Source organism: Lissotriton vulgaris, chromosome 4_1, assembly GCF_964263255.1.
Source record: "Lissotriton vulgaris chromosome 4_1, aLisVul1.2, whole genome shotgun sequence".
NCBI classification, from domain to species: Eukaryota; Metazoa; Chordata; class Amphibia; order Caudata; family Salamandridae; genus Lissotriton; species Lissotriton vulgaris.
In genome coordinates this window covers 977,359,995-977,504,173 of record NC_141691.1, presented here as the reverse complement: position 1 = coordinate 977,504,173, position 144,179 = coordinate 977,359,995, and positions in this window count along the sequence as shown.

The following is a 144,179-nucleotide window of genomic DNA, read 5'->3' as shown; positions in this document are numbered from 1 at the left end:
GCTACACTGTGAAAGTACCTTGTTTTTATGTAACTTTCTAAAAACAGCCTTGAAATTCAGAAAAAGCATGGAAGGTTAATTGTTCAACGAATTATGCCTCCCCCAGTAATATGTTTTTTAGATAAACAGCATATTTATATTCTTTAGAATCTGTATCTTTTCTTGTGACTTCTCGCTCTTGATAAACTGTCTTTTTAACACTGTTTTGAATGTATATGCTTTTTATTGTACTTTTATGACTGTACTGTATACAGTCGAATAAAGGAATTTTGAATTGAAAAATTGACTGGCCATCGATGCCGCTTGGCAACAGGATTGACTGAGCCATATTATCACCCATCTCATTACTGGTACATCTAAAAGGTTCATCAGGCAGTGGACCCTGATGGAAAAACAGAGTATGAAGAGATTAAGAAAGTGGGATTTCAATAACTAGGATTTGATTTGACACTTTCCTGAAGGTATGTAATATCTTATTGAAACCAAATAAGACACCACACCAGCCAAGAGTTGGGCCTACGAACATCAAACCGGGTGCTACGGGTTAGCAGCACCCATAGATTGCAGCTGAAGGAGCAGTGCCTGAGGTCATGCCATGGCCTGCTGGTGCTTGAGCCGCAGGACCGGGAAATGGCACAGGGCTGACCCCGGGCCTAGTGCGTGGAGCCCAAGCTGCAGCCTGTGTGGGTACATGTGATGACTCTCTCCTCTGAGATAGTGGACCTCCTGATGCCATGTACACCTGTGCTCTGCCTGCTGGGGCTCATGGCTCGGACAAAAGCCAATCTATTGGAAGGAAGATTTGTGGATCTGCCGCTAGTATTGTTTAAGATGCGGATGGCTATGGCATGGAAGATTTCAGCACCCCCGGCATTTGCCCTATGGACTAGGGATTTATTGAAATGGGCTAAGGTGGAAGCTGATACGTTGATGTTACTTAGGCCAATGGGTCTAATGTGGGTTGTCTATGTGGAGAAACTGGTGGCTAAGGATGATATCAGACAACCTCGAACTTCAGGACAGGCATTAATTGTCTTGGCTGTACTGCATTCTGCTGTTGCTCAGGGTGTAAAGGATGCTGATACGCTGCCGGCAAAGGGGAGATGAAATTGTACTGCTGTTACATGGGACAAGTCTATTTGTGCTGTCTAGATCCAATGGCCCATTCGGAAGAAACAATCCAGGCATTTAATGCGATTGCAAAAACTGTTGTGGGTTTGCTAACATCCCCGGTAGCTACACCCAGTATGGAATTCCTGAGGTGATTCAACCGTGTTCCTGGGCTCTCAGAGAACTTAAGAGGGCTCTGAAACAGACCCCGCGAGACAGATCTAGAGTGGCGACCAGCTGTAACAATTATAAAGTGGCCGTCAAGTGACGGAAGTGCTTGCTGCAAAAACAGACTTTATACAATTTTGCAGAAGCATGTGAGCAAAAGGACTGTTCTCGACTCTGGAAGTTTATTAACTGCCCATGCTATTCAGAATCGGACAAACCAGGGTTAAGCCACAACATCCCCCCAGATCAATTGAAGTCTCACTTTGAGGCAGTTTATAATCATGGTTATAGTGAATCACCTTCCCAGAACCTAATTTCCCCCCACAGAACTGAACGCATTCTTTTTACCCTTGATGAGGTCAGGTTGGGTATTGAGTGACTGTCACGGAATAAGTCCCCAGGTCCCAATGGGATTCCCCTTGATCTCTATTGTAACAACATAGAGGTATGGGCACCACTTCTTGTTAGGGTCTTAGATGAGGCAGTCACAACAGTAATGCCCATATCATTGGCTACCACCATCATTGTCCTGATTTTTAAGAAAGGAGAGAGAGACAACCCTCAGTGTTATCACCCTATATCTCTCATTGTTGCCACTGTGAAAGTCCTTGACAGGTTCTTATTGAGTAGACTCTCCGCCTGGGCAGACTCCAATTGTGTTATCTCATATGTACAATATGGGTTTTGTGCAGGCAAATCCAAAACAGATCAGTGCCTCAATCTCTATCTTTTAACGGCAAAATATACAATAGCAAAACCTGGAGCTCTGTATGTGGGCTTCATAGATCTCACCTCTTCCTTCGACCGGGTGAACCGTTGCAAACTTTGGACCCCACTTGGAGAACTTGGGGTTGACCCGTCAATAATTAATGTCTTAATGACATTCCATTTTTTTTTTCACAACAAGTTTATTGATAAAGATGAGCATATGAATTAGAGTGGCATCCCACATTCAGGACGATACCACCAGGCATTTCAGTTACAATTACAATATGAATCTGCGCGTTGAAGCAAGGAACCAATGGAATCAAGGATACAAGGAAACAGTAATCCCACCTTCATCTTTTCAATTATCTACCCACCCAACTCCCAGAGCCCTCCCTGGAACCCGCCCTAACCCCATGCATGTGTGTGTGAACCGTGTTGACGGAAGCTCTCGGTGTGTCTAGCACGTGTGTGGGAATGGGTTTCGCCGGATCATACAGGGCTACAGGTCCTCCTCTTGTTCCGCCGGGGGGTCCAGTGTCAAACCTCTGTAGTCTGCCCACCTCTTCCATATTTTAAAATGTTTACGAGGGCATCCTCGCGCCTCAAAGATTGGCCTCTCCAGACCCATACAGAAGTCCATACCAGCCTTCCATGCAGTCAGGGGGGGGGGCTCACATCCTTCCATGCTCGGGCCATGTCTCTTTTGGCTACCACCAGCCCCAGGAGGAGTAGGTGTCGCTTATAGATATTACCACCAACCCCTTCCATGATGTGCAATAGACCCAGGCGGTGAGTACGGGGAAGGGTCCAGCCCAGCACCTCCGACAGACAGCCCCATACACCCCTCCAGAAGCCAACCAGTTTGGAGCACGACCACACTGTGTGGAGCAACGTACCCACCTCTGCCCCACATCGCAGACACTCCGGGGACCCAATCAGGCCCGCCTTCCACAGCCGCTCTCGGGTATAGTAGGCCCTGTGTAGAATCTTGAACTGTATGAGGCGAAACCGTATCGCTATAGCCGCACCCCTCGGGGATTCTAAGGCTTCTCGCCAATCATCCTCATCTAATGGTCCGATATCGGCCTCCCAGTTCGCCTTCAGCGGAAGAAGGTTGGATGAGCAGTGGGTGACCATGGTCTGGTAAATGCGTGATACTTTCTTGTCCCCAAGGTCACCCATGAAGACCTTTGCTTCGATTGGGCTGAATTCAGGGAGTGAGTCCAGGTTGGTTATGCTGGGCGTCAGTGCAGGCCGGAATTGTAAATATCGAAAAAATTGAGATTGGTGCATATCGAAGTCGGTACGAAGGGCCTGAAAGGACTTGAGAGTCGTCCCGGACATCACATGGCCGAGCTGCGAGATGCCTATTGAGTCCCAGCCATCAAATCCTGATAACTTAGAGAGTTCCGGTAGCAAACCGTTGCGCCATAGCGGCGTTTCCGCGGTCAGTCTGCCCCACCAGCCCATGCGACGCAGGGCCTGTCGCCATATTGCAAAGACAAGTTTAGTGACCCTCGGCAGCGGCCGACGTAGTCGGGATGAGTATGTGATGGTGTGGAGCGAGTTATCGCCCATCAACGCACGTTCTAGGGCATAGGCTGGATCCCCACCGTCACCATACCACCATTCATTTAGAACAAGGAGATGAGCGGCTTGGTAGTATGACTGTATATCCGAGGTGGCTAAGCCCCCACAGTATGTGGACAAAAAACAAGTGTGCAGCGCTACCCTGGCAGCACCTCCAGCCCAAAGGAAGCGACCCAGCACTGAGTTAACCTGCCGAAACCATTGGGGTGGGATAGGATACAGATGGTTCTGTAGTTGGTAGAGTAGGCGCGGTAGTGCAACCATCTTAAAAATAGCAGACCGGCCAAAGATTGATAGGGGCATTCGAGACCAAGTTTTGACATCTGTCTGGACCCGCTCCCAGACGGGCAGTAGATTACGTTCCCAGGCAGTATCCGCCGAGTTTGAGAGAAACACCCCGAGGTATTTCAGACCAGCTGTGGCCACTTGCAATTCCGAGGCCCAGGGATCCATCACCGTGACCCCCGGTAGCACCCATAGTGTGGACTTACGTTAATTCAGATATAAACCCGACACCTCCCCAAACAGTTGCATGACCTCCAGGACACGTGGGCCGGAGCGCTGCAAATCGGTAAGGAAGAAGAGGACATCATCCGCGTATAGCGCAATTTTATCTGACAGGGTGGCATTCCACTCGAAGCCCCGTATCAGCGCATCACTGCGGACTCTGGCAGCCAGGGGTTCCATGGCTAAGGCAAAAAGATAGGGGGAAAGAGGGCATCCCTGCCTAGTCCCCCGGCCAATGCGGAATGTCTCCGACACCGCCCCAGCGACTCGCACCGAGGCCGTGATGTCCGTATAGAGTAGTTTGATATAGGACCGGAAGATTGGGCCTAGGTTGAGCCACGACAGTAGTGTAAATATGTACGACCAGCTGACCGAGTCGAAGGCCTTGTTGATATCGGCCAATAATAACGCCGCCTGGTCCCCCAAGGCTCCAACAGCGTCTATCGCCGCCTGTGCCCGACGGATATTATGTCGCGTCGCCCTGTGGGGCATGAAGCCTGCCTGATCCGAGTGGACCAGGTCTGTGATATACGGAGCCAGACGGTTTGCTAGGGCCTTGGCCAATATTTTGGCCTCGATATTGATGAGGGAGATGGGTCTATACGAGTCATGGCTACCTGGGGGTCTACCAGGCTTCTGAAATACCACTATTTCAGCATGGCGCCAGTCGGGGGGCAATGCGCCCCGTGTTCGCGCCACCTCAAGAACTCGGCGATAGTGTGGCCCCAGCTGTACGTGAAATTTTTTTAAAAATTCACACGGGTAGCCATTAGGGCCAGGAGCCTTACCAGCATTGAGTTGCCCCAGAGCGTCTCCCAGCTCTTCCGCTGTGAGGGGTGCGTCTAAGGCCTTCTTGGTCTCATCTGACACTTGTATGGGCGGCAGTTCCGCGAAAAACCGGGCTAGGTCGCCCTCAGGCAATTGGTCACATGAGGCGTATTGGGCTTCGAAGTACGTGGCGAAGCTCGCAGCCAACTCGTCAGGGTCAGTCAGGACCTCCCCATTATTGTCTGTGAGTCCCGGCAACATGAGGGGTTGAAAGTTGTGTTGGCATAATCTATGGAGCATTGAGCACGACTTGTCCCCCCATTGATACACCCTACTCCTTGTGGCCAGCCACGCCTGTTTGGCTTCATCCATCAATAGGGACGCGTACGATTGCTGTGCCTGTAGAAGCAGCCTCAATCCGATCTCATCGCCACCCTTGCGGTGCTCCTGTTCTAGGGTCACCACTCGCTCAGCCGCTACCGCAGTCTGTTCCCGGCGCCGCCTACGGGCCTCCGAGCACCATGCTATATCCACCCCCCGTATGGTAGGTTTCATAGCCTCCCACACCACTTCTACGTCAGCCCCCTCTATCAAGTTCTCCCGCCAGTAGTGATCTATGGTTTCTCGCAAATGTTTAGTATAGGCTGGCTGTAGTAGATGCCACGAGGACATCCTCCACCTGAACGGCTGCCGTTTTCGCAGGAGGTCCACGTTAACTGAGACGGGGGAGTGGTCGGATAGGCCTCTCGGCAAGATGTCTGCGCTCTTCACCCTACTCAGGCATTCACGAGGTAGAAACACATAATCTAAGCGCGAGAATGACCCATGTACCGCCGAGACATAGGTATACTCACGGGTCGCAGGGTGCATATGTCGCCAAGCATCCACCCAACCCAGCCCCTCACTCATTGCATGCAGTCTGGTGGGTGGAAAGGAAAGGGGAGGGGTTTCGGTCATCTCCTGACGCCTCCGGCGATCCACACACACATCCATTACGTCATTCCAATCTCCCCCAATTACTGCCATCGACCCGGATATGCCTTCCCACACAGAAAACAGTCTCTCAGCCAGGGCCCACTGCAGGGGGGGGGGGCGTACACACTCCCAAACACCACCGGTTCCGTGCCCACCATGCCTTTAACAAACAGGTAGCGACCCTGGGGATCCACCCATTGCTTCTCATGGACGTATGCTATCCTGCGGTGTATCAATATGGCCACTCCCCTGGATCCCCTGGAAAACCCCGCATGGAAAACCTGCTGATAACCAAACCTCTGCAGGCCCAGCGCCTTTGTGCCCATCATGTGAGTTTCTTGAAGCAATAACACATCTGCCGCTTCCTTTTTCCCCCATCGTAACACTGCCCCACGTTTGATTTTGTCTAGTAACCCCCTGACATTCCACGTAATCACCCGCATAGAGTCTTTGGGAAGTCGATGAGTCGATTCAGCCATAGTCCATTGGAGTCCACCATACGAGCCCCCCATTCCAGCGCCACCCACCGCCCGTCACACGAATCATCATTACGACACACACATGCCTTGTACTATCTACCCCAGAGAACACCACCAACCCCCCAACCCCACAATCCCCAACATTTCCCAACCCCAACTCAGCTGCCACAACCCTGACCGCCCATCCCCTGCCTCCCCCCACCCTATACCTCAATGAACTATGAAGTACCTGTCGCGGTGTGGGTAGTCCCGAGACCAAAACAGAGGGCTCGGGCCCACCCACACCAATGGATCCCAACATCCCAAAGAGGAACAGTGAACTCACCCTCCCTCCCTCAGTGTCCCTCTCACGAACGGGAGAGTGGCAGCCACCATTATGTAGACCCCGAACCCCACCCCACAACCCCATCCACGCTCAGTAGACATTAGCAGTATTGTCACAAGGCCGCGATACAGCCGGTGATACAGTGGGTCTCAGGCGACCAGGTGCACCCATCCAGGATTCGCAGCAGTAATAGCAGAAGAGGGAGCCGAGGCCCCGGAAACTTCAGTGATCTGTGCCAGATTGTTCGGAGTCCTCGGTTCTACCAGTGCCTTGTGTGCCATCGGCCGAGGCTGCGCGCTTGCGTGATTTGGAGCGGTTGTTTCGTCCGTGCCTAGACGTCCGGTCTCGTTGCGGCCGAGGCGAGCCCTCAGGGGAGCCCGGATTGAGCCCTGGTTGAGGATTCGGTCTGACCTGCACCGTTTCGTCTGTCCATCTGAAAAGGTCCTCCGGTGTATCAAAGAACAGTGTCCGTGATTGGAAGATTACTCTCAGGCGCGCCGGGTACAGCAGGGAATATTGTAGCTTAAGGCCCCTCAACTTTGCCTTGGCTGCCATGAAAGAGTGGCGCTGCTGCTGGACGAGTTTGGTGTAGTCAGGGAAGACCAAGACCTAGCTTCCCTCAGTATGGCGTCCCTGTCGTGGTAGTTCAACAGCCGTGCGATTACCGCCCTAGGTCGCTCGCCCTCAGGAGGTTTCTGCGTCAGGGCGCGGTGTGCTCTTTCAATAACGAAGCAGGCAGACAGCGTCCCAGGGGGCATCCATGATTCTAGCCACTGTGTAAGGAATTGTTCCATGCTACCCTTCCCACAGCGCTCCGGAAATCCAAGGAAGCGGAGGTTGTTGCGGCGCGCCCGCCCCTCTGCATCCTCCACACGGAGCGCCGTAACCAGCTGCGCAGTTTCCATCGCCGCCATCCTCTTTTTAAGGTTGCTCACGTCGTCCTCCACCACTGACACCCTGGATTCTGCTTCCGTGATCCACGCCACGGCGTTCCTCAGGTCCTGGCGCAGTAGGGTCACATCTGCGCCAACAGCCCCTATCTTGGCATCCAGCATGTCCCTTGACTGGGTTATGGCCGCCATAAGGGCCGCATTGTCCGGCCCCCCTCCAGGCGGGCCACCCCCTGATGGCCCAGGGCCCCCACTAGGCCCGGTGAATTTGTCTATTGTCACTTGCTTAGTGGAGCTGCTACCCCCCCTGGTCATGATTGCAGAGTCGTTAGGGCCACTTGATAGTCGCCGGCCTCTGGGAGGGGGGGGGAGTCTCAGACAAGGCACTGCGGAATGGCTCAGTGTTGAGTATAGCGCCGGGTGGACCTCAGCCACTGCCCCCAAATAAGCTGCCCCCCCCAGCCGCCGATGGCCAGGGCCCACAGTGACCCGTATCACTCCTCCAGACAGTGCGTGGGTCCCCTGCGTCGCGCGCCACCGCGCCGATGTCCCCTCTGGTCTGTGGGCCGGGGGGGGGTGGGGAGGGGGGGCCCCACTACTCACTGTTGCCGCCAGCCGGCTGAATATTCGCCTCAGCACATCCAGCGCCGATCAGGATCTCCAGGGCGTCGGACACCGGGCCGCGAAAATCGAGGTCCCGGCTGCACCCGGGCCACCAGGCCGCCTCTGCCGCTCCGGTCCGCCCGCCGCGTCCACACTTCTTGCAGGCCTAGCCAGGCCCCAGGAGGATAGTTGCCAGCAGTCGTCCAATGTCCACAGTGTCCTCCCCGGGCACAGCGTCTCTCAACAGCCCTCACAGCACGATGTAAAGGGGGGGGGGGCCACACTCACAGGTAGATGGGTCCCACTGCGGGCACTCCCGTCTCGGCTCGGGCACGGGCCGCCCCCGTCCGGTCCACTGCGGTCCGCTAGAGTGGAGGATGCAGCGCCCGCCGGCAGCAGAGCGCCGCCGCCAGCCACAGTGGAGGGTGCTGCGCCTGTCAGCGGTGGAGGGCGCCGCGCCCCCGGAAGGTGGAGGGTGCCGCAGACAGTGGCAGCAGAGGGTCCGAAAACCAGCGTGGATGACCTTGGGCGGGGGCCGCCAAACTCGAGGCCCCGTCTCCGGCAAGGCCAGGTAGGCCGCAGCTCCTCCGAGGCCCCCCACCGGCCCGGGCCCCCACCGCTGGCAAGGTGAGGATAGGTAGGGCACTTCGCAACGGACCGCTGACAGCAGGCAGCCCCGGAACTCGGCCAAGGAGCGGCAGCGCCGGCTCCGGGTCAAGTCCTCCGGGTCGGGCACGCCAAAACTGAGGCCCCGGCTTGTCCGGTGGGCACTAGGCCGCCCGCTGCACTCACTCGCCTCACAGCCGCAGATGGTCTCGGCGCGTTGTCTCTGGCACCGGACGGTTCCCAGCGTCGTCCGCCACGATCACCCTGGACGTGGTACACTCTTCGGGTTCAGGGGCCAGGATAATTCAAGGATAATCGTCGGGCCGGCGGGAGCTCTTAGGAAGCCATGTCCGCCATGATCGCCCGCTAAGCCACGCCCCAATGACATTCCATTTTAACACCACAGTTGTGGTCAGATACACCCGAGGAGGGAGCATTACTGTTCCTTTTAAATCTTCAAGTGAAGTTCGACAAGGATGCATATTGGCCCCATTTATGATTTACGCTATATATTAATGGTCTTGACTCATTCTTGACAGCCCTACAGGCCGATTATCCCAGGAAAGGCACCAGACAGGTTTCTGTATTGCTGTACCCGGATACTGCTAGCATGGACGCCAAGGGGTTTGCAGGCCTTATTGGACGGGTTAGCATCCTTTATGACGGAGATGGATTTATCTTCAAACCTAACTAAATCATATGTTATGGAAATTGGCAAGGATGCCAGCAGACATATCACATATAAAGTAGGTATACATAGTATAGCAAAGGTTCCGGCCTTTTCTTACCTGGGAATTTTATTTGATGATAAGATTAATTTTAAAGAGCTACAGGAGGGGAAACTGTTAGAAATAAACAGATATACGGGTGCTATCACAAATTATGCTCATAGGCTGGGGACATGGTCACCGGGAATAATTTTAATGCTATACAATTTTCACTGTAGCTCTAAGACCCTTTATGGAAGTGAGGTATGGGGGTACATGGCGACGAACAATTTACAAGTTGCAGAAAATAAAGACTTTTGGCGTATTTTGAAGGCCCACCAGGGTCCCCCATCGTACTCGATACATAAAGAATTAGGGGCCAAGTATATCACGGATTTGGTGGCCATTAAACCGCTGTTATGTTTGGTGAAGATATGGTCAAATGAGGAGGCAGGTTTTAATGTACTAATAATTCAGGATTGCCTCTCACTTGACCATGCGTTAAAAATACCATGGTTAAAATACATCAAGGATACCCCCACTGCCTTGGGCAGAGCAGGCATGATCTCTAATTATGAGAACATGAAGCCACAGGATAAGAATAATATTAAGGAGTGTTTTTTAAATATGTGGTAGCCTACCGAGAATACAAAGAGCTTAAAAAAACCATGGTCAGAGCACACACCTTAGTATTGTCTGTATGGGCATGGAGCCTTATTTATCGATTTTAACAAGCGCACATGATAGATTTTTAATCACTCGTTTTAGGCTGAATCAGCTTCATCACTTACTGGCTTTCCAACCAGCGTTTGTCCAACACTTAGAAGACAGGGGTCCACGTGGCTGAAACAATGGGTCTCCACAGGATACTCTACATTTTGTCTTTATTTGTAAATATTTTGTGTATCCCAAACAATTGTTTTTTAAAAGGCTTTTAAAAGAAGTGAGATTTAGGCATGCCTGTGCAGCTTTACTGTATCTACAACTATTTCCTAATGCCTACACACTCTTTTGTGTAATTAGCTTTTTAAGATCAGCATTCAGGTCAAGAAACACCAGAGGTGATTGAAGCAGCAACATTGTGTGTGGCCACGCTGTCAGAAATGTAATGAATTATTGACGATTTCTATAGACTCTCTTATGGTCTTAACTTTTGTATGTATGTGTTGACCTAGCCTGTTTAATATCCACTGAACATGATGTATTTTAAGGACTATTGAATGCGTCTGAGTATCCTATAATGGGCAGTAAATATGGTTGACTCAATGATAATTTGGACATTTTGTGATTTAGCACACCTGTTTGCTTTGTAGTCACTGAATGAGCTTGATGCTGTTTTTAAATTGTTCTTTTTTATGGCTGCTTTTAACTGCCAAATAAAGATTATTATTATTATTTGTACTACAATTCTATGGCAGGACCGGAGGCGAGGATTATGCTTTTTCTTTCTTTACTTTATTTAACAGCAGCCATTTTGAAGTCATTAACAACAACAACTATTCCCATGATACATCGTGAATATGACATAAACAATAGAGTCCACGTCTAGAGCACCTCCTGTTCCCTGCTCCAATCACGGCTCCCGAAGTGCTAATAGTCCTTCCTCAGTGCCCAGCCACCCTCTTTCTTTGCTGCTGCAGCCAAAGATAATGAAAACAGTGGTCCCTGACCAGAACCTTCAGGAATAATTTCTAACTATACGTTGTATATATCGTTACAACTAGGTTAGCCAATAACCATGAATAAGCGAATAACTTTTCATGCATAATCACCTTATTTATGCATCCATATGAATTCAATGTACCACACAACAAACAGCCAAAATGGTTAGGTGTACTTAATACAGATTATTTATTTCGAGAACAAATCAGCATTATTTGTAACCATCAACACAGGCTGCACGCGAAAGAAGCAGGAGAAGGATAGGGTAGTGAAGGATTTGGGTAGTGAGGGGGTGAGTCACAAGGTAAAGATATATGTATATGATTGGTCATTCACAGATGCTTGTAATAAAAACCAGTACATTCAAGCCTGTCCAACAATGATTTACATCTGTTGCGGAGTACTATGACGAGAGAACTTACCTGGATGACCAGGATGGACAGTGGGAGGAAGATCCTCTTTCAGCATTGCAGTGGGACGAAGATTTCTACGATTCTGTAGATTCATCCATTCACAAGGCGGTGGAGCAGGCCATGGCTCCGTTGGAAGATCGTCTTTCAAGCAAAATAGAACTGGCCTGCGACAGGTTAGTCAGAGCAGCCCAATCAATGTAGATTCTCTACATACCGGCGCTTCTGCCACTGATCCTCAGCCGCCTCCGGCTAAGCGGGCCAAGGACACAGGGCTGGATACGGACGCCTTTGCCCGCCTCAAATGGGCTTTTTTTAGCCAGAAAAGCCCTCTACCGCGGCTTCTACTCCTAACAACTCTGCCAATGGGGCCGATGACCTGGGCTGGTCCTTCACGCTCCTGCATGCCTTCCCAACCAGTGCCTGCCACTTCTGATCAAGGCGCGGACAAGCAGAATCTTTGCGCCGATTTGCTGAACCCAGATGACATTTTGCATCCAAGGTCTTCTGATTGGGCGCCTGTGACAAGGTCGCCCAGTTTGTCGCCAGCCTCATCCTACGGCCGCTAGAGGCGTCGGTGCGTAATTGTCTTCAGGCGGAGTGTCCACGCCCTTCTTTGGAGGGGAAGGTGGCGGCAACTCCCGAAATTGATCCCCGCATGGCGACGTTTTTACAGAAATTCATGAAGGACCCCAAAAAGGGCATCAATAGGTCTTGGCAGGCTTGTCAAGACAAGCTCTTAGATATTCTGGGACCCATCACAAAAATTCTCGATATGGCTAAGGAGGCCAAGTCGTTGGGTCCCTTGATCTCTTCAGAACATCTCTTCTCCTGGGTCCAGCGCGTAGTAGTATTTTTTGGAAATGCTAATTGCGCCCTATTGACGGAGCGACGAAGTTCCCTATTGATAAAAGTGGACCGCAAGCTAGGTGATTTGGCTGATTCAGAGGTGGGAGCCGTCGCTCAGGGAGGCCTCTTTGGTGAGCCCTTTATGAAGGAGGTAGGGCGCTTCGTGAATACGTTCACATCTTTGGACAGGGCGCAGACTTCTATCCGTATGGTCTTTCGCCCACGGGTTTTCAGAGGGGTCAGTCGAGGCAGGGGCCGCTCGTCTGGCTGCCCTAACCAGCAGAGAGGAGGCTCCAACCAGGCGTCTTATTAGGACCAGGCCAGATTTGGAAACTTCTACCCTATGAGGGGACGACGAGGGAAGAACCGTGGTGGCAGAGGCGGCGGCATCTCCAGTTCTTCCAGTGAGTGTTCTCCTTTCTTCCCAACCAAAAGTGGGGGGCTGGCTGGTGCATTTTTTTCAGGCTTGGACGTCAGTGACGGGCGACTCATGGGTTCTCCAGACTGTCCGAGGCTTTCATATAGAGTTCCGCGGAGAACCGTATCAGCCGACTCCGCCGCGTCCTCTGGAATTCTCGGCGGCGGACGACGCATTTGTCGACCAGGAGGTCCAGTCTCTTTTGCGTAATTCAACGAGTGGCTGGTTTACAGACACTTCAAGATGGAGGGAATCCATCTTCTTCACGATCCTCTCAGACCAAACGACTGGATGGCACGGCTAGACCTAAAGGACGCGTATTTGTCCATACCAATTTTTCCTCCGCATCAGATGTTCCTGCAGTTCCTTTGGCGGGCCAGGTGTAAGAGTTCACCACCCTCCCTTTCGGTCTATCCTCCGCTCCTTGGTGTTTCACCAAGGTTTTGCGTCTGGTAATCGAGCGTCTGCATGCATCCTGGATGCGGCTCATACTGTTTTTAGATGACATTTTACTTAAGTCACAATGTCTCGCGACTCTGTCTTGTCAGCTCCAGACAGCGGTCAATTTACTGCAGGGCCTGGGCTAGGTAATCAACGAGTCAAAGTCCATGCTTGTTCCGTCCCAGCAGGTGATCTTCCTGGGATTTTCCATTGATTCGGTCACGGCTACTCTCAGCCTTCCAGCCTGGAAAATGACAAAAATCCGTCACGAGCTGAGGAGGGCCCTTGCCCAACACAATCTTTCTCTCAGGCAGATAGCCCTCATTGTAGGTCTTCTGTCAGCGTCAATCCAGGCCCTTTTCCCCGGACCTCTCCATTACAGGGCCTTGCAGTGCCTCAAAGCACGACACCTTCGCAAAGGCCTATCTTATTCCTAGAAGGTATTCCTCGATGCGGAGGCCAAGGAGGAGATCCAATGGTGGCTTTCCAACATGGAGGTCTGGAATGGACGTGCGATTTTCAGTTCAGCGCCAGATATCGTTATCGAGTCTGACGCCAGCGGATCAGGCTGGGGCACGCGATGTGGTGAGTTCATAACTGGCGATGTGTGGTCCCCTATGGAGCAGCAGTTGCACATGAACTGTTTGGAACTATTGGTGGGGTTGTTTGCGATCCAATGCTGGACAAAAGACTCGGTCCGTTCTTGTGTTCTGCTCAGGATGGACAACATCTCGGCTGTCCGGTATATCAATCATCTGGGGGGCACGCGCTCGAAGGCTCTCTCGAACATGGCGGTGAACTTTTGGAGGTATTGTCTGGACCATCAGGTTTCGGTGACAGCGGAGTACCTTCCTGGTCGGGACTACCAGATAGCAGATTTTCACTCTGGACATCTCCACAACGGGAGTCTTTGGAAATTGCATCCGGGGGTTTTTGCATACCTTCAATCCCTTTGGGGTCCATTTACAGTGGACCTCTTTGCCTTTTGCCTGGATCATAAGCTGCCCAGGTTCTTCAGTTGGAGACTGGACCCTCTGGCATCACAAACAGATGCGTTTGTGCAGGATTGGCAGACCGAACAGGGCTATGCCTTTCCCCCATTTGCCATGCTCACGAGAGTCTCGGCCCAGGTTCGACCCCAGAAGGCAGACGTGGTTCTTGTCTATCCGATTTGGAGGTCTCAAGTTTGATTTCCGGTTCTTCTGGAACTTTCTTCGGATTTTCTAATCCCACTCCCCCTCTTTCCGTCGCTTCTGCCCGATCCAGCCGGGGATCCTCATCCATTGATAGAGCTGGGGTGTCTCACCCTCATGGCATGGAGTATACAGGGGACGCTGGGCGGTCCCTGGCCTTTCGGGAGCAGCTGAGAGATTCATGCCCAAAGCTTGGGCCGACGGCACGGTCAAACGCTATCGCTCCACCTGGAGGAGTTGGTATCGTTGGTGCTACGGGGTCTCAATCCCATGGCAATAGATATAACCTCAGTTCTGAATTTTTTGGCCTCTCTGGCGGAGGAAGGCTTGGCTTATAGAACTATCAACACTTTCCGTTCTGCCATTTCTGTGGCTCACACCGTCATTAACGGGTTACCGGTAGGTGAACACCCCTTGGTTTGCCATCTTCTTCGAGGCATTCGCCTTTCGCTGCCTCCTGAGCCCCGGTACTCTCAACTTTGGGATCTTAACCGGGTTTTAAACTTGTTCCTGTCATGGCAACCAAATCGGTTCCTCTCTAGAAAGGAGCTGTCGGGGAAATTGGCAATGCTTCTCTGCCTTATTTTGTGCAGAAGGGTTTCGGATGTCAGGACCCTGAATGTTACCAACTGAATTGTTTCCCCCCACGGGAATTACTTTTACGATCTGCAGGCGAACAAAGTGCGGATCACGCTCTATTTCTTATACGGCATTTCCAGTTTCTCTGAAACTGTGTGTGGTGGCTGGCCGGCCTCAAGGCATATGAGGAGATGTCGGAGGAGTTTCGTCCTTCAGGGGAAAGACAATTACTCATTGCGCTTAGGAAACCTCATAAGGCGGTTTCTTCCCCCACCATTGACTGCTGGGTGAGGTGGGTCATGCAGGAAGCTGGCATTGATTTTTGGGTCTTTGATGCTCATTCCACCAGAGGAGCAATGGCCTCTAAGGCTTTACCTTGGGAGCTCCTCTGGAAGACATCCTGAATGCAGCGGATTGGTCTTCAGATTCCACCTTTAGCGGTTCTATTTTAAACCGATTATTGATATGGCTCATTTGGTGGTGAGCAAGCTTTAAATGAGCATAATCCTCACCTCTGGTCCTGCCATAGAATGAAAAGTTCCTACCTAGCGTAATGGACAGTTTCAATTCTATTAAGGACTCGGAAGCGAGGATTATCCTACCCAGGGTACAAAGCCTCTTTGTTCTTGCCCTCCTGTGTATAGGAGTAAGTAAAAGATTTAATGCTTTATGATAGCCTACTGTTATGGGATCCTGTTGTTTTGTTGCCTGGCCAGCTCAACTGCTTTATGATATCCAACTATTATGTGATCCTTTGATCTGTTTTGCCTTGCAGGCTAAGCCTTAGCCATGATTGCCGCTTATGTTCTGTTTTGCGTTTCAGGAGAATCGGCAAAACAAGACTCGTGAAACCTCTGGGCTGGCTGACCTACAGCAACGAAACAGGAAGGCTAGGCACTGAGGAACGACTATCAGCACCTCAGTGAGCCGTCATTGGAGCAGGGAACAGGAGGCGCTCTAGACGTGGACTCTATTGTTTTTGTCATATTCCTGATGTATCATTGGAATAGTTGTTGTTGTTACTGACTTCAAAATGGCTGCTGTTAAATAAAGTAACAAAAGAAAAAGCATAATCCTCGCCTCCGAGTCCTTAATAGAATTGAAACTTTCAGTTACGCTAGCTAGGACATTTTTCATTCTGCATGATTGCACTGTTGTGCTACTGTTTAAAATGCAATTAAAAAATATTTAGGTAAAAAGCAGAAAGATAGCAGCAGAGAATACCAGTTTGGAGATTCAGGATAAAACTTATCAGAGTGATACACTGAAGCTCTTTGTCAGGCTGTGCAGAAATTGGTTTGGCAGCACCCAAATGCCACCCAGGCAAACATGGTGGATTTAGCTTCAGCCTACAATTGGGTGTATGTGGCCAAATCTGCTGGGATTCCATCTACTCCAGGAGCTGTACTGTCAACAACCATCGGAATAGGTGGAGAAAAAGCCATCAAGGAGGGCTGAGGCAAAGGTAGGCAATAACATTGCAGCAGAAGGTATGTTGGGAAGAAGAGTGAAAGCTCATAGGTTCTAAGTATTTTTACTATGCATATTGTGGTTATCTGACTACTATTTTTTAATAGAACTTTTATTTCATTTTCAGTATACTCAAGGAAACGATACACACAGTGCTTGCTTGGAGAATAGATTGCAACTTATGCAAAGTTTGTTCTATCCACTCTGACGTCCTGGGCAGGCTTGCTGACAGTATACGCCAATTTGGCATTTGTAAATGTAACTGCCCCATATTATTTTTCACCAAGGCCCATTTCTCCCCTCTATTGTGTCCAGATCTTCTGGTACCTCTTTAGTTAGTCTATTACTTTGAAAACAGATTCCTCTGCCAATTCACAACATTTCATTCCCTTCTACCATTATCTTAGTGTGGAAGGAAGGTAGGGGATGGGGGGTTCAAGGCTCCTCTACTTCCACCCTATGTCCTGCTTAGCTATCAAGAGTCCAATCACTATTAGGGTATGAGAGCCAACCCTGCTCCCTCAATCATACATCCAGCCCAGCAATGCCACTTTTGGCTCTGGGGGCACAACATAGCCCACCTCTCTCTCCAGAGCTTGAAGTATCTGGCTCCAGTATTGAGTGATCACTGGACAACTCCAAGTGTAGGAATGTACCTTGTGAGATGTCACAACAAAAAAAGTTGGAGGACAGAGCTCTGCCGTTTGTTTAACATTTTTTGATATTGCTCTTTGCCCACATATCAACCAGCTCTGGGATGTTAATAGGATCCCAAGAACCAAACCCTTGCCATTTTTGTCACATGACTAAACAGCACTTCATGCCACATAGGAGTGTCCATCAATTTCCCGTGCCATTTAATGTCTCCAAGCCATAATATATGGGCTTTTGCGACTAGTGGCTCAAGAAGATCCTATTTGAGCCACACCGCTGTGTCATCTCTATCACAGAAGAGCCACTCATTCAGTGGAATTAAGTGGGATGCACAATCATTCCTTCAGATGGTGGATATCCCTAAATCACCACCAAACAGGGCCTGTGTCCACTTGGAAAATTAAATCCTTGGAATATCTCCTGCACACAATAAAAGCACTGAGCAGGGACTGTGTGGATTGAAAGAATTGCAAAGAGAGAGCATTTAAGTAATTCTGAAACCTATACAAGATATGTGGAAATGCAATAATTTTAAAATGTGCACCCCTCCCACATTATGGTAATTGATGAAGTGGCACACCCTTCCATCTCCTGGTTGGTTTTCTTAAGTATCGGGCAATATTCTGGTCGTAGCATTGTTTAGTATCTCTCGAGACCATCAGTCCTAATTATTTGAAGCGGTTGTAAGCTGTCCCTATTCAGGGGGTTTTCACATCCTCTGGAACTTTACCTGTTAACAACATGTATGTGGACTTTCTTCAATTCACTTTGAGGCCACAGGGCTCACTGTAGAGCTGTTACATGGGGAATATTCTGGGGAGAGGGCAGTTTGGTTGTTGTATGAACAACAACAGTTCATCGGCATAGAGTGAGACACTGTCTTCTTGTCCAATTCTCCACTGAAAGACATTTGGCTGGGTGTCTCTCCTAAACCACTGTGTCAAGGGCTCTGTTACAATTCCGAACAAGAGTGGCTATAATGAGCGACTGCACTCACCTGCAGAGGGATGTCTGGAGTGTCCACGGGACACCCCTTCCACCCTCCAGAGGGATTCCTTCAGGAGATGCACTGACAGTGCACCACTTTTTTGTGAATGTGGCTTTATAGGACCTGTTTGCATCTGTGCCCCCATCTAAAATACGGTGTAGACGCAGAGGCAAAGAGATTTCTTCATTTGCATGGGCCATGCCCATGGCACCTCACATGGGCCATCCCCATCAGTATTACAGAAGGGGCAGCAGAAGCATCTGAAACCCCTTCCGTAATACCATTGTGCCCAGTGGCGCACAAGGCGGGCACACAACCATATTCTCCCCTGGGGCATAATGTATAATGCAGCCCCTGGTGTCTTTGATGTCCTGTAGCATAGTGTCAGTGAAGAAGGTTAGCTTTTCTTCAGGCACTTTTAAAATGGCTACTGCACCCACTTGACAGTATTTAGTGTATCTCAATTATGCCATAGGGTAGTTGGTAGGCCTCTTCTTTTTTATATCACTACGCTCCCTGTCAAGCCTGCTGTCATTAGTCCCTAAGGGTTTCTCATTTGACTGCTAATTGTACCAACAGAAGAAAGTCGAACCCTTGGTGATTGGGATTAGCTATTGTGAACTAGAATGCAGGTGTTATACATATGTTTGCAATGTAAGCATTTATTGAGTCCCAAGAAGGGGGCTAGTTAACAATGGATGTCTCCAGACTGTCATTATTCATATGTACTGTTGGGCAGGAGGGATGAGAACGTTAACATCACTTGTGTACATGGGGATGTAATAAGTTATCTTCCTTACGCTACACTCTGCAAGTTAAGGACATACATTTAAGATGATTCTCAACTGTTTCAGCAAGTGGTGTTAGGAACTTATGCAAAGTTTATTCTATCCACTCTGACTTCCTGGGCAGGCTTGCTGACAGTTTACGCCAATTTGGCATTTGTAAATGTAACTGCCCCATATTATTTTTCACCAAGGCCCATTTCCCCCCTCTATTGTGTCCAGATCTTCTGGTACTTCTTTAGTTAGTCTATTACTTTGAAAACAGATTCCTCTGCCAATTCACAACATTTCATTCCCTTCTACCATTATCTTAGTGTGGAAGGAGGGTATGGGTAGAAATTCAGCATTTCTCCTAATACAAAAAAAATGTAGTTGACTTAAAAAGACCTAATTATCAGCAGAGCTCATGGGAAAGAAATGCCCTAAAGAGAAGAGGAGCAAAACTAAACACTCAACTAACAAAGAGGGATAAAAAAAGATAATGGTCGCTACTGGAATATCCACCGATTAGTGGTTAGATGAGAAAACCATCTTCTAGGAGGTCCCCAAGAAAATTATTCTATATGAAACAACACATTATTAGGAGCTATAAAAGTAAACATCAACTTCAAACATCCCAGTGTCTTCACTGCCATAAAGAAAGAGGGCTAATGTATCATCTAGTTCCACAAACATGGCAGAAAACATCTGTTAGTACCATAATAATTTGTCAGCTGTACTACAGCAATTCTATTGCCATGTAATTGGATGCCACCACATCCTGAAGAAAGATTTTTTTTGCCAGGTATATATCCAGAAGCTGCCTGATACAATGCACTATATGCCAACTAAGTAAATTAAAAAGCCAAAAGGCAGCCTTACATCCGCTACGCATTCTGAAAACACCATTCCAACAAAAAGGGATGTATATTATTGGTCCCTGGGAGCTTTTCAGAAGGAATTTAAGTACATGTGTTTTGTGGAATACACTGCATGACACCTGGAGGTGTTTCCCACCATAAAGGTTTCAGCAGCACACAAGGCTGATATGCCTTTGCCATTTTCCTCCTATCAATAACTACTAAAATAAAATATGATTGATCAGGATCAGATCCCAATTGCTACTCAAAATGTGTTAAATGCTTCAAATAAAGTAATTCAACAGTTGTGTATCATTCCAAGACCAAGGGATTGGTAGAACAAACCGTTCAACACGTGCACAGTAACCTGTTCAAAAGGAAGAGATTGGATATAGTACTTCCGGTAATCCTTTTCACACTTCGTAATACACCACAATCCTTGAAATATGCTAGTCAATTTGAGGTTGTGCTTAACCAACAACCCCATAAACTCATGGACATAGCACTCAATGAATGGAAAGGGAAAGAGGAAAGTTGCAGCTGATAATTTAGGAAAAGCACAAGAAAGACAAGAACACTAATACAACTAAGGAACATCTCTCTGTACCATTCAACCTGAGTATAAAGTACTAGTTCTACTTCCAATTTCAGACAGTAAACTCCTGGCCCAATTACATGGTCTCCACTAAGTTGCTGGCATTATGGGGAATGCTTGTGCGTTTGTTGAAGTTATGGGGACCAGTGCAGAACTATATAGTGGCCATTTTGTTTCCACCTTGCTCTGCCAATCATGACAAGTTCCTATTCAAGCCCAGGGTCATGGTAAACACTCATAGAGATCTCCACAGGAACGCAGGAAGAAAAGAAGATCAAATATGGATTTTGAAAACTATGAAACTCATTTATGGGGCCCTACCAGCACTATTGCTCCACTGGAACGCCACTTTTTGATGTTCTGCTGGCCCAATGTACCACTGGCATATTTATAAGGCCACGTAAAGCCACATTACGTGACTTTCATAGCCTTATAAAGATGTGCCCCTTTCACGCAGAAAGGGGTGTTCCATGGGTGTTGCTGGGGATGTTCCCAGCAACATCCATGGCATTTGAACACTGCCCCAGATTTCGTAAGTCTGAGGCAGCACCAAAACGTACGCCTCCCGAGGGGAGGCATAAGGGAGGCACAACAAGGAGAAATATCCTCAATTCTCCTCGTTTTGTCCTCTTTCTATTTGTGCTGCATTCTGCATCACACGTAGAAATAGGAAAAAGCCTCTTGTGATTGTTTTTTTGCTGAAAGGTTTCCCTTCCTACACAAAAATAATCATCCCCGCAAAGCAGGCCCCCTTGCACCAGGATGCAAAGGTGCTTGAGTTTGTGCATGGCAGCGCATTGTGTGCTGGCACAGGGGAAAAGGACAGGAATGCGCTGTCCTATGGCAAAACACCCATAAATGAGGCCCTATATATGTTAAATAACATATGTAATAATGACATATTTAACTCTAGCCCTAAGCACTAAGTGCTGTATATGAACAACTTGAAAATGCACATTGTTGTCATCCCCTTATGTTGAAAATTTTGGTGGACATACGGTGGTGACACAATCCATAGTTATAAACCCTTCAAGACTGAAAATATTTAGAGAATGTTTGTTCTGTTGATTGAAAAAAATTATTGGTGACAAATAAGCAGTCCTACAAGTTTATTATGTTTGTAAAGTGGGTTGGCAACGATGTCATTATTGTCGTCTTCTTTGGTCTGTTACTATGATGTCAAGCTGTATGTACATTTATTTTAAATGTCAATGAAAAGAATTTAAAAAATAAACGTCAGTAAGGGGTCTATTAGGATGGTGGTCGGATGACCCCCGCCGGCGGCCATCCGCCCGCGATCGCAACCCAGAAAACTACTCGTCTCATTAGCATGGCGGTGACGACTGCGGTGGTGACATTTTCCGCCCGCCACTTTCCCGGCAGTAGCAATCCGCACGCTTGCCTGGCAGGAGTAGCTGGACTGCTAAAATGGGGCAGGTGCAGGTCCAGGCTCTGCTGGCATGATTATGATGCCGGCGGTAGCCAGCCTATCCGCGGCGGTGGAACCGCCATGGAAAGGAATGTGGAGAATGTCTCCGGCCTGCCATTGCAAGCCCCCAATTTGTTTGGGGGGGTTTTGGGTGAACTGGGGGGGTACCATGTCCCTGTACCAGGTAGAAGGCACTGTGCACTGCTTGGGACACAGTGCAGGGACATGCAGGACATGCGTTTTTGGACATCGCTGCGGTGCTGCTGGCAGCAGCTACCGCCGCAATGTTGAATGCCGCGATCCGACAGCAGTGGTCAAATTTCGACTGTGGAGCATACTAATTGGACCAGCGGTTATGCCGCAGTCCTAGCGGAGTGATATTCCGACCGCCATCCTAATAGACCCCTAAGTTCTTTCCATACTACCAAGGTGTACTTCCTCAATCAAATATTGAATTGATAATTAAGATTCAACCTCATGTAACTGCTATAGAAAGGTCCTAGACTAGAAAACACGCATTTGGCCAAAAAAACTAACGTGCTTCACCTACATTTTTTAGCGCCAACCCGAACTGTATGGACCTCTTCATTCATGTTAGTCTGTCCCAAAGTCAGAGAGAACTTTTCACTTTTGCATAGACTTACCTTACAGAAATACGATCTCAACACTTGATGCATACCCCATGCAACCCCTGACTAGTTCATAGTCAAATTGGGGGAAGTATTATATATCAGCACCTTACACTTGACCAAGGAATATTTGTATGTCCCGCTCCAAAATCTGTGATAAAGACAGTACTAACTTCTTGGTTCTCGGGCAATGGTTGCAATGCATGGTTTTAGTGTTTGGGGCTCCCGCTACCAAACTCCAAAGGGAATATTACTGTGTGACTTGAAATCTTCACTTATGTCTGAATGAAATAATTAAAACATGTTCCGTGTGCCGTGTCAGTAAGCTAGGTTTCGAAAACACCATTGCTGGGAGACGCGGGATTCACGGCCGGGCGGAACAGAAGGTCCAGGGACATTCGGACTTTTTGTGGTGAAACCACGGAGAACTGTCTATATTACGGCGACTAGTACACGGAAAATTGGCCAGCATAACAGCATTAATCATTTAAACAAAAGGATTGTTCCTGTTCCGCCTAGCTTACTGACACGGCGCACGGAACATGTTTTAATTATTTCATACAGACATAAGTGAAGATTTCAAGTCACACAATACATAAAGATACCCTTACCGGGTTGGAATTATCACCGGTCCAGTGGAAATACAACGCACACCGTTAATAGAAGAGAGCCCTGAAGAGTCAGAGCGACCTTCACTCTGACGAAACACGTGTCGGCTGGCGCGGTGTAGCTCAAGCAATAAAGAAAAAATTGTTCAATCAAGAAGAAGTGGACAATAATTAATATGGACGTATTGACCGGACTAACAACTACATTACCTAGTGTTTAATTTGAAATTGTGTGTGCATAGGAAATTGTTTTCATGTCACTGATTTGCAGCAGTATTCCTTAGGGGAGATTTACTCAGATTTTATGCTGGTTTTGTGTCACAGAAGTGATGTGAATCATCGCAAAATCTTTTTTTCACGATTTACTTTTCAGTGATAAACATTTTTAGTGCTGGAAATAATGGGAAAGTAATGCAAAGCAGCGCATAGCGCTGCTATACATTACTTAGCGCCAAGGGGCGTACCATGGGTGGAGCATGGACGTTTTCATGCATCCACCCCAGGTTTCTCACGCTAAACCAAATTTACTAAACAAAGTAAACAGGGTTGATCATGAAAACTGCACCCTTACAAAGTTGGCGCAAGGAAGGAGAAAGGCTTTCATTTCTCTTTCTTTTTCAGACTTTGCATGTGTGCTGCGCTATACAGCACACATACCAAGTGGGAAAAGGCTTCAAGTTAGTCTATGTATAGTTTTTCGTACTGGAAGGGGTTCCTTACACTACAAAACCTATGCTAGACTCACAGAGACACCTTTGCACCATTGCGCAAAGGTGCCTCTGTGGCGCATGGCAGCTGATTTCAGCACCGGCTCAAGGAAGGGGGGAGGAGAGTACTTTATTTTAGTAAATTGGCTTACTTTTGTGACACAAAAACTGCCTAAAACCTCAGTAAATCTCCCTCGAAGTGTATCAGCCACAAGACCAAGATGAAATGTTACTGACTGTCAGACATAGGAGCAGAGGTCCCCTTTGTGTTACCAGTGCAAGCTACTCCCCCATCAGGAACACTATGGAGAAAATCTAGAGGCAATATATTTGGAGCATAAATGCAGGCAATATTTTTCCAATATTAATGTTTATAATTTTCTTTCTCCTCTTGATTGAGGCAAAAGAAAAATTATTTTTTATAAATATATATAACTGAAGCTTAGTAGATCTGAGATGTTCTCTCAAGTTAGTATCCTTTTTCCCACGATTTCTCTCGATACTCAGTACAGTAATATCTGCCAAATACTTTAGTCCTTAACAAAGTTACGTTTTTTTATTCAAGAACACTAAATTGACACAATGCCTGTGTCTAAATCCTCTTGATATTTTTCATATAAAATATACACAATTTATGTAAAATGTTGTTCTTCGTTCCAATTTTCACAATTACCTCTCCCCAATATTGTATCAACTCATGTACCCATCTCATTCATACTGAAAACTCCCCATTCTGGTTCAAAATTTCAATTTTCTTTGGGGGGGAAACATCTTTTTATTACAGTTTTTCGAAAATTCAAAGGGGATGGGGGAGGGAAAGGGAGGACAAATTGCGCACAGCACAATATTCACAGAACTATCATGGGCTTCAATATAGAGCACACTTTAGATTTCAACTAAGAAGATAAAGTATAATGTCTGTGCAGCCAACAATGTGATTGCCCCAAGTGACAAAACAGTATTTATTTATTTATAAAGTTTTATATAGTGCGAACTTGACCCAAGAGGGTATCAAAGCGCTTTACATTTAGGATTGTTGCGTTACAAGTGACATCAGATACAAGAGCATAGTAAGGTACAGTACACATAAATAATGTTTCAATAATTCATAGGAGGGAGGGGAGGAAGGAGTAATAGCGAGTAGACGTAGAGGAACAATGCCCAATGTCCAGCTGGGTAGGTGACGGTCAAGGGGGAAACCAGGGCCAATCTCCTCATTAGCTGTCAAGCAGCTCCACCGGTCATTAGCCATGTTGCTCAGGTCTCAGCGTTCAGGAAAAAACAGTTTTTAGTTTATTTGATTTGCGAAGGTTATATAGCGCTATCTAGACCCGGAGGTATCAGAGCGCAGAACCAGGGGAACGTTGCATTAGAAGGTACATGAAAAGGATTATAAAGTGCTGGCTAGACCCGTAGGTATCAGAGCGCTATAACAGAGGAACATTGCATTACAAATTACATCCGTTACAATAGCGTAGTGAGGTATAGTAAACAAACAACGAGGTTGAGAGAATTTATAGGAAAGGAGGGGAGGAACGAGCCATAGCAGGGAGACGAGGAAGAACTGTGTCCAATGTCCGGAGAGACAGATGGAGAGGGAAAGGGGAGAGGTGGAGTGAGAAGGGAGAGGACGAGGGGGAAGACGTAAAAGAGATAAAGGGAAAGTCAGCCCAAAGACCGAGTGGGTTGGAGATGGCCAGGGAGATAATCCAAAGCCAGTCTCCTCTATAGCTCTCTAGGAAGCTCTAACGGGCATCGGTCCGAAAGCTGGAAAGAAAGGCGACGAGGAGACTCATAGACTGAGATCTGCAGTGCAAAATGGATCTGTATATCAAGTTAAGGGAACAGGGGTATAACTGGGAGAGGAAGAGGCAGTGAGCATGAGAGGGCAGCCTTTCAATATATCCGTGGTCTTGTGAGGATGGAGAACGCTGGATAGAAGGGTGTCTTAAAACGGAATATTGCAGCAATGCACAGACTGGGTATGATCTGGGCACAGAGGGGTGTAAGAGAAAGGTGGAGAGATACAACAGTGGAACAAGATAGGCCTGGAAGACTGGGCGAGAACATATGCAGTGTGATTGCAGTTGTAACATACCATTCACTGAAAGCTTCATAGTGGTAGATGATCGCTATGCGCCTTCCGTTGGAGGTCATTTAATAAGGTAGCCCAATGCCGAGAAATGGTAACTTTCTGAAGACCTGGAGCTTCTTCGCAACAAAGCGCCTCCTCTTCGGCTGCACCCCACTTGCGGAGGGCACCCTACCAGGCCTCTACAGGTGGTAGGCTTGTGTAGTGGCAGTGCATTGTGATAGTGCATTTTGCAAGGAAGAGGGCCAATGCTGTGAACCGGGTGCACACTTTGTCATTTCTTGTGCCTGAAGATGCCAAGGGCACATGCCTCCCAGGTTTGGAGGTCCACAAGCTCTGTGACCTCTTGTAGCGTTGTGTGTACTGAGTGCTAAAATCTCTGTAATGCAGTGCATGACTGTCAATGTGAAAGTGGTGAGGCACACTATTATTATTTAAAAATCCATAAACCTCATGTGATATTAATCAGTTTCGGTGCAAATGGGGTGACGCCCTCTGACTTTAAGGTGTATGTGAAAAATTACTAAAGAAATGCTAGATGACTCTCACCTAGCTTCCCCTGGTTGCACTCTGAGAGGGTTGCAGGACCCTTTTCAAGAAAAGTATATCAGTGCTTTCAATAAATCGGTTTGTTTCTTTTTGATTTCATTGAATTTATTGACTTCTTGTTAAATCACAATGTTAATTGTCACATGTGCATTTAAACGTTTCACTTCAAAAACAAATTCTCTTTTTTTGCGGTGAATTAAGACATTGCCATGTTACTATTCCCAATGCATTTTCGGGATTAACCCTTCATCAGGGGAGTCATTACTCTGATAAAAACGGAAAGTTTGATGTCAGATGCTGGACACCTCCAGATTTGTATCTACATAAAGATATCCTGTTGGTAATGAGAAAAAAAGCAGTGATTACCACCAACAATGTATATACCAGTGCGCATCGGAGATATCAAGATTATGATTATATGGTAAGAAGTGGGCAAAAGTTGTGCTAATCGGTTGTTAGAGTGAACAAACTAAGAAGTGCGGGAGAAGTTCGGGAAGCCTACATCGAAACTGTGAGTGACCTGTATATGAAGATTCCCGTGTTTAAAGTTTCCAAGAGAATACCATAAGTAACCAAACCTGTGGACAAGACGTAAAAAGCGGGTGCGACTTGCGAGTGAGAATAGTGAGTACTAAAGCGTTACCCAAATGTGCTTGATGAACATACCTAGTCAATGTCTTTCAGTGGATTCAATACAATAAGCCACCAGTTCTACAAACAAATTTCGGCACACTCATTTAAATACTGATATCGTGGTGTCTACATTCTGAAACAGCAAAAGATGAAAGTATTACTCAGTATACATGCTCAAAATGACAAAATGACGTATCGTCATAGGCGACAATCACCTTGGCTTACCTTGCCGGTGTTTAAGGAGTTCAATCCAGTCAAGTGTTAGTTAGAATTGTGCCACAGTGTAACTTCCGCGATCGTAAAACGCGGGCTTATGAGTTGTCGTTATAGACATTAAAAAAGGACTGTAACGTGGGATCAAGATTATGCAGTGGAAAAAGTAACGCCATGTTGAAATGTGTAAAAAGCGGGTGTATACGTGAAATGTTACCTTTGTAGAAAGTTTCAGTAACTTGCTTGGGTTTAGATAGAAGTTCCTTTAAATTTTTCGTACTTTGATAAGCGAATAGTGGATTGGTGTTGAAGATTCCATTGAAGTCAGGTTCATTCATTACCATTGGCTAATATTTCAACATTATTCGCTTTATTTGCTGGCTTCTTGATGAGAATTAAGGTACGAAGACTGGTCTTTCGCTGTTGTCTGCTTTTTTAGAAGCCATTAATAATGTGTTTCTGTCTGTAAGATCAACTCTGTTTATGGCGCTTTCCAGTACATCCGTTAGGTATTTCCTTTCCTTGTATCGGCTTAATAATCTATTTTTGGTAACTACATACTGGTCACTATTGTATGTGATCCTTTTAGCTCTCAAGAACTGCAAGTAAGGCAAATGTTTTTTTAAAGATCTTTGATGACAACTGTAGTAACGAAGAGTGTTATTCCTGTTGGTGCTTTTTACATAAATGTCTGGGACCATTTTATTCCCCTGTTTGATAACCAGTACATCCAGAAATGGTAATTGATGTTAATCAATTGCGTTGGTGAACTTAATACAGTCCTTGATGCTGTTGATATGCTCAAAGAATTGCAACAAATCATCTTTTCCATATTTAAAAAATATCATCTATGTACCTCCAGTATGCTAACATATTGTCACTCCATTCGTTTTTTGATAAGATGTGATCAATTTCGAAGCGGTGCATGTAGAGGTTTGCATAATAAGGTGCTGCCCAATTGCCCATGGAAGTTCTGGAGAGTTGTTGATAATATTCATCATCTAATCGAAAGTAACTGTGAAACAGTGTGAATTGCAAAAGTTCTAACAAAAATACCTTAAGATCTTTGTCAATAAGATGATTCAATAGAAACGATTCAACTGCTTCAATACCTTGTTGGTAAGGAGTAGATGTGTACAAGGAACAGACGTTGATAGTACATAATGTGATTGGTGTGTCGTCATCAAACTGTATATTGTTAGTTTTGTTCAAAAAGTCTGTGATGTCGCCTAAATAGGTTGACATGTTCTGAATTAGTGGTTGTAAGTGACGATCAAGGTACTTTCCTGTGGGTTCATGGATGGTGTTCTTTGTGGAAACGATCGGTCAAAACGGTGGCATGTGCATGTTTTTATCTACTTTTGGTAGCATGAATATGGTGGGGCTTCGAGGATGGTCAATCAGTAAATACTCTTTGTCATTTTCAGTGATGACTCCCGATTCCCATGTTTTACAGACGATTGAATGTAAGATCTTTTGGAATTCTTCTGTGGGATTGTTTGGTAAATTCAAATAGGTTGAAACTTCATGGATATGTTCATTTGCATTTAGTTGGTAAAAGGACGTGTCGCGGATCACCAAGGCACCACCCTTGTCAGCTTTGCAGCAAATGATGTTGAGATTGTTGGCATTGCTGTCAATGGCTTGTTTTTCTTTGGTAGTCCAATTAGAGATTTTGTGGTTTGGCTTTTTGTGTATGTCTCTGACTTCTTTGAGTATTACTGTTTCATAAGAGTCATGGATCTTATGACTCAAGGGTGCCATGAAGGTGCTTTTCTTTTTAAGACCCTTGGTAGTGTCTTGGCTAGCAGGTGTTACAGAGGTAACCACATTCTTGAAAAAGTGTTTCATGCGCAAATTCCTCTTGAATTTGTATACTGCAATATCCAATTCGAGTGTATTGGAATGATGAGTGGGTACAAATGATGTGCCTTTTTGCAATGTGTTGATCTAAAAGTTAGTTAATGTGGTGTTCAAGATATTAATAATCAAAGTTGACTCCGGGTCGACTTGGCTATTGGAAGATCTTTGTTTTTTGTTCCCTTTTCCCCTCCGGGTTCGACGTTCATGCTTTGGCCTTTCTCTAATAAATGAGCCCCAGTAGAGGTGCTGGTTGACGGAATGGTGTCATTGTCCTGTACGGAGGTGTCCTTGCTGGTGCGATCCTTGTTAGATCCTGATTTATTGGTTGAATCATTGGATGTTGAACTTTCCCCATCGGTGGATCTCTTGAAAAATGGGCGCTGTTGTCTCCGCAGGGCATAGATGTCTGCCCAACTATTAACTTTGCCAAGTTTGTAGTCGATTGAATCTCTCTTGTATTTTCTTATCTTTCTTTCATTGATTTCTTTGGCATAACTGTCCAAATGTTTGTTGATGTCACCCAAGACAGTATCAAGTTCATCAGAGGAGAGTTTAGTATTTAAATCTCTTTTGATTTGGTTAATTTCCTTTTCTAAATCTTCAATAACTTTTGCCAATTCATCAACCATCAATAAAATTAGATTGAGTGAACATTTATTGAGAATGGCGTGCAACAGTTCAGTGAATTTCAGATTGTTCTTACATAATGTGGACTTCAAGGAAATTCGTAGGCCCCTCGGAATCCTTTGTGCTCTATGATATCTGATGAGGGTGCCTGCGTGTAACTGTTGGTTTATTTCCCTTTTAGTGATGTACAATAGTGGCTTGATCATACTTTGTGTAGATGCTGGGCTGAAAGTGGAGGAATCCGCTTCTGGAATGAAAGAATACATACAACTTCAGATGAAAAGCCAAATGTTTCAGCACGGTTGTCCGTGATATTTGTGATTTCGTCATGCAACATCTTTGTAGCTCAGGTGCTCCCGCCTTAGGTGTCAGAAATTGAATAATGTCAATGTGAAAGTGGTGAGGCACACTATTATTATTTAAAAATCCATAAACTTCATGTGATAATAATGCGTTTAGGTGCAAATGGGAAGATGCCAGCTGACTTTAAGGCGTATGTGAAAAATTACTAAAGAAATGCTAGATGACTCTCACCTCGCCTCCCCTGGTTGCACTCTGAGAGGGTTGCAGGACCCTTTTCAAGAAAAGTATATTAGTGCTTTCAATAAATCGGTTTGTTTCTTTTTGATTTAGTTGAATTTATTGTCTTCTTGTTAAATCACAATGTTAATTGCCACATGTGCATTTAAACGTTGTACTTAAAAAAAAAATCTCTTTTTTTTGCGGTGAATTAAGCATTGCCATGTTACTATTCCCAATGCATTTCAGGTTCACCCTTCATCAGGGGAGCCATTACTCTGAAAAAAAAGAAAGTTTGATGTCAGAAGCTGAACACCTCCAGTTTCATATCTACATAAAGTTATTCTGTTGGTAATGAGAAAAAAAGCTGTGATTACCACCACTAATGTATATACCAGTGCGCGTCGGAGATATCAAGATTATCATTATATGGTAAGAAGTGGGCAAAATATGTGCTAATCGGTTGTGAGAGTGAACAAACTACGAAGTGCGGGAGAAGTTCGGGAAGCCTACATCGAAAGTGTGAGTGACCTGTATATGAAGATTCCTGTGTTTAAAGTTTTCAAGAGAGTACCATAAGTAACCAAACCTGTAAACAGGATGTACAACTCGGGTGCACAGCGACGTGCGGGTGAAAATAATGAGTACTAAAGCATTACCCAAATGTGCTCGATGAACATACCTAGTCAATGTATTTCAGTAGATCCAGTTCAATAAGCCACCAGTGCTTACAACAAATTTCGGCACTGTCAGTTAAATACGGATATCGCAGTGTCTACATTCTGAAATGGTAAAAGATGAAAGTATTACTCCGTATACATGCTCAAAGCGCTAAAATGACGAATCGTCATAGGCGACAATCACCTTGGCTTACCTTGCCGGTGTTTAAGGAGTTCATTCCAGTCAAGTGTTAGTTAGAATCGTGCCGCAGTGTAACTTCCGCAATTGTAAATTGCGGGCTTATGAGTTGTCGTTCTAGACATTAAAAAAGGACTGTAACGTGGGATCAAGATTATGCAGCGGAAAAAGTGACGCCATGTTGAAATGGGTAAAAAGCGGGTGTGTACGTGACCAACGACTGGCAAGGACCATGCAGGTGAAAAAGTGAACAGAAATCATAGAATAATAAAAGAGTGAAACAGAAATTTGAGATTTAAAAGTATGCACAAAAACTAGCTGCAGAATAAACAACAGTGGTTAAAATTATCCATCAAATTATTAAAAATCCTATGTGTAAATGAAGGATTGAAAAATACATCAAAAAGCAAATAATCCAAATTCAAGCAATGAAGAAGATATGGTTACTGTATAAACGTACTGGCTACAAAAACAACTATATTCCAATCTGCCATTAAGACCATTCGGTTGACATGAGTTACATTTTTTGATCCAAATCCGTTCTCGCCGCAACAAGCGTTTCATGTTGTCAACTCCTTCTAATGTAGGTACTAGTTCCAATACCAGGAACCTCAATTGACTATTGTTATGTTTATGCATGGTGAAATGTACAGCCACAAGAGACTTTTCTGAGTGGGCTCTGATTACTTTTGTGTACATTCAAATGCACTTTTATTTTCCTTTCAGTTTTTCCGACATATGTCAGGTCACGTGGTGCATGCCCACAGGATATATTTGAGATGTGGGATGGGGCAGGTTAGACAGGTAATTGTGCATCTGGATAATATCAGTTCAGACTGCAGGTGTGGGATACGCCATTTTCAGAACGTTAAACTGGGAATTCTTGAAATGTGAGTTTAGTGAAACCTGCAATAATGCTTGTTCCCATTTCTTGTCGTGTATGGCCCACCCGAATACTCCACACACCTGATTCTTAGCTCAGTAAGTGGAACACCTAAGAGGGTGCGAATGAAGTTGTACAACTAAGTGGTGAGATGTCAGAATAATCTGCAGGACCGAATGGGAGGGGGTTCTGGATCCAAAGGGCCCCATAAGGCACAGCAAGTGCTAAGTAGTTGCCTGTATGTCAGGAACTGACCAATGGGGAGATTATATTTGGTGACAAGCTGGTCATAGGTGAGGAACTGACCATCAGAGTCAAGGCTGCCGGTTATGAATATGGAGTTGGATGTCCAGGATGCCATTTCCATGGTGGAATAAAAGTCCAGAAAGCGGGGAAGGCCTACCAATGGAAATTTGGTCGCATAGGCCGATTTGTCACTGGAGAGGCGATATATTCTCTGCATGCAGGTGCCTGACACTGTGAATTGAAGGGACCACAGAGAGAGGGGCACCACCCTGTGAGGAGAAGGTTATGCATGGTTGTGGTAGGAAGGTCTCCTCGGGGGAGTTGCAGGTTTCTCCCATGTAGCATCCAGCCATCCAGTAAGAAAGCCACTGTAACTGCGCTACCTCAAAAGTATGCTTTGTAAGATGGAGCACCTAGTCTGCCCTGGTCCACTGGGAGCTGTATATCCTAAGGGCTATGAGATGATGGTTTGAGGCCAGTATGAGTGTAGATAAGAGGGAGTCAAGATCCAAAAAGAAAGAACGCGGGGGAACCACAGTGATGTTAGTGAAGTAAGAGAGCAATCTGGGCAACAGAATAATCTTGGTTAATGCTATCTTGCCTATTGGAGCAAGTGGGAGAGATTGCCAAAATATAATTTGCGAACGGATAGCCAAGAGGGCCCTATGTAGGTTCCCTTTGTATAGGTCTGCCGGTGAATAGTATAGCCAAATCCCCAATTAGCGAATTGCCTCCGAGCACCAGGCAGGATGCATCCACCAAGAAAGATGGTCTGTATAAGTCAGTTTGGGCCAAGAGGGTAAATAGCAGAATTGGACCAATTCAGTTGAACAAAGTAACATGATATGGGGTGAGGTCCATCTCCACAGCCCAGAGGTAAAGAAGCAGATCATTCATATACATGGAGACAACATGCATGCGGTCTTCCAGTGGGAGACCTCACATCTGTCCCTCCCCTTTGAGTCGTATAACAAATGGCTCCATCGCTAAGGTAAATAGTAAGGGAGAAACTGGGCTGCCCTCTCGAGTGCCACGATTTATTGGAAAGGAGTCTGAGGCAAGGGGGCCTGGTTGCACTCAGGACAGTGGATTCTGATTGAGCAACCAGGTGTAAGCAAGCAGGCATCTCCCTACGCCCATACGTTTGAGCAACAAAAAAAAAGATAGTCCCATGAAAGCATATAGAACGCCTTTTCCAAATCCAATGTAAGACACACGGCTCTGGGAGAAGACGCTCTGCCTGGTCCTAACAATGGAAAAGGCAATATATATTTTGCGAGGTACTGATCCCAGGGACAAATACATTTTGACCTATGTATACAAGGGGTAAGACAACCTGTGAATATCTAGTAGCATAAATTGTCCCAAATATTTTATAATCAGCGCCGGCGATGGGTGGCGAAGGGCCAATAAGATTCCAACCCTATGGGGTCTCTGTCAGCGGGCTTTGGTACTGAAACCAACAGAGACTCTCATACGAAGCGGGCTAATTCACTGCATTCAAGTGTGGCTTCATGCATTGCTGCTAGACGGGGTGTCAATGCTGGGCAAAATTAAGTGTAATATTCTAAGGGGAGACCATCGAGGCTCGGAACCATATTATGGGCTAAATCTTTGATGGCCTGAGTAACTTTCTTGCATTGTGATCAGAGTATCTAGGGTCACTTTTGCAATGGGGAGTATAATTGGGAGGGGGGTGCCTGCCAGGAAATCCTGTGAGGCAACCTGATTGACATTAGGTGAGGGTTGATAAAGCGCAGAGTAGTAAGAATGGAATTCCTGTAGAATCTCACTTTGGGTATGTACAAGAACTCCTGAGCGTGACAAATCTCTGTGATGGGAGTAGTGGCCATTTCCTGCTGGACCAGAAAAGCAGGCATGCGTGTTGCCTTGTCTCCCTTCTTATGAATATTGGATGCATGGTCCTCAAAATGGAGGCTCGGTAGGCACAAGAGGAGGGCTGTTTAGTCAGTTTTCACTGCTAAATAGGTAAGATCAACGGTAGCACCCTATCAGCTCTGCTCCCTAAATCGGCAAAGTGGGTTTCAGCAACATTTATCCCCCTTCCAGTGGGTGACGCACATCAACAATTTCTTGCATACAGGTGCCCCTGATGACAACTTTAAATGCATCCCACTCTATGGAACTAGCGGAGGCAGTGTTGCAGTAGTTCTCAGTGAAATAGTTGCTAATCTGAGTCTCCTGCGAAGCATGAAAGACAGGGTCTGCTAGGGTATCGCGGGGCAGGTGCCACAATGGTATTAGTACTCCCCGGGACCCTTTCACTGAATGCCCCGCATGCCTCTGATGTCCCTCTCCCCCTTTTTAGGCACTCTCTTGTGATCGGCAAGGAGCCTTCCAGTGTTCGGCAGCCACTGCACCTATACCCACGGACGCCATCCTTAACCCTGGCGCCATAATTTACCCTGCTCTGTTCATCCGTTATTATTGGATACAGCTGTCAGCCATATCCGATCTAAATAGGTAAGCTCCCGCCCTTCTGTACACTACGTTCCCATTCCTCACCGCATTCGCGGCACTAACCTCCAGCCTTTAACCCTCCAGCTCCATTCACTTCCTTACATCTTGATGCTGCCCAGCCCGTGTTTGCCATTCAGGTGAGACCCTGTAATTTTCATGCTCATTTTTTAAGAATGCTCCAGTCCACCACCGCGGCCCACGACCCAGATGCGGTTGTTATCTCGCATACGGTTTTCCTCACCTCGCTCACAAAACAGTCTAGATCCTCGCGGTTCTTTTAATTCAAGAACCCTTTGCGTGGTCAGGTAATTGGTACTTTTAGACACCCACTCATTATCTCATGTCTTGAAATGGGTTTTCAACCGCACCACCATCGTAATAGGAGGCCCATACATACATAGGTCACCTGCAGCAAATCATTATTTTTTACTGTTCATGTCTCACTCTGCCTCCCTCTGTTCTATCAAGCATACTTCAGGCGTAATATGCGTCCATATACTCTCAGGCTTGTCATCACTCAAGCCCGTTTTCTCACATACTCACTGTGAATAGATTAAAGTTTCCATCGCCCTTTGTAATTTTAACCTTCACAGTGTGGTTAAACGGCTGGTGGTCACGTGTCAATTCTCTCTCGCTCCTTAACAATTGTAATGCTTTGTTTCCTGCCTCCCTCCCCTTTTCATTTATCTTTACAGGCAGCATAATTTCATGCTTGCTCAATACTCTTGTCCTGATGATAATCTATGTATCTAGTTATAGATCGAAACTTCGTTGACTCTATAACCAGCATGCATGTTAAACTCACTTGTTAAAGCTAGCGCATTACTGTTTATTTCTAAAAAAGCTTGCCCCCACTATTTGCATAGGCAAAAAGCTTTTCTTTTGTTTTGCCTGAAAAATGTTTGTTTATTCTTTGATTGTCTTTATGTTTTGTTCTTGAAGGATACAGGACTGTGTCCCACTCAATTACGTTCTGATTTATCGCAAACGATCACTTTTTAATTTATTAAATTCAAATGTCCAGCTGGACATCTTAAACTTAATACAGTACTAATTCTGGTCTATATTGATTGTTTTTTTATTTAAAATTGTTTGAAGGACCATTTGTTTTTCATAACTAGCTGACACCCAGGGTCCTTCCTACCCTGCGGGTTGCCTTGTTTATAATAAACACAATGGTATTAGTGGGCATGAGAGTGACCAATGCAGGTCTAGAATATGGGCATCATAATCTGAAATTAAGCGGTCTAAATAGTAATATTGTTGCACCAATGCAATGATAGAACTTGAGCTCAAACGGCCAAGCAGACATAGACATTATGTGGAATGTAGTGGTACGAGTAAAGTCTAGTGTGTTGGTGAAGCTTTCTCCATGCATCTGCTAAAGATCAGTGTTGGACCAAATCGTTGAGTTTAGTGGCATGCATGACAGGGGGAGAGCAAGGTAATGGAGGATGGGATCTGTCCAAGATGGTATCGAGAACACAATCGTAGTCCACGCTAAGGATCCAAGGAGCATGCGTCACAGGGGCCAGTTTTGCATATAGTGATTCCCAAAATATTCCATGCTCTACATTGGGGGCATAAATGCTGCCAATAAGTATAGGGCGATCATCTAGCCAGCCTCCAAGCAGGACATAACGGCCATCCTTGTCAACTATAACTCCAAGATCTTTGAAAGTGACCCCGGGTCTGACCCATATTAGTGAACCCTGCGCGTAAGCAGAGCAAGCAGTAGCATGGACAATGCCTTGCCCATGCTTGCGCAACCGGCTAAGTTCCTCTGCTGTAAAGTAATGATTTGAAGGATTATTATGCACTGTTATTTATTCTGTTGCGCTTATATTTAGTTTTCTGATTAGGGACATAAATTCTATCAGCACTGATATCAGAATGTGTGCGCTTCAATTTTCTTTGGGATTTTATCATGGTATTCTTTCTCCCAATTGATTAAGCTGTTCATAAGTGTTTTTGGCATACTGTGCTTCATGTTTTTTAACTTTGTCTTTTGTGCTGAATATTGTTATGTTCAGAATACACATTTACAATTGTTTATGTAATGCACGTGGCTTATGTTTTTTATATGTTTTCAACAGCCCTGAAAAAGTCCCAATGTTTAATGGATGAAACGTGTTGGCTATGTCCATGTCAATGATGCACTGTTCAAGAAAGAAAGAAAGAATTCATATTTTAGCATACTTGTCTGTGGTACCTTGACTAACTAATGGTACCTCCTGTGTGTTTCTGAACATCAAGTGGTTGGATGATACAACATTATTCAGTTGATTGGACCCTAGACATCAATTCAATTTATTCAATCTTTTGGCTTTTTGATGATCAAAACAACAATTTTAATTTTGCCTCAAGGATTTAGATATTTTATTAATTGTTCTGATATCCATTTAAGGCAATTTAAAAATGTGTATTCTAGACTACCATTCACAGAGTGCCTCTCCCTTGGTTTGTTCTATTTTGACGTTTTAGGGTGTTTGTGGGACGGTTAGCCCTGGGAGTAAACCACCTGTCCTATGGGAATGACACAGTGTGAGGTGAATTATATCGTTATGTAGCTGTCATTGTGAACGATTCATTTTTCCCTACTCTTCTTGCTCTCCATCATTTTAACCTTGCAAAACGTCTCTTATCTTTTTTAACACCCCTTTGCTTTGTTGTCACTTTTTCCCGTTCCCCTGTTTCCAGGTCTGGATCAAGTTATGGGAGGCGCAAAGAGAAATTACCAGCATCCAATTATTTTTATCTCGATAATCCCCTTCTGCACTTTTTATTTTTGTCTTTGCAGTGTCTAATATTTTACGAAATGCACATATTTATTGTCTGTTGTTTCGTCTGCTGGTACAGAGGTTGATAGTGGTACATGGGGTTTCTATCTTGGCCCGATTCAGAAGCATTTTGCTGTGACTTATGCTGGTAGTACTACTGGCGTACAACTGAAATAAAACCATCATTTTCAATGCAATAGGTCTCGCATTCGGAAAGTTTGAGCTATTGGTATTGTAAATAACACATTTTTTATTTATGTTTTGTTTTTGAAAAAAGCGAAATTAATAGCTTTGTCGTTTACAATGCCAATAGTTATAACTTTCGCAAATGTGACACCTATAGCATTTTTTTAAAACATTTTTATTTGTAAATTTGTTATTGAAATTGAAAAATGAACATTGGACATTTTCAGGGTTACATTGCACTTAGTAATCATACATAAATAATGTAAAGACATGAGGTGGATACATTACATGCTTGTAAATAGAAACAGGTGTCAAAATTGGGATGTCCCAGCAACAAAGCCCCCCAACCCTGGACACTCCCGTCTCCCCTCCCTTAACCATCCGAATCGTTATCACTGTCTAACTATGGGGGTTCGCAGATGTCCCCTCTGTATTCATTCCAGGCTCCCCAAAGTGCCCCCCACTTTCGCTGACATTTCCTATTCAGATATACTGTCCTTTCGGCAACCATTGCTGAGTCTAAACCTATAGCATTTTTAATGCAATATGTGTTGTATATACGTGACTTACATGTGTTGATATTACAAGTAACAATGGCTTTTAATTTTTTCAATAATTAATGCTTAAATAAAAGTTATTGTAATTTATAATGCCAATAGTTTAAAGTTTTGTAAATAACTTTTGTGAAGATTATGTTCAGTGTATTTTATTGTGACGAAAATCCAAGAACAGAAGTGAAATATTAACATCTTTTTGTTACACTTGTAATAAAGCTTGAAACATTGAGAGAACACATTTGAACCAGGTGTTGTTGAATTGTTGCACAGATTGATGCTGTGGTAGCGCTGATCGATGTTGTGATGGCGAACGAGTGATGCTGTGGCGTTCAGTGATGCTGTGGTAGCACATAGTGATGTTGTGGTGCCCCTGAGTGATGCTGTGGTGGTGCGGAGTGATGCTGTATGCTATGCTATGTTTTCTTTTGCTATCCTATGTTTTGTTTTGTTATACTATGCTATGTTTTGCTATCCTATGCTTTGATTTGTTATGCTATGCTGTGTTTTATTATGCTATGCTATGTTTTGTTATGCTATTTTTTGCTATGCTATGCTATGCTTTGTTATACTATGCTATGTTTTGTTATGCTATGTTTTGTTGTGTTTTATTATGCTGTGCTTTGTTTTGCTATGCTATGTTTTGTTATACTATGCTATGTTTTGTTGTGTTTGGTATGCTGTGCTATTTTTTGTTGTGTTTTGCTATGCTATGCTTTGTTATGCTATGTTTTGTTACGCTATGCTATGTTTTGTTGTGTTTTATTATGCTATGCTTTGTTTTTCTATGCTATGTTTTGTTATGCTATGTTTTGTTATGCTATGCTATGCTTTGTTATGCTATGTTTTGTTATGCTATGCTAAGCTTTGTTTTGTTATGCTATGCTATGTTGCGTTTTGTTATGCTATGCTATGTTTTGTTATGCTATGCTATGTTTTGCTATGCTTTGCAATGCTATGTTTTGTTATGTGTGCTATGTTTTGTTGTGTTTTGTTATGCTATGCTATGTTGCGTTTTGTTATGCTATGCTATGTTTTGTTATGCTATGCTATGTTTTGCTATGCTTTGCAATGCTATGTTTTGTTATGTGTGCTATGTTTTGTTGTGTTTTATTATGCTATGGTATGTTTTGTTGTGTTTTGCTATGTTTTGTTATGCTATGTTTTGTTATGCTGTGCTTTGTTTATATTATGCTCGGCTATGTTTTGTTATGTTATGCTATGTTTTGTTGTGTTTTGTTATGCTATGCTATGTTTTGTTATACTATGCTATGTTTTGTTTTGCTATGCTTTGTTATGTTATGCTATGCTTTGTTTGTTATGCTATGTTTTGGTATGCTATGCCATGTTTTGTTATGCTATGTTTTGTTGTGTTTTAATATGTATGTGAGGGTGTGTGGGTGAGGGGGTGTGAGGGTGAGGGGGTGTGATGGTGAGGGGGTGTGAGGCTGAGGGGGAGTGAGGGTGAGGGGGTGTGAGGGTGAGGGTGTGTGAGGGTGTGTGAGGGTGAGGGGATGTGTGAGGGTGAGGGGTGCGAGGGTGTGGGGGTGTGAGGGTGAGGGGGTGTGAGTGTGAGGGGGTGGGGTGGGTGAGAGGGTGAGTGAGGGGGTGTGTAAGGTTGAGGGTGTGTGAGGGTGAGGGGGTGTGAGGGTTAGGGTGTGAGGGAGGGTGAGGGGATGTGAGGGTGAGGGGATGTGAGGGTGAGGGGATGTGAGCGTGAGGGATGTGAGGGTGAGGGGATGTGAGGGTGCCAGGAGGAGCAGCTGACGAATGGTAAGCAAAGAATGAAGAACGACGTGGGAGTAAATAAAGGTAAGTAATGTGCGGGCTCTAAGCTCCCATTTTAGGATAATTGTTTTCGCTGACAGCGCATGCTCTCTTTAGGTGAAACCTAAAAAAGGGTGAGACAGCACTGTAGAAGGCTTAAGAGGATAAAGAGAAGGAAAGACAACAGAGGAGGTGCAGACCACAACAGAGGAAAGAGAGCAGGGAAAGACAATATAAAGGAGAGAGAAACAGGAAAACAACAGGGAGGGAGTAAAATCACCTCGATGAACAGAGAGCTGGGAGAGAACAGATCCGTAGTGGAGAGAAGGGAATACAGAGTGGAGCACACCGGAAATAGGGGGAGGAGAGGCAAGGTGGGCAGTAGAGAGAAGAAAGACTGCAGAGAAGGAATGGAGCTCTACTAGGACCCAGAGCTAGGAGAGGGCAGCCCTGTAGGAGACAGAAGGGATGGACGGAGAAGAAGGGAGAGACATACCTGTAGAAGACAAGGGGGAGGAGACAGCAGGGAAGAACTGAGGGATCGCAGAGGAGAAAAAAATCAGAGAGAGATAACATTACGAGGAGAGAAAACGGAGTGAACAGGTGGGGCGCCACAAAAGACAGAGGACAGGGACAGACAAAACAGCTGGAAATAGAATGAAAGACAGCAGCCAAGCAGTGGAGTAACAGATGAGGGAAAGCAAGGAGGGGCTACTTGGGTAGTCAATGCAAGGAACGACCGCAAAGAAGGACTGCGGCATGAGAGCACCGAGGAAATAAACCGAGAGGAACTGCAAGATTAAGTAAGAAAGGAGAGTCGAAGAGCAGAAAAGTGGGATGAGAAAGACGAAAATACTCAAAGAACTGAGAGCTGGGAGAGAACAGATCCGTAGGAAAGAGAAGGGAAGACAGAGTGGAGCACACCAGAAAGAGGGGGAGTTGAGGCAAGGTGGGCGGTAGAGAGAAGAAAGACTGCAGAGAAGGAATGGAGCTCAGCTAAGGACCCAGAGCTGGGAGAGGGCAGCCCTGTAGGAGCCAGAAGGGGTGGACGGAGAAGAAGGGAGAGACATACCTGTAGAAGACAAGGGGGAGGAGACAGCAGGGAAGAACTGAGGGATCGCAGAGGAGAAAAAAATCAGAGAGAGGTAACATTACGAGGCGAGAGACAACGGAGTGAACAGGTGGGGCGCCACAAAAGACAGAGGACAGGGACAGACAAAACAGCTGGAAATAGAATGAAATACAGCAGACAAGCAGTGGAGTAAAAGATGAGGGAAAGCAAGTAGAGGCTACGTGGGTAGTCAATGGAAGGAACGACCGCAAAGAAGGACTACGGCATGAGAGCGCAGAGGATATAAACCGAGAGGAACTGCAAGATTAAGTGAGAAAGGAGAGTCGAAGAGCAGAAAAGTGGGATGAGGAAGACGAAAATAAATGAATAAGGAGGAAAGAATGAGCCTAGAAGCAAGGAGAAGAAAGGAGTGAGTGACGGACTGAAAATAAAAGTGCAAGGGAGAGAATGGAGAAGTTAGAGAAAGTAGGCAGAGGACGTATGGAAAAGAGAGAGGGGTGATTGAGCGGGAGGTGAGAGAGGTAACAGGAGCAAACATTGTGTAGGAGCAGAAATACTGGCAGCACTGCACAAATCAACTTCACATACAAGTGTGTCACAAAATTACATACATTTGTATAATATAACAACATAACATAAACAGCACAGCATGGAATGTTAGGAGGAAAGGTGGGGAAAGGAAGCAAGAGAAAGCGGGGAAAGTGAAGACAGAGTAGGAAGAACTTAGAAGGGATTGGGGAGAAATAGGAAACAAGTAAATAAAGGCTCACGAGAGCGAGGCCAATAAGTTCGGGAGCGCATTCCTTTAATGTCCGATGGGGGGGGGGGGCGGGGGATCGGCTTCCTTTGAAGACTGATGCCGAGGCACAGACAAATGGTGGTGTGCGAGCAGCTTCCTTTCTAGTCTGATGGGGGGGCGGGGAAGCAAATGGCGAGCGCGCGCCTGGCGCACATGCACTGGCCATAATCCGCATTCCAAAGCCCTCTGGCAGGCTTTCCTGGAGCCCCTACATAATTCTCACCAGAGCAATGCGCAAGCGCATTGGCTCAGCGAGACCTAAAAATAAAAATAAGGACCAAGAGAGTAAGTCGCACATACTGACGGCAACATTTTTGTGAATCAGGGCTCTTGACATTCATTTTCATTGGTCAACTTGATCTTTTGTCAAATTATAGATTTCAAGTTTATTGTGTGACTATAAAAAAATCTGTCAAAGTGAAATAGATCCATGAATGAAACTTTTCAGTCTATCACTATGATCTCAGTCACTGTCTACCCAGCCAGCATGCCATGCACTGATCTGCTTTACTTCCTACAATCGAGAATGTGTTGCTAAAGGAACAACATATAGTCTGTCCAGAATTACCCATGCCCTCCTCCCCTTTTGTTATGTCCAGTACGTGACACTAGTATTGATGTGCCACAACAAAGCGTTCGGCGGTTATAGTTTCCTGCTCTGAAAAGACAAATGAAGGTTAAAAAACCCGATTTAAATCTATGTGAATTACCTGAAATAAAGCATGAACTTCAAAAATAAAATGTTATTTTCGTCCGCAAGAACGCAAATAATTGGTTAATTCCTTTAGAAATAATTGTTCCTCTAACTTCCCAAAACAGAGAGTTATTTGCTCTTCCTTCATAACCTTACCTGGAGCTCAGTAATTACCAAACCTATCACAAAATGTTACCAATATCTTTGTCTCGGCCCCTTCTTGGTGGCGTTTTTAGTGTTTATTTAATAAAAGTATTGGCAATGCCCAAAGTTGGTTCAAACAAAAGCAGTCCCCTGACCTCTGTGATGGGCAGTTCGGGCACTTGGTCTGGCTCACCTCTCAGCTTCATGACTCCATTGCAAAGTGCTCAATTGCTTCTGTTTTAGTTTGAGGCATTAATTGAATATATAATTATTTCTAAAACTGCATTGTTTTCCCTCTGATTACTTACTCACATCCCCATTGATGTTTCTATTGATTTTGAACCCACTTAGTTTATTTTGGAACGCCAATGACGCGCGCGTAATTGTTATTTGATTAGCAATTCCAAAGTGTAATCACCATTTCAGTAAAGAATTATTTTCTAATTCCCAGATTACATCTTGCTCTTAGAAACAAGTTCCTCCAGATCTCATCTGCAAGTGGCTTGTAATAAGCTTGCTGAGTGAGGAAATCATTGCTTTAGCTTGGGATCAGAGGTGAATAGCTGGGTTGCTGGAGGGCTGCAAACCAGTTACATTTTACAATGTCCAAAAGGGCAAAGGCTTGGGAATTGTATTTAAACATTCCCGAATGTACATCGGGGGTACTGATTTTCTTGTTTTTGATTCTAAATACATGACGTATGCGGTATTTCCATGCTTACTTCAACATTATTTACATCAAGTAGCTAAATCCAGATACACATAGTAATTTGAGTCCGTGACTATGATTATAGGTAAAATGACATTCAGAAAGAAAAACATGACCACTTATTTTCTGCTAATACATGATGGTGTAGCCAGCAAATAGCATATGTATATGACTTAGTTGCAACTATATCTCAAATTAATTCTTCATCAACTGTTATTAAGTGTAACTTCTTTGCACAGAATTCCGAGTGCTTCATGTTCAAGTCCAGCCTTTGGATCACAAAAAAATCGGGAACTGTAAAAATCACAATGGACTGAAAAAAATTATCTTGAAATATTTTGCTGGTGATGTAGTTGAACAACAAAGAATTGTGCTTTGAACGATAACCAGTTTCCCCTCTATTTGTCCTTTCTTAGTGACGACAAGAAGCAGTAACCATGCAAAGGAGATACAACAAGGTGGCTAGGAAAGAAGATGAGGGAAAAGGCGAATGTGTGTCTGTCTGTCTGTCTGTGTGGACGGATTGAAGACTAAGAAGTTAGCAGCGGTGAAAAGGAGAGGAAGGCATGGGAACTGTGGGAGAACAGGAGCTGGGTAAATCCAGGGTGTTAACAGTTCACAGTTACTTGGAGCCCTCGGCAAGAATCATATGGTCTCAAGAGAAGCTAAAGTGGCCAAAGGAAAACATAGTACAAGTAGAAAAGGGAACTATGGAAGCTTTCAATGGACAGTTACAGGGAGGCGGTGTCGTTTTACGAAAATTAAGGACTGGAAAGGGTTTACGAAAAAAAGGGGCAAACTAAATAAAAAGAAAACGACACAATGACCAGCGAATGATTCTTTCTCTAGTGAAATTATCTGACTGATAAAACGACACCCAATATCTTACCATGAAACCACCTTTAGGAAAATAGAGGACGTGCAAATGGGATGGCCCTTTAACCTGGACCTTTTCTTCTTTTCCAGAGTTCTTATCTATTAAATTGTAAAGAAAAAAATGTGTTATGAGCACGTGGATGTCTTTTGAGCTTGCTCTTTTCACACTGTGTAAAAAGTGGGTACGATCTATGAAAATGTATTTTTTCTTATGTTTGTTAACAATAAAGCTGGATCCAAGGAATGCTTTCAAATTATAAGAATTAGATCTAGATGCTGCGTTTTGATGTATTTACCTTTAATCAACTACTTGTAATGTTATTTAAGGAAAGAGCAGAATTATAACAATGCACCATTCTCTGTCCATAAAATCACAAATCACGAAGTAACTAAATTGGAAAGCGACAAGCTTTGCGAACTTCCTGTGAAAGCCCTAAAACAATTTTCTTCACCTTGGTTCACGTCTGCACAGTTAACTGATAATGTGTCCTTTTGTACAAACATTATTTTAATTGTAAGAAAATTGTTATCTAGAACGCCACTTATTTTATCACTAAATTTGAATGTTTTCTGCCATCTAGCTGGCGCTGTATCTCTCTGTGTAGCTTTCAAACAAGTTGTCAACCTAGCTTTGACAAGTTAATGTAGCTTTGACTATAGTCAACGCTGCAAATATAGAGACTCTCTATTGTAATTGTAATTGTATTTATATAGCACTTACTACCCCAGATGAGGAGCTGAAGTGCATTTCGGTGAGTAGCACACTACTCCGAAACCCAAGGGATTAGTGCTGGATTAGTATACAGAAATATAAATTGTTAATTTGAGCGGTGGACATGTGAGTCTGTTAGTTTGAATAGTATAAAAAGAGATAGAGGAGGGAAGAGTGTAGAGAGTGTTATTTGAGAGATCATATTAGTTAGAAGAGGTTTGGGATGAGTCATAATATTAATGTTCTGACCACATTACCTTCACATATTGTCTTTCAGGGATCACAGTTGATTCCTTGTATTAAATTTCCTGTCTTGTTGGCTTCTATGTGTGTTGCAAGTATAAATTATAGCTAGATACAACTATTCCTCTGTTTAAAAGTGTTTAGTGTTTTTCAGACCGGTATGATTTATGCAGAAAACATAACCTCTGTCAGAAGATACTCCAAAAGGTTATGATCAGCTAGAAGTGCGTGTTCCATTGCTAACTGTAGGGGCTTAGTTTGCACACAGCATTAACTCACTTTGAATGTATGTACAGAATGATCAGATACTGTCATGCTTTCTGCTGTTGGTTTGGAATTGGGTGCCCACATCCTGGATGTGCAAATAGGCCTGTTAAAGAATATTGCCCGTGAAGGGTTGAATAAAAGACTTATCTGGATATTTTTTACACCAAACATCTATTAATTAGTAGGTATGTTTTAGTCTCAGGACTGCACATATAGCCTTATTCATTTGTCCCTGATGTTTATTGTTGGTAGTATCCAGCAGAGCATCTGGAATTCAATTAAAACCCCCTCAAAGGACTAAAGGTACTTCCCACTTTGCCAATTTGTGTGCAAATTGATAACAAATGTTGGGATCCTCAATATTCAGGCCATAAATGAAAGAAACAGTTAGTGTGAGCGATGGCCCACCTGTCACATAAGTTCATTAAAGGTTGTACACACCATATCTTTCAACAGTCCACAATCATTACAACTCTTTGTCTAGAGGTTGCCTGAGTGTTTAAATATATTTGTTAGTGCTTAATCGATTGCATATCGTACTCAGTGCTTAAAGTGAATGTGTGTCTCCTGTAAAGAGGGAAATATCGGGAGCATTACTTAATTTGGTTCTTAGTTAAATACTTCTTTGTCAGGCCTACATCCTGTCTACCTTCAGGAACAAAATCTTACTGGCCACATCAAGTACATTACCCTACGACAGTCAATTGAGCTTAGTCATAAATGAGAATTGTGTAGCTGTAAAGAGCTCTATTGTCTGTCAATTTCATCAGCATAATAATTGAATCTGTCCTTAAACCTGGAATCCTTTTTCCCCCATTTATCCTGCAGCACCTCCCTTTACAAAGTGTCCCATCTCAAAGCCTCCAGATTGTGAGGAAGACCCACATCTTGGACTGTCACAATTCGAATTGCTCAGTAGTCTATTGTCCACCCTAACCTTTTAGGGTCAACCAGCACATACTATGAATGGGGGCCAGATGCATCAACAATCCATTTTGCAAATTCCTAATTGCGAATTATTACGGTTCACAATTAGAAAATCCCAAAATGGAATGCATGAAAGTGTGTTTCACACTTCCTGCAATTCCTAGGGGATCGCAAATGACCTACCTAATGAATATTAATAAAGTAGGTCACAATTTGCGACCCCTAGGAATCGCAAAAATCATGGGGATGGTGGCCTGCTGGGGTCAGCAGACCACCATGTCCGTGATTGCTTTTAAATAAAGCAATCTTTTTTTGTAAAAGCATCCCGTTTTCCTTAAAGGAAAACGGGAAGCTTTACAAAAGAGAAAATGAAGACTTTTCCTTTCATTTTCGAAGAGCAGGCAGTGGTGCTCTTAGAAAATGCATTTACAGACCTTCACAAAGGGGAAGGGGTCCCTTGGGGACCCCTTCTCATTTGCGAATTGGTTACCAAATACTTGAAGTAGGTGGTAAAATGCAGATGTTTTGCGACCGCATTTCGGTCGCAAAACATTCATGCACACCGATGCGATTTGGAATTAGGAAGGGACGCCCTAAACACGCCCCTTCCTAGTAGCGAATCTCAAACCCATTTTGCGATTCGATAACAGGTTACCGAATTGGCCGTTTGAGAAGGCAAAAAATGCTTGATGCATCTGGCCCTAAGTTACTTTCTAATACCAGCTTCAGTTGTATCCAGAACTGTATATACATATTTGCATCCAATCGATCATCATCAATTTAGTATTCTACAATAATTGTGCATTAATGGTGAATGCTAATACCATTTCTAATAATTTTGAACCACTAAGTCAGCGGTCATTCCTGATTTATGTCTGAACATAGTTTTGCATTTGTGTTGTGCCTGATATGCTTCTTCTGGAAAGAATATTGTCCTTGTTTGGTAGAGGCTGCGCCTCTACCAGTCATGCTTGCAAAACAAGAAAGTTTTCTGCAAAATACGGTAATTGCTATATGTAAAATGTGACAGTATTAGAGTTTGATTGGAAAGACTTTGAGCATGAAAGAGATTTGGAACAAATCCTAATTTGAGCAGTGTGAGATGTCTAAAAATAATTTATGAAAGTACTCAACATTTGAGATAGCAGATAAATACATGTATCTCCCATCAGATCTGTTCTGATTGCACCAATTTGAATCATTAATTGTGTTTTGGTATCTACCTATATGACAATTATCCACTACTTCTATCTAGCCCTGAAGAAGTGGTTCATCACTGCAAAACACTGCAAAGCACATGTTGGAATGGTGGGCTGTTGGTCCTGATGGTGATTTTAAATATACAGGAACTAATGGTTAAATACATAATTGAACATCATTGAGAGTTTTCAAAATTGAGGAAATTGATGACATGGAAGGCTTATATATAGAGCATATTTTCCATTAGGAAATATAGCTTTTATTTGTGTTTTGTGCAGTAAATGTTGGAGATATTGAATAATAAAAATATTTATATAATATTTTTTCTTGGTTTTATATTGAGTTCATTTTATGTATGGCTCCAAATGATGTTGTATTAAATATACTTTAATGTGTGAGTTAGTAAGGTTACTGACTTAGTGGGTGGTATCCAGTGCAAAACCACTCTCATCCTTGTAACCCGAATCTTGACAATATATACCAGATAATGTCTTAAACTGAATGTACTGATATTGTCATTATGTGCACAAGCTCCTTCGCCTTCCCACTCTGCCCTGATGCCACTCCAGCTGGGCTGTGGATGGGTGAGGCTTTACCGTATAAACAATATCCATCTCACTGATCCATGTATTTTATCTCCAATGCTGCCTTTCTAAATTACTGCCTGCCGGTAAGATAGCCGTAAAATGCATTTCTGCTGGTGGTTAAAATTATGGAGCTCTAACCATCATATACAAGTGGGTAGAAAAGACATTCATTGGAACCACTTAGTTCCAGCAGTGGGCTCCATAGCAGCTACCATCTTCCTGTTGCAATAAAATGTCATGCATACACAATGCTGAGGGACAACCAACACAGATTATAATGTATTCTAGGGGGCCGATTACGATGTCGGTCGAAAAGCATTATAACTGAATCGGTCTCGGAATGGTTTCTGACTGAATCGGATTTGGGGAGTACGACCGACCGATTACGATGCTTCTGAATACTGTTCAGTCGTCTCCCATTGACTTCAAGGGAAGCCTGTGTTCCGACCGAATACACAGGCTCCAATTGAAAATAGGACTGGGTGGGAAAAATCGTGCACCCTGTGGCGGCACCCTATGCTACTGCCAATCTGTGCATGGTGAAAAGAGGGGTTCCATGGGTACCCCACAGGCCCCATTCGGAAGGCTCTGGGTGAAGGGAGGCCTGCTATGGGCCCCCAAAGTCAGATTCCAATAGCCGGTCAGTGTCGGAAAACCGATTCGGAAAGGCTCTCCGAATCTGACATCATAATCTGCCATAAATGAGGTATGTAGACCCGTACGAGTCAGCTCCAAATGATTTGGTTACTCTGAAAGCCATTCAAAACTGAGTCGGAACAGAGTTGGTAAGTCCGAACGCTTTCCGACTATCGTAATCGGTCGGTCGGAAAGCTTTCCGAATCGGTCAGAAAGATGGGTTCCGAATCGGAGTTGGCTGACCTGAATGCCATTCGAAGCCTTTCCTACTGACATCGCAATCCGCCCCTAGGTCTTTAAGGAGTTTTATATTGATCTTTATGCCAGCTGAAGTTTCTCCACCCATCAGCAAAATACAAACTTAAGTAGTAAATATTAAAATTCCAATGTCAAGTGAAGAATTAGTAGCTTGTCTGGAAATAAATATAAGTTTACAGGGAATTTTATAATCCATCAGGTTTCTTTCTGAAGGAAAGGCATCAATGCAAGATTGAGTCCCGTAAGATTTATGTAGGAAAGTGACCCAACAGACTGGGCCAACGTTATTGACTATCATTATGGAACTTTGCAGTAGTGGTCAATTCCCAGCTTTATGGGACAAAGGAATAATTATCGTCTTTCTTAAACAAGGGAAATACCCTTTCAGTTCTACATCATATTGACCAATCTCATTTTTGAATATTAATGCTGAGGTTTCTACAAACGTTCTGGTGAAACAGTTGACCGCACATATACCCTTTTTTGCATAGTGAATGGCAACTTGCTTAGTGCGGGAGAGGGAAAACATATTGCCTACAAATTTAGTAAGCCAAAGAACTTTATTTCGGTAAACATACCATAAAAAGGCCATACACAGAATACACACATCAGAATAACAATTAAAACTAATTACACTACATTTAGATATGTTCAAAATCTCATATAAACAGTTCCTACAAAAGATAAAAACATTAGTTAAAACACAAGAATGTCAATATATAAAATTTTTATAAAAGGAATGTGGCACCCCCTCAAGGTAACCCTTAAAGCGAAGTCTGAGCTTCCAGCTTTAATGTTGCACATCTCATATACCACATAGACTGAAGACATCTAACTGTGGCAAACACTATCAGGGGGTGTATCATATTTAAGGATCCTAAAGACCTCCCTGTAGTCCCTAAAACCCCTAGCCCTACATAGCTGCAAAATCCATTTCTCCCTTGCCCTGGCGTAGGAGGGGCAGAAGAGCAGAACATGAAGATCTGTCTCTCTACAGTTCGAACACCCCGGGCATGTGCTCACAGTTGGGAGGGCATTCCGCCATTTATGTGTTACTGCCCTCAGTGTCAATGAGCCGTGTCTGAACTGGATAAACAGTTTCTTGGCCAGGGGGGGGGCTGGATGTCATCCAGGAAGACTTGAAAAAGAGTATGGGCTTTAATATTCAAAAAAGTGTCAGTCAACTTGCCCATGAAAAAATTGCTTGTTGTAGACTCCATTCGGTGACTCCTTAACCCCTTCCATGCTCATGATGGAACGGTTCCGTCATGAGCGTCGGTTGAGCTGTGCTCATGACGGAACCGTTCCGTCATGAGCCGATAGGCTCATTAGAACCTTCAGCACAGCGCGAAAATTCACGCCGCGCTGAAGGGGTTAAAGCCACATTCAGCAATTTCTTGGAGAGCAATGGACCGGTGTTTTGGGGAAACAACCACAGATCTCCTCTACCTAGGGCGTGGCAGAGGTGCTTAATATAGTTCAGCCAAGGTATTTTCCCCGAGGTCCCCCTCTGCAAAATGTCACTCAAATCCTCCCTACAGCTCGAAAGCTCAGGAGTCGCCCAAAGCCATCTCCAGGACAGGAGAGGGCAATTTGCTACGATCTCCTGAATAGGTACTAGGCCCAGATCCAACCTCAGCGGGATCAGAGGAGAGCTCATAGGCAAACGGAGCAGGCGCCTAATAAAGCTGTTTTCCGTGAGCGTCAGGGGGGCAGCGCTAGTGTGGCCGCATAGCTCTACGCCATAGAGCGCGTCCCCTCTTGCCTGAGCCTTATAGATCTCGAGGGGCGGGCTGAGCAGTTTCAATGAGGTGTCATTAAATACCTTTAAAATACCACCCGATGATTGGGCCAGCTTTAGGTTGGCCCAAGCCTTGTGTGTCCCCCAATCCATCTTATCATTAAGTGTGACTCCCAAATACTCGAAGGTAGACACTCGATCCAACACTGTTCCATTCATATGTGGGCGCAGACAGTTAGCCAATTTATTATTATAGACCATGAACTTTGTTTTGGAGATATTAATCTCCAAGTTTCTCAGTCGGCAGAAAGAGCAAAATGCCTCTAGTGTGCACTGTATACCCCCTGACGATTTTGACACCAGGAGAGTATCATCAGCGAACATTAGGGTAGGTATCTTTCGCCCTGCTAGATTTTGCCCCTGAAGATGGTCTATTAACCCGTTAAGGAAAAGGGAGAAGAGGGTAGGAGCCAAGACACACCCCTGCCTTACTCCCCTTTCTACCGGGTAGGGGGCAGACAACTCCCCTCTCCTCCCATACCTCACCCTTGCGTATGTGCCCTGATGCAGACATTTGAGTAGGTGGCACAGATAGGGTGGAGAGCCCATCTCCAGCAATAGTGCCCAAAGCTTATCCCTGTGTACCAGGTCAAATGCGGACCTAAGGTCCACAAAGATCAAGAAAAAATTACCCGCCCCATAGTGACCGTCTTCCAGTAGACCAACTGTAATCTAAACAGTTGGTCTATGGTGGAAAACTTCGCACGAAAGCCCGCCTGAAGGGAGGTTAGGATGTGTTGTTCATCCATCCAACTCTGCAACCTTGATAACAAAAGGCGGGCAAACATTTTCTGTAGGACGCCGATCAAACTTATGGGGCGGTAGTTAGCCGGGTCGAGGGGGGATGCTTTCTTGTGGATGGGGATTATTTTGGCTCCCAACCAGGTGCTGGGGATCTCCAGGCCCTGAAGAATGGCGTTAAAATAGACACAGATATAAGGAGCCCAAACCTTTTGTGCACTACGGTAAAGGTCACCAGGGATCCTGTCAAGGCCCGGGGCTTTCCCTAACTTCAAGCTTCCGAGGGCCACCTGCACTTCATGGATAGAGCAAGGTGGACAGACTGGGACCGAAGCCTCCAGGTGAGGCGGTTCTGGGAGGCAAGTTTGGGTTACGGCCTCTCCAAGGTGTTCACTATGGCCAAGTGAATAAAGGGGCTTGAAGTGATCTAGCCAGAATCTTTACTGAGGTTAGGGATAATGGCAGACTTTCCCTCGGCCGACCCAACTCGCACAAGGTTCCAGAATAACCTGAAATCTCGGGCTCCCAGTGCCGCCCTGATGCTGACCCACCTTGCGACTTCCCACTCAGACCTAGCCTCATTGATCAGGCATTTGTACGTTTCCCTCGCCTTTCTAATACTTGGGATTGTGCCCGATTTTACCTCCCTGATCAGGCACCTCTACGCGTGTCTACATGTTTTGTTAAACCAGTGATCTCGCTTTTTTATCCTGCAACACTTGGGATCACTAGAATAAAAATAGCTGGCCAAGGAGCCAAAAAACTTGTTATGAATGTGCTGCAGCCCCTGGGAGTAAGGATGGGGAAGATCACTAGTGGTACCCAAGAGGCTGGAAACCTTTATAAGGGAGCTTGCAACGAGTTGGTAAAGTTCTGTAAGTCTATCGGGCGCCAACGCAATCCTCTCCCATCTAACACGTCTCCCTCCCGCTACTAAAACTAAATTAGGATCAATGGTATTCTCCTCTTGCCCAAGTTCAGTGTGACATCCCAGGGGGCTAATAATTCTAATGACAGTAAATTGTGATCACTGTCAACCCTTGGAATCACAGAAAAAGCTCTAAGGCAGGCCCAAAACTCTACATTCACCAATATATAATCTATTGTTGTGCTTCCCCTAATCTATTAAAAGTGCTAGTGCCTGGAACATCTGGGGCCAGTCTGCCATTGCAAGCCCTTAGTGAGTAAGCTCTTATTGATCGCAAGGGCCAATGGTAGTAGGCGCTTTTCCGGGTACATGGTGCAGTCCGGAAACAACCAACTTTCATCCTCATCCGAGGATATAGAAGGGATCCCCGAAAGTGGTTCAAAATGACAATTGAGGTCTGCGCTAATAATTTTGTGAGCCGACGGGGGAAGAGATTGAAAAAGAACGTCCAGTGCATCCAGAGTTGATAGGCCCAGCTGGAGCGGATGGGGGCGCAGGTAAATATTAAACACTGCTATCGATGTGCCACTTGTAAAATTCAGTAGCACACAAAGGATGTCCGGGCAGTGAGAATCTATGACCTTTACTGAGCATCCCAAATGCACCGCAACCCAAGTACACAGCCCCTCCGATGGTCTGCCCCTCAAACCCTGGACTGCCGGAACATGAAAGGATGCATAACCTTCCCTAGCTGGAGGGGTCAACAACCAGGTCTCTTGAAAGAGACATAAATCATAGGAGTCCATCAGCTCTCCCCACTCCGGGTTTGACAGCTTCGTTCCCAACCCTGATACATTCCAGGACCCAATAAGAGGTAAGTGAGATGGAGCAAGGGCCGGAAAGTCTGCCAAAGATTGGGGCTCGAAAAGGCAAGAAGAATCTGAATGTAGGCGGCTACCTACTTCCTCTACAGAACTGGCTAATCCACGATTAGGGGAAGATGGAGGTGTAATTATATTTGCCCCGTACAGACTAGCTGTCTGGCCAGGACAACCCTCCACTCTGCTATAGTTCCCGAAACCCTTACCTGCCAATTCAATCGAAACAGTACCTGCTGGACACAAAGTTGGTGATGGTCAATCTATGTAGCTTAATGCAGAAAATCTGTTACCCACTGGGACGTTAAATTCAAAATCACGACCTGCAGCAAAGGAGTAAAAAAGTTCAGGCCCCCCTGTAACAGAAGGTTGTGAATAAAAATACCCCAAATGGACAGTGTTAATGGTATCCACGTGAGAGAACCCTCCATTACGTTGTACATGTACCACAACCCTTGGATCCCGAAAGTTTACAATCACACAGTCACCACTAATGTCCTTGGGTCTCGTCCCCAGCCAGCTAACTCTGCGTGCAAACAAGATGTTTCCCCCTGCCTAACACCCATTAGGGGTCTGTGCCTACTTAACCAGAAAATAACTTTATTCTTCAGTTCTGGAAAAGATTCCCCTAGTTCACTGGAAAGGGGTGGAAAACCTGTGAGCACCACCACATATGGCGAAACTTCCGGAGGAAGCTGGGGTTGGGGAGGAGGTTTAGAAGAACCCAGCACGTTATTATTCCTAGACGGGCACCGTGAGGACCCGGCTATCAATGTGTGCCGTGGCAATTCCCGGGGTTTAGATCCAGGAACAGCTGGAGATTTGCTAGGGCAACTAGTGGGGCCTGGGACATTTGTGGCTAGTGTAGGAATCAGCGTATTAGGTGGGATCGGAGCAAGAGTAGAGGAATTAGGGCAAAGACTATCACCTGTAGGTTGGCCCTTCGCTGCTACCTGAATAGGTCCTAAAGCACCTGCCGAGATAGTGTCCCCCAGTATAATGTCTGCCTGTACTTTCCCGGGGCCTTTACTATTTATCAATGAGACTAGTCTATCAATCTTAGAAGATAGAGATTTAAAATGAGTATTGATAACCAGTTCCATATGCGCCTGGAGGTCGGAGAGAAGGTGAGTAGCCCAGAGAGGGGGACCAAGATTAGAAACACGGGGGCCTGGATCACAATCACCACGAACAGGAATAGATGCTGGTGTCTAAGTTGTTTTACCAGTCTTTTTAGGCTTCTTAGATCTGGGACGGTGTATATACTCCTTAGGAGATACCAGGGAAGGGGAAGGTAGAGGTTGATCAGTCTCCGTTACAAAGTTCAAATCAGACTCAATCTGGGCACAAGGTAAGTCTGTAAATGAGGGCATGAGTGAAGACATAAAATCAGCAGGGAAAGCTGTGGCTACAGAACAATCCTCCAAGAGAGTAGAGGAGGGCATAGCAGGAGTGATTGAAAGGTGCCTTTCAGTATTTTCTATTGCATTAGCCACCACCCCTATAGCATTTTATCAATAGCAGTAAGGCTAGGAAGGGGTTGGGTTGATGCCGCTAATTGCCGAGTCATAGGGCGCGGAACAGTCGTCTTGTCAACTTTACCCATGCTAATACTAAATACCACTTACAACCAAATGGGGAGTAAAATAAAACACTTAAAATACACAATTAAACAAAATGCAAGAACAATACGAAGTTATGACAAGGTGGCCCAAGGAAAAATAACTAGTAAAAGAGCAGGTTTTAAAATCACTTTGACTGCGTAATATAGAATATCATTAAAACAATATGATACCGCGCTGAAGTTCGCCCAGCAGTTAGATAGTCTTTTTGAGGGAGAACTTAGGGGGATGGCCCAGCCCGGCCCCCTTCGGCCCCGGACAGCCACAGACGGTCCCACCCTTGTCCCGGGCTTCTCCCGGCGCGTCCCACGCGCGTTCCCGCGACATGGGAAATGGGTGCCATTTAAAGCGCCTCCAGGCGCGGGAGTTGCCGTGGGTGGCTTCAGCCGCTGGGGATCCTGGGAGTAGTAGTCCTCCTCACTGCGGCCGCGTAGGTGATGAGCGCGGCGGCAGGAGGACTGCAGGGCAACAAAGAACCAGTTGGAGAAGAAGCCACAGGTAAATTTACAGCCCCCAACAAAGTTCAGCGCCACACGCTCCACCGGAAATGGGTGCGATTTAAAGTGCCTCTGGGCGCGGGAGTTGCCCTGGGCAGCTTCAGCCGCTGGGGATCCTGGGAGTAGTAGTCCTCCTCACTGCCACTGCGTAGGTGATGAGAGCGGCGGCAGGAGGACTGCAGGGCAACAAAGAAGACCAGCGTTGGAAAAGGAGCCACAGGTAAATTTCCAGCCCCCAACAAAGTTCGGCGCCACCAGGTCCACCGGGAATGGGCGCGATTTAAAGTGCCTCCGGGCACGGGAGTTGCCGTGGGCGGCTTCAGCCGCTGGGGATCCTGGGAGTAGTAGTCCTCCTCACTGCGGCCGCGTAGGTGATAAGCGCGGCGGCAGGAGGAGTGCAGGGCAACAAAGAAGACCAGCGTTGGAGAAGGAGCCACAGGTAAATTTACAGCCCCCAACAAAGTTCAGCGCCACCCGCTCCACCGGAAATGGACGCATTTAAAGCGCTGGAGCTGCCGTGGGCGGCTTCAGCCGCTGGGGATCCTGGGAGTAGTAGTCCTCCTCACTGCGGCCTCGTAGGTGATGAGCGCGGCAGCAGGAGGACTGCAGGGCAACAAAGAAGACCAGCGTTGGAGAAGGGGCCACAGGTAAATTTTCAGCCCCCAACAAAGTTCAGCGCCAAATTTAGCCATGTTCCTTCGAGATTGAGCAGAAACAAACCAACAATGTCTGGCCATACTATTATTAGATATTGAAAACCCTTTTGATCAGCTTTTACACTTCTTCTTACACAATGGCACTTTCTTATGTGGGGCTCAGTGAAAGGGATATTGGTTGGATTCAAGCCCTTTTAGGACAACCACTTACTATGATAAATAGTTTCTAGCGCCGGGACGCCTCATTGCTGGGGCAGCTGTTGCGCTCTACCAAAACTATAGAATAGAATAGAAATGCCAGTGGCTTAAAATGAATGGGATACTTGTCATGATTACATGCCTTATCTATGGAGCCATTTCTCCAACAGCTACTCTGGTTGGCATTGTGTGCATTCTGTGGCTTGAACTTGTGTCATGGGAGCTTTCACACTAATGATAAATGGTGCGTGGAATTGGGTATTTTGGTTTTTGCTAGAGCGCAAGATATATTTAATGTTTGAGTTGGTTGAATGTTTTTTTTCCTCCACCACCCAATACATCTTGTGTATTTATCTCATGGATACAGGTTCTTATTCATCCGTGCTTTCTCCCTTTGTCATAGAGCTGCTACATTTTTCTTTCTTCTCATTTCTCCCCTTTTCTCTCTCTCTATTTTGCTCTGGATCAGGGTCTGATGATGAAAAACTAGACCTGATCCCCAAAAGCTTTATTGTTTCAGCACACAAAGGTGTAGGGCAAGCACTGTTGGGGCAGGAGCACTGGATTTATGTGATTCTGTGGCTGTGGTATTTTCTGCATAGTTATGGATTTACTGTACCTATCACGTTATGTACTGTCTGCTGCATAATTTATAGATTTCAACAAAATGGTGTTATTTTAAGTCCAAACAGATCATAGGTTACTTAGAAAAGCGTGGTGCAACACAGTGGAAAACAGTTTGCAAAAGTTAACTAATTACCTCTTAGTTGCTGATTGCTATATTCAGATATTAAACTCATACTAAGGAGGTGAAACTTATGTGCAGACACAATTATATGGGTTAAAGTATCCCCTGCCGTACATTTTAAGAATATTGCAAGTCACAGTGGAGTTAGTTCCATAACAATATAGAGGAAAAAGGCTCAAAGCCGAAATACTTTATAGGGATATAGAATTCTGAAGTGACTTGCAATATCCTTATCATGTACAGCACGGTGCACTTTCTTCCTAATAACACATGAACACATCACCACCCTATTACAAACCACTTAAATACTTGGTGCATAGTTCTTTTATATGTTTGCAAACATGAAGAATAAAAATAGAAGGTCTAAAACAAAGGTGCAGTAACTCACAATGTGTAGTCACATGCAAAAAGATTCTAACTTTTCGGTAGTTACCTAAAAAGAAATATGTTGCCATAAATATCTCCTTTCTGCTTATCACTGTACAGCTAGGAAAACAGTGCAAAAGAAAGAGAAGCTAAGTTTCCTTTTCCTTCTTGGAACAGCCACTTTAATTATGCTCTGTGATATGCCCTGCCTTTCGCCTCAGCTGCTCCTTCAGGAGGAAGGCAATGTGATATCAGAACTCAGCTGTAATAAGTTATTACAGTTGAGGTGCTGCGTTATTTCTTTGCAAACGCCGTCTAAGTGCATCACAAGTCGCTGAGGCACCAAAACAGATGCTCCGTCGATTTCTCAGCTGTGTGGCAGGTGATGCGTCGATTTCTTCAGCTGCACAGCAGGACCTGCGTCAGAGTTGGAGCGGGTGCCACAGATGTCGAGACACGGTGCTCAGGACTCGGGCTGTGGTGATCTTTCAGGCACATGCTAGGCGCTGCACCAATTCTTTAGCTGCACCGCATCGATGTGTTGGTTTTTCAGCCACATCGTGGTGCTGCATTAGGAAAAACAGGTGCTGTTGGGGGGTGCTCGGATTTTCTTTTCTTCTTTGTAGCAAAGCCACCTCCAAGGGCCCAGAACTAGAATTGGCACCCCTTGGCAGGTCAGAACTCCCAAGAGCGGGGTTCAGGGCAAGTCTTTGATGGCACTGAGACTTCTTACCGGGAGGTAAGCACTCACAGACCCCTGAAGAATATTGGCAAGCAGGATGTAAAAGCAAAGTCCAGTCCTTTCACTGTCCAAGACAGAAGCAGCAAGCAGCATGCCAGCTCAACAGAGCAACAAGCAGAGTGCCACTTTCCCTTCTCTGGCTTCTCCAGCTCTTCTTCTTGGCTGAATCTCCTCTTGGTTCAGAAGTGTTCTGAGGTCATGGTGTCACAGCTCCAGTACTCAAGTTTCTGCCTTTGAAGTAGTCAAACTTAAAAGGAAAGTCTTTGTAATGCACAAGACCCTGCCTTTTCCTGACTTGGCTCCAGACACACTACGGCGGTGGAGACAGCTTTGGGTGAGGACGGGAACGACTGGTACCAGGCTAAAACATTTTCTCTAGTCCTGAAGAAGACCTGTTGTTATGTTAGCATGAACACACTTGATGGATAGGGTCGAAACGTCGACAATACAAAATAGTTGTTCTGTAACATTACCTCACATACTGATCAACCAGGAATGATGAAATATGTTTGCAAAATTTTTCGATAGTAAACAGACTCCTGATTATGTTTTTACTCTGTTTCTTTGTATGTTGTCAAGAGTCTTGTACTATGTTATGTGTTAAGACTCAATTTTATGTACAGCACTAATATATGTTATCCATGTTTATGAACAATCCTGTGTTTTCTTCTTTTTTCTGTTACTGGATATTTGTGTCATTCTAAGATATTTGAAGAATTAATATATCTTAATAAGTATGTAAACCTAAGTGTGTCATTATCAATTTCATTTTTGTATGTCTAAATAAAAATGTTATTCCATGCATTGGTATTTTCTATGCTTCCAGGAAACAATTGATATAAGACAATAAATATTACATTCCCTACAGAACCAATTGTTCATATATACCACTTTCTAAAAGTGTCATTGTCAAATATGCAATTTAAAAACCAACTTCACTAAAAGAAGTATTTTTAAATTGGGAGTTCAGGGACCACAAACTCCAAATCTCCATCTCTTCACAATTGGAAGTTACACTTGTAAGCGGTTACAAGGCTGCTCCAATGATAACCTATGGGAGAGATAGACCTTGCAAAAGTGAAAAATGAAATTTGCAGTATTTCACTATCAGGACTCCAATGATAACCTATGGGAGAGATTGACCTTGCAGTAGTGAAAAAACGAAATTGACAGTATTTCATTATCAGGACATGTAAAACACGCCATTACATTTCCTAACTTGTACATACACTGCACCCTGTCCATGAGGCTATCTTGGGCCTACCTTAAGGGTGCCTTACATGTAGAAAAAGGGAAGGTTTAGGCCTGGCAAGTGGGTGCCCTTGCCAGGTCTACATAGCAATTTACTGCCCACACAGACACTCAGTGCCAGGTCTGAGACATGGTTGCTGGGCTACTCATGTGGATGGCACAACCATTGCTGCAGGCCCATTAGAAGCATTTGAATTACAGGCATTGGGCACACACAGTGCACTTTAATAGGTTCTTACCAGTAAACTAAATATAGAAATCATGGATGACTAATCGTAATCAAAATTTACACAGGGAGCACTTGCACTTTAGCACTGATCAGCAGTGGTAAAGTGCCTAGAGTTCTAAAACCAGCTAAGCAAAATGCGCACACAGTCAAAAAACAGAAGGTCAGAGGCAAAAAAGGCAGGGGAAAAACACGCCAAAGATGCCAGGTCTAACACAGCCGAGCCAGGAAGACCAAGGAACTGAGCAGCATTCCCTCGCCCTCCCTCCGGAGCGCCAGTAAGTATGTGAGCTACAGAAGGAGGGAGGGGGAAGGCTCGGTGTGTCCTGCAGCACTAACTCTGCCTTTTGCTTTCCTCTGCCCACTCCATATATTTTGGAGAGACAGGAGAAAGAGGCTGATATAAGAACATTGAAATGTTAAGAGCAGCGCACCTATACCAGTTTATATAAGCCACTGCTGCTCTGTTGTCTTAAATGAATCGCTCAACATTCCAATGCTATTTAAAATGTCAAAGTAGCAACATGATACTTTGAGACAAAGTGCTGCATCATGCTGCATCATTTTCTATTTCTTGCTTTATCATTAAGTGTTAGAAATAGGGTTGTTGGTTGCAGGAGGGGGTTATCCCTGTTCAACTAACAGTCACAGTCCCTGGTAGGGTAAACTTCAAACGTTACTAAACCTGTGCTTAACCCTCAGTAGCTTTGCACAAAAAGCAGCCAGACTTAACTTAGAGGCAGTGTTATATTTATGAAGCACACAAACAGTATTAAAGTGAAAACACAAAGCAAGAAAAATCCCATACCAATTTAGAAAAATAGAGTAAAATGTAATAAATTATGTAACATAGAAAATGCACAAACCTAAACAGTAGAACCGGAGTTATAATTTGAAAATCTTTTTACAAGAAACTAGCACAAAAAAGATCAATGCGCCAACTATGGACATCCACTCGTGAGAGTCTGGGTCAAAGTCGAAAAATATGTTAGACTGCAATGGAGCGCAGGTTGGATACAAAAAGTGGAAGGTACCTGGTTGGCACTTACCTTCATACTTTGAAAAAATTCTGGTGTAAAAGATTTGAGAGGATAAAGTTCAGGAAGGAAAGGCTGCTGGTGGTGTCCGAGGAGGGAGCGTCGCCATCAGCGACCCTCTGAAAGATGTTGCGGAGAAGATTCTACATTCACACTAATTCACTTTTTTGGTAGTCAAAAATCTCCAGCCGGACAAGGCAGGAGACCAACAATTCTAGGTAGTTGACTGCTAAACAGGATTTGCTGCTGTGGAGAAGAACGCAGCGGGAGCTGCTATGAAGTCAGGCTGATTGCGCTGCACCTTGAGTGGGTAAACTAGCAGGATGGTCCACGTCTTCTTTCATATCTCTGAGCAGTTTTTAGCCAAATGTTTTCTGAATTCCAAATTTTGGATTTTGGCTATCTGGGCACCTATAGCTCCCCAACAAAAGGTCCATGATTAGAGGGGTACCACTTAGGGGGTTAGAACTGTCTCAAGTATGGGTTGAAGACAGTGGGAACCTTTTTATGTCCCTATGGCTCTGAACAGGAGGTCAGCAAACTAGCCCTTGGAGTCACCCTGATAGTCCTGAGTTCACGAGCAGAAACAGGGCGCAAGCAGCAGGCAGCAAAGCAGTCCTTCCAGGTGCTGCAAAGCAGTCTTGTGGAGTGCCGAGCAGGCCAAAGCAGCAGGAAGTCCCCTTAGAGTCCTTCAACAGGTTCCGAAAGTGAACTGAATAGTGGGTCTGAGGGCCCTATTTTTATAACTGGTGCCTTCTTTGGAGCAGGAGAAATTTCTAGAGGTTTCTCTTTGAAGTGCTTGGAATTTCTCAACTCCCCTGCTGTAGCTCCAAACTGGGAGTAGGAACAATGCAGTGGTGACAAGTCCTTTGTGTGAAGGCAGAGCACAGCCTGATCAGTTGCAAGTGGGGCTGTATCTAGCTCTGCCCTCCATCCAGCAAGCAGATGGCCAATGTCTGGGAGAAATTCACAAAGTCGAACTCCCAGCTACACCCAGTCATGTGATGCAGGGACTGCTGCACAACAAATAGCTAAGTGGAGGAAAATGCCAACTTCAAAAGGTGTCCCTTCCTGCACAAAAAAAATCCTGCCAGCCATGCAGGCACCTTTAAACCATGTTTGAATAAACACTGGCAGCTATGTGCCCTAATGCTGCACCACCTAGATTACTCACTAAAGTTTAAACAAACATTGCCCACCTTGCATGATCAGATACGAGTTGGCCACATATTAGACACAAGACGAGAGGCAACAGAAACAAGGTATGCATGTCCTTGCTTGTGTCTTTCTTTTTAATCAAGTTCATCTTTAGCAAAAACTACACATGCAGCCAAAGCATTTCGCCCAACCAGTGGCTTCCTCAGGGCAGAAATGTCAAAGGCAGTATTATTGGCGGATCTGAAAAAACGGGCGCCACAATAGAAGAAAAAAATCATCCAGAATGTACTTCTTATACAATTCAAAATATATGCTATAGGTAGGCAGTAGTGGGTTTCCGAGTTTGTAGGGACAGCTGTCCATAAATGCACCGTTTGGCAAGGCTGTTCGGCATACAGTGTTCAAACAGTATTACGGTTGGTCATGCCTATCCAAGGCATATTTGATACATGTCTTACGAGTTTTATGACGGAACCCTTTTGGCTCCTAACGGGCTCTGTAGATGTGTGACGTAGGAGTCAAAGCAGAACGCAATGAAAGCTTGTTTTAGAAAATTGGGCTTGCAGTCACATGCAGCAGAATAAAGACATGTAATATTAAGCTCTCAGAGCGGTGTACTCATTGATGGGTATCCAGACTTGGAGAGGAGACAATAGTGATATACATACTTCAGTTCATATTTTTGCAATACATTTTCTTCACTTTCTATCTATAGCCTTTTCTTTCAACTAGGACTACTGTGAGTGGACACACATTTCTTAACATAATAGTGTTTTGTGAAGTAATGATAGATCAGGGAAAGTTAAAACTATATCTTTGATTAACATGTGCAACGATATTCCTGCTGTTAATTAGTATTTTGAAAAAAGCAAATCAGTGCCCTTCAGTCCTCAGTCACTATGGTTATATATCTTCCTCGTATTTTATCTGCAATAGAACCAAAATGAAAACTGCTCCGCCATTTTGTTAAAGTAAAGTTATATGTACCCTTATAAGTCATAAAATGAATAGATCAAACAATACTGCTCAGTTCTTTTGATACCAAAACTATAATGATTTTACTGGCTAGAACATGTCTTAAATGTGTTTTAATGCAAAAATAGCAAGAAGTACAGCAAATAATAAAAAGACAATTGTCAGTCCAACTGACCACAGCTCTTGCTAGAAAAGGAGGTCAGTTGGAGACTAATGCTAAAATATATTGGGCCTCATTTATGAGGCCGTGTGTCACTTTTACACCGCTGGTGAGTCACTTTTTGTGACGCACCAGTGGCGTAAAAAATGCACCTTGTTGCGCCATATTTACAAAGTGACGCATCTAGGTAGATGCGTCACTTTGTAAACCCCTGCGCCACATTATACCTGCGCCAGGTATAATGTATGCAAGGGGGGCGTATTGACGCAAGGAAGGGTCGTAGAAGTGAAGCAGTGAAATCTATGAGATTTGACTGCGTCACTTTTAGGACGCCGTTGCGTCAAAATCTTGCGCCTGCTTCACAGCAGGCGTAAGACTGACGCAAGCCCTTTCACATGGGGCTTGCCCCATGTGAAAGGACGAATTGCTGGAGTTGTGTCACTTTTGTGACACACTCCAGCAATGCGTCACTTTTGCGCTTACAGATACGTCAGAAATACTGACGTATCTGTGACATGATGCGTCACACATTAAATATAAAGAACGGTGATGGATTAAACCCAGATCTTTTGACTGGGTGGGAGTGTTTGATTGATTCAGATGCTCCGTCCATCACCACCCCCTTTTGTACCACATACATTAAATATGGCGCATCAGGAATGTCGCAAGGAGTGTGCACTGAGAGGTGACGCATCGCTGCTTTCACGCAGCGATGCTTCATTTTTCATAAATGAGGCCCATTAGATTAAGGACGTTTATATATGTGTTCTCTCAATGCAAGTCTATGGAACCTAATAACATGACAGAAACTTGGTACTTTCAGCAAAAACATATCTAATGAGCAGGAGGCAGGATGTTCTCCTGGAGGAAGCTCACGACTTCCTTGGGGGGGAAGATATCATACAAGAATACAGTACTGAGTTCATTACTATCCAAAAGTCCTGCATCTAGTTCCCAACACTGAAAATGAAGTTATGCGTTGCAAAAATGTGAAAATGTACTAATCTGAATAAAATGCTTCTGGGCCTACTTGAGCTTTGAAACTTAACAACTGTAATTGAGGCTAAAGGACTCTTCAGATAAATTAGAAACAACGTCTATATTTGATTATAAAATATTTTGGTACATGCAGTAAAGTACAGATATATATGCCAAAAAAACAATAACGATGAAGTACATAAGTATATATATGATTATATTATCACAATGTGGTTGTATTTTCTGGTGTTAGGCTAGGCAGGCTGCCTTTGTGCCATGTTTTCCTGCAGACGAGCATTTCACTGCCTCCAGTGCATTGCGTAAATAAGGTGCCAAAAGCAGCTGGAAAAATGGCCGTTGGCAGGGTGGTGGGAGGCAGGATTGGAGGCATAGGGGGCACCCCTCATAAATAAATATAACATGAGGCAGTCACCACAGGGCAAACATCCGCCACTAGAGTGCGTTGGTGTTTGCCCTGCAGTGAAATACCCACAAATTGTTATGATTGGTGACAGCCTTTATGACTGCATTGTGCACTACACTAGCAGCTAGATTCATCATTGTCCCATTTTGCAAGTCCTTAATAGCGATTATTAAGGAATCGCTATTAAGGACTTGCAAAACGGGATTCATGTAGGAATCGCTAAATATATTGCGATTCCTACACATTCTTTATTTGCGATTAGCAAATTGCTAATCGCAAATAAGGAATAACTCCCCATTCATTCCTATGGGCTAAAGGCCCATAGGAATGAATGGGAAGTTATTCCTTATTTGCGATTAGCAATTTGCTAATCGCAAATAAGGATGCGATTTCAAGGGTGCCAGGGGTGTCCAAAGGACACCCTGTAGCACCCCTGAAATGAAAAAGTAGACTGATGTTGCGCACACACATGTCCAAAGGACATGTGTGTGTGTAACATACAACTAAGAAAAATGCACAAAAGTGCATTTTTCTCAGTTTTCGCTATTTACCACGAAGTCAGGCTTCGCGGTAAATAGCGGCCAAAAATAGCGATTTCGCAATTTTTAAATGCTTCTTGAATTGCATTTAAGGAATCTCTAATTGAGATTCCATAAATGCAATTATTCGCAAATATGCGATTTCTAAAAATGCGATTTTTGCATTTGGGATGATGAATCCCAAATGCAAAAATAGCGCTCGCAAAGGGCCAGATTCTCAGAATCTGGCCCTTTGCGAGCCGTTTTCGGCTTGATGAATCTGGTTGATAATCATCACCAGACCAAAGTCAAGTTCTGATTGAACACGTGCATGTCTAGCCATGAATGGCCCAAGTCATAGGATGGGATTGGATACATGCACCCTACACGCCTGAAAGGTCAGTGTCCTGTGGGATAAGTGCACTACAACAGGCATGGGCCAGATTGCTCAAAGGCTATTAAGAGATGGCCCTCAAGACATATATTGAAGCTTTTCGAAAAATTCATGCATGATGTTTTGTAAATGAAAATGTGAGACATATATAGAGTTGAATGTTATAGGTAAGGAACTATCAGAATTTAGAGCAGCTGGTTTCTTCCCAAATTTGGCTAAATAAATTGCGATTCCTACACATTCTTTATTTGCGATTAGCAAATTGCTAATCGCAAATAAGGAATAACTCCCCATTCATTCCTATGGGCTAAAGGCCCATAGGAATGAATGGGAAGTTATTCCTTATTTGCGATTAGCAATTTGCTAATCGCAAATAAGGATGCGATTTCAAGGGTGCCAGGGGTGTCCAAAAGACACCCTGTAACACCCCTGAAATGAAAAAGTAGACTGATGTTGCTCACACACATGTCCAAAGGACATGTGTGTGTGTAACATACAACTAAGAAAAATGCACAAAAGTGCATTTTTCTCAGTTTGGTTACTGACCCTGTTATGTGTGGATTATCCTTCCATGCCTCCCTGTAAAAAAGATTTTAAGCTGATACAGTGTGCATCTTATGATGGGCCTCCAACCAACCCAGGAGGCTCTACAGGTCTTATACACGACGTCCAATACAATCAAAGCCATTACATTGCTGTATAAAGTGCTTCTTTGACAAGCCAAGGAGAACTTGTGAGCCCTCTGAGGCAGGTAGGCGGGTGATATGAAGCTTCTGGCTTCGGACAGGGATTGGATCACTATATTGGAACGCATATCCCTACACGTCAAGGAGTGCTAGGTTCAAGCTCATCCGATACTACTTCTTACACAGAGTGTACCTTACAACTAAACAAATAAATCTGATGTTCCCAGGAACGCATGCAGAGTGCCCGATATGTAAAGTAGTAGATGCAGATTTCTATCACATTGTTTCGGAGTGCCCTACCCTCTTCCAGCACTGGGAAATGATCATTAGATACATTGCGATGGCAATGGGCCATCACATCCTTAAAACACCGGCCTATTGTTTGCTTAGCTTTTTACCTAAGCATAAAGCGAAAGCGATAACATCTAAATTTAGTGACCTGGCTTTAATACTTGCTCCTCGCCTAGTTGCTATCACCTGGCAAGATCTCCGAGATCTGACCCTTCATAAGGGAGCACTGAGGATTTGAAGTGGGTGAACTGTAAGGAGTCACCTCTCTGGAGGGAGGCTTTGCACAACCCGAGAACCTTAGAACAAGTACAGTCATGGAGCTCAATATTTAATGACTTCCCCATACTTGGCTCCCTGGCCAGGATTGTCTCCCCTCTGAGGGAGTGAAGGGGATAGCAAAGAAGAAATGGGATCCCTTCTGGATGGAAATAAATCTCTGCTCCGCCCATTCAGGGACGATTCCCTGATCCCCTCTCCATGGGCTGCATTTGTTACACAAGCAGAGTCCCCACAGATGCCATTTCCCTGACCAGGAATTTATTCCACACAGTAAATAAAAGTAGCATCCATGTGTTGTTTGACACTCACTTCTTTATTCAAAGGTGAAAGATTCAATTTTCAGAAAGTAGGGTGTGCCATTTGATGTAGAAATTAAGGACAGCCAACATGTGTTTTTCCCCTGAGGCTGAAATTGCTCGGGTTTTCTCAAGGCTCGGAGAAAAAGCAAATCCATTCACATCTTCATTAAAAACCAGTTTTAATTCTGTGTATATCTCACTCCATGGGTTGAATGCCTCAAGTGATTTTGTGGCGATGTGTTAAGGCGCTTATATATGGTCCTACTTTGGGCGATAAGGACCTGCAGGAGCTGCCCTCAGCACTGGAGCTCAGGTACTGAGGCAGACTAGAGCATGTCTTGGAATCCACCCATGAAGGAAGCGTTGGCGCTCCCCCTGTCGCCTGCTCGCCACATGCCCTCTTTAGGGGTGGCAGCGGAAGTGCTTCTGCTTCTGCTACCAGGGAAGAGGTGTGGCGCCGCGGCTAGGGCGACTGACTCCGGAATCTGGGGATCACGGTTCGATCCCCGGGGCCGGCGGCAGGTTAGCCTAGCACCATGTGACTCTGGGCAATAGCTTGCTTAATCTTCCCGACGGCCCCCAGCGCCTAGAGACCCTTACGGGTGATTGTGCGCTTTACAAATATGGAATATTTATTATTACCACCCCCAACCTGTCCTCCGGCATGATCATGCCATCAGCAAACGCATGGCATGCCGGAGTCATCATAAACATTTAGGGATGCGCTGGAAGCCATTTGCTTCCAGAGCACCCAGCGAGAGGACTACCTTTCGCCACATGTTTTGGCCGCTTCTGCCCCCTCTGGGTTCATAGTAGCTGTTGTTTTAGGCTGATAGGCCCCCCTGGGGGAGGGGCAGGGGGAGTGGAAACACACTAGATACTGTAAATTTACTTTTATGCACTAAGTGAGGTAGTAGTGGACCCAAATGGGCAAATTACTGCGTCTCACAAAATTATTTTTATGATTCGCTTAGTTCGTGAGAAACATTCCCAATTGAATTGTAAAAATAGAGGTGCTATCGCAGTCCTAACACCCTACTAGCAAAGGTGAATATTTTCCATTAGATGCCTAATGTCACATCAATACGCAAAATAGAACTGCATTCAGCACCCTCATAGACTGTTAATCCAACCAGAAAGAGTTTATAGATATCCATCAGCATGAACACAATCTTCTATGATCCTTGTAAAAGAACATGCACACAAATTTCCTCAGTGAACAAAAAGTAACACAAAATCCAATTGTTGCTCCAAGCTTTTCACTGTTGGTTTATTCCGTATTCTGTATAATGACACTTCCAGCACAGATCAGCCAACACGTGTTTCGTCTTAAGATACTTTTTCAAGGCAGTTCTGTATCTGATCCTAATGGTCTTGTTTGTCACAGAAAATGCCACAAATGTCAATGTATAGCAGCTGCAACACAATATGCTATTCCAACTTATTTGATATCAAAAGTCAATAGCGAGTATCAGTTATACGTCCAACTTAAAGTCATATCCAGTATCCTTGGCTAATTTGTTAATTTCAAGTTTCAAATGTAAAAGTGAACTCCTCAAATCCTAAATGCACTGCTACAACCAGTCATCATTTCACTGACTTAATAGAGAAATATCAAAGGAGTCCCTGGTAAGCTCCTTTCCCAGTGCAGTTGAAAACGCATACCGAAGTGTAAGTCCCTGCCGGCACAGTGACAATTTACTTATATGACTATGTTTATGGGAAACGGCCTTTTTGGCAAGGGTTGCTACCTTCAAAGTGAGATTTGTCATAATTTCTAAACTTGTTTTGTCAATTCAAACCCCCCTCCCCCTCACCCTCTGTCCAGGGGCAGATCGCCTTTTTCTAGGCCAATCTGACTCGTGGTGAAATCCCACTAGACAACAGGTATTTACTTTTATGAATATGTTTATGGGAAGCGACCCCTTTTGCAAAGATTGTTCACCTTAAAGCGAACATTTTCTTTTTTTTAGCTCGTTTTGACCATTTCCTCATCCCCTGGGGAATAGGATCATCTGTTTTTTTAGGCCTATCTGCCCAACCCGCACAAGTAAGGTACTATTTTTATTATGAGACATGTTTGTTGCTCAATTCAGAATGTGGTTGTTTTGGTCTCAGAAATGTGAAGAAAATGTCTGTTTTTAGCGAATGTTTGAGGTTTGCAAGGGTTTCTAGGTAAGAAAACCTAGTGTGATTCACACAAGACACATCACCCTGGAGTCTCCTAGTGCCTAGTTTACAAAAATATCTCGGGCTGGTAGATTTCCCCTGGAGAAAATGTAGATCATGTCAATGAAAGTTAGAAAAGACAAATAGTACTGCATAACCATTTTTAACTCAAGTACCTACACATACTGGTTGGTGAGTGAAAAGTTAAAAATGAAAATGTTATTAACAAAAGATTTCACAAAAATGAAAACATAGAAATCACTTTTAATAAGGGAATTGAAGGTTCAGAATACTGAACCAAAGACTCACAGCTCGTGAGCTGTAAAGCTATGACAAAGCACCAAACGCTTTACAGGCCATTCACACACCTTTCTTGCATCACACATAAAAAACCATTCACACTACCAGCCATGGGCCCAACACATTACAACACTCACAATAACAAACAGCGCCATTCAAGGGTCCATCACTTGTCATACACACAGAGGACTGAAACACCAATCACACCACCTGGTGGTTGGAGGAGTGTGTGGACTGGCATTTGGCTGGCTGTGTATGCGGACTGGCATTTTTCTGGCAGTGTTTGTGTAGTGACCAGCAGCAAGTCACTACACACAGACACACACTGCCTGCCAGCCATCATGACACACACCGTCATTCAAACATCATTTCACATACATCACTAGCCAAACACCACTTCACACACACCGCCAGCCAAACATCAGTTCAAACACACCACTAGCCAGACCCCAGTCCACACACACCACCAGCCAGATGCAAGTCCACACACACTGCCTGCCAGGCGCTAGTCCACACACACCACCAGCTAGCCGCCAGTCCACAGACACTGCCATCCAGACTCCAGTCCACACACCACCACCCATTTGCTACTCAGACATTGCCATGACGTTTCACAATATTTTAATTTATAATGCTCTCACAATGAACAGATTACACACACAAAGCCCAGACGGGGAAAAAATTAAACATAAAACTAAAAACAGTGCATTCTTTTCAAACAGAAAAAAACAACCTATTGTTATAATATGAAATACCAACTATGACGGCATACCCAACAAGTGTAACTAAACGCATCAAACCACTGCCATCCAGGTGTCTGGCAGTACAGACCATAGTAAGTTCCCTTCTACTCTCATCATTACTCCCAATACTTGAGTTATGCATGGTACAATTTAAAACATGTGGGCACATATAGGCCAGGATTATATGGACACTTTCGCAGTACATACGACTCTCCTTTCGTACTCCTTTTTGGACAGACTCTACATCTCTGACAAGGAAAGACTTTTTGGGTGTTGGAGAAATGTACACAGGAAAGTGGTGTGTTTTCAATCTAGCCACATCCTCAACCACTCTCATTCTAGGTACAATTGCTTGCTCTACTGCAATAAGGTTGCCTATTACAGAGTGCTGAAACAGTACAAAACACATCTTGGATTCTGGAGAACGATCTTTGAAAACAACTTAAGCATTGAAGGACGCTAAATAAAATAGATGAACAGCCAACTTCTTGTACCAAATATAGGACTTTTGAGCAGGTGTCCATCAAGTGGTCACTTCCGCTCCTGAAACTATTTTGTCCTGATGATGACCCTTAAAGAAATTTTGTGTTGAAACGCCGTTGACGCATTGTACATGGCATAAATCAGAGACCACATTATTTGTCTATTGTGTATTGTGTATATTGTGATTTGTTTATTATTCTCTGCCACTGTTTTTTGGATTTTATATGTTTTTGTCTTTTGAATGTAGTAATTGTGAGTGTAATTGTTTTGAGTGCCCTTGTTTTCATTTGACTATATTAAATATTTTTGTGCACTAATTTATGGAATTTTTTTGTGACATTATGACACTCATAGGCTTTTTCTCTGAATTTTCCCCTTTCACTTTTTGTGTGGGTTTGTTTCCCCTTTTTGATTATATTGCTCAAGAACCATTGTTTGGATTATATCAAGAAATTGATAGGCAAATGTTCTCTGTATTACCTCTACACCCCGCAGAACCAATAAAGGCAGGCAAAACAGGCTGCACCATGTTAGGGGCAGCCCAGCGTTCAGCACTGCCAATGGGAAGTCTTCCAGCCCTTAGTTCAACCCTCCTTCCTTCTACGCTACATGCACATCAATATTCTCCTCTAAATGAGGTAATTCATCAATGCTAGTAGTGGATTAATCAGCAGAGGATTCCTCTCAGATTGAAAATTCTCTGCCAGAGTCTTTCACCTGGTCTTCTGCCTCAGATGCAGAGTCAGTCTCAGAGCTATATTAGGAGGCAGATTCAAAAGCAAACCAAAAACCTGCTGGGTGGTCAACCTGCGAGCAGCCATAGTGCTTACTGATAAACAGTTACAAAGAAACAGGCAACTATAAACAAGACTGTGTCAAAATAAAATGTAACAAACTGTGGCTGTATCAAACAGTAAATACCACTATGAAATATAACTATATGGAAAGAACCTATAATTGCTAACCACGCCATGAACCTTCTACTACAAAAAGATACTTAAATACCTCTAAGTTGCCACAGACAGGTAGAATAAGGATCAACTGCACCCACACTGGCCAGACACAGCAAGCACCGAAGAAATCCTACTAGAAAGGATAAACAAAACAAATACACACAAGACAATACATTATAGATCTTACACAAATGGAAAATTGAATTTCAAAGATACACAAAATATACTAAACTTTTTACAACAGTAACATAAATAATCAAATAAAGCAGTGGTACACATTTGAAGTAAACATTACAACAAAAGTTGTTTCCTTGCCAAACACATGCAACTCTAGAAATTGCAGAATCATCAATGCCAAAACTGCAAGCAAACAAAACTAAAATAACTTGATGCCACAAAATCACATTATAATGAATAAAACACAATAAAGTCTGCTCTGAGGAGTCAGATCTTAATCAAAATAGGCTGATCTACACAGAAGGGAGCACAAAGTGGAGACAAATAATTGGCACCCTAGAATGGAACCTAGGCTAACCCTAGGGTAGCTTCTGCAAACATAACTTATTCCCTGGAGTTTGGTGCGTTTCCACCCCTACAGGGCAGATCAACCTAAAGAACAGCCTATCTGCCCGGGAGGCAAAAAAAAAAGTCCAAATCGAGGGGAGTGGCCCCTGCCAAAAGGGTACCCCTTATAAACAATATTACTTTCAAAAGCCCCGCTATCTGGTTGGTTTCCACCCACATGGGAGTAAAATAGGCCTGAAAAACAGCCAATTCGCCCCCCAGAGGAGGCAGAAATGGCAAAAACAAAAGAAAATGACCCCTGTGAAGGGAGTAAGCCTTGCCAGAGGGATTCGCTCTACACAAACATGTTTATAAAGTAAAATCCCTGGTGTGTAGTGGGTTATCATCCCACTGAATGTAGTAAAATCAACAAATGGGGTAGCTTCAGTTTTTGGGCCCGAGCTGGGTGGCCACCCAGAGAAACCTACCAAACCCAGACATTTTCAAAAACTAGACACAGAGGGGAGTCTACGGTGCTGTCAATTGCATGGATCACACAAATTGTTTTTACTCACAACGCCCTGCAAACTTCAAAGTTTGCCTAAAATGGCAAAAGTTACTTGCATTTCTGTAGCAAAAACTTCCAGAATCAGCAGTAATCCCAAAAATTCCTATCACCCAGTGTTTCCTCACTTGTCCTAAAATGCAGCCCAACTTGTGTGGCTGGGCCTAGTGTCCATGACCGGAGCGGATCAAATCAGGTTCAATTGGAGTCCTCGCAAGGGTACTCTAATTTTCCCTGGTTTGATCCATGTCAGTCACGAGCACTAGATCTACTCACACAAGTGGGATACCATTTTGATCAGGTGACTTAGGGGAATGATGGGTGGTAGGAAATTTGTGGCTCCCCATAGATTCCAAAAGTGTCTCTCACAGGAATTTGAGGAAAATGTGTGTTTTTAGTCGTAGTTTGAGGTTTGCAAAGGTTTCTGGGTAACATATCCTGGTGAAGGTCATGCAAGTCACACCACCTTGGATTCCCCATGTGTCTACTTTTCAAAAATGTAGGTTTGCTAGGTTTCTCTAGGTGCCAGCCGGGCAGGAGCCCGAAATCCACAGCTAGTCACATTGCAAATCAGGGTCAGTTTTCACTGAGAAAATGTGATGTTCCTATGCTGCACTGTGGGTCCTATCTTGAAACGGGCAGTTGGCCTACTCACACAAGTGAGGTACCATTTTTATCAGAAGACTTGGGGGAATGCTGAGTGGTGAGAAATATAAGGCTCACTACAGATTCCAGAAGTTTCCCTAACAGAAATGTGAGGAAAATGTGTGTTTTCAGTCAAAGTTTGAGGTTTACAAAGGCTTCTGGGTAAGAAAACCTGGTGAAAGCTATGCAAGTCACCCCACCCTAGATGCCCCCATGTGTCTAGGTTTCAAAAATATGCAGGTTTGGGAGGTTTCCCTAGTTGGGGGCTGAGCTTGGGACCAAAAGCAACAGGTACTCACAATGCAAAAAAGTGGAAAAATGTGTTGAGTCCATGTTGCGTTTTGGCCCTTTCCTGTCACGGGCAGTAGGTCTACCCACACAAGTGAGGTCCCTTTTTTATTGGAAGCTTGGGTGAATGCTAGCTGGTAGGAAATGTGTTGCTCCCCACAAATTCTATAATTTTCCATCACAGAAATATGAGGAAAACATGCTATTTTGTTACAATTTGAGGTTTTAAAGGGCATCTGGGTAAGAAAATCTAGAGAGAGCTAAGCAAATCACCCTATCCTCGGTTTAAACAGGTGTGTAGTTTACAAAAAGGTGCTGGTTTGTAGGTTTCTCTAGGTGCCATCTGAGCTAGGGCCCAAAATCCACAGCTACCAACATGGCAAATAAAGGGTCAGTTTTCAGTAGAAAAAAAATGTGATGTGCCATTTTGTGTTGTGACCCCTTTCCTGTCGCTGGAACTAGGCTTACTCCTCAAGTGACCTATCATTTTTATAGGGAGACAAGTTGAAATACAGAATAGTATAACATTTGTTATTACCAATTGTATTTCTCGGCATTTGTGCCTTCCAAATGTAAGCCAGTGTGTAAGAAAGAAGACATTTTGAAAAATGCCTTCTGAATCACATGCTAGTATGGGTACCCACAGATTCAGGATTGTAGAAATAACCACTGCTCCTACACTCTGTATCTAGTGCTGATTTCAGAAATACATAGGTTTTCTTGAAACCCGTTGTTTACTCTTTATAATTTACCATATAAATGCCTCTATACACAGTACATAATGAAAAAATATTGTAAGATGCAGCTCAGTTGTTGGCTCTGAGTACCTTGGGTTCCAAGAAAACCTACAAACCCTATATATCTGCACAACCAGAAGGGCCTAGCTGACGTAATGGTATAGCTTGTACATCTGCCATTGTAGTAAGAAGTTACAAATGAAATCATTGTCACAAATGGCATTTTGTCTTACTCATTTTCCATATGTTTTTAATCCAACAGTTAGTTTCTTTGGGAAAACCTTGAGGGATCTACACAAATGACTCCTTTCTGAATTCAGAATGTTGTCTACTTTTCAGACATCTATAGCTTTTCGGGATCACCGGTGCATTTCATAGCGGCTTCCACTACAAACTTGTAGTAGGTTGACAGCACAAAAATTAGGCAAAAACGGACTACCTCTTTGACAAAATGCCAAAACTGTGGTAAGGAATGGGATTTTTGATTCACTTCTGCATGCTCCTGATAGCAGCGAAGATTATTATTTTGGTGCAGCAAAAATGTTGTTGATGCCATTTCTGAGAAAGAAAGTCAGACTCTTTTTTACGGAGCACTTTTTTCCTATTTTCCCTTCAACCCCAAAATGTAGCTATGTTTTAGCTATTTCAAACCCTGTGAACCTTCGGAATCTCCAGGATGCTGGGGAAAAAACAAATGCAAAAACAACAGTTGATGGACAGAATGCAGAATAATGTCATATAGTCACCCCAGTACAGAGATCTGGGCCTAAATACATCGTTTTTTTGCTCACCATGCCATTCCAGTTTGAACCCAGCCATATGCAAATCAGTCTTGACCCTGTGCCCCATGGGAACAGTCCAGCCAGAACTGCCAAGCTAGGTCCTCCCTGGACTGGAAGTAAGCATCCTAGGACCAGAGCAGGGTCAAGACTGATGTACATATGGCTGGGTCCGAACTGGAATGGCATGGTGAGCAAATAAACAATGGATTTAGGCCCAGCTCTCTGTACTGGGGTGAATGTATGACATTGTTCTGAATTCTGTCCATCAATAGTTCTTTTTGGGGAAAAAACAAGGCATATTCGGCATGGAAATCTTATGTGGAAATAAATTTATAGAGGGTTAAGCGCAAAGTACCCCAGATAACCAAAAAAAGGGCTTAGCATTCTAGAGGGAAAAAGCTTAGCAGCCAAGGAGTTGAGGCTGTTATTGTTTGATACTCCTTTAGCATCCTAATTATGACATACATTAACTGCCTATGGTTAAAATGTGCGGCGCTTGAAGGTCTGCCCATGATCAGCATTGGAGAAGCTGATATATTTTGAAATAACAATGTACAATCATGTGTTTTCATTAATATGAAGCACTTAGTTTCCAGGTCACATGCTTTGTACCATAAATGTCGACTCTCGTCTCTTTCATGTGTGGGTGTAAAAGCCTTAAGTTTTGCAAGTATTTAAAAAAAATATGTCTTTTTTAGTAGTATCTCTGTATCTCTAAAATACACAGGAGGACAAACATTGTTACTGTGCAAAAGCATGAAGAAGAGTTTTCCTATGGAACCCTCTAGTTGTTGCATCCTGTATTCCCTCCAGAAGCCATGGAGCAAGGACCACAACCGTTCCAATTTTCACAGAACTAGGGCTAAATAACCCACTTAGAAATATTCAACTACTTACTAGGGAGACTCTAGCTGGGACATATTTGAACAAGGTCTGCACTAAGAGGTCAACCATTCAGAAGTAATCAATGTGAAATATCCAGGAACCAGTTAAGTGTAGCTTGCATAAAAGTCTAGAAGGTGAAGTCAGTTGATGGTCGATAAACACCAAAATTGAATCACAAATTAAGGACCACAATAAGATATTCCTACAATCTCTAAGGTGCTAGAGAGGCATGATTAAATAACATGGGAGAGCATGATCACATGTGGGGGAGTGCCTGAGACATGCATGGCTAAACTAGTTCTGTGCTGGCAGCTCTTCCTTCAGAATGTATTGAGGTGTAACGCCTATGGTGGGGTTTGAGTATCCTAGTTGGACTTTTAAACCTTATGATATCATATTAGCACAATGACGTGCCCGGAGCACTACTCAGGTAACCAATACTAGCTCATTGATTCCGCCTGCTCTCTAAGTGGCAACAGAGCTCTGCTCCCCTACGAGGAAATATGTGAATCAAGAGACCTTATAAAAGTAACAAACATTCTGTGGACGCCTGCCATTGGTCATATTGGATTGAGACTGTCCACACTGTACCAAAACAGTGTGATTGAAACTCCCAAAAATGTCAGGGTTTGTTTCATGTGCCTTCTGACAATGCAGAAATTAGGTACAGCACAGACTCCCATTAGGGGTGCACTGGTAAGTTGTTGCGACTCTACTCCACAAATGGAATCTTCGGGCAGGTTTTAGAGTCGTCTCACACTGGCACTGTCACGATAGGATTGGATCTCCACCAAGTTGCGATAGATGGGTTGTGTCTCAACCTGTCACCAAACTAAAACTATGGTGGTGGGTTAGACTCCTCCTGAATAAAGTTGCAAGGCAGTGGAAATGATCCAAAATCAGTGGGCACTGTGGCAAGAGCTTGCCAGCAAGGTGTGTTGTCAGTTGGCAGGGACTGGGTCAGGTGGGCAAGTTTTAGATAGCAATATGCTTGGCCACCTTTCACTTTTTCACTGACATTGGTTGATTCATAATGGGTCCTATCACCACTTTTCTGACACAGGCCAAAGAGTCAGTTTGGTCAGTAGTGCCAGCCATGTAAGTTGTAAAAGTGACCTACACACTCACAGGCAGAGCAACTGAACAACTGCTTACCCGCTCACCCTCACTCTTTCCACCTACCTGTCTTTTTTCTATGGATATCTATATTATAATCTCTTGTTAACTCCCTTTAGTCTTCTATATCTTTTTTCTGCTTCTACTACCCCACTTTCTGCAGATGCAGCCATGGTTCTGTGCAGTGGAAGATCATTTGCATGTCTTTTCTACTTCATCAAATGCACACTTCAATAGAATCCCTACAAGGTGCCTCGATGGTTTCTTTGTCTTCAGAACAGCCAATTCCCATCGCCATCTGCACTCCTGCCACCATTTGCAGAGCGGCCTGGTCTCTAATGGCACCCATGAGGGTTGGGTGAAGCAAGCATCCTAGGAGGCCTGTTAATTTTAGAGGACAAGCAGCTCTGTGTATTAATGCCCCTGTGGCTGTCCTACCCTTCGGCAACGGATAACTAAAATGTATCCCATAGCTTATCTGAAGCGGCGCGCATAAGTATGACATCAGTAGCCTTTTTGTAGCACCGGGAGCTACATAATAATGCAGGCTTCCTCTAAGCTCCCTAATGGGCCCTGGGAGCCCATATTAACACCCAGACCCACAACCAAATGTTCAGAAAATGGGACAAACAAATTTGTTGTAGGGCTGCCGGCAAGAGATGAGGCGGAATAAGCTGTCAGGGTCGGCTTTAGCTGCCCTTTCTGCTTACATTCCGACTGCAGAACAATGCACGAGTGTCAGGCACCATCGTCTGGTCCTGACCAAGTGTCACTTTGATCCATGAGCCACAGAAAGCCTTGGCTGCGCCTCGCGACTCCCAAAGCAATGCGCGTGCGAACATCTGTGAATGTGCAATGAGGGTATTTTTGTAGCTCACGCGCTTCGGTGCTGAGTGGAAGAGCAAATCATTAAAACGCAATAATAGACTTCCTGGTTGAAATGAATTCCAATGAAAAAGAGATGACTTTCGTTTACCTATTGTATTAAAGGAGTATTTTTTTCTTCATTAAAACCATGGATGGTTGTCCTTTGAGCTGCTGTGAACTTGTGTTGCAATAAATATCTCTTAATATGTTTACCCAAAAAGTATATTTAACCACGTAGATTTGGTTATATACAAACGTTTATATTTGTGTGTTTTTTTAGTCATACATACATAAGACCTCACTCGGGTATCTATCTATCTATCTATCTATCTATCTATCTATCTATCTATCTATCTATCTATCTATCTATCTATCTATCTATCTATCTATCTATCTATCTATCTATCTATCTATCTATCTATCTATCTATCTATCTATCTATCTATCTATCTATCTATCTATCTATCTATCTATCTATCCCCTCTCTCGCTGTGTAGCGAGGCTAAGTGACATCTAAGTGTTGAAGAGGTCTGGCAACATGACAAGTCACTTGCTCCATGGTTGACTAGTCAAACATTTTACCAGAACCTCAAACTGCATTATAGGTCAATGGCTGACAGTTAACCAATGCGTGTGCTTTTAGACCACTCGAGTTACTTTGTTTTGTCACGTTTCTCTGTGGTTTAAAACGCGTTTATTTATCAGTGTGGCAACTTTCCTGTAAAAATACGGCCCAGAATCCCTGGGTGTGAGATGATGCTCGGTCTGTACAACAAGGTTTAAGCCACCGTCAAACAATAAATACTACACAGACAGACGGAGACACAGACAGACATGCTTCTAATGTGTATGCATAAAGAGAGAAGGGAGGGAGAGGTACTAGGAGGTGATTTTTTTTTCTTCCACGGCGTCATTTTCAGTTTGCAAAATCATTACACCAGCCCGGCTAAAAGGAAAATAATTCTGAACGCCATTGGCCACCGTATATCTCCGTCTTCTCCTCTTAATCAGAGCCTTGCTCAAAGGATATATCACTTGATTTAGCGTGTCTTAATTTGACGTAGGCGCTAATGCAGGATTTCCCCTCACTCAATTAATCTGCCAAAGAACCCCCACCACCGTCGAAACTGTTAACTCCAAATCAAGCATTAAAGCGCGTGGTTGGCGTCATACTTACGAACCTAACATTCTCTATCCCTCTTTTTGTCTTTTTTTTATTTTTAACAAGGACATCATTTCAAATGAATGTGAGAAGGCCCTGCAGTTGTGTCTTTCCCTCCTTTTTGTTGTTTTTGCGCGCAGGTGAAATAATGAAAGCGATACCACTGAGGGCTCTCTGCCAGCCTGCCTCTGGGAGCGCGCTTAAGTGGCCTTAAGTAAGATAATAAGCAAGGAGTGTGAAAAGAGACGACTTTGTCTTTTCACATTAGCAGCAGCCCTGTTCAAGTGGCAGTATCTATGAAAACGCTGCTCAGCCTTTAATGAGACTACAGTGTGTTAGTGTACCGGTCTAATTAATCCCATATTTTCACACAGCATAATTACTGAGCCGGGGCTGAGTTATTTGGCTACCGGGGGTGGCGCGTTCGCCGGAGCCCTGTCCTCTCTCGCAGCTCTCTCGCAATTTATTATGCCACATATACAGCCGGGCGCCATCGAAACCCACCCCGGCAGAGGACGATCTGTCATCTCAACATTATCAGTAAAATACGCCACCTTCCATACTGGGCTACCAGGGCTGTAGCAAATTGCTGTTTGTATGGGGGATGATAAAAGAAATTCAACCTTATGTTCAGATGTTTAACTGTCTGCAGGAGGCGTCGCACAAATGCAGCGTCTGCGTCCAGCATCCGCATTGCTAAATTTGGGCCTAGTTTTCCGCCTCTCTCTTTCTCCGGCTCCCTCTACTTCCGGTAAAAACAAAAACGCGCCTGGGCTGGAATGGAAATATTTTCACATTATTTAAGAATCAAAGACCAGGCCTGCTAGGTCACCTTTACAGTAAAGAAAAAATCCGAGGTGGAGCTGGGCTGCCCACCCCGTTCCCCCCCTTTGTGTTATTCAGCTGAACATATTTTGTACAGGTTATTATTCATCGCCTGATATACGATTATCCATTTTATACCAGTAGATACCTCCCACTGCCCATGTGAGCTCGGGGAGATATGTGACCTGGACATTATCTGGGCTAGACATTTTCGCGACGAATTTTCCAATGAAATTCAATGACTGACACTCTTGTCACTAAACAGAACTGCTAAAGAGTGGTTTGAAGTCTTCCAAAGTAAACATTAACATTAATGTGCGAGACACATACATTGGCTTAAAAGGCCTATTTCATACGTTACCCAAGGATGTTTTCCATTATTATTTCCCAGGGAATCTGGTGGAAGGGGGGTGTATTAAAGCAAAACATATGCCTAAGAGCCCGAAAAAAAAGTTTTTAAATGTTTTTTTTAAATCCTTTCATTTATATATCTATGCTGTCAGCTCAATAAACGACATGAACGCACTCAGCTCTTGGCCTCAAAACCTCGAAAATATAATGTGTTCAAGGAGCAATAAAGGGCATTTCAGTATACCTATTATGATGTAACGATGCAGTATTGGACTTGGCAGTCTCAAGCACGGCCATATGTGCAAATAAAAATCCGAACAGAGTGGCTGCCCCAAAAAATGAGAAATGCGGCAAACGCAGTCTGTTATCAGTCACCTCGGCGTGCAGCTGAAGTGAAAAGAGGTGACGTTCACCCAGAGACACAAGGTTAAATGTTAACAAACTTCAGCCTGTCAAACTTCACAGGGCCGGCTGAGCCGGCAAGGTGCGCGTGTCAGCCCGTCTCCCCTTTCTTGTCTTTAAAGCTCTGAGCTGTTAAAGCGGACAGGAAGGACGAGAGAGCGAGTGAGAGGAGCATGATGGGAAGGGAAGGGAAAGGAAAGGATGCATGTCGTCAGACAGTGGGCCTTGTGTCTGAAGGGAGTGGTTCACGCCGAGGTTCGTCCATGTTTAATGAGGCTTTAATTGCGCTGTCTTTTCCTCCTTATTACGTGGATCGGATTCAGAGGCCCAAATCACCGGAGTGTGCTCATTAAACTGGTCTGCTGCTCTTTACGAAAGGAAAAATTGCATGAAGACCACCACACGCAACTGCTAACAGACTGTCCGCGAAACTCAAGGAGCGGTCCGAAGTATCTGTAGACTGAATAGATTTCTACAGCAGCGGTGTGCATACGAGGTCCAGGAAGGGCAAAACAATGTCATAGTGTCAGGGTGTGGACATTCATTTAGATACAATGAATCTAAGTGGAGCTTCTTTACAGAACCAGGGTTTATTGTGAAAATCGGGAGTGACTTGACCCACTGTGCCCCTTCTGAGCATGTGGGCTTTGTATTGTTACTGAAGTCACAATCAACTTTTGAATGAACCCCATAGGTCACCCCGACCCGCATCAAGGTTTAATAACCATGTTTTAGGAACTGGAAGCAAGTTTATAATCTGGAATATTCATTTGCAAAAGGACTGCATGCTGAATTTAAGTAGGTACAACGGATTTATTCCAAATATGACTTTTTGATATTGATATTTGAGCATGTTACATCATACATGCAGGAGTCATGTAGTAAGCAACAAATGCTCTTTTTTTTTAAACAAAACAAAAAAACAATTCCCAAAGCCAGCTCCACCCCCTGCCTGGTTGCCATTAAGGTGGCTAGCACTCCTGGTTCCTCCTGTTTTGTTTCCTGTACTGCGACAAAGACGAGGGAGGTCCCTTCTGGGCTCGGCCATTTTGTGGCTTAGCAACCCTCCTTTGAGGGGCTTGGGAATGTTCTAGCTTCCGTGGACGGAGCAGTATACCTGAGCGGAGGTTGGTTGGGTTCTCTGCTCAGAAGTGGCCCCAAGAGGTTCCCCTTCTGTGCTGAACTTTGGAAATGTGTAAAATCAGAAGAAGTGGAAAAGTTGTCATGAGACAGGGGTGGGGGGGGGTTTTGGGGGGGCATCACCAAAATTGTTTTGAGACCTAACAGTGTTGTACTGCCTAAGGCACGTCTCCTGGGGAGACAGCCTTTACAATGAGGTTTTTACCTTGTTGTACCTTTACCATGCATGTTTTTAGAATGCATATACTTTTACAACGTATGCCTTTACCATGCATTTAAGGTTAGTTCAGGGGCGTGGGCGGTCTCCCACCACAAATACATTGTTTAGATATATAAATATATATAAAAAACAATGCGTATTAAAGACATATATGGTAAAGGCATATTGGATCTAAAAAAATGGAGGGTAAAAATGCGTGGTAAAGGCATGCAGTGCATGTCCATGCGTTGTTCCGTCATACAACCATCTCCAGTTGGCGTTAGGATGTGCCAGAACAAGTCAAAGTAATCACTCTTTATGGGAAAAATTCCAATTTATTGCTTCCTTAAATTGTGTTATGATGCTTGACTCTTTTAAGGATTTCGAGTCATGCACAGCAGAGATAGATCATAGATCCCCGAAACAAAAAGAAACATTTAACAGCCAACATGTGTTTCACCTCCTCACATTGGCCTTCTGGCCTGGGGCTTCCTCGGGGCATAGTATGGGCTGTTATCATGATAATAGGTATTAAAAAAGAATCCTTTCTCTAAAGTTGTGTGTATATGATTTCTTTGGAAAAGAATGTCTGTCTGCTAGCGTGTAGTCTGGATCAGTCGACATGGGCCAGTTGGCGCACTTAGCCACTGATCGTTACATCATTGGTTCTGTTCCTCCACCAGGAGAGATTGTCTCTTGAATCTGAGACCATATGAGGTACACATGTGAGGAAAAAAAGTTTAAAATACCTCTTACATTTAAAACTGACATATTTTATTAAGAAGATCAAAGGGAGTGGTATAATTAAAAAATGTGAGATGTGAAACGAAAGGTATTAGGTGTCTCTCTTATCTATCTCTGGAAGAACCAGGTCAACATGTTTCAGCCAACTTTGCGCCCTATGGGTCAATGGCTTTCGTCAGGACCGAAATATTGTTTTGTAGGATCCCTTTAAGAAGTCAAATTCAATCAAATGGGACACTTTCCTCCCAACTTTTAATTTTTTTTCTTCTTTTTTGTTCATATGGAACTCTTTGTCCAGACCTTAGTTTCTGTTTTAGAAGGTCTTCATAGGTTTGGGCAGAGGTGCAGTATTATTATTCCTTTAGTGAGGAGAAGCATTAGCCCTTCAGTGTGCACTCCACAAAACATCCACTCCGGCCTTCACCTTCTTCTTTAAGAACTGGACAAAGAGTCCCATATGACCAAGATGTGAGAGACACCTAATACCTCTCTTGTCACATCTCACATTTTTTAATCATACCAATATCTTTGATCGTCTTAATAAAGGATCCTTGGTATTCTTTGGAAGAAATCCTATTTGATGGCTACAATTGATTTGACATCCCGCAACACATCAATTAGACATAAAGATGGAATACGAGCAGTGAAAAATTTTGTGCGTGAAAAATCAGTCAGTTTTCTGGAACACTCTAATATGCTCATGCATATGCAGAATTTCTGCCTTATTTACAATGTTTTTACATTCAATGGTGAGTACTTTTTACAAAAATATGGTACGGCAATGGGGACATCATTTGCCCCAACGTATGCTAATCACCTCATGGGGTATTGGGAATCAGAATTTGTTTGGGCAGAGGAAAGTCATGAGTGTGTCCATCTGTAACACAACTGTTGCTTATGTAAAGTGCTCTGATTCCTAAGGGTTTAGTTCGCGCTATATAAACACCAAAAAAAAGTGAGAGATTGGCAAATGTCAGACTATGGACCATGTTTATCAATTACATCTTTTTAATCTGGGAAGGGGATAGGAGGAGCCTGGAAGATTTAATTTTATCTCTAAACAAGAATGATCCCCACTTAACATTTACCCACAACATAGGTTCCACATACATGTCATTTATGTAAAAGACATGTGCACCTGTACCAAAATACACAGAAAGGTGGCTTCATGTAACAGTGTTCTTCAGAGAAACATTTGACATTTGAAAAACCTCAGTTGGAGTATTCCCTTTGGGGAAATGTTAAGAGCTAGAAGAAACTGCTCTGAAACATATGACTTTGAGCTAGTGGCGCGGAGCAAGATGGCGCCCATCTAGTGGACGCTAGCGGAGCTAGAGGGCAGCGGTCTGGTTCGTAATGTGCCTGGGGTTAGAGCTGCATCGCTTTTCTCCCCCGCTCTGAATCACGCTCCTCACTGTGCTCGGCTTTCCATGCTGTACTCACCCCCCCCGCCTTAGATGCAGGTCGGCGGCAGGCATTCTTTCTATCCCGGAGCATCTCTCATTCGGCACTGTGTCTCACTTTGCCTGCGGCGTCTGCTGCTTCAGCTCACCAGCGCCCCACGATGGCTCCAAAGGTTGCGGTGAATGTTCCATCGAAGGCAGCTTCAGCGGCTGCTGCGAAAAGAGCGTGGAGCGAGGCAATCCCAAACCCCAACGAGAATGCTATGACAGGCACCGACAATTCCCTGGGACAATTCCCCAAGCAACGCCTGACAGAATCTAGGAGAGGGAAGGGCGGTGTAACTGCAGGCAACGCCAGGCTGAAACCAGCAGGTCCCTCGGTGGTGGAGCTGCTTCATCGGACAAAGGAGGCATCGACCACAGTGAGTACTGCCCCCGGGAATCAATTGGAGGGCAATCCTGGTGAAGAGGGGCATTGGGGCAGCAATGGGGGACCGGACTGAAGTCGGACGAAGCCCTGAACCAATGCAGCACTCTGACACTGTAACCCAGGATAGAGCTGTATGTCCTGGCATCTCCCTGAATTTTGGAAAAAAGAGGGCTCACCAGCAGGAGATATTGCAGGGTCAATCTATGGAAACCAAACAGCTATCCACAGATACTGTGCCCCCAAATTTAAATGGCGACTCTCTGATGAGAAAAGGAGAGCCAGTCATTAGTATTGCATCAAAGGACCTAGTCACGCCCCCTACAATTCAGCAAGTGTCTGGCAGTCAAATGGGGGATGAAGGTGAAACTATGGTGGTGAAGGACGGTGGGGAAGAGGAGAAAGAACAAAGTGACTGTTTCTTCTCGATGACAGATGCAGCAGAGTGGTCAGAGGACGCATTAAGTACATCTCAGGTTGACAGTAGCTTGGAATCTGATCTGGATCTGGAAGAGAGCGAGGAGGATCTACTTTCAACAGAAAAAAAAAGGTCCAGGTGGCTTAGGCAAGGGGAAGAAGCAGAGAAAAGATCTCTCTTGGGATTACTCAGCAAACACCCCACTGTCAGGAAACACCAACAAACCCTCTGCGGCCACAAAACCTGAAGGACCCTCCACATTGGAGACAATTCATCAGGCCATATTGGCCCACAGAGAGGAGGCACGCCAAGACAGCAGGAAAACCCAGACAGGGATGCGTAAAATGCAAGGGGTAGTCCGTAAACTATCCAAAGCATTCTCCAATATGGGGGAAAGAGTAACACTGCTAGAGGATAGGGTAATGGGCGCTGAGAGTGAAACTGCAAGGGCAGTTACAATGGTGGACTTCTGCCACATCACGGTAGAGAGACGTTGGAGACTCAGACAGATGCTGAAGCCGTTTCAGGATAAAAAAATCCAGGCATTTCTGATTAACCCCGCGCAACTTAAAATCATCAATCAGGGGGTTACCCGCTACTTCTCCTCTGAGATTAAGGCTAAGGAGTATCTGGATTCTCTGGACTCCCTGGGCTAAAGGTGTTGTGGGGCACTCTTTCTTTGTTTAAAATCATTGATCTAAGCCAAAGGTTGAAGTTGGAAGTTTTGACAAAGTGGGGGGTGGGGATTGGAGCTGGGTTTTGTTTGTCCTTTTATTGGAAGAGTCTCACACCGGGCACAACGGTGAGAATTTGGCGGGTGTTTTCTTTCATTAGGACCTGCTGCCTTCCAGGATCGCTTGCATCACATGCACAGACCCTGGTCTGAGCGCTCCCAGGGAGGGGCAGGCAGCTTTCAGAGGGGTGGGGGAGGGGGGTCCCAGGGTAGGGGGTGGTAGGGTGCAGGTTTTGGGCACTTTTTGGAGGGGAGGGCTTGGGGGGCAGAAAAGAGAAAATTATTGGAATCATGCGTACTGCAGTTATAATTCTATGGTTTGAAGGGTCAGCCTTTAGATAAAAGGTATCATGAGGAAGCTTAGGATCTGAACGCGGAAAATCGGTGGGATGAACGATGGGTTAAAAAGACAGAAATTGGGGCACTTTGTAGCTCTGAACAGCCTAGATGCCATTTGTATCCAGGAAACACATCTGCCATAGTCCAAGAAAAATTTGCTAAATCTTAAAGGTTTTGAGTAAGCATGGGCGGAAAATCCGTTCCGCTCGCGGATTTTGCGGATTTTCGGTAAATTCGCAATCCGCGAACGCTCGCGAATTTACCGAAAATCCGCAAATTCGCACGCAGCGGATTTTTTTTTCTTGGTGATACAATTTTGAGGCGCGCGGCGTTCACTTACCGTCATTCAGCGTTTGCCGAGTTGTTTTTCTCGATATTTTGCGAGTGCTGCGCCATTTTGGATCTTGTTGCGGGATGCCGCGGGAGTTTGGGGAGCGCGATTATGTCACCGAGGCTTGCCACCTTGCACAGCGAGAGTTTGTCAACGCGAGTACGCCGTGATCACGTATCGGGGAGTTCGCAATTGCGAACACGTAGATGCGGCGGGCAGCAACAATCTCGCACTCGCGAAAATACAAAATTTGCAATTCTGCACAAGAAACCCACCAGCAAGCAGCATAAACCTTCTGGAAATGATGATTTTTATCAGAATAACTTCCCAGGTTGACATTTGCCTGCACTTTTTTTTGCAAGGAGTCCATTTTGGGGGGGGGGGGGAAGGAAGTGCCCCACAGTCTCCAACTTCCTGTTCCTGTCCAGCAGGCTCCTCCCAGTGCTTTCTTCATGTGCTGGTCACTTTCATTCGGATTCTTCACCTGGAAGGATTACTTTTTGTGGATGCTGCTGGATATTTGGATTTGAGGCCTTTTTGACTTTCTTTGGATCACTTTTGGATTAGAAATTTCACAAGTAAGTTTGTTTGGGGCATTACAGTTGCTGCAACTACAATTTTGGAATTTTCGATTTTTGGGCTGTTTTGGGGCCTTTTGCCCAGGGGTACTCAGTGGTGGTTGGACTGAGTCTTTCTGTGGGGTGTCTTGAATTTAAACATCATGGAGGGCCTGGATGGCTTGGGATTGTGCTGATTTTTCTGTGATTTTCGTTTTTTTGGGCTTTTGTTGTGGCCTTTTCAAAAGGGGTAGTGAGTGGTGCATGAGCCTAGTCTTTCAATACCCCTGGACAGATCATTTCATGCTTGAGTTTTTCATGCCAATAAATGGTCCTCGACCCATTCCACATGTCCATATTCCTTCTAAACGAAGGCAGTGGCATAAAATCACTAACTCTATCTTTGAACAAAAATATCTCTCCCCCCCTGTTGTATGTACAGACGACATAAATAGCGCTCTTTCTAAGTGGGATTTAGCAATTAGTGATGTAGTACAACAAATTGCCCCGATAAAGACTTTTAAAACGAGTCTTACTAAGAAACATGAAGTCTGGTATTCGGAGAATTTGCGCAGCCTTAAACGAATGGCTAGGAAGTCCGAGAAGACATGGAGAAAATCTCACTTGGAAGGAGATAAAACTAACTATAAGAGGGCTCTCTATACATATCACAAAGCCATACGTTCTACTCGCAAGAATCATATCACCGCTCAGTTAGAGGCAGCTGGTAATGATTCTAAGACCTTGTACCAGATTGTCAATACTTTTCTGAAGCCCACAGCTTGCGAAAGTGCTGATATGGCTTCACAACATCTTTGTGACAGTATATCGACCTTCTTTACTGATAAAATTGATGCCATCTATAAGAAAATAGAGACATCTAACATTGATAAAAGCAGTCAAGAGAACTCTGCTTTGATGCAGATGGCATCCACTAAAGCTACAAACTCTCATTCCTTTAATGAGTTTCCGGAAATATCACTGAGTGAGGTCCAAAGATTACTCACGGATATTAAAAGTGGAAGTCCCGCAGACTTGCTACCTGCCAGACTTATGGGTCCACTAGGGAGCACTCTGGGCCCTGACGTTCAGAGGCTAGTGAACCTCTCTCTTACATCTGGAATAGTTCCTCAATGCTGGAAAAAAGCTCTTGTTAGACCTATCAGGAAGAATGCAACACTTCCCTGGACCAATTTGTCTAATCTCAGACCTATTTCCCTGTTACCATTCTTAGGGAAACTCATTGAAAAGCATTCCAATAAACATCTATCCACCTATCTGGAACAATCTGGCAGCCTTGATCCATCACAGTCAGGCTTCAGGCCAAAATACAGTACTGAAACGGCCTTGCTGTCGATAACAGACGATCTTCGGCTGTACCAGGACAAAGGTTACTCCGTGGTCCTGGTGCTGCTAGATTTATCGGCAGCGTTCGATATTATTTCTCATAACATCCTTATCGAACGCCTGTCTGGGAGTGGAATCGGTGGTACAGCACTGGAATGGATCAAAAGCTTTCTCTCCAACCGCACCCAATCTGTCACCATGGGTGACTTTAGGTCGGAGGAGGTTAACATCACCAAGGGGGTCCCGCAGGGCTCATGCCTAAGCCCGACCTTATTTAACACCTATGTGGCCCCCCTGGCAGATGTAACCAGAGCTTTTGGATTCCACCCAGTGTCATACGCTGATGACACGCAGCTGCTCTTCCCTTTTAAACATCTTACACCGGAGATAATACAATCTTTCTCCGATGGGATGAAGGCAGTTGCAAGGTGGATGTCCTCCAATTTCCTCCAATGCAACGTTGGAAAAACGGAGGTGATGCTTTTCGGGGAAGCAAAGGTCCAATGGTCTCCTGACTGGTGGCCTCTCGATCTGGGCCCAGTTCCTGAGCCCAAAACAGTAATCAAGAATCTAGGAGTCAGATTGGAACCGGAATTGACCATGAAACATCATGTCACCACTACTGTAGGAACATGTTTCCACGTAATAGGTCTCCTCCGGAGGATTTTTCCTTTCCTCCCTGACTCCTATAGGAAAACCTTAGTTCAGGCTCTTGTTATCAGCCGTCTTGATTACTGTAATGGACTCCTGACAGGAGCTAATGAAGAGGTTCTGGACCGCCTACAGGTGGTACAAAATACAGCAGCAAGGTTGGTGCTTAATGCACCTCCTATGTCCCCCTCTAAACCACTACTGCACAAACTACACTGGTTGCCTATACGGCAACGAGTAAAGTTTAAGGCTTGCTGTATTATCCATAAAGGCCTTAATGAACTGGGACCAGAGTATCTGGCCACTAAATTTGTTCCATATGCTCCCACCCGTATCCTCAGGTCTAGTGATCAGCTGCTGTTAAACATCCCTAAAATAATTAAAGCTAGGTTAGGAGGCAGAGCTCTGTCTGTGGTAGGTCCTAGGCTCTGGAACTCTCTCCCGCTCCTCTTGAAGCAATGTAGGAATCATCTTAAGTTCAGAAAATGTTTGAAAACCTTTCTGTTCAGCTCATTCTAATATCCATCCTGTTGGATTTTAATAGTCCCCTGCTACAATTTCTATTTCCTGTGGCCTATTTCATGTTTTATATCAGGTGTCACCAGCGCGGAGATACTCCTTCGGGAGTTTATTCATAGCGCTTTATAAACTTGTAAATAAATAAATAAAATTTCTGTGGGGTGTCTTGAATTTAAACATCATGGAGGGCATGGATGGCATGGGATTGTGCTGATTTTTCTGTATTTTTCGATTTTTTGGGGTGTTCATGGGGACAGGCCATGTGGGTGGGGGACATTTTGAGTGCTGCTACAGGCAGGCCCTGGCCATGTGCTGGGAGGCAGGGGGCCATTTTGAATGCAGGCAGTGTTCTTAGGTCTGCAACCATTTTGCCTAGCTTTCAACCTTTATGCCCAGGGGTAGTGAGTGATGCATGGGCCTAGTCTTTCTGTGGGGTGTCTTGAATTTAAACATCATGGAGGGCCTGGATAGCTTGGGATTGTGCTGGTTTTTCTGTGATTTTCGTTTTTTTGGGCTGTTGTTGTGGCCTTCTCACCAGGGGTAGTGAGTGGTGCATGAGCCTAGTCTTTCTGTGGGGTGTCTTGAATTTAAACATCATGGAGGGCATGGATGGCATGGGATTGTGCTGATTTTTCTGTGTTTTTTGATTTTTTGGGGTGTTCATGGGGACAGGCCATGTGGGTGGGGGCCATTTTGAGTGCTGCTACAGGCAGTCCCTGGCCATGTGCTGGGATGCAGGGGGCCATTTTGAATGCAGGCAGTGTTCTTAGGTCTGCAACCATTTTACCTAGCTTTCAACCTTTATGGGGCCATTTTGAATGCAGGCAGTGTTCTTAGGTCTACAACCATTTTGCCTACCTTTCAACCTTTATGCCCAGGGGTAGTGAGTGATGCATGGGCCTAGTCTTTCTGTGGGGTGTCTTGAATTTAAACATCATGGAGGGCCTGGATGGCTTGAGATTGTGCTGATTGTTCTGTGATTTTCGTTTTTTTGGGCTGTTGTTGTGGCCTTTTCACCAGGGGTAGTGAGTGGTGCATGAGCCTAGTCTTTCTGTGGGGTGTCTTGAATTTAAACATCATGAAGGGCATGGATGGCATGGGATTGTGCTGATTTTTCTGTGTTTTTTGATTTTTTGGGGGTGTTCATGGGGACAGGCCATGTGGGTGGGGGCCATTTTGAGTGCTGCTACAGGCAGGCCCTGGCCATGTGCTGGGAGGCAAGGGGCCATTTTGAATGTAGGCAGTGTTCTTAGGTCTGCAACCATTTTGCCTAGCTTTCAACCTTTATGCCCAGGGGTAGTGAGTGATGCATGGGCCTAGTCTTTCTGTGGGGTGTCTTGAATTTAAACATCATGGAGGGCCTGGATGGCTTGGGATTGTGCTGATTTTTCTGTGATTTTCGTTTTTTTGGGCTGTTGTTGTGGCCTTTTCACCAGGGGTAGTGAGTGGTGCATGAGCCTAGTCTTTCTGTTGCGTGTTTAGAATTTAAACATCATGGAGGGCATGGATGGCATGGGATTGTGCTGATTTTTCTGTGTTTTTCGATTTTTTTGGGGTGTTCATGGGGACAGGCCATGTGGGTGGGGGCCATTTTGAGTGCTGCTACAGGCAGGCCCTGGCCATGTGCTGGGAGGCAGGGGACCATTTTGAATGCAGGCAGTGTTCTTAGGTCTACAACCATTTTGCCTAGATTTCAACCTTTATGCCCAGGGGTAGTGAGTGATGCATGGGCCTACTCTTTCTGTGGGGTGTCTTGAATTTAAACATCATGGAGGGCCTGGATGGCTTGGGATTGTGCTGATTTTTCTGTGATTTTCGTTTTTTTGGGCTGTTGTTGTGGCCTTTTCACGAGGGGTAGTGAGTGGTGCATGAGCCTAGTCTTTCTGTGGGGTGTCTTGAATTTAAACATCATGGAGGGCATGGATGGCATGGGATTTGCAGATTTTTCTGTGTTTTTCGATTTTTTGGGGTGTTCATGGGGACAGGCCATGTGGGTGGGGGCCATTTTGAGTGCTGCTACAAGCAGGCCCTGGCCGTGTGCTGGGAGGCAAGGGGCCATTTTGAATGCAGGCAGTGTTCTTAGGTCTGCAACCATTTTGCCTAGCTTTCAACCTTTATGCCCAGGGGTAGTGAGTGATGCATGGGCCTAGTCTTTCTGTGGGGTGTCTTGAATTTAAACATCATGGAGGGCCTGGATGGCTTGGGATTGTGCTGATTTTTCTGTGATTTTCGTTTTTTTGGGCTGTTGTTGTGGCCTTTTCACGAGGGGTAGTGAGTGGTGCATGAGCCTAGTCTTTCTGTGGGGTGTCTTGAATTTAAACATCATGGAGGGCCTGGATAGCTTGGGATTGTGCTGATTTTTCTGTGATTTTCATTTTTTTGGGGTGTATAACTGAACTGATGTTCCTCTGTCTTCCATTGCTTTTAGGTGCACAAGACTCAAGAGAACCACCAGTGCCAGGAAGAAGTCCTGCAGCGGTGTGTGTGTGCAGCATAACGTCACGCGACGTCACGTCTGGCCACAGACAACTCTGCAACTCGTGCAACTGCGGCCTGTTGTTCTGACCTGCTCTGAAGAAGATGGCCCCAAAAAAAGTTCCCCGTAGCTCCTCTAGCAAGAAAGTTGCCAGTAAGGAGCAGAAGAAGCAAGTTACCAAGGAGACTGGTGTGCCGCTCGCCACATTTTTTGGGAGTAAAAAAAAAAGTACGCCTGCAGCAGCAGCGGGATCTGCTGGGGACCAAGCTGGGAGCAACACCCCCGTTCCATTGGGCTCAGTGCCACCACCACCACCACGCCAACTTAAGTCCAAGCCCTTGAGTGCTGCAGAGGCAGCCAGTGTACTTGTTCAATCACCATCGACCAGTGATGTTGGCTCATCGCAAGAAAGTAGCAGCAATGTCCCTCAATCAACACAGGTTGTTGTAACTCATCTGACGAGTGTTGAGCAACCACAGCCGCAACAACAACCACATGTGCAAGTACAAGCCCAAGTACAAGTGGAAGGAGAGGCAGCGCAAGGAGATGCGCAAGCAGAGGTGCATGGAGGGTCACAGGTGCCCACAATAGTTGTTCCTCCCGAAGTAGGGGCACATCAGGAAATCGACAATCAAGGCGAGGTATCATTTGAGGAAGCCACTCCTCCTGATGATCATTCATTGTCTTCCACACCCCTAGCAAGGAAGAGATCAAGGGTGGTGTCTACATCTTCTTCAAGCACACCTCCTTCTGATGATACGGATCACAATTGGGAACCAGCACCACTGCCGTCTGAGAGTGAGGCACACCATGATCTGACAAAGGTACTTAAGCGTAAAAGGAAGCTCGTCCAAAGTCTCGTAGTTATGGAGTGTGATGAGGCTCAACAAGAAGTGGCGGATACTGCTGCTGATGAAGGCTCTCACGACGATGACCCAGTCATCATAAAGGTCACTGCAGCCCCAGCGGGCATGCAGCAAACAGACATTTTGACCCTAGCCCGAGAAGCTGCTGAGCGTGATGATGATGTCGACGAGGAGGCAATGGAAACACAACAATCATTGGAGTTAACTAGTACACCAACACGTACTGCTTCCATATTTCTTCCTCGCCAGAAGGGACCTCCATCCACCTCGACCTCAATTAGTGGTGGTGAAAGTGCACAACGTACTAAAGTTCGGCAATCCACATCCTCCACTTCATCTGGCATTAGCAGCATGACCACCACCACCAGTATCGCCGCCTCCTCCGGCCCCCACAGACAATTCAAGTCCCTAGCTTGGGACTTCTTTAGTGTTTGCCCAAAAAGGGAAAACTTCGCCATTTGTAGCATTTGTAAGCTTGCAGTTAGTCGTGGTAAGTTTGGTACCAACTATGGTAGCCGAGGCCAGAGAGGTCATTTTAAGAGACAGCACGCTGTCCAATGGTTTGCGCACCTAAAGGCGATCAAGGAAGCCCGAATTGCATGTCAAGAAAACGTTGATGTTTCTTCTGATGATGACGAGGAGGAAGAAGACGTGTCAAACACTTCACTTACACCCAGTACCCCTGTCAGCAGCACACCCCATGTGAGCCACACTAAGAGTGTGGGAGAGAGTGAGACACCAATGCGAAAAAGTTCATCAGCGAGCGTAACTGGGTCAAAGAAATCATCATCATCATCAAGTAAATGCTTGGTCCAGGGCAAGATTAGAAACATGCTTTTTTCAGACGCGCCATATGAACGCAACCACCCACTGACGCGTCTGTATAACACTAAGCTGGCTAAAATGCTAGCTCTGGACCTTCTCCCTTTTTCTTTTGTAGAAGGGGTTGGTTTTCTAGAATTAGTGGCAGCGCTTTGCCCTAAATGGAAGGTTCCTAGCCGGTTCTATTTTGCCAGAGTTGCGGTTCCAGCACTACATGAAGATGTGCTGGAGGTGATTGGGGCAGCTTTGTAGAAGAGTGCTGTTCACACTATACATCTGACAACAGACATGTGGACCAGTGGCGCAGGCGCTGATTACATGTGCATCACTGCACACTGGGTCTCTTTTTCAGGGGTTAAAGCAAAGCTAAACGCAGGTGTTGACCCGGACCAAGTTTTTAAAGCTGCTCGGAAACATGCAACACTAGCCATGTTTGGCTTGGAGAAACGTCACACAGCAGAAAACATTTTGAATGAGTTTAACACAAAGGTCTTTCACTGGCTGTCCCCCAAAAAACGCCAGATTGGTTATGTTTCCACGGATAATGGCGCCAATGTAGTTAAGGCCATGGAGCTGGGTGACTATTTCAGAGTGCCGTGTTTGGCGCACTGTATAAACCTGGTTGTTAAAAAATTCTTGAGTGATGAAGACAGTCCAGCGTGCGAGATAGTGGCCATCTGCCGAAGAATGTGCAACCATTTCAGCCATTCTTTTAAGGCCCGGAAGCATCTGAGGACCCTACTACATGAACGTCGAATGCCAGTGAAAGGACTCATCCAGAAGGTGGCAACACGTTGGAACTCAACCTTCTACATGCTTGAGCGTCTGTATGAGCAGACTCGATCACTATTTCTTAACAGTGGGTACAGCTCAGAAGGACCTGAGGCTAGATGCGGCGCAATGGAACCTAGTTAAAAGCCTGACAGACATGCTTCGTCCTTTTGAGGTCTTCACGCGTGCAGTCAGCAAGGAGGACTGTAATTTGGGAAAAGCTATCCCATTGTTGCGCATCCTGGAGCACCAACTGAATACGGTGTCTTCTATGTTTCAAAAAGATGAAAAAAACCAAGACCCTTTTGTTTTGGCGGAGAAATTATTAGAGCACCTACTTGGTGATGAACGTCTTAAAATGATCCACTCAGAACAGCATTACATTTGTGCTACTATTCTGGATCCACGCTACAAAAAGGCGCTGGCAAGCCAAGCATTCTTTCCTTTTGGTGATCAAGATGTTACAAAGTACAAACGTTGGCTAGCCTTGTCATCCAAGAGGTTTGAAAGAGAACGGCAGAAAATTGAAGGAAAAGGCAGTACATCAGCATCAGCAGGCCATCCCAAGTCAAAAGAATCCACTTCTGCACCTGTGGCTGTGGCACAAGTGACCTCTCAGCCGTTAAAGACACCGGCAACCGGATCATCTGCACCAGACACAACAGTAACATTGGATGCAAAAGAGGATTGGCTAACTGTGCTTGGGTTTGGTTCTCAAAAGGTCACAGCAAAAAGTAAGCCTAGTGGAGGAACCTTGGAGGACCTTGAGTCGATGGTGCAGGACTATCTGAATGACTCAACAGAGGTCTATGTTAATGCTGACCCATTGGCGTATTGGCATGGGAAAAAAGAATTGTGGGCACAGCTCTCCAACCTGGCTATAAACTACTTGTCTTGCCCACTCGCAAGCGTGTCTTCTGAACGTGTTTTCAGTGCTGCTGGTGGCATTGTAACTTCCAAACGGAGCCGCCGCTCGCCCAAAAATGTGGAGAGGTTAACAATGATCAAGATGAATCAGCACCTCATACCACCAGATTACAAAGTACGAGAAAGCACGCCGGATGAAGACGAGGTAGACAGCAACGTAGATGAGGGAATTTCTTCTCTGTTAGGTGACACTGACCTCACCCTGCCTGAATTTGCAGAGTATGATGACAAAGCCTTATTCTTATTCACTGACACCGAGCCCTGAAAATGAGACAATGAATCAATAACTTTCTTTTTCGTCCTTATTCACTTTTATTCCTGTGTGTCTGTCTTTCTTTGTTGTGCACAGATAATATAATTCAAACTTTAATCACCTAATCACAAAAACAAGCCCATCAGCAGAACTGTCTTCACTTGTTTGCTTATTGATTTGAAGGTGCCGCAGTCTGCATTCCTCGGGTTCAAAAGTTCACAAGAACATGCTCCTCTATCCTCCTCCTCCAGACTCCTATTTCCCTCAAAGCAGAGCGCTGGATTACGCCCAATGAAGAAAGACTCTGCACTTGTGGGGGTGTTCTACTTCTTTGTGGGTGAGTTGATGGCTCTGGGGCCATTGCTAGGAAGCTCTGATACCGGATAAAAGTGGTTTGGACCAAATCGGAGGCGAAATTTTTTTTGCGTTTTTGCTGACTTGCTTGCCTTTCAGGTGCTGTTTGGGGGGGGTTCCGGGTGTTTGTGGGTGAGTTTTGGGGCCTGGGAGCACTGCTGGGACAGTCTAATTTTGATTGCATTTGCTTTTCAGGAAATCCGTGGTGGAAAACGGGAGTTATGACCTAGCTGCACAGCGTGTTTGGACCGAAGGCCAATAAATATTGTAAGTATGAGATTTTCCTTTTTGGCTGTTTGGGGGTGTTGTGCTTTTTTGCGGGTGGGTTGGCGGGTCTTTGGGCATTGCTGGGAAGGTCTAATACCGGATAGAAGTGGTTCGGACAAAATCCATGCAGAATTTTTTTTGCTATTTCTGACATTTTGCTCAATGTAGCGTTTTTGGGGGCCTGTTTGGGGGGCTTCCTGGTGTTTGTGGGTGGATTTCGGGGTCTGGGAGCACTGCTGGCTATGGATACTTTAGTTTGCAAGAGGTTTGAAGCAAATCCATGGTGGCAGAGGGGAGTTAGGGCCTAGATACAGAGCGCTCGCGGAGTGATTTTGGAAATTGGCAAGAAAATGACTAAGTCCCCATTTTTGTACTTTTGCTTTTTGGCTGTTTGGGGGTCTTCTACTAGTTTTCTCCTGGGTTGACGGCTCTGGGGCCATTGCTGGGAAGCTCTAATACCGGATAAAAGTGGTTTGGACCAAATCGGAGGCGGAATTTTTTTTGTGTTTTTGCTGACTTGCTTGCCTTTGAGGTGCTCTTTGGGGGGGTTCCGGGTGTTTGTGGGTGAGTTTTGGGGTCTGGGAGCACTGCTGGGACAGTCTAATATTGGTTGCATTTGCTTTTCAGGAAATCCGTGGTGGAAAACGGGAGTTATGACCTAGCTGCACAGCGCGTTTGGACCGAAGGCCGATAAATATTGTAAGTATGAGATTTTCCTTTTTGGCTGTTTGGGGGTGTTGTGCTTTTTGGCGGGTGGGTTAGCGGGTCTTGGGGCATTCCTGGGAAGGTCTAATACCGGATAGAAGTGGTTGGGACAAAATACATGCAGAATTTTGTTTACTATTTCTGACATTTTGCTCAATGTAGCGTTTTCGGGGGCCTGTTTGGGGGGCTTCCTGGTGTTTGTGGGTGGGTTTCGGGGTCTGGGAGCACTGCTGGCTATGGATACTTTAGTTTGCAAGAGGTTTGAAGCAAATCCATGGTGGCAGAGGGGAGTTAGGGCCTAGCTGCAGAGCGCACGCGGAGTGATTTTGGAAATTGGCAAGAAAATGACTAAGTCCCCATTCTTGTACTTTTGCTTTTTGGCTGTTTGGGGGTCTTCTACTAGTTTTCTCCTGGGTTGACGGCTCTGGGGCCATTGCTGGGAAGCTCTAATACCGGATAAAAGTGGTTTGGACCTAATCGGAGGCGTAATTTTTTTGTGTTTTTGCTGACTTGCTTGCCTTTGAGGTGCTCTTTGGGGGGGTTCCGGGTGTTTGTGGGTGAGTTTTTGGGTCTGGGAGCACTGCTGGGACAGTCTAATCTTGATTGCATTTGCTTTTCAGGAAATCGTGGTGGAAAACGGGAGTTATGACCTAGCTGCACAGCGCGTTTGGACCGAAGGCCGAGAAATATTGTAAGTATGAGATTTTCCTTTTTGGCTGTTTGGGGGTGTTGTGCTTTTTGGCGGGTGGGTTGGCTGGTCTTGGGGCATTCCTGGGAAGGTCTAATACCGGATAGAAGTGGTTGGGACAAAATCCATAAGGAAAAGCCTTTTGGCACTTTTTGTAACTTAGGGTTCGTTAGGGTTAGCCCTAGCAGCAGGATTGCATGTGTTTCGGGGTGTTCTAGATTTTTGCAACTGAGCTCTGGGGTCTTAGAGCACTTGTGAGAATGTGTAATTTTGGTTGCAAGTCATTTGAAGAAAATCCATGGTGGGAAAGGGGGGATTTGGCATAGTTAAAGAAAGCCTTCGCCACTATTCTTAACTTAGGGCTCGTTAGGGTTAGCAGTATTTCTATTGCATGTGTTTGGGTGGGGGGGTTTTCGAGTCTTGGAGCGATGTGGATACTTTTGCTTGCTTGCAAGTGGTTTGAATACAATCCACGGTGGGTAAGGGGGTATTTGGGCCTACTTTTACTTTCAAAGTGCGTTTTGTCACCAGTTTTCTGCTAGGCCTCGTTTTTTGAGATCTGATTGGGGGTCTTCTACATTTTTGCGACTGGCTTTAGTAAGGGTCTGGGTCTGAGCACTGCTGGGAAGGTCTAATTTTGTTCTAAAACACAGTTTACAGACAGTACACCTAGCTTGAGGGGAAAGATCTGCTAAATTAATTTGCCCATACTTATTTATCCTTCAAAAGGTGACTCAGACAGAGTACGCACTTTCAAAAATATTGTACTGTCTATTAGGAAAATCAAAGTGTGACTTTTTGCACTACACAGCGTACATACCGTATATTTATTTATCAATGGTGTTGTAATATATCACTTCCTGCTTTTCGTTCAATAATTACAGGCCGGGTTTCAGTCTGTACAATGGGGAAAAAAGGATGGAGTCAGGCTTCACATTAGCGAGCCGCAATTCAGCATCCGCCAGGCAGGCAGTGTACAGGTTGTCTTCTGGTCACCAACATTGATGGACGAAGCGTCAGCTGGAATGGAGGAGTGCCGCTAATAAGAGGAATTGTTTGCTGCATGCAACTTACTTACCAAATTCAACAGGACAACTACAACAACATACAGATACAGTATCCATTGTTTTCTTCTATGAATGTGACTGCATTTCTTGGATCTCTCTCTGCTTCTAAATTGATCCCTACAGCCATTCTATAGGTTTTACTTCATCAATTTTTAAACCTAATTTAATGTAAGAAGTGTTTCTCTGAGTGCAGAGATAGGCAAGTGAAAGCGCTGCAGCCCTGTACTGTCGCATTCTAGTACTACTTACTTTTCAGTAACATTGCATGCAGTAGTGCATGCACTTCCTTTATGTCACTTAAAAGATTTATGGTTAGCTTTGTACCCAAAGATTTCTTTATCTTCAATTATTGTTTGTCCATGCTGTGCTTTTCTTTTCTTCTCTCAACAAAACCTACCCAAAAAGAAACCCCCATTCCCATCCATTTTCCAAACCCTAACCCTCTTCCCCCGGGCTGTGTGGTTTTGCTTGATATGTGACTAAATGACATCAATAATTCCACACACTTGCTGGGGAGGATAAGGTCATAGCAACAGGCTGGTGAAGGAATCCGAGGATATATTCTAGATTTACTCAGCTTCAGTACTATTTCTTGTAGTAGTAGCCAATGTCAAAGAAATCCAACACAAGTACAAGTTATACTTTCAATAGTTTACCATTTGTTAGGCTACATTGTGGCACTGTTCTAGTGTACTGTCACCTGCTATATTCTCTATCGTACCGTTGTAATGCTACAGTAAGGACAAACCGGTTTCATTTTCTTTTTTTCCATAGGCATGCAACTGCCACTGTGTCATACCACTAGTACCACCGCAATGAGGAGGAAATTTCATCCGCCCTGGATGGCCAACCTTAATCGCCATTTCCCGTGGAGCCAGCCCCGGGCCTAGCCCTACTTTCAAACACAAATTACAGGTAAGATAAGCGTTTGGTTGAAGGTAGTATAATGGAGTATTAGGAGAGACGAGGGATTGACGGTAGTACTACTAAAGTCCTAGGACTATTCAGGAAAACAAACTTACTGTTAAACCCCCACCCACCAGACTCAAAAGCAGTAAAAAACAGGTATAGTCAGATAGTTTCAAAAAGTATATTTTTGTAGTCCTAACAAAATAATCTCCCGCAAAACCCTCCCTAACCCCAACGATTGTCCTTCAATCCCAAAAACAACCCAACTCCCAATTCCCACCCCCCAAAAGTCTCTAAAAAAGGGGCAAGGGACACTACGGCAGGGTGCTGTTGACTTTAGCGGCCAGGGCATCATGCTCCTTGCGGAGGGTGGCATGGTCGAAGCGGAGGCCCTCCACCAAGTTCTTATAGGTTAGGACCTCCTGCTCCAGGTAGGACACTCTGAGGCATAAGCGGCGCTGGCGTGCCTTGCAAATCCTGTGGGGGGCAGCTGCTGTCTTTGCTGCTCGGCGGTGGCGGTTGGCTTTGGTAGCCCGGCTCCGTACCGCTGGAGCACTGCGCTGGCTGGCAGCCCGTGGGGGCATGGAGGAGGATGTAGCTGTCCCAGGGGATGTTGTTGTTGTACCGGTAGACTGCGTCTCCTCCTCCTCCAGGGCCACCAGCCGCCGATATTCAGCGACAGTGGCATCCAGCCTCCGTTGCCGGGCCATTCGAGCCAGCTCCCTCCTCCTTGATGGTCTGTTGGATTTGGAAGGAGCAACTATATGAAGAAAGAAAGACATAGTCTGTAACCAATGCTCCTTAAGATTAACACAAAATGATTGAGCAGAAAGTTGTGTCACAGTACAAGTAGCAAATTGAAAGAACAGTACATAACTATTGAGGACAGTATCTATGTAACCTCCGACTTCTTCATCCTTGCTCTAACATTAGTGGGAGTTTAAGGAACAAATTCTACGAGCACTATGGACTTCCATTACAGTCGACTATGACAGTACACCAGTCTTATTCTTCTTCTTCTCTCTTGTTTAGGAAAATTGGTACGTTATCTTATGCAAGCAGGCATAATGCCAGCGCAGTGAACTTGCACCCGAGAAAAACAGACGCACACCATGATGAGTGAGACAGACTTGCGTTACTGTACCGGTCCAGTACATGCAGGTGGTGAAGCTCTTACTTTTCTATTACGGGTGGCACTGAGAATACTCTGTTAAAAGGGCTACTGCTTAATTAATTTAGCTTTCACCCTACAGTGCAAATGAGTACTAGAAAAGGAAAATAAAGTAGCTAAATAATCTGATTATCTATCACTTCACATGGGATGTATTTGATGACATATGGGATGACTTTAGGTGCTTTGCTTATTATTGAGTGAACAGTGATACACCCACACATGAATGACGTACTACTACTAAACTAAAGTTATTAGGAGAGGTAGGGAGTGTCCACCGTAATAACCGGATATATGCTGTGCTTGCAGTTGCAATACAAACTACTGCTACTATTCATGGTAGTATTTGGACACAATTACAACTTCTTTTCCTTGCCTTTCCTACACTGGAACGGACATGTGGGGGCGGTGTTACATGCTCTTCAAAGTAACACTTAGTTCATCCAGTGACCGTCTACTCTCTCTAGATACACATATGCTATCTAAGAGTCAGATAGTACCATGATCCAGGCATCCATCCATTCAAAGTATATGCACACATACAGTTTCTGTTTCACCCACCCAGGCTGTTCTCCTTCCACCCATCCTTGCTTCATCAATCACCCAGCCATGCACCATACCATATTCTTTCCTTCCCAGCCACCTCGGGGACCAAGCAAACACATATCATTCTTCTTTGCCAGTCATCATTACATTTCTCGTCCTTCCACACTTACTTACACCCTTCTTTCGCTTTTCGTTCATCCCATCCATCAAGTTCATCTCAGATCTGATTGGGATTCTTCTCGCCCAAAACTTCACAGCTAAGTCGAAGTACATTTAGAGGAGGCTACTACCTGGTTGATTTATAATACACCCGTGCAGAAAGCACACTCTGCAGTCTTCAATCTCAATAAGTAAGGAATTTATAGCTTACCTCTGCCCGCCACCACCGTGTTATTCCTCACAGGCATGTCCTTGTCCGGCACTTGCACCGCCTCCTCCCCAGAGTTGTTCCCCTCGGCCAATACCAGCACCTCCGCGCTGGCCCTGCCTCCAGATGTTCCACCTACAAAGTACATTTAAGAATGTTAGAATACACCACTCACTACTATATAATATTTGGTCTAGGAGGAAGAAAGAAATGTGAAAAAAACAGAATACAATGTAATAATTTGTGACTGTCTACTCTAAAGTAAAAATGTCCCTTTTTCCAGGGAAGGCTGTTGTCTTGCTGCACTTTTTGGCACAACTGATGAATGCTTGCTTTTTATTTTTAACACGCACCACTTTTTCTCCTAACAGACAGAAGCTTGACTTCTAAGAACACGAGCAGGATCAAGTTCAAACCAGGTGAGAGCTCGGCTCGACCACAAGAAATGTGTCCAATTAATCGTCAGCACTAAGCACTTTTCCAATTTCAGTTAAACGTTTACTTTTATGACAAACTTGATTTTAATAAATGTGTTTATTTTAATAAAGCTTTTAAACTTAAATAGACTCTGTGGTTTTTGGTCCTCCAGACTAGAGTGGATGAGCTAAAGGTTTTGGAATTTTTGCAAGCATGAGTCCGTGCCTCTGACATCATTGGGGATCAATCATCGGTGACTTTGGGAGCTAAATGACTCTGCCACACTATCTAGTCAGTAAGGAGATTGGGGGTTCAACTACAAAGTCTGTTATCACTGAGGTATGTGGAAAGTCTAACAGCACCTATTATAATTGATAAGCTAAGCAATGCATTATTTAGTGTCCATAGTTATGTTTGTGCAGATTTGTCCCTGCAACAGTAGTAGAATGGATTGTCCTACTATCCAAACCAAAAGTAAAGTAGTATCTTATTCTTTCTTGGTGGTCATTCACCTTTTTATTGTTGGCAATTGTCAAAGCATAAACATTTAGAAGACTTGAAAAGACATTATGGACTGCACTCAGTGCATAGAGCTATTGCTGACTAGAATGGGAGTCCAATGGAATTGCCAAATGTGCAATCTTAGTTAGCTACACAGACAGACTAATAAGAATAATCTAGTAATACCACAGGGAGTCATAGTCGAGGCAGGATAAGAATTTAGATCCAGTCTACAAGAAGATCAAAGACGATTTAGAAAAAATCGAATGAGGAACGCTAGGAAAAAATATGCACTCTATATTAAAATTAAAACTTACTGTGGCCACCAAAGGAGCCCTCGCCTGCCCGATCCAGGCCTGCATCCTGAACAGCACCCTCCTCCTCCTCCTGTGTCCTCTTGCCCCTGGGGGGAGCTGATGTACAACATGAAAGAAAGAAAGACCAGAAAACATGGATGATATTTGTCAACCAAATCAAACATTTCAAAAGAACAATAACAAAATATTTTGGTGAAATAGCAAATAGACAACTATTCCACGGGCTATATTGACCGATCTCATGTGTTCTACTACGTTATTAGTATTGCTTGATTTGCGGACCGTCAAATTGGAAACTTCTTATGTAACTCACTAAACAAAGTACTAAAAAGGTTTGCCTAGGATTGGCAGGCAGCAGTCCGCAGCACGCGAAGTGACAGACAAAGTCCATCGTGATTGCAGATCAGCGACAACACTAAAGTTTCCTACTACATTAACCAGTCATTAAAATACTCAAACTATCAATCCACCACCACTATTTCTTCTTATCGCCATGTGTACAAAGGAAGGACTGGACTTGAGTCTGTAGGGGCTGATTTAGAAGCCCCTTGCGGCTCTTTTGCTCCATTGTTGCGTGACTTTTGTGACGCAGCGGCAGAACAAAAGAGGCGCAATGGTGCGGCGTATATTAACAACGTGACGCATATGGGAGATGCATCACGTTGTAAAGCCCTGCGCCATCAGGGGGCGTTCCGGCGCAAGGGAGGGCGTTCCTGCGCAGGAACGCATCCTAAAAGTGGCTGAGAGAAATCTATAAGATTTCAATCAGTCACTTTAAGGACAATGATACGTGACTCAAACCCTGCGCCTGCTTGAAGCAGACGTACGGCTTGACGCAGCATTGGGGAGATAGGGCACCCCAGAGCATTGATGGAGCTGCGCCATCGTTGCGACGCAACTCCAGCAATGCGCCGCCTTTACGGCACAGATGCGTAACGCTTTGGTGACGTTTTGGGCCCATGGTGCGCCGCATTGTAAATACGGCGCACCATGGGTGATGGTGGCGTGGCGCACAATTACTGGGGCATCCCTGCTACTTTGCATGGATGCGCCGGTAATTAAAAATCTGAACCTTAGTGTCTAGCATTACGCAGTTCTTTAAACTACACTCATACATAATTTCACAGGCCAATGAAATGAACACAAAATCAAAAACAAATAAGCATAGTAGCAACACTACTGAGAAGGAGAGCAGTGCACCTGAAATGCACAGAAGATTTTGAAATATAATTTACCTAAAATGTAATGAGCAGCATTATTGCTCTTGGTAAAAAACAAAAAATTGCAATATAATAACACACAGAGCAGGAGAAAATAGAGTAGTAAAGAAATAGCTACTACTACTCACTAAGCCCGGGGATCTCAAGGCCAAGCAGGCCGAGCAGATCGCGTTCACGGTCCAGGACATCCGTCCAGCGGTGGGTGGCCTGGTTATAGGGGCGCCGGACCCGAGAGTGGTGGTACATGGCCCGGCACACCTTCTCCCACCGCTTCCGGGGCTCCCGGATCCCGTACCCACTACCGATCCTGCCGCCTGCCATGATGGTCCTGGGGAGGCGGCGCTGAACATAAAAAATTAGTGCGCCCACCTCCTCCGGGCTGAAGATCTCCCGGGGTACGACCTGCTCCCCCCTCAAACACCCGCACGGGAGCCGGGCATGGGGTGCGGGACCCTTCCCCTTCTCGGGATGCTTCCCGGCTCCCTTCACCATGGTCTGGGCAGAAAGGAAGCTAAATAATAAAGAAAATAGAATAGGGAAGAGAAGAAAAGTAAAGAGTTGAAAAAAGTAGTTTAAAATTAACCAAAAGTAGCAGAAAACACAAAAATATAGAGCAAGAAAAATAGAGAGATAGATAATAAGTAAAATAGATTAAAAAAAACTTCAAACAAGCAAAGGATGGCAGAGATACAGAGAGGATACCAAAAGCATGCCCAGAACCATAGCAATGAATGAGAAACAAGATGGCCGCGCCCGTTCACGACCGCGCGGGTATGTTCGAGTGAAATTTTCCTCGCGAACACCCGCGAAATTGTACTAGCGAGCCGCACACTTTGCGAGATTACACTTCGCGCCCGGAAACGGAAATACGTCATGCAAACAAGATGGCCGCGCCCTTGAACGACCGCGAGGGTAACTTCGCGCCTTGCGCTACAAGCGGCTCGCTAAAACGCACAAAACCTTGCGAACTAACACGCGGCAAAAAAAAATCGCATATTAGCACGAATTCGCGGCTTCCGAATCCGATCTCGTGCAAGTTCGCGCCCCGCGAATCCCGCGAAATTGCAGAAAAAACGAGTTTTGCAAAACTGAAAGCACTCAGCAGGTGCAAGAGTTCAATCTCATCATTAGTAACCATTCCCTGTAGTGCTTCCTGACTGGGGCCCCTCCAGAGTTCAGTTGCTAGTTGCAACAATTGTATGACCCTGCTCTGACCCTCACAGCAGGCTCATAGAATAGCTACAAGTAGGCCACAAAGGTCCTGGAAAAAAAAATTGCACTGCAACAGAAAGCAAATTACTGATAAGGAAGCAGGTGCCAGACCTGGAATTTTAAAACAGTGACACATTAATAAACTAACCCCAAATTAATTCATGTCAGTTGAAGCAGGGCAGGTGTGCTTGCTTCCCCCCCCCATAATCTACAGTGATGATGAACCAGAGGGTGGCATTGATGTAACAGAGGGTGGCATGGGTGAAACAGAGGGTGGCAGTGGTGAAACAGAGGGTGCTGGGAACCTGTGATGATGAACCAGACGTAGAAACAGCATAGTCGCGACCGTTGCTAGCCGACAAGTAAGTTCGCAATTGCGAACTGGTACCAAACCCTCGCAAACTGGCAGAAACCCTTGCAAACACAAAAAAAAATAAAAATCCGCAAATTTGCGAGAATTCGCGGATTTTGCGGATTGCGAGTTCGTAAATATGCAAATTCGCGAACGCCAGATTCGCAAAATTCGCCCATGCTTAGTCTTGGCTTTGAACATATGGAGGCAGTGTATCCATGTCATACATGTGGTTATCATGTTATGGGTTGCAGTGCTTAGCTGTGTGCTGAATGAATATATGTGAGAGACAGACATGCATTTTTATATTATGGGTTATGTTGACAGCTCTGCAGGTCCTTTTTATTTTGTTAGTAGTTTAACTTTTATGTTGGCAATCTGATTTCCTATGCTGGCTGTGGCAGGAGGTTGTCCTCTCTGTGATCATATGTGTAGGAAGCTGGGTCTTTATCTGAATATCAAAATGAGGTATATCGTGTGAAGAGTCCAAGATTTCCCTTATGAGAGGACAGGGGCTTGCTGTGGCAATCCCACAGTGCTATGTTAGGGGGTAGTGTCATTGAGGCCTTAGGATTATCACAGAGGAGTAAAAGATATCTGAAAATCCACACAATGGTCACTAAATAAATGAGACACACTTCTCAAGAAGGAAATCAACACCAATTTATAAAAATAGCAGGTATATTCATATATGATTAGGCATCAGAGAAAAATTGTTCAGGTTAATACATTTTTAAATACCTTCCCAAACACTCGCTGGCTCCACTAAGAGCATCACTGAATACAGCGGCTAGACTGGTTACAGGCACTAAGCGAAACAAGCACATTTCTCCAGTCCTAAATTCTCTCAAATGGTTGCCTTATGAAGCACGTATTCAGTTAAAGATTGTTGTTCTGGCGCACAAAGCCCTTCACTTCAATACTGCCATGTACCTGGCGCAAAAACTGGAGCTCTCTTGTTGTGGTGTAAGATCCTCAAGAAGCGCCAAGACTTTGCTCTTGAAACCACTCATCTTTAGGAAAAAGAGAACTTGTCACAGAGCCTTTTCCGGTTCAGCCCCAAAGCTATAGAACTCTCTTCCACCTGAAGTACGCCGAATCTCTCCAACAACGGCATTCAAATTGGAAGCCAAAAAATTATTTATGAATACATTCTTACCCTAAGTGGGCTAGGCGCACCTGCTCGCAGACATCGATCTTACTTCCATTGGACTATCATTTGTTATGTGTTTTTTTGTCATTTGTTATGTGTTTTTTTGTGCAACTGTCCCTGAATATGCGATCATTCCTGTGTTTTTACTACTACTTGATGTCGATTTTGCTTCTATGTCCTTCATCCCATCCTATTCTAAAGCGCTCTGATATCCCTCGGGATCTTGTTCGCGCTATATAAATCTTTATAAATAAATAAATAAATACATTCTCATTAAAAGCAGTACATACATAAGAAATATTAAAAATCATATAACAGTTAAAAAAAAGGGGATAGCATGGATTTTCGAGTTCTAATCACACCCTTCAAGTATTTTGTTAGACATTCCATAAGCATTTCTTGATCCAAAAGTGATAATCAGAGAAAAGCAGGCCGACATTGTCTCAGACGCAGCGTCTTCAGTATTGGGAGATTCCATCTTCTGCGCAAGAAGTCATAAAAGTTGCAGAAGAACAAAACATGAATGGTGGATTGTGAGGAAGTTTATTTATTTATTTGCGTGTTTGTATCACACTAGGATCACGTCCCGAAGGAGTATCTCCGCGCCTTTGGCAGCCTTATGCAAATAAACAGTACTGGCAGTGTAACATATTCATTTTGAAATAAAAAGGTTTTTAGCTGTCTCCTAAAGGGGAAGTGCTCCTTACAGAGTCTCAAGGAAAGTGGGAGGGTATTCCACAGCATTGGACCAGCAATGGAAAGTGCTCTATCGCCTTGTCTTGCCTTTTTTGCTCTAGGTACCCGCAGCAGAGCCTGTTCGCTAGATCTCAGGGATCGCGAGGGTACATAGAGAGAGAATTTATTAGACAGGTACATGGGGCCTTTCCTCTGAAGACACTTGTGTATGATACAACAGGCCTTGAACTTCACCCTCTGTTTGATGGAAAGCCAATGCAAAGTGGTCAAAAGGGGTTTGGAGGGGGTGCGGGGGGGCCGGTTTAGAACAAGTGTCATCAGAAGGACATGGGTCTAATAGCCGGGACCAGTCATTTATATTGGGAAACACAAAAATCTATGTTAGATTTGGGGGTCTCTGGTTAGCACAGGTAGGTACTTGTGACAAATAGGGACCCTTGCCTCTAGTCAGGATAAGGGGGTTTAACTCCTAAAAAAAACCCTGCTCACCCCCTTTGTGGCTTGGCATGAGCAGACAGGCCTATCTCAGAGGCAGTGTGTTAAGCATTTGTGACCACATACAGTAACCCAGTGACAACACTACAAATGGACACCACAGAACGCCAGGAGTGTGGCTGGTCTCGGCGGGTCTTGGGCTCAAAATTCCACAGACCTGATAATTCTCGCCTCATTGCCTATTCCAATCATGGAGTCCCACTCTGCAACTCTGGGCAATAGCTTGCTTAATCTCCACACTGGCCCCCACAACGCTAAGGATGCCTGGCCTCCACCTTGGGGGTGCCCAGGAGTGGACGCCTCACAGGGAAAGCCAGGATGGGTTCCACAGCGGTATTCGTACAAGCGCCTTGAGACCCTTGCGGGTGAGTAGTGCGCTATACAAGTATCAATTTACAATTTACACAGGTTTTATATAAAAATAAGTATACTTTATAGTTACCACAAGACCATTAATGACAAAAATACACAATACTGTTATGTTAAGATGGTGGATTTAGCTTAGTTCAGTTCAGTTCTTAGATGCAACACTTTGCGTCAATGTACCTTATGTTGCGTTGCGCTTCCACGACAAGCAATGTCGCAGTGAGGGAAATGCGGCAAAGTTCAGGTGCAAAGAAATAAAGATGTGAAGATCTTCCAGATGCGGCACACTTCTACGGGGATGTTTGAAGTTCTCGGTTCGATGCGTGGATGGCAGCGGCAACACCCTGATGATGCGACGGCAGCAGCTCCAGCGGTGACACTCTTCTTCCACGATGCATGAAGCTTCCGCTTGATGCGACAACTACAGCGGCGACAACTATGATGTGACTGCAGCAGCTCCGACGGCGGTGCGCTTCTCGGAGATGTGAGGTGCTCTTCTTCTATGCGGTGCAGTGCGACAGTTCCATCGGCGACACCCTCCTTCGGAGTTGCGACGGCAGACACAGGGACGGCAACACGCTCCGACCTCGTTGCGAGACTCTTCTCTCGATGCAGTGCAATGCGACAGCTACAGCGCAACACACCATCCTTCGGAGTTGCGGCGCCTGCAGCAGTGACAGTGGCACGCTTCCTCTTTGTTGCGGCACACTTCTCTCCGATCCGGTGCAGAGCGACAGTTCCAGCGGCGACACCCTCCTTCGGAGTTGCTACGGCAGGCCCAGCGATGACGACGCGCTTCTTCTCGTTGAGTCGCGCTTCCAGCTCCCTGCGACACGCAGTTCCTCAGAAGGCCCAAAACAGCAGCAGGCACTTCCAAAAGAATTCTGGGGAGCTGGGGGTTGAAGTTAGTTGTCCCTGAGACTTCAGCAGAAGGCAAGCTCTTTTCCAAGCCCTTGGAGATCCTTCACAAGTTGAAAGCAAAGTACACAAAGTTCCTTTCTCCTTCCTTTGGTAGTAAGGCAACCACTGCAGGCCAATCCCCCAAGCAGCACTTCAGCTTGGGAATAGTCTTTCCTCAGTTTCTTCAGGTTCTTCTCCTTAGTAAAGGTTTCTTCTTGTAGTCCAAAAGCCTTCTAATTTCATGGGATCAGGGACCCAATATGTATACCCTAAAATCCTTTGTTCTCTGAAGGGAGAGGGGCCTTTGCCCAGTCCAAACCAGTCTGAAGCACTCCTCTGTTTACCAGACTTCTCTTTTCCTTTCACAGTGCATGGCAGGCACATCAGATGCCCCACAGGAGGTGGAGCCAGCATTGTGGAAGGCAAGTACAGTCCTGGAGCACTTTGTTTACAGGACTCCTTCTCTTCTTTCAGTGTGCAGGGCAGAGACATCAGCAGCTCCCCAGGAGGTAGAGCCAGCGTTGTGGAAGCAGGCAAAGCCCTATTCAAGGTTCAGGTGCAACTCCTCTATCCCATCTAGATGCAGATCCCTCTATTCACCACTGGGCTGACTCATCCTGTCTCTTGGAATCCACCAGCCCTGTCACACACAAAACCATACAAAGGAATACACAACCTAGCAGAGGCAGGCTTGAAAGGTTAGACAAGCAAATACCTACTTTATAATAGTGGTATTTGAAAACACATAATGTTAAAACCAACTTCACTAAAAGATGTATTTTATCATTCTGAGTTCAGGCACACTAAACTCGAATTTCTACCATGTTCTCTGAGACAGTTAGGATTATAAACATGTAATAATCTAACAGCCCATTCTGGCCTATGGAGAACAGGTAGCCTTGCAATAGTGAAAAATGAAAATGTCTGTAATTCACTATTAGGATATGCCACACACGTCTGAGCTTGTCCTACCTTATACTTACTATGCACACTGCCCTTGGGCCTACCATAGGGGTGACTGATATGAAGAACAGGGAAGGTTTGGGGACTGGCAAGTGGGTGCACTCGCCCAGTCAGCATGACAATACCAGACTGCACGCAGGCTCTGCAATGGCCTACCTTAGACACATTTTACAAGGATGCTTCTGTGGGTGGCACAAGCAATGCTGCAGGCCCGCCAGCAGCATTTGGATTTACATGCCCTGGGCACACTCAGTGCACTAGACTAGGGTCTGACAAGTAAACCAAATAGCCAAACATGGAACCACTGATTAATATATCAATTTACAATAGGGAGCACTTGCACTGTGGCACTGGATAGCAGTGGCACAGTGCCCAAAGCATCTAACACCAGCAAAAATACATGAGGCAACAGCAAAAATTGAAGGGAGACCCACACCAATGGTGCCAGGTCTAACAATCTACCAAAACTGCCAAAGCAGAAACGGGTTAACAACATCCTATCATAACTCCCCTTCACACCTGCAAGATTGGGTTGAATCCCTATTTGTGATAATACCAGTTGGTACTCCCTAACAGACAATTTACCTATTTCTTGCGATAATCTAATATTCCCCAGGAATTCCATGCAGGTGGTCTTTAGTACTTTCCAAGGAATAATGGCAATACTAGGTGGGTTAAAAAAGTAATCTGGACAACCCATGTTGGTCACAAACTTTTTAACATAGGTAAGCCATGGTATTTGTGACTCCCCTTCCAGGTTAAGACAGTCTTTGACCACGTTACGATTAAATCCAGTGGTATGACTAGACAAGATCCTATGCCACAGTAAGACCAGTTGAATTTTTATTATTTCTGATAGGTATGACATGCCAAGTTCTGCAGGGCAGGTAAAAGTAGCCGTACTTTTGGGAACCGCTAAAAGATACCTTATGAATAGGTTCTCCACTAGTTGTAAGGGTTGTACGTCTGCAATACCCCAGATGCCGACTCCATAAATGGCTGTTGATATACATTTAGCATTATAGATTTTAATCAGTTCAATGACCAGTTGTTTACCCAACTTCCTGGCAAAATTCACCAAAGCTGCTGTAGATTTTGCGAATAATAGTTTCCTTGCTCTTATGGCGTTTGCCCATAAACCCCTTTTTACAAAAACTATTCCCAAGTATGTGAAATTGTTTGTAAATTCCAGCTTTTTATTAGTAATATAAACATCTCAACACTTTATACTATTTCTGCCGCTTTTCATTACATATGTTTTAGTGGTGTTAACCTGGAGATCCAGCTTAGACATAAAAGTAGCAAAGCTTGTAACAACTTTTTGCAATACTATTTGAATACGGGAAACTAAGACAGTCTCATCCGCATATAGTAACACTGCAATCGGGAGACCACCAATATGAGGGGTATCCTGGCCTTCCTTACTTAAAACTGCACCCAGGTCACTTATATACCAGATCAAAAGAAAGGGGGCTAGCACACACCCCTGCCTTACCTCCTTTTTGACAGGGAAATTCTGGCTACCCTCCCCTGCTCTAATCACTAATCCCTCTGCCAACATGTGTTAAACCTCACATTTGTGCTGCAGCTTCACTATTCTATGACGAATGAAGCTGTCGGGCCTAGCCAAATTAAAGTAGCAACCCTTTGCATGTCTCTGTTGTAAGTCTCAGCCTATTCCTGAAAGTATGCATGCATATGTCTGTTCATTTTGCTGGTAGCATCAGATATAAAAGAAAACTAAAAATAGATTAATATCTATGTTTTATACATCTAACGTCTTCAGATGTATAACACATATGAGATTACATATTGAAGTAGAGACATACCTCAGTCAGAACACAATACAAACCTTAAAACTTGACAAACGGCACTTCCCATTTCAAAGAGACACCTATAATTATGCGGCGTACTTCAACTGCACCTTTTCACAGACTCATACAAACTACCATAGTCACTAATCCATCTACCTATGTACACATATTAGTATGCACAAACTATTTCAATCATCATTTCACTGCAATAAAACAAACTACAATACACATCTGTATATTTCGTAACATATTTCAAACATCACACTTCTCTAATAATTCTAAAACTTTGAAAAAAAAGCTTTTCAAATCTAAAAATATTTCTACAAACAGTAAAGCACTACTACATAATACATAACACACCTTACAAATGTGTAACTCACCTTTCAAATAGCATTGTAGAATATGGAATATCAGAAACTCATAAAAGATATTCTTTTGCACACAATAAATGTAATTCACCACTTCAACAACGTAAAATCAGTAATGGCAAGCTTTCCCTCTCTTTCAGCACACAAATAAATGTTATTAACAAACCACATTGCTTCCTTCATTATTTCAAATTGTGAAACAAATTTCTATTGGTTACACATATTAACCCTTTCTAACTATCTTGTAAAAATGCCCAACTGGTTCTGTAATTTTCTGGAGTCACAACTCCACTGTGGTGCCGCAGTGTAGAGTCGCGATGGAGCAGCAAAACCTTACAGAAGCTCAAAAACCTATTTCTAATAATGCTAGTATTTTTTTAACAACACACTACTTCTACACATACTACTGACTTAGAAAAACTTAATTTAGTAACATATCACTTATATATAAGTTACAATTTCACATTTTAAATCCACAGTACAATTTCAACCCTTCTCCTACTCTGCCTAATCCCAGTTTTCAAAGTAACAGTTTCCGCAACATTCAACTGTACCAGCAGGTCACAAGTTCACCATATTTTCAAGTTCAGCACAGTAGCTTGCAAAGACAATTAGCAGGTATGGTTGACTTTTGCAAAATATTACCTTATCCTATCTACTGTAGCTTACAGACATTTTTTAATAACCAATAAGAAACATGCTTCTTCAGGAAAGTAACATGCATCCTATTTTTGAGTGCACAAAATTAATGAACAGCCAATCACGTATCGACTTATTCAAAAATAGCATCTTCTCCACCATTTTAATTACCTCTTATTCTACCAACTGACTACCTCAGTTACAGACATCTTTTTCATTCCTTCCAGACATCCCTTCAAGATGCTTACAGTATGGATTGTAGGGCACAGCTATGTTTTCTGGTGCAAAAAGTATGCTGAACACAGAGGTATTGACAAAGACCTAGGTTTGAAAAATGTGGATACTAAATGGATTGCGCAGAGAGGATTAAAGTGGCACCAATGGATGCCTTTGGTTGAAACCTTTTTGCATCTCCAACCCCCTAACCTCATGATTGTGCACTGTGGTGGCAATTACCTAGGCACATTGACTGGGGTAGGTCTGGAAATCCTAATGAAGGATACCTTTGCACAATTGATGTTGCTTTTTCCTCAGACTGTCTTTATATACTCCAAAGACAGAAATTGTAGCGGTCAAGTGAATTCTGTCCACAGATTGCGAAAGCTAGGAAAAATTTCAATAAAGCTGTTCTGCTTACCTAAGAGACCATAGGATGGGCTCCATCTATAACAACAATGTAAGTTGGATGATATCTACAGATTATAGCTGAAGGAAACAGAGTGTTTCTCAACAACCTTAAGCTGTGCATCCGCACTTACATGTAGCTCTAACAAAGTCATAATAAAAACAAGGGCTCTCTTTAGAGCCACCCTCTAACCCAAGAGTGAATGTAACTTTTTTTAACATACATACTCTTTTAAAAATTTTTGTGGATTTGCGAATCCACGAAACAAACGCGCAATTCAAGGTACTACAACACAATACACTTTTCAAGTTTAACTTTTTTTTTACGGAGTTTTATATAGTGCGAACTTGACCCGAATGGTATCAGAGCACTTTACAGAGCACCAGTTGCGTTACATGAGGACACATTCATTTTCGTTAGGCACGGGGAGATTACGTGATTTGCCTAGAATCACAGGATATTCAGCATCAATGCCGAGACTCGAACCTGGTTCCTCAGATTCAATGTCGACCGCCCTACTCGTTAAGCCAACTCCTCTCCCCAATATTATTACTAACTATCAAATTTAATGTGATTATTAATTTCAATCTCACTAACTCTATACAAAAGTTCACAAATACAACACTTCCTTCTGAATAATATACTGTTAAATTATTTATTTAAGGTAGATCCGTTTGTAGCTTGGCATGAGCAGACAGGCCTATCTCAGAGGCAGTGTGTTAAGCATTTGCGACCACATACAGTAACCCAGTGACAACACTACAAATGGACACCACAGAACGCCAGAAGTGTGGCTCAATGATTAGAGCGGCAGACCCTGATGCAGATGTCTAGCCCGGGACCAGGGTTCAATTCCCATCCCTCGGCGGGTCTTGGGCTCAAAATTCCACAGACCTGATAATTCTCGCCTCGGTGCCTATTCCAATCATGGAGTCCCACTCTGCAACTCTGGACAATAGCTTGTTTAATCTCCACACTGGCCCCCACAACGCTAAGGATGCCTGGCCTCCACCTTGGGGGTGCCCAGGAGTGGACGCCTCACAGGGAAAGCCAGGATGGGTTCCACAGCGGTATTCGTACAAGCGCCTTGAGACCCTTGTGGGTGAGTAGTGTGCTATACAAGTATCAATTTACAATTTACACAGGTTTTATATAAAAATAAGTATACTTTATAGTTACCACAAGACCATTAACGACAAAAATACACAATACTGTTACTTTGAGATGGTGGATTTAGCTTAGTTCAGTTCAGTTCTTATATGCAACACTTTGCGTCAATGTACCTTATGTTGCGTTGCGCTTCCACGACAAGCAATGTTGCAGTGAGGGAAATGCGGCAAAGTTCGGGTGCAAAGAAATAAAGATGTGAAGATCTTCCAGATGCGGCACACTTCTACGGGGATGTTTGAAGTTCTCGGTTCGATGCGTGGATGGCAGCGGCGACACCCTGATGATGCGACGGCAGCAGCTCCATCGGTGACACTCTTCTTCCACGATGCATGAAGCTTCCGCTTGATGCGACAACTACAGCGGCGACAACTATGATGTGACTGCAGCAGCTCCGACGGCGGTGCGCTTCTCGGATATGTGAGGTGCTCTTCTTCGATGCGGTGCAGTGCGACAGTTCCATCGGCGACACCCTCCTTCGGAGTTGCGACAGCAGACACAGCGACGGCAACATGCTCCGACCTCGTTGCGAGACTCTTCTCTCGATGCAGTGCAATGCGACAGCTACAGCGCAACACACCAACCTTCGGAGTTGCAGCGCCTGCAACAGTGACAGTGGCACGCTTCCTCTTCGTTGCGGCACACTTCTCTCCGATCCGGTGCAGAGCGACAGTTCCAGCAGCGACACCCTCCTTCGGAGTTGCTACGGTAGGCCCAGCGACGACGACGCGCTTCTTCTCGTTGAGTCGCGCTTCCAGCTCCCTGCGACACGCAGTTCTTCAGAAGGCCCAAAACAGCAGCAGGCACTTCCAAAAGAATTCTGGGGAGCTGGGGGTTGAAGTTAGTTGTCCCTGAGACTTCAGCAGAAGGCAAGCTCTTTTCCAAGCCCTTGGAGATCCTTCACAAGTTGAAAGCAAAGTACACAAAGTTCCTTTCTCCTTCCTTTGGTAGTAAGGCAACCACTGCAGGCCAATCCCCCAAGCAGCACTTCAGCTTGGGAATAGTCTTTCCTCAGTTTCTTCAGGTTCCTCTCCTCAGTAAAGGTTTCTTCTTGTAGTCCAAAAGCCTTCTAATTTCATGGGATCAGGGTCCCAATATGTACACCCTAAAATCCTTTGTTCTCTGAAGGGAGAGGGGCCTTTGCCCAGTCCAAACCAGTTCTGAAGCACTCCTCTGTTTACCAGACTTCTCCTTTCCTTTCACAGTGCAGGGCAGGCACATCAGATGCCCCACAGGAGGTGGAGCCAGCATTGTGGAAGGCAAGTACAGTCCTGGAGCACTTTGTTTACAGGACTCCTTCTCTTCTTTCAGTGTGCAGGGCAGAGACATCAGCAGCTCCCCAGGAGGTAGAGCCAGCATTGTGGAAGGCAGGCAGAGCCCTATTCAAGGTTCAGGTGCAACTCCTCTATCCCATCTAGATGCAGATCTCTCTATTCACCACTGGGCTGACTCATCCTGTCTCTTGGAATCCCCCAGCCCTGTCACTCACAAAACCATACAAAGGAATACACAACCTAGCAGAGGCAGGCTTGAAAGGTTAGACAAGCAAATACCTACTTTCTAAAAGTGGTATTTGCAAACACAGAATGTTAAAACCAACTTCACTAAAAGATGTATTTTATCATTCTGAGTTCAGGCACACTAAACTCGAATTTCTACCATGTTCTCTGAGACAGTTAGGATTATAAACATGTAATAATCTAACAGCCCATTCTGGCCTATGGAGAACAGGTAGCCTTGCAATAGTGAAAAATGAAAATGTCTGTAATTCACTATTAGGACATGCCACACACATCTGAGCTTGTCCTACCTTATACTTACTATGCACACTGCCCTTGGGCCTACCATAGGGGTGACTGATATGAAGAACAGGGAAGGTTTGGGGACTGGCAAGTGGGTGCACTCGCCCAGTCAGCATGACAATAACAGACTGCACGCAGGCTCTGCAATGGCCTACCGTAGACACATTTTACAAGGATGCTTCTGTGGGTGGCACAAGCAATGCTGCAGGCCCGCCAGCAGCATTTGGATTTACATGCCCTGGGCACACTCAGTGCACTAGACTAGGGTCTGACAAGTAAACCAAATAGCCAAACATGGATTCACTGATTAATATATCAATTTACAATAGGGAGCACTTGCACTGTGGCACTGGATAGCAGTGGCACAGTGCCCAAAGCATCTAACACCAGCAAAAATACATGAGGCAACAGCAAAAATTGAAGGGAGACCCACACCAATGGTGCCAGGTCTAACAATCTATCAAAACTGCCAAAGCAGAAACGGGTTAACAACATCCTATCATAAATCCCCTTCACACCTGCAAGATTGGGTTGAATCCCTATTTGTGATAATACCAGTTGGTACTCCCTAACAGACAATTCACCTATTTCTTGCGATAATCTAATATTCCCCAGGAATTCCATGCAGGTGGTCTTTAGTACTTTCCAAGGAATAAGGGCAATACTAGGTGGGTTAAAAAAGTAATCTGGACAACCCAGGTTGGTCACAAACTTTTTAACATAGGTAAGCCATGGTATTTGTGACTCCCCTTCCAGGTTAAGACAGTCTTTGACCACGTTACGATTAAATCCAGTGGTATGACTAGACAAGATCCTATGCCACAGTAAGACCAGTTGAATTTTTATTATTTCTGGTAGGTATGACATGCCAAGTTCTGCAGGGCAGGTATAAGTAGCCGTACTTTTGGGAACCGCTAAAAGATACCTTATGAATAGGTTCTCCACTAGTTGTAAGGGTTGTACGTCTGCAATACCCCAGATGCCGACTCCATAAATGGCTGTTGATATACATTTAGCATTATAGATTTTAATCAGGTCAATGACCAGTTGTTTACCCAACTTCCTGGCAAAATTCACCAAAGCTGCTGTAGATTTTGCGAATAATAGTTTCCTTGCTCTTATGGCGTTTGCCCAATAACCCCTTTTTACAAAAACTATTCCCACGTATGTGAAATTGTTCGTAAATTCCAGCTTTTTATTAGTAATATAAACATCTCAACAGACTTTATACTATTTCTGCCGCTTTTCATTACATATGTTTTAGTGGTGTTAACCTGGAGATCCAGCTTAGACATAAAAGTAGCAAAGCTTGTAACAACTTTTTGCAATACTATTTGAATACGGGAAACTAAGACAGCCTCATCCGCATATAGTAACACTGCAATTGGGCGACCACCAATACGAGGGGTATCCTGGCCTTACTTACTTAAAACTGCACCCAGGTCATTTATATACAAGATCAAAAGAAAGGGGGCTAGCACACACCACTGCCTTACCTCCTTTCTGACAGGGAAATTCTGGCTACCCTCCCCTGCTCTAATCACTAATCCCTCTGCCAACATGTGTTAAACCTCACATTTGTGCTGCAGCTTCACTATTCTATGACGAATCAAGCTGTCGGGCCTAGCCAAATTAAAGTAGCAACCCTTTGCATGTCTCTGTTGTAAGTCTCAGCCTATTCCTGAAAGCATGCATGCATATGTCTGTTCATTTTGCTAGTAGCATCAGATATAAAAGAAAACAAAAAATAGATCTATACCTATGTTTTATACATCTAACGTCTTCAGATGCATAACACATATGAGATTACATATTGAAGTAGAGACATACCTCAGTCAGAACACAATACAAACCTTAAAACTTGACAAACTGCACTTCCCATTTCAAAGAGACACCTATAATTATGCGGCGTACTTCAACTGCACCTTTTCACAGACTCATACAAACTACCATAGTCACTAATCCATCTACCTATGTACACATATTAGTATGCACAAACTATTTCAATCATCATTTCACTGCAATAAAACAAACTACAATACACATCTGTAAATTTCGTAACATATTTCAAACATCACACTTCTCTAATAATTCTAAAACTTTGAAAAAAAAGCTTTTCAAATCTAAAAATATTTCTACAAACAGTAAAGCACTACTACATAATACATAACACACCTTACACATGTGTAACTCACCTTTCAAATAGCATTGTAGAATATGGAGTATCAGAAACTCATAAAAGATATTCTTTTGCACACAATAAATGTAATTCACCACTTCAACAACGTAAAATCAGTAATGGCAAGCTTTCCCTCTCTTTCAGCACACAAATAAATGTTATTAACAAACCACATTGCTTCCTTCATTATTTCAAATTGTGAAACAAATTTCTATTGGTTACACATATTAACCCTTTCTAACTATCTTGTAAAAATGCCCAACTGGTTCTGTAATTTTCTGGAGTCACAACTCCACTGTGGTGCCGCAGTGTAGAGTCGCGATGGAGCAGCAAAACCTTACAGAAGCTCAAAAACCTATTTCTAATAATACTAGTATTTTTTTAACAACACACTACTTATACACATACTACTGACTTAGAAAAACTTAATTTAGTAACATATCACTTATATATAAGTTACAATTTCACATTTTAAATCCACAGTACAATTTCAACCCTTCTCCTACTCTGCCTAATCCCAGTTTTCAAAGTAACAGTTTCCGCAACATTCAACTGTACCAGCAGGTCACAAGTTCACCATATTTTCAAGTTCAGCACAGTAGCTTGCAAAGACAATTAGCAGGTATGGTTGACTTTTGCAAAATATTACCTTATCCTATCTACTGTAGCTTACAGACATTTTTTAATAACCAATAAGAAACATGCTTCTTCAGGAAAGTAACATGCATCCTATTTTTGAGTGCACAAAATTAATGAACAGCCAATCACGTATCGACTTATTCAAAAATAGCATCTTCTCCACCATTTTAATTACCTCTTATTCTACCAACTGACTACCTCAGTTACAGACATCTTTTTCATTCCTTCCAGACATCCCTTCAAGATGCTTACAGTATGGATTGTAGGGCACAGCTATGTTTTCTGGTGCAAAAAGTATGCTGAACACAGTGGTATTGACAAAGACCTAGGTTTGAAAAATGTGGATATTAAATGGATTGCGCAGAGAGGATTAAAGTGGCACCAATGGATGCCTTTGGTTGAAACCTTTTTGCATCTCCAACCCCCTAACCTTATGATTGTGCACTGTGGTGGCAATTACCAAGGCACATTGACTGGGGTAGGTCTGGAAATCCTAATGAAGGATACCTTTGCACAATTGATGTTGCTTTTTCCTCAGACTGTCTTTATATACTCCAAAGACAGAAATTGTAGTGGTCAAGTGAATTCTGTCCACAGATTGCGAAAGCTAGGAAAAATTTCAATAAAGCTGTTCTGCTTACCTAAGAGACCATAGGATGGGCTCCATCTATAACAACAATGTAAGTTGGATGATATCTACAGATTATAGCTGAAGGAAACAGAGTGTTTCTCAACAACCTTAAGCTGTGCATCCGCACTTACATGTAGCTCTAACAAAGTCATAATGAAAACAAGGGCTCTCTTTAGAGCCACCCTCTAACCCAAGAGTGAATGTAACTTTTTTTAACATACATAGTCTTTTAAAAAATGTTGTGGATTTGCGAATCCACGAAACAAACGCGCAATTCAATGTACTACAACACAATACACTTTTCAAGTTTAACTTTTTTTTTACGGAGTTTTATATAGTGCGAACTTGACCCGAATGGTATCAGAGCACTTTACATAGCACCAGTTGCGTTACATGAGGACACATTCATTTTCGTTAGGCACGGGGAGATTACGTGATTTGCCTAGAATCACAGGATATTCAGCATCAATGCCGAGACTCGAACCTGGTTCCTCAGATTCAATGTCGACCGCCCTACTCGTTAAGCCAACTCCTCTCCCCAATATTATTACTAACTATCAAATTTAATGTGATTATTAATTTCAATCTCACTAACTCTATACAAAAGTTCACAAATACAACACTTCCTTCTGAATAATATACTATTAAATTATTTATTTAAGGTAGATCCGTTTGTAGCTTGGCATGAGCAGACAGGACTATCTCAGTGGCAGTGTGTTAAGCATTTGCGACCACATACAGTAACCCAGTGACAACACTACAAATGGACACCACAGAACGCCAGAAGTGTGGCTCAATGATTAGAGCGGCAGACCCTGATGCAGATGTCTAGCCCGGGACCAGGGTTCAATTCCCATCCCTCGGCGGGTCTTGGGCTCAAAATTCCACAGACCTGATAATTCTCGCCTCGGTGCCTATTCCAATCATGGAGTCCCACTCTGCAACTCTGGGCAATAGCTTGCTTAATCTCCACACTGGCCCCCACAACGCTAAGGATGCCTGGCCTCCAACTTGGGGGTGCCCAGGAGTGGACGCCTCACAGGGAAAGCCAGGATGGGTTCCACAGCGGTATTCGTACAAGCGCCTTGAGACCCTTGTGGGTGAGTAGTGTGCTATACAAGTATCAATTTACAATTTACACAGGTTTTATATAAAAATAAGTATACTTTATAGTTACCACAAGACCATTAACGACAAAAATACACAATACTGTTACTTTGAGATGGTGGATTTAGCTTAGTTCAGTTCAGTTCTTAGATGCAACACTTTGCGTCAATGTACCTTATGTTGCGTTGCGCTTCCACGACAAGCAATGTTGCAGTGAGGGAAATGCGGCAAAGTTCGGGTGCAAAGAAATAAAGATGTGAAGATCTTCCAGATGCGGCACACTTCTACGGGGATGTTTGAAGTTCTCGGTTCGATGCGTGGATGGCAGCGGCGACACCCTGATGATGCGACGGCAGCAGCTCCAGCGGTGACACTCTTCTTCCACGATGCATGAAGCTTCCGCTTGATGCGACAACTACAGCGGCGACAACTATGATGTGACTGCAGCAGCTCCGACGGCGGTGCGCTTCTCGGAGATGTGAGGTGCTCTTCTTCGATGCGGTGCAGTGCGACAGTTCCATCGGCGACACCCTCCTTCGGAGTTGCGACGGCAGACACAGCGACGGCAACACGCTCCGGCCTCATTGCGAGACTCTTCTCTCGATGCAGTGCAATGCGACAGCTACAGCGCAACACACCATCCTTCGGAGTTGCGGTGCCTGCAGCAGTGACAGTGGCACGCTTCCTCTTCGTTGCGGCACACTTCTCTCCGATCCGGTGCAGAGCGACAGTTCCAGCAGCGACACCCTCCTTCGGAGTTGCTACGGTAGGCCCAGCGACGACGACGCGCTTCTTCTCGTTGAGTCGCGCTTCCAGCTCCCTGCGTAACGCAGTTCTTCAGAAGGCCCAAAACAGCAGCAGGCACTTCCAAAAGAATTCTGGGGAGCTGGGGGTTGAAGTTAGTTGTCCCTGAGACTTCAGCAGAAGGCAAGCTCTTTTCCAAGCCCTTGGAGATCCTTCACAAGTTGAAAGCAAAGTACACAAAGTTCCTTTCTCCTTCCTTTGGTAGTAAGGCAACCACTGCAGGCCAATCCCCCAAGCAGCACTTCAGCTTGGGAATAGTCTTTCCTCAGTTTCTTCAGGTTCCTCTCCTCAGTAAAGGTTTCTTCTTGTAGTCCAAAAGCCTTCTAATTTCATGGGATCAGGGTCCCAATATGTACACCCTAAAATCCTTTGTTCTCTGAAGGGAGAGGGGCCTTTGCCCAGTCCAAACCAGTTCTGAAGCACTCCTCTGTTTACCAGACTTCTCCTTTCCTTTCACAGTGCAGGGCAGGCACATCAGATGCCCCACAGGAGGTGGAGCCAGCATTGTGGAAGGCAAGTACAGTCCTGGAGCACTTTGTTTACAGGACTCCTTCTCTTCTTTCAGTGTGCACGGCAGAGACATCAGCAGCTCCCCAGGAGGTAGAGCCAGCATTGTGGAAGGCAGGCACAGCCCTATTCAAGGTTCAGGTGCAACTCCTCTATCCCATCTAGATGCAGATCTCTCTATTCACCACTGGGCTGACTCATCCTGTCTCTTGGAATCCCCCAGCCCTGTCACTCACAAAACCATACAAAGGAATACACAACCTAGCAGAGGCAGGCTTGAAAGGTTAGACAAGCAAATACCTACTTTCTAAAAGTGGTATTTGCAAACACAGAATGTTAAAACCAACTTCACTAAAAGATGTATTTTATCATTCTGAGTTCAGGCACACTAAACTCGAATTTCTACCATGTTCTCTGAGACAGTTAGGATTATAAACATGTAATAATCTAACAGCCCATTCTGGCCTATGGAGAACAGGTAGCCTTGCAATAGTGAAAAATGAAAATGTCTGTAATTCACTATTAGGACATGCCACACACATCTGAGCTTGCCCTACCTTATACTTACTATGCACACTGCCCTTGGGCCTAACATAGGGGTGACTGATATGAAGAAAAGGGAAGGTTTGGGGACTGGAAAGTGGGTGCACTCGCCCAGTCAGCATGACAATACCAGACTGCACGCAGGCTCTGCAATGGCCTACCTTAGACACATTTTACAAGGATGCTTCTGTGGGTGGCACGAGCAATGCTGCAGGCCCGCCAGCAGCATTTGGATTTACATGCCCTGGGCACACTCAGTGCACTAGACTAGGGTCTGACAAGTAAACCAAATAGCCAAACATGGATTCACTGATTAATATATCAATTTACAATAGGGAGCACTTGCACTGTGGCACTGGATAGCAGTGGCACAGTGCCCAAAGCATCTAACACCAGCAAAAATACATGAGGCAACAGCAAAAATTGAAGGGAGACCCACACCAATGGTGCCAGGTCTAACAATCTATCAAAACTGCCAAAGCAGAAACGGGTTAACAACATCCTATCATAAATCCCCTTCACACCTGCAAGATTGGGTTGAATCCCTATTTGTGATAATACCAGTTGGTACTCCCTAACAGACAATTCACCTATTTCTTGCGATAATCTAATATTCCCCAGGAATTCCATGCAGGTGGTCTTTAGTACTTTCCAAGGAATAATGGCAATACTAGGTGGGTTAAAAAAGTAATCTGGACAACCCAGGTTGGTCACAAACTTTTTAACATAGGTAAGCCATGGTATTTGTGACTCCCCTTCCAGGTTAAGACAGTCTTTGACCACGTTACGATTAAATCCAGTGGTATGACTAGACAAGATCCTATGCCACAGTAAGACCAGTTGAATTTTTATTATTTCTGGTAGGTATGACATGCCAAGTTCTGCAGGGCAGGTATAAGTAGCCGTACTTTTGGGAACCGCTAAAAGATACCTTATGAATAGGTTCTCCACTAGTTGTAAGGGTTGTACGTCTGCAATACCCCAGATGCCGACTCCATAAATGGCTGTTGATATACATTTAGCATTATAGATTTTAATCAGTTCAATGACCAGTTGTTTACCCAACTTCCTGGCAAAATTCACCAAAGCTGCTGTAGATTTTGCGAATAATAGTTTCCTTGCTCTTATGGCGTTTGCCCAATAACCCCTTTTTAGAAAAACTATTCCCAAGTATGTGAAATTGTTCGTAAATTCCAGCTTTTTATTAGTAATATAAACATCCCAACACTTTATACTATTTCTGCCGCTTTTCATTACATATGTTTTAGTGGTGTTAACCTGGAGATCCAGCTTAGACATAAAAGTAGCAAAGCTTGTAACAACTTTTTGCAATACTATTTGAATACGGGAAACTAAGACAGCCTCATCCGCATATAGTAACAATGCAATCGGGCGACCACCAATACGAGGGGTATCCTGGCCTTACTTACTTAAAACTGCACGCAGGTCATTTATATACAAGATCAAAAGAAAGGGGGCTAGCACACACCCCTGCCTTACCTCCTTTCTGACAGGGAAATTCTGGCTACCCTCCCCTGCTCTAATCACTAATCCCTCTGCCAACATGTGTTAAACCTCACATTTGTGCTGCAGCTTCACTATTCTATGACGAATCAAGCTGTCGGGCCTAGCCAAATTAAAGTAGCAACCCTTTGCATGTCTCTGTTGTAAGTCTCAGCCTATTCCTGAAAGCATGCATGCATATGTCTGTTCATTTTGCTAGTAGCATCAGATATAAAAGAAAACAAAAAATAGATCTATACCTATGTTTTATACATCTAACGTCTTCAGATGCATAACACATATGAGATTACATATTGAAGTAGAGACATACCTCAGTCAGAACACAATACAAACCTTAAAACTTGACAAACTGCACTTCCCATTTCAAAGAGACACCTATAATTATGCGGCGTACTTCAACTGCACCTTTTCACAGACTCATACAAACTACCATAGTCACTAATCCATCTACCTATGTACACATATTAGTATGCACAAACTATTTCAATCATCATTTCACTGCAATAAAACAAACTACAATACACATCTGTAAATTTCATAACATATTTCAAACATCACACTTCTCTAATAATTCTAAAACTTTGAAAAAAAAGCTTTTCAAATCTAAAAATATTTCTACAAACAGTAAAGCACTACTACATAATACATAACACACCTTACAAATGTGTAACTCACCTTTCAAATAGCATTGTAGAATATGGAGTATCAGAAACTCATAAAAGATATTCTTTTGCACACAATAAATGTAATTCACCACTTCAACAACGTAAAATCAGTAATGGCAAGCTTTCCCTCTCTTTCAGCACACAAATAAATGTTATTAACAAACCACATTGCTTCCTTCATTATTTCAAATTGTGAAACAAATTTCTATTGGTTACACATATTAACCCTTTCTAAATATCTTGTAAAAATGCCCAACTGGTTCTGTAATTTTCTGGAGTCACAACTCCACTGTGGTGCCGCAGTGTAGAGTCGCAATGGAGCAGCAAAACCTTACAGAAGCTCAAAAACCTATTTCTAATAATACTAGTATTTTTTAACAACACACTACTTCTACACATACTACTGACTTAGAAAAACTTAATTTAGTAACATATCACTTATATATAAGTTACAATTTCACATTTTAAATCCACAGTACAATTTCAACCCTTCTCCTACTCTGCCTAATCCCAGTTTTCAAAGTAACAGTTTCCGCAACATTCAACTGTACCAGCAGGTCACAAGTTCACCATATTTTCAAGTTCAGCACAGTAGCTTGCAAAGACAATTAGCAGGTATGGTTGACTTTTGCAAAATATTACCTTATCCTATCTACTGTAGCTTACAGACATTTTTTAATAACCAATAAGAAACATGCTTCTTCAGGAAAGTAACATGCATCCTATTTTTGAGTGCACAAAATTAATGAACAGCCAATCACGTATCGACTTATTCAAAAATAGCATCTTCTCCACCATTTTAATTACCTCTTATTCTACCAACTGACTACCTCAGTTACAGACATCTTTTTCATTCCTTCCAGACATCCCTTCAAGATGCTTACAGTATGGATTGTAGGGCACAGCTATGTTTTCTGGTGCAAAAAGTATGCTGAACACAGAGGTATTGACAAAGACCTAGGTTTGAAAAATGTGGATACTAAATGGATTGCGCAGAGAGGATTAAAGTGGCACCAATGGATGCCTTTGGTTGAAACCTTTTTGCATCTCCAACCCCCTAACCTCATGATTGTGCACTGTGGTGGCAATTACCTAGGCACATTGACTCGGGTAGGTCTGGAAATCCTAATGAAGGATACCTTTGCACAATTGATGTTGCTTTTTCCTCAGACTGTCTTTATATACTCCAAAGACAGAAATTGTAGTGGTCAAGTGAATTCTGTCCACAGATTGCGAAAGCTAGGAAAAATTTCAATAAAGCTGTTCTGCTTACCTAAGAGACCATAGGATGGGCTCCATCTATAACAACAATGTAAGTTGGATGATATCTACAGATTATAGCTGAAGGAAACAGAGTGTTTCTCAACAACCTTAAGCTGTGCATCCGCACTTACATGTAGCTCTAACAAAGTCATAATGAAAACAAGGGCTCTCTTTAGAGCCACCCTCTAACCCAAGAGTGAATGTAACTTTTTTTAACATACATACTCTTTTAAAATTTTTTGTGGATTTGCGAATCCACGAAACAAACGCGCAATTCAATGTACTACAACACAATACACTTTTCAAGTTTAACTTTTTTTTTACGGAGTTTTATATAGTGCGAACTTGACCCGAATGGTATCAGAGCACTTTACATAGCACCAGTTGCGTTACATGAGGACACATTCATTTTCGTTAGGCACGGGGAGATTACGTGATTTGCCTAGAATCACAGGATATTCAGCATCAATGCCGAGACTCGAACCTGGTTCCTCAGATTCAATGTCGACCGCCCTACTCGTTAAGCCAACTCCTCTCCCCAATATTATTACTAACTATCAAATTTAATGTGATTATTAATTTCAATCTCACTAACTCTATACAAAAGTTCACAAATACAACACTTCCTTCTGAATAATATACTAATAAATTATTTATTTAAGGTAGATCCGTTTGTAGCTTGGCATGAGCAGACAGGCCTAGCTCAGAGGCAGTGTGTTAAGCATTTGTGACCACATACATTAACCCAGTGACAACACTACAAATGGACACCACAGAACGCCAGAAGTGTGGCTCAATGATTAGAGCGGCAGACCCTGATGCAGATGTCTAGCCCGGGACCAGGGTTCAATTCCCAGCCCTCGGCGGGTCTTGGGCTCAAAATTCCACAGACCTGATAATTCTCGCCTCGGTGCCTATTCCAATCATGGAGTCCCACTCTGCAACTCTGGGCAATAGCTTGCTTAATCTCCACACTGGCCCCCACAACGCTAAGGATGCCTGGCCTCCACCTTGGGGGTGCCCAGGAGTGGACGCCTCACAGGGAAAGCCAGGATGGGTTCCACAGCGGTATTCGTACAAGCGCCTTGAGACCTTTGTGGGTGAGTAGTGTGCTATACAAGTATCAATTTACAATTTACACATGTTTTATATAAAAATAAGTATACTTTATAGTTACCACAAGACAATTAACGACAAAAATACACAATACTGTTACTTTAAGATGGTGGATTTAGCTTAGTTCAGTTCAGTTCTTAGATGCAACACTTTGCGTCAATGTACCTTATGTTGCGTTGCGCTTCCACGACAAGCAATGTTGCAGTGAGGGAAATGCGGCAAAGTTCGGGTGCAAAGAAATAAAGATGTGAAGATCTTCCAGATGCGGCACACTTCTACGGGGATGTTTGAAGTTCTCGGTTCGATGCGTGGATGGCAGCGGCGACACCCTGATGATGCGACGGCAGCAGCTCCAGCGGTGACACTCTTCTTCCACGATGCATGAAGCTTCCGCTTGATGCGACAACTACAGCGGCGACAACTATGATGTGACTGCAGCAGCTCCGACGGCGGTGCGCTTCTCGGAGATGTGAGGTGCTCTTCTTCGATGCGGTGCATTGCGACAGTTCCATCGGCGACACCCTCCTTCGGAGTTGCGACGGCAGACACTGCGACGGCAACACGCTCCGACCTCGTTGCGAGACTCTTCTCTCGATGCAGTGCAATGCGACAGCTACAGCGCAACACACCATCCTTCGGAGTTGCGGCGCCTGCAGCAGTGACAGTGGCACGCTTCCTCTTCGTTGCGGCACACTTCTCTCCGATCCGGTGCAGAGCGACAGTTCCAGCAGCGACACCCTCCTTCGGAGTTGCTACGGTAGGCCCAGCGACGACGACGCGCTTCTTCTCGTTGAGTCGCACTTCCAGCTCCCTGCGACACGCAGTTCTTCAGAAGGCCCAAAACAGCAGCAGGCACTTCCAAAAGAATTCTGGGGAGCTGGGGGTTGAAGTTAGTTGTCCCTGAGACTTCAGCAGAAGGCAAGCTCTTTTCCAAGCCCTTGGAGATCCTTCACAAGTTGAAAGCAAAGTACACAAAGTTTCTTTCTCCTTCCTTTGGTAGTAAGGCAACCACTGCAGGCCAATCCCCCAAGCAGCACTTCAGCTTGGGAATAGTCTTTCCTCAGTTTCTTCAGGTTCCTCTCCTCAGTAAAGGTTTCTTCTTGTAGTCCAAAAGCCTTCTAATTTCATGGGATCAGGGTCCCAATATGTACACCCTAAAATCCTTTGTTCTCTGAAGGGAGAGGGGCCTTTGCCCAGTCCAAACCAGTTCTGAAGCACTCCTCTGTTTACCAGACTTCTCCTTTCCTTTCACAGTGCAGGGCAGGCACATCAGATGCCCCACAGGAGGTGGAGCCAGCATTGTGGAAGGCAAGTACAGTCCTGGAGCACTTTGTTTACAGGACTCCTTCTCTTCTTTCAGTGTGCAGGGCAGAGACATCAGCAGCTCCCCAGGAGGTAGAGCCAGCATTGTGGAAGGCAGGCACAGCCCTATTCAAGGTTCAGGTGCAACTCCTCTATCCCATCTAGATGCAGATCTCTCTATTCACCACTGGGCTGACTCATCCTGTCTCTTGGAATCCCCCAGCCCTGTCACTCACAAAACCATACAAAGGAATACACAACCTAGCAGAGGCAGGCTTGAAAGGTTAGACAAGCAAATACCTACTTTCTAAAAGTGGTATTTGCAAACACAGAATGTTAAAACCAACTTCACTAAAAGATGTATTTTATCATTCTGAGTTCAGGCACACTAAACTCGAATTTCTACCATGTTCTCTGAGACAGTTAGGATTATAAACATGTAATAATCTAACAACCCATTCTGGCCTATGGAGAACAGGTAGCCTTGCAATAGTGAAAAATGAAAATGTCTGTAATTCACTATTAGAACATGCCACACACATCTGAGCTTGTCCTACCTTATACTTACTATGCACACTGCCCTTGGGCCTAACATAGGGGTGACTGATATGAAGAAAAGGGAAGGTTTGGGGACTGGAAAGTGGGTGCACTCGCCCAGTCAGCATGACAATACCAGACTGCACGCAGGCTCTGCAATGGCCTACCTTAGACACATTTTACAAGGATGCTTCTGTGGGTGGCACAAGCAATGCTGCAGGCCCGCCAGCAGCATTTGGATTTACATGCCCTGGGCACACTCAGTGCACTAGACTAGGGTCTGACAAGTAAACCAAATAGCCAAACATGGATTCACTGATTAATATATCAATTTACAATAGGGAGCACTTGCACTGTGGCACTGGATAGCAGTGGCACAGTGCCCAAAGCATCTAACACCAGCAAAAATACATAAGGCAACAGCAAAAATTGAAGGGAGACCCACACCAATGGTGCCAGGTCTAACAATCTATCAAAACTGCCAAAGCAGAAACGGGTTAACAACATCCTATCATAAATCCCCTTCACACCTGCAAGATTGGGTTGAATCCCTATTTGTGATAATACCAGTTGGTACTCCCTAACAGACAATTTACCTATTTCTTGCGATAATCTAATATTCCCCAGGAATTCCATGCAGGTGGTCTTTAGTACTTTCCAAGGAATAATGGCAATACTAGGTGGGTTAAAAAAGTAATCTGGACAACCCAGGTTGGTCACAAACTTTTTAACATAGGTAAGCCATGGTATTTGTGACTCCCCTTCCAGGTTAAGACAGTCTTTGACCACGTTACGATTAAATCCAGTGGTATGACTAGACAAGATCCTATGCCACAGTAAGACCAGTTGAATTTTTATTATTTCTGATAGGTATGACATGCCAAGTTCTGCAGGGCAGGTATAAGTAGCCGTACTTTTGGGAACCGCTAAAAGATACCTTATGAATAGGTTCTCCACTAGTTGTAAGGGTTGTACGTCTGCAATACCCGACTCCATAAATGGCTGTTGATATACATTTAGCATTATAGATTTTAATCAGTTCAATGACCAGTTGTTTACCCAACTTCCTGGCAAAATTCACCAAAGCTGCTGTAGATTTTGCGAATAATAGTTTCCTTGCTCTTATGGCGTTTGCCCAATAACCCCTTTTTACAAAAACTATTCCCAAGTATGTGAAATTGTTCGTAAATTCCAGCTTTTTATTAGTAATATAAACATCTCAACACTTTATACTATTTCTGCCGCTTTTCATTACATATGTTTTAGTGGTGTTAACCTGGAGATCCAGCTTAGACATAAAAGTAGCAAAGCTTGTAACAACTTTTTGCAATACTATTTGAATACGGGAAACTAAGACAGCCTCATCCACATATAGTAACACTGCAATCGGGCGACCACCAATACGAGGGGTATCCTGGCCTTACTTACTTAAAACTGCACCCAGGTCATTTATATACAAGATCAAAAGAAAGGGGGCTAGCACACACCCCTGCCTTACCTCCTTTCTGACAGGGAAATTCTGGCTACCCTCCCCTGCTCTAATCACTAATCCCTCTGCCAACATGTGTTAAACCTCACATTTGTGCTGCAGCTTCACTATTCTATGACGAATCAAGCTGTCGGGCCTAGCCAAATTAAAGTAGCAACCCTTTGCATGTCTCTGTTGTAAGTCTCAGCCTATTCCTGAAAGCATGCATGCATATGTCTGTTCATTTTGCTAGTAGCATCAGATATAAAAGAAAACAAAAAATAGATCTATACCTATGTTTTATACATCTAACGTCTTCAGATGCATAACACATATGAGATTACATATTGAAGTAGAGACATACCTCTGTCAGAACACAATACAAACCTTAAAACTTGACAAACTGCACTTCCCATTTCAAAGAGACACCTATAATTATGCGGCGTACTTCAACTGCACCTTTTCACAGACTCATACAAACTACCATAGTCACTAATCCATCTACCTATGTACACATATTAGTATGCACAAACTATTTCAATCATCATTTCACTGCAATAAAACAAACTACAATACACATCTGTAAATTTCGTAACATATTTCAAACATCACACTTCTCTAATAATTCTAAAACTTTGAAAAAAAAGCTTTTCAAATCTAAAAATATTTCTACAAACAGTAAAGCACTACTACATAATACATAACACACCTTACAAATGTGTAACTCACCTTTCAAATAGCATTGTAGAATATGGAATATCAGAAACTCATAAAAGATATTCTTTTGCACACAATAAATGTAATTCTCCACTTCAACAACGTAAAATCAGTAATGGCAAGCTTTCCCTCTCTTTCAGCACACAAATAAATGTTATTAACAAACCACATTGCTTCCTTCATTATTTCAAATTGTGAAACAAATTTCTATTGGTTACACATATTAACCCTTTCTAACTATCTTGTAAAAATGCCCAACTGGTTCTGTAATTTTCTGGAGTCACAACTCCACTGTGGTGCCGCAGTGTAGAGTCGCGATGGAGCAGCAAAACCTTACAGAAGCTCAAAAAACTATTTCTAATAATACTAGTATTTTTTTAACAACACACTACTTCTACACATACTACTGACTTAGAAAAACTTAATTTAGTAACATATCACTTATATATAAGTTACAATTTCACATTTTAAATCCACAGTACAATTTCAACCCTTCTCCTACTCTGCCTAATCCCAGTTTTCAAAGTAACAGTTTCCGCAACATTCAACTGTACCAGCAGGTCACAAGTTCACCATATTTTCAAGTTCAGCACAGTAGCTTGCAAAGACAATTAGCAGGTATGGTTGACTTTTGCAAAATATTACCTTATCCTATCTACTGTAGCTTACAGACATTTTTTAATAACCAATAAGAAACATGCTTCTTCAGGAAAGTAACATGCATCCTATTTTTGAGTGCACAAAATTAATGAACAGCCAATCACGTATCGACTTTTTCAAAAATAGCATCTTCTCCACCATTTTAATTACCTCTTATTCTACCAACTGACTACCTCAGTTACAGACATCTTTTTCATTCCTTCCAGACATACCTTCAAGATGCTTGCAGTATGGATTGTAGGGCACAGCTATGTTTTCTGGTGCAAAAAGTATGCTGAACACAGAGGTATTGACAAAGACCTAGGTTTGCAAAATGTGGATATTAATTGGATTGCGCAGAGAGGATTAAAGTGGCACCAATGGATGCCTTTGGTTGAAACCTTTTTGCATCTCCAACCCCCTAACCTCATGATTGTGCACTGTGGTAGCAATTACCTAGGCACATTGACTGGGGTAGGTCTGGTAATCCTAATGAAGGATACCTTTGCACAATTGATGTTGCATTTTTCCTCAGACTGTCTTTATATACTCCAAAGACAGAAATTGAAGTGGTCAAGTGAATTCTGTCCACAGATTGCGAAAGCTAGGAAAAATTTCAATAAAGCTGTTCTGCTTACCTAAGAGACCATAGGATGGGCTCCATCTATAACAACAATGTAAATTGGATGATATCTATAGATTATAGCTGAAGGAAACAGAGTGTTTCTCAACAACCTTAAGCTGTGCATCCGCACTTATATGTAGCTCTAACAAAGTCATAATGAAAACAAGGGCTCTCTTTAGAGCCACCCTCTAACCCAAGAGTGAATGTAACTTTTTTTAACATACATACTCTTTTAAAATTTTTTGTGGATTTGCGAATCCACGAAACAAACGCGCAATTCAATGTACTACAATACAATACACTTTTCAAGTTTAACTTTTTTTTACGGAGTTTTATATAGTGCGAACTTGACCCGAATGGTATCAGAGCACTTTACATAGCACCAGTTGCGTTACATGAGGACACATTCATTTTCGTTAGGCACGGGGAGATTACGTGATTTGCCTAGAATCACAGGATGTTCAGCGTCAATGCCGAGACTCGAACCTGGTTCCTCAGATTCAATGTCGACCGCCCTACTCGTTAAGCCAACTCCTCTCCCCAATATTATTACTAACTATCAAATTTAATGTGATTATTAATTTCAATCTCACTAACTCTATACAAAATTTCACAAATACAACACTTCCTTCTGAATAATATACTATTAAAATATTTATTTAAGGTAGATCCGTGAATCCACCACAATGTTACACTGAGGGGCAGAGCTGAGAGCCGCGACGGGGTCGGGACTCCTATCACGAGAGGAAAAAAAAATTATTAATGCACCTCAGTTCCATCACCCATTGTCGTCCCCCTGGGGCCTGTGCACTCTTTATTTTTTAAAAAGGGAGAAGAGCCGCTTGGCCCCCTCATCCCGGGCCATTTTTAGCCCCGGGGACCCCATCTCTGAGGGCTTGGCCAATATTTTATTTTTTACCCTCTAAAAGGGAGTGGGGCTGAGTGGCCCCCCTCCCGGGCAATTTTTGTCCCTGGGGACCCCACCCCCCAGGGTTTGGCAAATATTTTTTTTTCATAATTTAAAAGGGGGGGCACTCCATCCCTCGGGCATGGCCTCATGTTGGGGACCGCGGGCGGAGCCCCAATGCCCCCGCAGTCCCTGCAGGCTCCCTGCCTCCTGCGGGAGCCAGCATTGCTTTTGGGCAAGGGGAGCTGCTGACATGCAGCTCCCTTTGGACAAAAGCAATACTGCTTTGCGTCAAGGAAGCAAGAGTAGTTTTCCTGCTCTCACTTCCATGAAGCGAAACAGAAGTTTGCTATGGCAGGACGGGATCAGTGCTCCCACCATGTCACTGCAAACTGCAATGTCCCAGGGGTGGGCACCCCGGGACATTGCTGGAGCCGGCCTTGGGTGGTGGCAGTCCCCGGGGCCATGGAGGGCTCCTGGAGGGGGGCCCGTGGCCCCCTCCCTCCAGATTTAAAGCCCCAAGGAGGTGGTGGTTCCCGGGGCTTGAGGGGGCCGCAAGACCCACCGCCCATAAATATTCAATGCCCCGGGGAGGTGGTGATCCCCAAAACTTTTCCCCCAAAAAATGCCCCAGGGAGGTGGCAGTCACATTTTTTAAATGTATCCGGGACCTGGTCCATCCGGGGACTTAATTAAACAAAGCATAGAAGACCACACTTTTTTTTATTCAGCGGGATTTATTTACCCTATGCGTCCAATTTTTTTTTTTAATGCTTTGTTTGGCCATCGTGGTCCTTGTGGGACCCCTGTGCAGGCCTACGGGGTTAGGGTGTTCATACCCTGGACCCTTCTCTTGTTTTTTTACAGTTTTTCCTGTGACTCAGTTCACAGAGAAATATGAATTTCTCAGGAACTACTGAACCGATTTACACCATTTAAAGCAAACTATGCACTCTGGACCAAGAGCTACATCGCTGCCAAATTTGGTGTAATTCCGTTCAGCAGTTTGGGCTGTAGCTGTGACAAAAGTTTCCTATGGAAATTGACATGGAAAAATACGCTTTGGGACCCCTTTTTTTGTCCATCCCAGTGGGCATATGCGCAAGCTGCATTGTGGTAATGGAAGTCTCCAGCGAGTTGTTAACCTATAGTAGGAGCTGCCGCCATTCTCCTATTCATGTTTGTTGAACCACAGTGGGTTGTTGCATCCACCTAATGCCGCTGCCATGTCGTTTGTTCACCTCACAGACCAACACGGTGTTCCTTGTAGCTCCGCACTCGTCCGCGGGGAGGGGTTCTCCATGACCTAGGCAGCTGCTATCTATTCCACTTGTAAACACCCGACACTTGGAGGCCAACTCACTGCGTGTTGCAATTATTTATTCTTCAAGGAGACATCAGAAAGTAGCATGGTATAACAGCGAGGTTTGAGCCAAATTTCCCCAACGCGTTTCGTGCGTCTTCTCGCACTTGTTCATGGGATGGCAGTAAGGAGTAGAAGATGGCAAGTTCTCACTTATGGCTTAAGGTTCCGCCCAGTGGGCATATGCGCTCGCTGCATTGTGGTAATGGAAGTCTCTAGCGAGTTGTTAATCTATAGTAGGTGCCGCCGCCACCCTCCTATTCATGCTTGTTGAACCACAGTGGGTTGTTACATCCACTTCATGCCCCTGCCATGCCATTTGTTCACCTCAAAAACCAACACGGTGTTCCTTGTAGCTCCACCCTCGTGGCAGTGCAGGACGCGCTCGTCCGCTGGGAGGGGTTCTCCATGAGCTAGGCAGGCTGCAATCTATTCCACTTGTAAACAACCGACACTTGGAGGCCAACTCACTGCATGTTGCAATTCTTTATTCTTCAAGGAGGCATCGGTAAGTAGCACAGTAGATACAGCAAGGTTTGAGCCAAATTTCCACAATGCGTTTCGTGCGTCTTCTCGCACTTGTTCATGGGATGGCAGTAAGGAGTAGAAGCTGGCAAGTTCTCACTTATGGCTTTAGGTCCCGCCCAGTGGGTGTATGTGCTCGCTGCATTGTGGTAATGGAAGTCTCTAGCAAGTTGTTAACCTATAGTAGGTGCCGCCACCATCCTCCTATTCGTGCTTGTTGAACCACAGTGGGCTGTTGCATCCACTTCATGCCACTGCCATGCCGTTTGTTCACCTCAAAGACCAACACAGTGTTCCTTGTAGCTCCATACTTGTGGCGGTGCAGGACCCGCTCGTCTGCAGGGAGGGGCTCTCCGCAACCAAGGCAGGCCGCAATCTATTCCAGTTGTAAACACCCGATACTTGGAGGCCCACTCACTGCGTGTTGCAATTCTTTATTCTGCAAGGAGGCATCCGAAAGTAGCATGGTATATACAGCAAGGTTTGAGCCAAATTTCCCCAACGCGTTTCGTGCGTCTTCTCGCACTTGTTCACGGGATGGCAGTAAGGAGTAGAAGATGGCAAGTTCTCACTTATGGCTTAAGGTTCTGCCCAGTGGGCATATGCGCTTGCTGCATTGTGCTAATGGAAGTCTCTAGCGAGTTGTTAACCTATAGTAGGTGCCGCCACCATTCTACTATTCATGCTGTTGAACCACAGTGGGTTGTTGCATCCACTTCATGCCGCTGCCATGACGTTTGTTCACCTCACAGACCAACACAGTGTTCCTTGTAGCTCCACAATTGTGGCGGTGCAGGACCCGCTCATCCGGGGGAAGGGTCTCTCTGTGACCTAGGCAGGCCGCAATATATTCCACTTGTAAACACCCGACACTTAGAGGCCCACTCACTGCGTGTTGCAAATCTTTATTCTGCAAGGAGGCATCAGTAAGAAGCACAGCAGATACAGCAAGGTTTCAGCCAGATTTCCCCAATGCGTTTCGTGCATATTCTCGCACTTGTTCACGGGATGGCAGTAAGGAGTAGAAGCTGGCAAGTTCTCACTTATGGATTAAGGTCCCGCCCAGTGGGCGTATGCGCTCGCTGCATTGTGGTAATGGAAGTCTCTAGCGAGTTGTTAACCTATAGTAGGTGCCGCCGCCATCCTCCTATTCATGCTTGTTGAACCACAGTGGGTTGTTGCATCCACTTCATGCCACTGCCATGCCGTTTGTTCACCTCACAGACCAACACAGTGTTCCTTGTAGCTCCGCACTCGTGACGGTGCAGGACCTGCTCATCCGCAGGAGGGGCTCTTCGCGACCTAGGCAGGCCGCAATCTATTCCACTTGTAAACACCCAACACTTGGAGGCCCACTCACTGCGTGTTGCAATACTTTTTTTCTGCAAGGAGGCATTGGTAAGCAGCACGGTAGATACAGCAAGATTTGAGCCAAATTTCTCCAACGCGTTTCGTGCATCTTCTCGCACTTGTTCACAGGATGGCAGTAAGGAGTAGAAGCTGGCAAGTTCTCACTTAAGGTCCCGCCCAGTGGGCGTATGAGCTCGCTGAATTGTGGTAATGGAAGTCTCTAGCGAGTTGTTAACCTATAGAGGTGCCGCTGCCATTCTCCTATTCATGCTTGTTGAACCACAGTGGGTTGTTGCATCCACTTCATGCCGCTGCCATGCCATTTGTTCACCTCACAGACTAACACGGTGTTCCTTGTAGCTGCGCACTCGTGGACAGCTTCTAGTCCTTACTGCCATCCCGTGAACAAGTGCGAGAAGACGCACGAAACGCGTTGGGGAAATTTGGCTCAACCAAACCTTGCTGTAGCGAGTTGTTAACCTATAGTAAGTGCTGCCGCCTTTCTCCTAGTCATGTTTGTTGAACCACAGTGGGTTGTTGCATCCACTTAATGCATAAAGAATAAAGAATGGCAACACGCAGTGAGTGGGCCTCCAAGTGTTGGGTGTTTACAAGTGGAATATATATATATATATATATATATATATATATATATATATATATATATATATATTCAATGAAAAAACCATTGGTTTTAGGCCATATATAGTTAGGGATTTGCATTTAGAAAACCTTATTTTACTCGCATAAAACCATTGAAATTCCATATATAGTTATAAGCGCTAACTATATATCGCGCACCCGCAATCCACTGCTGATGATGTCACATATTACATCATTCATGACATGGTTAGTGACATCACTGATGACATCACTGATGACATCTCAAATGACATCACTGATGACATCACTGATGACAACATCCAGTGACTGTATGTTTCTGTAAAGTTAAAATATTTTTTACATATTGAAGAATGAGTGGATAAATAAGTGTCTGGATGAAGGATTTACTAGGTGCATGACTGACTGATTGAGTGAGTGATTAAATGTGTCTCACTGAGTGCATGGGTTAGTGACTAAACTGTTTTAATTTGTGCATCATTATATCTGTTGTTCTACAAACTGCTGCATATGTTGATCAGTAGCTATATGAGTAACTGTATGGGTTATTGATTGGTTGTCCAAGTATTTGTATGGGAAACTGAGTGTGTGTGTATGGGTGGCTGGGAGGTGTGTGACTCTGTACATAGATGTGTGAGTAGTTGATTCACTATATGTATAGATTCAAAAGTGCATGTGGAAACAGCTGTATGGGCGGTTGACTGTGCATGAGTGTATTAGTGAGTGAATGGATATCTCAGTGCTACATGTCAAATTAAGTACATATGTAAAACACAGTACATGTGAGAGTTGACATCTATAAATAACTGTGCATAAGAGCCAGTGAATGTGTGGGTGGCTGTATGGATCATTGTGAACATGTATCAGAGATTGTATAAGAGAGTAAAGTAAATATGTGTTAGTATATGTTTGAATAAGTAAGGTGTGTATAACTGTATAGTTGAGAAAATGGAGATGTGATTGATTTTTGGCATAACTGACTAGGTGTGTGAGTAACTCCATGGATGAGTGACTGTCTGTTTACACTGATTGTATCTAAGGTTATATTAGAGTCTGAAGAGGTTCATGGTATTATCACATGAATGATATCATCAGTGATGTGATCAGTCATGTCAAATGAGATGTTATCAGTGATGTCATCAGTGATGTCATTTGAGATGTCATCAGTGATGTCATCAGTGATGTCACTAACCATGTCATGAATGATGTAATATGTGACATCATCAGCAGTGGATTGCGGGTGCGCGATATATAGTTAGCGCTTATAACTATATATGGAATTTCAATGGTTTTATGCGAGTAAAATAAGGTTTTCTAAATGCAAATCCCTAACTATATATGGCCTAAAACCAATGGTTTTTTCATTGAATTTTCAAGGTTTTGTAAATGCAAATTCCTAACTATATATGGAGTATAACCTATGGTTTTTTCTGTGAATTTCAATGGTTTTTTAATAGCAAACATCAAAAGCTGTCAAATGTCAAGTACGTGATAGGTAAAAACGTTTTCGTGTTTATGCACGCTGATGTGCTTTGAACGCTGCCCCCCCCCCACTCCCCTCTTTTCTCTTAGTAGTACTCTCTCTTTGCAGATAGTGAACGGTAGTTAACGCAGACCTTTACCCCTGTTGTAATCCGTCGTACCTGCTTGTCTCTCCATTTGATTGATTATTATCCAAGCATTTACTGTTTTACAATTGGTTCTCTTTGGATTATTCTCTATTTACAAACAAGCACAAAGTCGCAATACTCTGTTTAGTCTTTGCAGATAGTGAAAAATCGTGTAAAAAAATAAAAGTAATCGAGCAAAATCAGTAGACCACTAATTCGATCTCTTTTTAACCTCGGTAAAATACAAACATTAGGAATAACCCTTCATGAGAAATACGAAAATAGTGAAATGAATTGAGCTCCACACCATGAGGACTGCAAAACAGCTCGACTCCGCCACCCACACCGCCCAAAATAACGGCAAACCCTATGCAAATATTATAAATATACACAACACACCACCAAAGAAACAGAATAAAACATTTTATTAAATAACTATTTACATAACTATTTTATACTTTTTATTGCCCGATCCGGCTAGCTCAATCGATCGAGCATGAAAGTCATGCACTGATAACAAGCGTTGAGAGTTTGTAGAAAGATGGCTTCAGATTTTCCACATACGGTGTAGTGGCGCGAACTGGCAGGGGGCGTTTGGATTCTACCCCTTCTCCAAATAAGATTTTCATACGTGAATGTTCGTTCATGCTTTTTGTCCCTGAGTTGCTTCCATGTCACTGCCTTACATAAATGGCATAAGTCCTGGTTATTGAGTGCCATACTTCAGAGTTCTAAGCAGTTCTTGTAACACTGTTTAAACCTTATTTGCACCTGCTGCAGCTTCACTATTCAAAGTAAGTGGGGTCCATTTGTGGACCTGACTGCATTGGAAAACAATGTGATACGGTGCCTCCCTAAACCGCTTGACGGAGGCCCCCGAGGGGCGGTGAGATGGCGCGGACTGAGAGGGGGCGCTTGGCTCCTGCCCCCTCCCCAAGTCGTGTTGCCCTGGTGAGGCCTGAGATCGCCCCCGGCATAGGCGGCCGGCTCCCGGGGTCCGGCGGAATTTTTTCCCTTTTGAAGAATCTTTCATTCTGGACCTTGTCCCACAATCCGTTTCACCTGAAGACACGCTGTCGTAGGACGCCCCTTTACCGTTTTAGTTGCCATTCCGCCCGCTTTTGGTACTCTGTGCCTCTTCCGCCATTCAGCTGTTTACCGCTCGCTCTTGCGACTACAACGTCTCGCTCACCATGTAGTTGAGTTGCTCCCGCTCTTAAGATTTGACCGAACTTTTTGGACTGCTGAAAGCGGTGGAATTCCGACCGCTGGTTGGTGGAGACATTTTGACTATATTCTGCACCTGCATTGTCGCGTAATGCGTCATATGACGCGACGCGTTAGCGCACCCGGAAGTGCTCCGGTGCGCAAGGCGCAGCTTCCCGGAAACGATCCAGAGCGCGCCGCGCAGCGCGTAACGTAAGCATAACAGGTCATGTGACTTGTTAATAAAACTTTTCATTGGTTCATTTTACTTTTCTTTTCCTAATTATGTAAGACTAGGTCATGTGACCTAAAAATAACACTTTTCATTGGATTAAAACATTTTTTTTCCCCAAACGATGAAAGCCCCACCTTGTTTCTGGATGTTTCAGACTGAAGCTGGCGTCACCATGAGAGCACCACCATCTCGTAGCTCCGTCGTGGCCATTCCGCAAGCAATCATGGCAGCCGCTCCCCACCGGAAGCCTGCGGGAGTCGAGGGCCCCCAAGACTTTTGTACAATCTTCAAGGCTGAGGGGACGCTTTCGAGAATGGAACCCAAGCCCTGGCAGACAAGCGTCCGAGTTCCAAGGTGTCCCAGGGCCATTTTACTGGACCAGGCCCAAATCCGAAGAGCCGGCCGCCATTTTAAGAGTCCTGTGGAAGCCGCCTATCGCTGCACCGCAAGAGTGGAAGCAACTCAACTACATGGTGAGCGAGACGCTGTAGCCGTAAGAGCGGGCGGTAAACAGCTGAATGGCGGATGAGGCACAGTGTAGCAAAAGCGGGCGGAATGTCGACTGAAACGATAAAGGGGCGCCCCACTACAGCAGACAAGCCTCCGCCATGTACTTCAAAACTGCATATGTATCTCGTGATATCAAGGTTGGGCAACCAGTACAGAACAAGCAGTTACGAGTCCCATTTACACCGGCGCCATTTTGGGCGCGGCCGGGCAGGTCCAGGATCTACTGAAACATAAAAAATGAGGCTGACGTCTCTGAAGCAGTTCACGAACAGCAGGACATAGCAAATAAACATGAACTCTCTAAAGCTGTTAACTCACTGCAGAACAAAACAAGTGAACCTGAAACCTCTGGAATAATTGTCGCTCAAAAGAACAACACACAAAACTCTGTAGAGCCTGAAGAAAAAAAAACAGAAGGGCACTGTAGTTTCAGACACACTTAACACTAATGACTAAACAAAGATATTGTCTGTTTATAAAGCAGTTATCATCTTGACAGAATTGACAAAGAAGTGTACAGACACCAATGCATCAGCATTCTCGGAGATAACATCTTAAGGAACAAAGAAAGACCTGTTCACTCTTAACACCCCAGGTGCTGTGTATATTGCACTATAGTGCTGCATCGAGAAAACGGGCAATCCTATTGATGTGGATTTTTCATTATTGATTATTGTAAAGAAATGGCGACTCCCCCCTTTAGCAGATTAGCTAAATGTTTGCGTAATTTAGGCATAAAAGTTATATTATTGTTGTTGTTGTTGTTATCGTTATAATTCTGGTTAATTTCAAAAAATGGTTAAATATATTTACACTTTTTTTTGCGTTCGTTATATTTAAAAGTTAATAAAGTTATATTATTGTTGTTGTTATCGTTATAGTAATAGTTTTCTTTGTAGATGTTTTTCCATCACCCACCCAGGATATCACCACTGTTCCCCATGTCATAAAACCTTAGGATGTTCAATAACTGAAACAGCTAATATAGCCTTATAGCCTGCCGTAGAGGGCTATACCAGCTATTAAAGGCCCTCTCCAGCATTAAAGGCCCCGAGCCGAAGGCGAGGGCCTTTAACAAGGGAGAGAGACTTTAATAGCGGTATAGCCCATCTACGAAGGGCTATAAGGCTATTAGAACATTCTGTCACTAGAGGACAGAATGTTTTAACAAAAAAAACAAAGCCTTTTGGGAGCGTGAGGAGATTGGAATCCCCCCAGGTTCCCTGAAGCCTTTGTTCACAGCCAGAGCTGTGAACAAAGAAACATTGGAATGTTGGAGCTCCAGGCTTATACCAGCTATTATAAGCCCAGAGCACTCCATTGCTTTCAATGGAGCTCCCAACATTCCAATGTTCTAATATGGGTTTACTTACAGGGGACATCTTTTGTTCTGTTTTATAAAGTAAAACTATTGTGAACGCAAGTATTATACATAGTAAGTGTTTAATATAGCATTTGTCAATCATTGGTTAAGCAGGTAGGACCTGTTCACTCTTGACACCCCAGGTGCTGTGTATGTTGCACTATAGTACTGCATCGAGAAAACGGACAACCCCATTGATGTGGATTTTTCATTATTGATTATTGTAAAGAAATGGCGACTCCCCCCTTTAGCAGATTAGCTAAATGTTTGCGTAATTTAGGCATAAAAGTTATATTATTGTTGTTGTTGTTGTTATCGTTATAGTTCTGGTTAATTTCAAAAAATAGTTAAATATATTTACAGTGCAGACACCAATGCTATTAAGAAACACAAGGAAATCCTAACGCATCAGCATTCTCGGAAGAGGTTGACACAGATAACATTTTAAGGAACAAAGAAAGACCTGTTCACTCTTGACACCCCAGGTGCTGTGTATGTTGCACTATAGTGCTGCATCGAGAAAACGGACAACCCTATTGATGTGGATTTTTCATTATTGATTATTGTAAAGAAATGGCGACTCCCCCCTTTAGCAGATTAGCTAAATGTTTGCGTAATTTAGGCATAAAAGTTATATTATTGTTGTTGTTGTTGTTATCGTTATAGTTCTGGTTAATTTCAAAAAATAGTTAAATATATTTACAGTTTTTGTTGCGTTCGTTATATTTAAAAGTTAATAAAGTTTTAAAATCTAACTTTGTTGGAGTGCTATATATGTTTAAAAAATCGGGTGAATGGGGCCTTGAATCGGGTTATTGTCATGTGTGGGCTTTGCAAGTGTACTGCTACAAGATCGGACATTTCAAACTCAAATGCACGTTCTTTTTCTTACCTTTCCGAAGCATGGAGCGCAATAGCAGGCAGAGAAAGGGTGATGCACGTGTTGAACACTGCCTGGCCTGCAAATTGCTGGCAGTGCCCCCCCGCCCGCTCCTGAAAGAGGGCACACACACACCGTCGCCCCGAGTACTTCACAAATCTTTAAAAGACCATGCGCTTGTTCAATGGGAAGTGGATAACATGGCTAAGAGCATTTGCTGACTAATGCATGAATATCGCTGACTTTTCAGCGATATTCATGCATTGCGGCCGTTTTTTATCGCATTTGCGATAAACCTTGCTAATAGCAAGGTTTATGTGCGATAAAATTCGCCGAAGTGCGGCGATAATTATTGTCTCTAAACAAGTTAGAGACAAAAATTACCGCTAGTTGTTGGAAATATGCCCCCGAGTTTTTCCTTGCAGGAATCAGGAAGCGAAAGACTAGCACTGAAATCAGTAGTCTCACACCTGAATCGGGAGGGTTGGCATGCCTGGATACTCTACAGCTGGGGCCATAAACTACATCCGCAGGGCTAGGTGATAGCCTAGGTCCGGCCTGGACAATCGGACACAGAGGAAGAGGAGTGTCAGAGGGTGCGGTAGTGAATAGGGTGAAAGGGAGGTGTCGAGCGGGCACAGGGTGTGATTCTCAGAGAAGAGCAGCGCAGATGGGGGAAGTATATGGCCCATGCATGAGAGA